The sequence below is a fragment of the Pelecanus crispus genome, chromosome 3, assembly GCF_030463565.1.
Source record: "Pelecanus crispus isolate bPelCri1 chromosome 3, bPelCri1.pri, whole genome shotgun sequence".
Taxonomy (NCBI): Eukaryota; Metazoa; Chordata; class Aves; order Pelecaniformes; family Pelecanidae; genus Pelecanus; species Pelecanus crispus.
The window spans coordinates 3,198,621-3,342,799 of record NC_134645.1 but is presented as its reverse complement, the minus strand read 5'-3'; the positions used below and the strand labels follow the sequence as shown (position 1 = coordinate 3,342,799).

General features: G+C 38.9%; 2 protein-coding genes across 4 annotated transcripts; one reads left to right on the top strand and one right to left on the bottom strand.

Annotated features, from left to right (window-relative positions):
* The first annotated feature begins 26,963 nt into the window (after nucleotides 1–26,963).
* FANCL (FA complementation group L) lies at nucleotides 26,964–57,705 on the top strand. Of its 3 annotated transcripts, XM_075706842.1 has the most exons (15): nucleotides 26,964–27,056; nucleotides 30,165–30,223; nucleotides 31,205–31,265; nucleotides 32,281–32,337; nucleotides 34,051–34,148; nucleotides 40,825–40,921; nucleotides 45,719–45,794; nucleotides 47,543–47,550; nucleotides 53,051–53,201; nucleotides 54,969–55,052; nucleotides 55,668–55,713; nucleotides 55,804–55,885; nucleotides 56,672–56,788; nucleotides 57,107–57,178; nucleotides 57,655–57,705. In XM_075706842.1, the coding sequence occupies exons 1-15, from the start codon at nucleotides 26,964–26,966 to the stop codon at nucleotides 57,688–57,690; spliced, it is 1,137 nt and encodes a 378-aa protein (XP_075562957.1). In that variant the 3' UTR covers nucleotides 57,691–57,705. The 3 variants fall into 3 exon arrangements, with proteins under 3 accessions (XP_075562957.1, XP_075562956.1, XP_075562958.1); XM_075706841.1 differs by lacking the exon at nucleotides 47,543–47,550 and having other exon boundaries at nucleotides 45,719–45,787; XM_075706843.1 differs by lacking the exons at nucleotides 30,165–30,223; nucleotides 31,205–31,265; nucleotides 32,281–32,337; ... (2 more) ...; nucleotides 45,719–45,794; nucleotides 47,543–47,550.
* VRK2 (VRK serine/threonine kinase 2) lies at nucleotides 57,706–102,472 on the bottom strand. The gene is made up of 13 exons (XM_075706839.1): nucleotides 102,337–102,472; nucleotides 91,504–91,559; nucleotides 90,910–90,979; nucleotides 89,987–90,074; nucleotides 89,740–89,848; nucleotides 88,205–88,297; nucleotides 80,566–80,698; nucleotides 70,167–70,287; nucleotides 67,525–67,583; nucleotides 65,535–65,716; nucleotides 61,312–61,485; nucleotides 60,796–60,972; nucleotides 57,706–57,995 (listed from the first exon to the last, which is right to left on the bottom strand). Exons 1-13 carry the CDS (start codon nucleotides 102,470–102,472, stop codon nucleotides 57,753–57,755), a joined length of 1,641 nt encoding a protein of 546 aa, XP_075562954.1. The 3' UTR covers nucleotides 57,706–57,752.
* Nucleotides 102,473–144,179: the final 41,707 nt, after the last annotated feature.

Genomic DNA, 144,179 nt, shown 5'->3' with positions numbered 1-144,179 from the left:
ACAATTCTTTTGTAAACTAAGCTACATTATCTTTAAGGGTATCACTGGAGTTATTCTGGATTTACAATAATGTAACTATGAGCAGAGTGTGGGCATGAATTTGTGTCTTATCCCATTTTTATATGCAGCTTTCACAATTTTGTTTTTACATAATTTGCCACACTGGGAGGGCCAATGGTATGAATGTGGCAGGCAACAGGGAAGTATTCATTCCTCCTGATATTTGACAGTAAACTGAGAACGCTGTCCTAGTGAGGAGGTTAGTTTCCACAAGCTTCCTGTATAACCCATGCAGAAAGAAAGGCTCCTCCAGAGAGTATCTGAGAGCACCTGAGTTAGGCTTCTGCTCTGAACTGCTCTGTGGAGGGTCCTTTCACTCTCTTCATATACAGGGAGATTGCCTCCCCCTCAATACACACTGGGTGCCTAAACTTACATGAAGGTGAAGAACCTCCCTGGAGGATCTGTTTTGTGCATGGATTTTTGTGCATAGACTACGTGACTAGTGGGAGAATGCTTTTTATTTTGGGGGGAAGGGTTAATTTGGATTGCTGTACAACAGTATTTAAATCTTTTTGCAAAGAACAACCTTTTGCCTGCTGTCCTAAAGAATTTTATTTGTTTTCATGAGTTTGTCTCAACCTTCAAGTTATTGTAACAGTTTTTGCATTTAATATACAGTGTGTGTTAATATCACAGACAGTTTTATAACAGCATTATAACATACACCATTCCCTCCAGCTTTTTATGGACATCTACGCTTCTGCATTAAACTACTGTAGCTTGTGGAATTTACAGTAGAAATCAAAAATGAAGCCTGATGAAAAGCCTTTTAAATTGTGTTGTATACATCCACTGCATCCATCTTGCAAAAGGACTAAAATGAAGAGAACTCTTATGTGATAATTTCTAGCATGGTATCTTAGCAAGAGTACAGGATTACCATTCTGCTAGACAAACCATAAAGGAAAAAAGATTGTCGTACAGTAGGAAGGCTAACTTCATCTTTTTATTTGGAGACAAGTTTAATTATTTATGTTTTCTGAGGAAAACAAAATGGTAACTATGCATTCTTAGTTTAATAGAGGTCTCATTTTAGATTCTGCAGCATTAAAATACAACTAATGTATCCTGTCTAGAGAATAAACGCAGAAGAGACCGGCGTGGGGGGGAGAGAGAGAGAGGAGAGAAACACAGGCAGGCAGACAGCTAGCTAGATACCTCTCTCCCTACCTCTGCAAAAAATGGAGCTAAATAATGAGGAATTTTGTAATTACAAAGCACTCTATTTATTTATTGTACTCTGAAGATACGTTAATTCTTAATTTGAGAATTCTATATAAATTTTAATGTAAACTTTATGCAAGTAACGGAAGTTCTTATTATATTACCAACAAAAAAGAAAAGACACAAAAAAGCTGGACTGTTCTTTTTACCTTAGAAATGCTCTGAATTTCTACGGAAAAATATAATAGATGACACAAGTTATACTTCACATTATCAGTAAATACTACCATAACCTCACCATGAGGCAACACAGGTTGTCATATCTAGTTACTATTTTCTTAGGAAATAAATGACTTCTGGTTATCATGGGCCGATGTGACATGACATTGTAAAATCATATTCCAGTCTGTGGTGAGCAAGATGATAACATATGTCACCACTCTACTAAACCTGTGAAAATCCCTTGGAATTTCTATTTATTAAACCTCATGTTCACTACACTGTACAGTATATGGCTTCTTCACCGGTTACAGTAAAACACTGCGTACTGTTAATTGCTTCTGTGGATTCAATTTCAATAGCAATCAACCTTAAACAAACTAGTGAAAACTCTCCTTAAAGAAATACTATGAGCATTTTTCAAAAGTGCTAGTATGCTACCAAATTAACTCAAGGACAGCTCTTTAGCAATCTGTGTTGCCTGTTTGCAGTCTACTAATTCAACTAATTTTAGCTCAGAACTAAAGCACAGCTGACCCATACTAAAAGTACATTACCTGCATTTAGGTTCTATTTACATAACAGTTCTTATCCTCTTTATCACTCTATCTCTCAATGTTTCTCTTGTTTATCTTACTACAGATGTTCTTAATGGGGAATTATCATCCTGAAGAAATACTTTGAGGAAAATTATGATTAAACGATCTACATATAATAGATAGAAGCAATTCCTGCAGAACTACCTTTGCAAAGGAAAGCAAAAAGGAAACTGAAAAATTTAACTCCAGAGTTTAAGACCTCTACATTCATATAAATGTGCAATCCTTTTTGACTTTTGCCAAACTAACATCCCGTAGCAACGAGCTCCACATTGTGTGAGAAGTACGTCTTCTGCTTTAAATTTCACTGGGTGTTCTTATCATACATGACAAGACCCCAACCATCCTTATCATGACATTATTTCATAGCTTTTTGTCATACCTATCATGTGGCCCTTCTGCGAAGCTGGTGATGCCAATTGTTTCAGTCTTTTCTCCTTATCCTCTGTCATTCTTGCCAGACAGAACTGAGCTGCTTCTAAGGTTGCAAAACTTCCGTTTGCAGTTGGTGGCCAGGATTGTACATGGTGTTTGAAGTGCAGAGGACAAGCGACTTAATGACATTGAAGAGTTTTTCATATTATTCTTCCTTCCTGTACCAAAACTTTCTACTATCGCTGCATGCCAAGTGGAGGACTTTATTGCACTCTTGACAATGCTGTCTAGGTCCTTTTCCTTTGATACAATTAATTTAGAACCCACTAAGGTGTAAAAATAGATTAAAAAAAAAATCCGTGTAATGTACATTAATTTGCATATATCAACACTGAATTTAATCTGCCATCAGGTTGATCATTCACCTAACTTGTTTATTTTCTTCTGAAGTTTCTTATTACCCTCTCTGGACTTGATTAACCTGAATAATTTTGTGTCACCTGCAAATTTTATCACCTCAATGCTCATCCCTTTTTCCAGTTCATTAAAAAATATATTAAACTATGCCACTCCTGCTGCAAAATAGCATGCACTTGGATGTCAAATTCTACTGTGGTGAAAACTGAGAATTAATTTCTTCCTCCTTTTTATATCTCCTAGTGGGACTGATCTGTGACAAAAACTAAGTGAAATCTTTTCTGACTGAAAGCTACAGGAACTTCATTGGGCATGGAATTTCTATTTTTGTCTCCAGCTTTGTGACTACTTAATTGCTTTAAATTTTGTGAGGGTTTGAAAAGCTAGACTTACACGATTAAGCAGTTTACTTTTATCCACATTTTCCTGTCATATTCAAGGAGTTCTAATAGATAAATTGGTATGTGAATGTCCTGTTGTATACAGAAAGTCAAAACCCCAACTTTTGTTTACCAGCTCAGGTTCATTTAAAAGTAGTATTTATATTATACTAATTCTAGGGTGTATTGTTCTGAGCACTTTGGACATTTCAACATGTGTCTTTATTGAGAATATTTGTCTGCAGGGGTTAACTGAATTCCTTCAGAATGTGTGGCTCCCCATATTCATCATTTCTGTTTGAGAGGACACTCGGCACACTTGGAGCCTCTTTTAGCCCTGCAAGGTTTCATTTTCAGAAGCAAACAAGCAACCTGTTTCCCCACCTGACACGTAATTGCTCCCTAGGATAGTCTGGCAAGCAAAATCATTACCAGTACTGAGAGGCTAAGTTTCTCATTCCTGCAAAGAAGGATTTGCAGTTGTTAGTTCAAACATAAAAATTCTCTGTATTTCTAACCAGCAGATTTCCTCAGTTCTCTGTCCCTTGAGAGCAAGTTATCAGTTCAATGAAGGCCAAAGAATGGGCCATACCACTACTCTGAAAGTAACCACGCTGTAGGCAGGTATGTCAGGGCTACCTGTCTTCTCCCTGAAAGATGAGACCCTGCTCTGCTGCTGTCCTCTGGCTGATGATGAAAGTGAAATTAATAGCAACATCGGAGCCTTCCACTGTCTGAAACAAGAGGACTTTTCTGAACCCCGATGATATTTTGGAAGGTGGAAAAGGGAATGAATAACAGAGGATAGAGGGAATTATTTAATCCACTTGCTGACCTCCCTGAGATATCTTGGGAAGGTTTATTGAGTTTGCTAAGGATTTAGTAGAGGGAGGTGATGGGAGGCTATGGAAGTTTCACTGCTGCTTCCCTAAAATTGGGAAGTAATCCCTTAAGTTATATTAATATTTAACTCCACATCTTGACGCTCTGTAATTCCTTTAAAAGGAATCTATATTATTATTTTCCCAGGGTTACAATATATCATACACAGGATTAACAAACCCATTGGTAATGATCTAATCTGCATGTAACCCATGTTACAGAATTTTTTTCCATGCCTTAGTGATTTTCAAAGCTTTTTGAACACCTGAGAGCTCAATATGCAGAACAGAAATATTTTTACATAAAGGAGTCCCTACCTCTTTGCTGGATTATCTGTTGTATGCAAGATCACTGTTAGAAAAATTCTAGTGAAAGGGTGGCACACATCAAATTTTTTAGTTCCAAACGCCTTGGAAATTTATATTGCATTGTGCAAACAGTTTCAAGGTATGTAAGCTGAATTTTTTGGTGATCCAATGACTTAAGATCATCTCTTCATATGAGGAGAGGCTGAGAGAACTGGGGCTGCAGCCTGGAGAATAGAAGGCTGGTAGGGGATCTTATCAACATGCATAAATACCTGATGGGAGGGAGTGAAGACTAAGGAGCCAGAATCTTCTTGGTAGTGCCCACTGACAGGACAAAAGACGACAGACGCTAATTAAAAAGTGTAAAACTCAGTCTGAACACAAGAAAACTTTTTTACTGTGAGGATGGTCAAACACTAGAACAGGCTGCCCAGAGAGGTTGTAGAGTCCATCGGTAGAGATACTCAAAACTTGACTGGACACAGTCCTGGGCAACCAGCTCTGGCTGACTCTGCTCAAGCCTGGGGGTGGGACTAGATAATCCAAGAGGTCCCTTCCAACCTCAACAGTTCTGTGTAAATGTATACAGAATATTTAATGAGTATTATATAAAATGATTTAATGTTAGCTGTAACTACTAATAGACAGTCTAAACACAGGAACTAGTTAACAAGTCAAACAGAATCCAAAACGAGTCAAACCAAACAACAGATGAGAGTAGTTCAGTCTTTGGTGAAGTTTGGAATTTCCAGACTGCTTAACTAACTCCTTTTGAAGTCAGTCCTTCAAAACTTCTGAGATGCTGCGATACATTTACAAAATTTATACCCAGTGCCTCTTCTTTGTGCATAAATGTAGTCCAATTATACAGGTCCAGTAAAGAATATAAACTGTCAGAATTTTAAAACATCATCAAATCTATGCACCTCTCTCCTGAAGAAGTGAGAGAAGTGAAAAATACACCATTTACTGATTCAGCCAGCAACAATTCAGTTCCTTGTCTCAGTGTAGTTAAATCCCCAAGATACGATTTTATGGGTGAGAATGTGAGAAACACTTTAATAAAAACTAATGCTTCATTATTTTTTCCCAGCAAATTCATAGAATAGAGTACCAATTAAATTATTAAACCCTTATGCTTTTTTTGTAAAGACTACCTTCTTTCATAACACAAATGATGAAAATGTTTCAACAATGGTACTTAAAATATTTTTGAAGGAATCTTTATCCCTTTATTGCACATTAGACATGTTTTATGATATATTGGTGTTTAGAGTATGAAGAAGAGACTTCTCATTTCTTCCAAAGCAACATACGAGACATCTTGAAAACAGAACACAACAGAGACAGGAAATGTTTATGAGTTAGAGGAGCGTGTGCTACCAGAGCCAACTTAAATAAGAGGTATTGGATGTTTCTGGTGATGAAAATCTTTGTGTAAGGTGAAATGGGCTACATTCCATTTCTTTTATTCCAAAGATGAGATGGATTTGAAAAACCTACCTGGCTCCTTGATGCAAGGACTCGCCACATGAGATAATCTCCAGCACATTACTATTGGCAAGCAGATCTTTCACCCTTTTTTCTCCATGCATTACAGAAAATATTAAATCAGTTTGGTGTCCATAAAAACTTTTGATCCTAGGAATAGCCTAGGGTACTATCATTATCTTCAGGAGAACCATTTGTAGATCTTCAGTAGGTAGCACTAATTTAATTTCTTTGCTAGAGAAAAAGTGGCTGATTTTCTAGATCAATATTTGATTGAATATGTTTGAAATGTCAGCAGATAAAGGCCCCTTTTTCTGGCCCAAAGAGTTTTTGAACCACAGAGGTATACTGTTCTAGCTCCCCTGGGATCTGACTGCAAGGAGGTCTCAAAGATCTGTTAGAAACCTTCCTGCTGTTCCTTGTGTTCTTCCAGCAAGACTTTCTAAAGGTTGAGATGAGAAGAAAGAAGATCAAGAACCAAAATGTCTTTATATCCATTTTTTAATCTTTCCTGGTGCTTCTCTTAACTAAAAATAATCGTTTATAACACCAGTTTACAAAAAAACTCCTGTAATATGATCATGTGAAAGGAAGAAAAAGAAATAGTGAGGGCCAGTCCTTCAGATTTGCTTTAAGAAGATGCTCCAACAACTTTTGCAAGCCATTGACATTTAAAGGGCTTTTCTCTTTCATGACACTAATTAAAGCAGAATATCAATGTATCATCTTCTTGAAAGTGATCTATTAAAGAGATATGCTCAAGGCTGAAAAACCAGGGCAATGGACATGTTTTAGAACTTCAGAAGAAAAGTTGCCCAGTTATGTTGGATAACTACAGAAAAGCATAAAAGTGAAAAGATATTCTTAAACAATGATAAGAGGTGCTGTTGAAAAAATGGCATGATGTGAGACCCTGCATCAATATATTCCATATAAATTCATGCCAAATACATGCACACACAGACATCCCCCTCCCTCAGCCCCATACGGAACAGTGCTCGTGTTCACGCTGTTCAAATGGAGAGGTTTCTTTAAATCTTCAGGACCTGGACGTACATTTCTCAGAATGAGACAATGAAGTATTGTGGATGGAAAATTCTCGTAAAATTGAGATAAGAAATGCATCTAAAGAGTAACCCATAGTGCCTATCTTGACTACAGGTATAGCTTGATATTACATGAATAACAGTATATATGCTTCTACGTAATAAGACCCATTTATCTTAACATTAAAAACTAACCTGAATAAGAGAAAATTGATGGTGATAATATTTTACTTCATAATATTTTACTTAGAGCTTTGATTTTATTTTTAAAAGTAAGTGTGTTTAACTTGCTAATAATGTATGTGCACACTTTTTCAATATAAAAATTAGAAAGAAAACTGTACCAAAGATAGTGAAAGCATGTGGTACCATATCAGTTCTGATGATAGCAGTTCTTACTCATCTACGGCAGTGTCTGATATCAGCTTTCTGCCATCTTTATAAATATTATATTATTTGCAGGGATCCAAAGTCCCCTGCTTTAAAAATGCCTTTTCAATTAGCCAGTATTTGAGCAACATAATATGCTACTTTAATTTATTTCATTGTGAAGTAAAATATGTAAGCCCAAAAATGTGTAAGATACACCAGTAGCTGTTCTGTATGTCATTTCAGTGACCCTGGGAAAGACTTCCAGTCTTTTCATTTCTTTTAGAAGCAGCAAAAATGCACGAACATTGCTGTTAATCTCTTGGGAAATACAGAAAAAAAATCACTACCACTCTTGTATCTATCATGTAACTGAGAAAGATGGTATAGTAACTCCAATGTCTTGTATGTAAATAGAATGTTGGTTGCTCAGTACTTCATTAAAAAAAAAAAAAATTAGCAGCTTTGCCACCCACTATTTCTGCATCATACCTAAATGACTAGATTATATCAAAAACACCTCATCCAGTTGCTGTACCAGGTTCTGCTAACCAAAACCATAAGCCTCCAGCAGCGAAGTCAGATACCCAATAGTCTCTGCATGGATCAAAGTAAGCCAAACAAAATCTATGTTTTGTACCTGCTTCCAATACGTTTGGGAAGCACTGTTAATGAAAAATGAGGTTGATGTACCTATTGCACACTTTTGGATTATTGTTCGCTACCATCAATCTGAAACCTAATGAAACAGAGACCACCTACAGTGGAGGGATATTGTGTCCATCTGACAAACTGCATCCAATTTACTAACTGATGGGATGGCATAAGCTGCCACTGGTCATATGATTTTCAGCTTCTGATTGGTCATACATTAAGCATTAGTAATGGGGCAATGCCATTTTCACTATCATTCTCTGGCAAGAGTAAAAGTATTACATAGTACACTATAATTCTGTGATAATGGTAGCATGCAATGTGCTGTTTTCTCCCCACTGCGGACACAAAAATTGTAGGAGACTTGGCTTCTCCAGACTGTCTTTATGGAATTAACAAAGAAATATGCTTGCCATGACATATATTGAACCTTTTCAGTGCATTTCTGGGTAACTTTATGGGCACATGTGTTATGTATGTCACAACCAAACTCTGCAGGAAGAGATAAAATAGTGCACACATCACACAATGGGTATAAACAATGGGCAACCTAGGCTCCAACCTGCACAGTACAAAGAGTTTTTTTCAGAGAAAAACGCTGACTCTCTAAATGGAAGATGCTTTTGTTTCTGCACCTGTTTTGCTCAGTATCTTGTTAGGCTGCTTCTACTTCTACTATATGTCATACTAATAGGGAGAAGCAAAACAGGGAGAAATTATGATGGATATTAGTTGATCCTCTTGTTATTGCTAGATGTGATTATTGCTTTTTCCTGCTTGGGCTCCCTCAGTGTACTCCTAACAGAGTGCAGCTCATTAAAAAGCTCTGCTGTTTAAGTTTTACTAGCATAATAACCAGTTCTCTCTTTATGGTTGTTCTGAAGTCGATTCACTGGCCACCTGTCAGTTTGTGAAATAAATGTTAGGTTTTCCTAATGACTATTAAGGTTTTTCATGGATTTTTCTCCCATCGTATCTCTCTGAACTTGTCCAGTGCTGTGTTCATGCTTGTGATTTATGCTTAGCAGGTGTTTGTTTGCTATGGGTTTCTAAATGTTGGCTTCCTACTGTAAGAAGGGAGTGGGAAGGTGGGAATGGGTTTATTGTATTCCGTATATTGTTCCACAACTATGAAATGGATTTCCAGCTGACACTCTATGTGCTGCTATGTATTAAGCCACAAAACCCTATCTATATCGGCAATATACCAACTAATGCAAGGGAATCCACAGTTAAGACTGAAGCTCCATTATTAACTCACTATGTTGTGCCTAGGTATTGCTGTACGTATTGTTTTGATATATTCCAAGAACGCTGCAATAGGTAAACAAAAGCAGGTGAGCTCACAATACAACTTCAGTCTTCACTATGAGATTCTGTGCCCTGGCTGTTTTAACCAGATCTTTTATATTCCCTGAATTTTACCTTTTGCTATTTCAGTTTTTCAACTTTCAAATGTTTGTCGAGCCTATGTGATCCAGTAAAAAATATCCTTAGAGATCTTTTGTGTAAATACATAAAATGTTTAGCTAACTTCTTTTAAAAGACATTATTCACATAATAGTTTGGATCTACAGTGCTAAAAAACACTGCAATTAGCTAGATTAGAGCAACCTAATTTTAAAATGCGTATTACTTAGTTGATAAACTGTAAAAGCTCTTGTCAGAGTCATTACAGTGTTTGTTATAAATACATTTTGCCCCTAATTCTCACAGACATTATTCACTTTAGAGAGGATAACTACTGCTGTGAAGCTGTGGATTGTTAAGCCTTACTAACAGCATTGAGATTGTTTTCAATGCTGTACCTATGCAAATGGTGGAATACTGTAGAAATCATACCTTTTCTTAGTCTGCAAAAGCTTCTGAGGCTGCTTCTGTCACCTGCGGGATCATTATCCAAAGCATCCCAAGTCCACGGAAAAAAAATTTGTTGCCTTCAGTGGGCTTTGGATTAGTCTACATTTTAATATACCTTTCAAAGATGGGGTTTATACATGCACGACTCCTCTTTTTCCCCAAAGATAGATCCTACTTAGCCCATGGGTCATAATTTACTTATGTCCTCAAGGGGCTCCATTGCATTTTGGTCACCTTTTTCCCCCAAGTTAGGTCTTCTTTTTCCCAGTGCTGCTGACTGAGCATGATTTGGGGCTTCTTGTCACTCATGTTACCCAAGCAGTCACTGGCATGATCTGTAGTTGACTCTTACACTTTTATAAAGTTTTGACTTTTTTCCTGATGACTTATAATGGCACTGGTATGCCATAAAGAGGAAAGAAGATAGAGCTCAGCTTTCTGGAAAAAATATGAACCAACCCAATACAAGATAGTGTAAAAACCTGCAACTGGTTATTGCTCTTAGTACTGTGGGCTGGCTTTGATTCACCTAAAAATCATGACTAAAGAGGTGTAAGTCAGCATTTCACTTGAAATTAGAGCCTACTATAAAGAATGAAATCTTAACAACAAACCCACTACGCTTCACGGTGTTTGTAGCACTCTACCCAAAACTTAACATGTAAACAAAAATAACCTTGTATCTATCCTTTGCAGCAGTTTAGGTACTGGGCTTTATTCTTCAGCCATTCAGTGCGTTTGGGAAGTTGCAATGCATACAATTTTATTTATCGTGTAACTTTCCTTCATATCATTGAGATATACACTAGAGCTAAGATTGGCTGTCATTTGCCAACAAAAGGTTGTTATTTTTGTTGTTAAGTGTCTGCATGCTGTTTTGACAGTAACTCTTCTGTTCCTTATCTCCTCTGCTTAAACTTCATAGCACATACTAGATAATTTAGAAGATCTTCTGAAGCCTGCTAGTTATCAATATCTGTTAGCTCCATTTTGCAACTCTCATTTGAGGAGAGTGTCATTTGATTTATTTCTTTATTTGGATTTTTACTACTCTATAGTAAGAATACCCAGTCAATGCTCTGGGCTCTACTGACATCCTTTTAAAAATATGCACATAAATAGAATTTCCAGTTGTCACAAGATCCATCAGAGAATCCAGCAACAAAATAGATATAACAAAAATAATTTGTCCCTACAAAGTGACTGATAGTTCCAATGACCTCACTGGAACAGAAGCTGTATATCATTACCATAGTTCCATAATGACATTCCCAATCCTTTCCACCTGTATTTTTATGGGATAGGGAGAAAGAATGGGCTGAAGATGAGAAATCATATGATTTTATAAACTGAGGGAAGGTACCTTGTAACAGATCTAAGAGGGATGCTTCTAATAGCTGCATGACAACTTAAGAGAAAGGAATTTGGATGTAAGAGATCCTGATTATATCACTTCAATCATTAGTCTTAATCTGGCCCATCAATTTCTGTGGATTTTTCCATACTTTTATTGGTTTTAAAAAAACACAGCCAAGCTTATAATAGGCCTAGTTAGCATTATAAGAAAACTAACACAAACCACCTGCCAAACCAAATCACATATACATGTATGTTTTTGTAAAATCTGAATTCCAGTATTGTACCACAGTGGAATCCTATTTTTCTCACAAAGCCTGCAACAATGCTGTATAGCTCTTGAGAGAAAAACTTTTATATATAGTGTTTGAATCACCTTCCTTTTAAAATGCTGCTAACTGTGAAATTAGTGTTGTCCCTCAAAGTGCATGAGAATAATTGTCAGTAATTGAACACAGTTTGGGGGCTAATTATATAAAAATTGGTATTAAAAGAATACTACAGGATTGATTGAGTTTTGCAGTTCATATTTAGTTTTCAAATTACTAGAGTTGAAAGGCTGTGGTAAGAAACAATAAAAATCCATTCAAAGCTGCTAAAGCAAATTAAGGTTTACTAGTCCTTTGAAAGACAAATGATCCAAGTGAGGTAATGTAGGGAGGACAGTAAAAATGTTCTTGACGCTTACCATACATTTAAAATATCAGGTGTTTTAGGATGCCATATGTTGAACACATTTAATTTTTCCACTGAATTTCTGTTTAAATGGTTGGGATTTCTGTTTTGGTTTGTCTTTAAAAAGCGGACAACTCATAATGTCGTGGAAGAAATGCCTTCCTTAGGTGTATCAACTCCAGAATTTTGTTGAGGATCCATTAGAGTCAATGCTCAGATGTGAGAGGAGCATAGCCTGTCACAACCTTGATCTATGCTTTTGAATGGGAGCAGGAAATTAGTTTTGGGGAGAATTTTTAACCACCACTTGTTCTAATTATATAGTGTCAGAAATAAATGGGATCTTGACAAAAGTAGAGCAAATGAACTTACCACTGTTCCTCATGCTGGAAGGAATTTTGCAACCCCAGAAGCAGTTGAAGCACTCCCAAATTTTCCTGGAAGAAGAACTGTAAAAGAATAAGACAGAAGGGAGAGAAATCATGTACACTGTTGCATGCCATAGACCCAGAGGGTTTCCAGACCTATTGTATCTTTCTTTGCAACCAGAAATAGCTGGAAATTGCTGAACAATTAAGAAAAAAAAAGTCAAATAAACAATGACCTACCCCCAAAAGTTATTGGTACGGAAACTTTTCCTTTTTAAACTAGTAGCATGAAGAGATCACCAAGTGATATTTTGAACATGCACATGACTGCAGAACGTTTTAGATGTGAAGAGCCTACTCATGGAACATTTGAAAGACTGGACCAAAACAATTTACCTCAGGGTTTTTTTTTTAATTGACGCTTACAAGTATTACGAGGAAGATGATACCCTTTTCAGATTTGTTTATTTTCCTATAAAAATGTCATTCTCTCTTTATGAAAAAATCTGGAGAAGGTTTGTAAGAATGATTGTTGATATTCTTCTCTTAATGAAAAATGGTAACTCTAGAAAAAAAAAGTATTACAATAACATTTCAAATAAATACAGGCTAGCTAAGTATAAAATAAATATTCTTGCAAAGCATTTAAAAATCTGATAAATTTCAGTTTCCTTGTAAGCGTTTTGAAGGTGAATATCTTGCTATCAACAGTTATCATTTTACAGGATTATTGTATCAAGTAATTTGGATGATACAAAAACCGTAAATATTTACATTGATAACAAAAATATTTCTAAATGAAAAAGCAAGTTTTGGAAAAATAACCAAAATGTATCTGAGTAAAAAAATCCATTTCTCTCAATAAAGACAAAGCTCAAGGCTAAACAATTTAAAAAAAAAAAAATCCCACAGAAAAGTAATCACACCAGGATGAAGACAGGAGGAAAGACTGCATAATACTTGAAACATCTAAATGACTGTAAATAAGGAGTCAGCCTCTGATGAATCATAAGATTATCATTAAAGTCATTGCTTTAAGGAAAAAAGTTTTTCTTCTATTTTACTGCTAGTATAGAGAACACAGAATTTGTGCTTCCAAGGCTCTGCTGACAGCCACAATGTCATCGACTTAAGCTGCTCTCAGCACCTAGGCCTTTTAAAAAAAAGTCATGGTATCGAGAGTCACATCTCTCAAATTCACAGCTTTAGCTGCATACCGTGAGAGCATCCATTCTGAAAAATTGGTTTATGTCCAGCAAAATCTTAATATTTGCAAAACCAAATTACATGCCTGGGCATACACTCAGGGAGCAAAGTTTAGATAGTCACAAAGAAACTGAGTTAATTATTCTGTTTCTATACAAACATTCACAACCAGACCCTCACAATAATAGCTTGTGACACTGGAAATAAAGGCAACATGCAGTAGTTTTGCAAGTTGTGTGAGATGTAACAGTGGTAAACATATGCAGAAAAAATAACAGCCACCCAATGCTCAAATACTAAAGTACTAAATATGATTCATTAGTGAGCAATTAAAATGTTCAGGAGATGAAGCCGAACTGTTCTTTCTACAGAGGAGACGCCACTGGCTAAAGTTTTAAGCAGTGGAAGGGGAAACATGCTTATATATAACAGCCAACTGCAAATGCATATGATCAAACCAATTTGTCTACTGCAATGGATGTACAAACTACAGTTAATGAATCTGATGCAGTTTTTAATGGATTGGGATGCATTAAATCTATAATATAGCACACTGCTATAGGTCCCAATGTATTTCCTGAAGTAGATGTGCCACATAAAACCCAATTAACTCTCAGAGACAGAATACAAAGTGAACTTCACCAGATGGCTCAATTATTTGGATTTAATTCAGACACTACTGACTGGGTTAATAGTATGGTCACGGTACTAAAACAAACAAACAAAAAGTTATGAGAACTTTAGAGATAAGACAGACATGAATAAAGCAATCAGGCTAAAGTAGTTCCCCAGAAGAGTAGGTGAAGAGGTCAGATCTAGACTTCAAAATGCAAGAGAGCTTTTAGTTTGGGATGTCAGCCAAGGAGCCTGGCAAGTCTAACTCTATAATTTGTTCCTTCAACTTTTTTCAGAAGAGGTTAGCAAGAATGAATATGTTTCACAATTCTATCAGCACCTGATTTTTAGGAGTATCTTGTCTCAGATTTTGAAGGATGTGGAAAACATGGAATCAAGTAATTGATTCAAGTAACATGGAATCAAGTACTGACCTGCTGGGAAGTGAAGAAGATCAGCTCCAAATCAGAATGTTTGATTTCTATAAAGGAGAAAGAATGTTAGACTGAACAGAAACACACTTCTTGTTCAGCCTGGAAGAATTTAGTTATGTAGAAGAAAATAGTGACAAAGAGCCAGACTTGACCCTGTAAAAATGGATTTAAGTGTATGAATGGAATATCCGAGCACAAGGGAGTCCAGCACACATTCATAGGCTCATTCCCATACTTGACCATATTCATCCATAACTTCTTATGGTTAAGTACTTCCTTCAAACAATACATAATGACAGTAGGTTGAATGGCAGAAGAAGAGCCTTTGGAATACAGAAGACATCATTCCACAAGTACTGGAATATTTTGAGATTAGGCAAGGTCCGCAATCTCTACTGTGTAATGGACTGTTTTAATATTTACTGACACGTACTTCTAACCCTATAAAACGTAACAGAATGCTCACACTTCTTTTAGCTCAGAAACAGTCTCTTGCCTGATGCCTCAGAAATCAGGATTATTTAAAAATAAAAAATTCCACATTCAAATGATTGTTTTCATATATCCTGCTGTCTTTGCTGAAGCCTTATTTTATACTAACACCTCTGTCTTGAAAGATAGGTGAATTATTTTACTTTTTCTATCTATCACTATCACTGCCATTTTAAAACATGCTTAGCTGAGGTTTGAGCGTTACGTAGCTGGCAGGAATCTTCACTGCTGTGAACGTTGCCTTCTCTTTAGCTGCCTTAGAAATACGAGTCCAAGGTCAATGTAAAAACACATTTTCCTTAAAAATGATCCTTCCTTACAAGCAGCTCATACATATTACTGAGTAATACAACATAACCATAACATTACTCAGTTTCACCACAAAAATCTTTCAAGCTTTCAATGACTTCAAGGCCATGTAGTTTGAAGAAGGAAACTTCAACAATCAGCCTCAAATCCTGGTCTTTCTATATGACTACACTCCTAGCAAAGCCCCTCCCTATTTTCTTTGTGATCTTTCATGATTTAATTAGAAACATCTTTAAAAGGCGCTTTTTTTTTTTTTACTATAGTAGTATAACATCTGCATTTTCAGCAGTATGCTATTTAATCACATTGGGTTATAAAGTGAAATTCTTAGTACTTAGTGTAATATCTTGTAGAACCCATGCATTTGGTCTTTTAGTGTCCCTGACTCATCATCTTATATTCTTTCATCAACATTTTAATAGCCACTCTTAAAAATGTAATTTGATGGATAATTCTCTAAACCTGTTTCAGTTTTGTTATTTCTTTAAAAAGTTGTGTCTCTGCACATGTTTTCTGTTTGTGATTACTGCACCTGAAACTGTTTCCAGCATTCAAACATACAGACTTAAACCAGGGGCCAGCATAAACTGAGAAATTGATAGAGCTCTGGTAGATTATGTTTTGCAAGACTCTGATTCCCAAGTAAGGGAAATTTCTCAGTGTCAAGACTTTCACTTTTAGCTTTAACTGAAACATGCTGATTTGTTACATATCTAATGTATGGTATGCAGTATGGTTTGAGTTTAGATACCTGAATTCTGTTTTAACCCTGTGTTCAGTCCCCATGTGCTTTATTGGATCTAGCACTCACTGCCTACAGTTAATCCTCTGTTCCAACGTAATTTAGTCAGTGGCTGAAAATCAACTATCTGCAGCTATTTTGCAGCAGAATAACTGGGTAGAGCATTTATTCACTTACTTAACTTCTTCCTTGTTAATTTGAGAGAAATAAAATTCCATACAGTAAAGTGGGATATCTATGAATTTCAGGGAGTTTTGGATCACAGCTTCTGTGAGGATAGCACCTACTTAAAACCATACCTGATCTGGCCAGCTCTGAAATAGTTGGTTTTGTTAAATGTTTACTTAAATATTTTTCTGAATGACTCTTCTTTCTTGAGTATGGGGGGTGAATAGTCATACTTATTTCAACTGGACTATTTAACGTAAGCAAGTTACCTCTAAGAGTATCTGTTCCTTTCTTCTCTAACAATTCACAAAGTTATCACAGAAACCAGGGGACTAGGCTGACTGTGAAAGCCCAAAAGAGAGTTCTACTGCCATATTTTTCCTTTGTCAGATTTCTGCTAGTCTTTAAAGTACTGGGAAACAGGGAAATTCAAACTACTCCCTGGACTCTCTGAAAAATGCCAATAAGGGGGCGGGGGAAGTCAAAATAGAACTGGCATTGAATTACTGGCAAGTTCCAACATAACTGAACTGAATAAAGTCGAAAAAAAAAAAAAAAAACACCACCAAAAAAACCCCCCCAACCAAACAAAAACCTTTAAGGTGGCTGCTGCTGTTAAGGAAATTCCAGAAAGATAAATAACTTGAAAAAACAGAGGAAAGAAGGTACAGATGCTAAATATCTGATGGAGAGTCTTCACCTAAAACTTGAAAACATACTTTAAGTTCTGGTTGGAAAAGTGACTATGCAGTACTGATGCTTGCTTATTCAATAGCTGTGTGCGCTATGGAAGTCGTAGGTGCCTACCTGGGTTTTTAAACCACATTGTGCAGAGTGCACAAAAATGAGACAACATTTTCTTCCTATGTGTTTTTAAAAAAACCCTGTATACAAATTTCTACTACATATTTAATGACACACCCAGAAAACTACCATGTTTCTACAGGAATAAGGGAATATACTGAGGAAAAAAGAAAAAAAAACCACTATATTTTGTCTACAGAGATTTGCCTTGCTAAACTGCATTAGTAGTTACAGATAGACAGGCTCCTCTGGGGAGTAATACAGAGCGAAAGCCTAATTTTCAGTGCTTTGAATTGTTTTTGGAAGGGTTGGGTTCTTCCTATATAGCTATTGCTCGACAGTGCTGAAGTCGGCATATGTGCACACCCCTTAAAGAATAGGATGGAAGCACTGAAGGTCTAGGCCAACATCTCTGTTCTCAGTCTGAATATTGAAAATAATCAGTAGAAACGTGGCCTTTGCAAATTCTGCACAGTGTACCTCCGCTTTGGAGAACTCCACCAAACCTTGTAAATGGAAACCCATAAAAATTCTTAATACTTCTACAGCATGCACACAGAAAGTAAGGTAACCTTGTCAGTTACTTTGGATAAACGAAATCTTTTTTTGTGTTTATGTATGAATACATTATACCAGGTGACCAGTCCTTATTTCCAGGCAGCGTTGCTAAGTCTTCATGTCTCAATATACCCACCTCTCACTTTCTTAAGCAAAATCTTTAAAGCACTTTGGTCCTTGAAGCACCACTGGACTGAATATATGCTTCTGACCCACAAGTGATAATTATGAAGCCTTTTTTCAAAGGTGGAAGGACTCTGTATTGCAACTTACATTACTAGCTAATTCTTAAAAAAGTAATAATCGGACCCATTGTCTGAACTCAATTTCATTACACATGAGCAAAGCTGGAATAAAGCTACTGCAGTCAGATTAAAGTCAATGAACTCTATCAGATTTATATTGGCTCAACTGAGATCATAAATTGGTCCTGTAATTGGACCTTTAGGTTTAAATATAACATTTGCAATTGGCTGTCCTGCCCACAGAACAGACAACTGTATCTTGACAGAGTTCTGAACCTATTAGAATTAGTTGGGAGAGGATGACTACATGATGAACATCTAACTCTAAAAAAAGAGAGATAAGTAAAACTAAAAACAGGGAGATGCTGAACTTGAGGTAGATTATGCTTAAACTTGCATCTGAGTTAGCAGTGTTTACAGACCAGGAGGAGCAAAATAGGAGGTGATGAGGGTGTGATGTCCATGTCACACTTTTTTTTTTTTTTTTAATTATAAAAAAAGCTGTAGTTGGGTTCAATTGTCTGAATGCCCATTTGCAGCTGGAGTGCATTAGATGCATTCCAGCATTTTCCACTTCAGTTTAACCAAAAAGGAATTCAGTTCATGTGCTTCAATACCACATCATGATGTGAATCAAAGCACAGAACATCAGGACCATCAGAGATTCACTTCAAACAATGCTGATCTGAACTAAAATGACACTAAAACCAGAAGAACTCCCAGGTACAGAACGGTATTTGTAGGCTTTGCTGAAGATTGTTTATACACTCAGTGGAAACTGTCTTACAAAAAGGCCCTGAGTGAATCCTTTCTGTGCTCTTTCCTGAAGTGGGAAGAGAGGGCAAGAAGGCCTGTGAATGAATTGCTTTTTAAACAATGAGAGAAAATGATCTTGTCAAGATCAAACTATGCTTGCTGCTTTTTAGTCAGCTAAAACTAATGTAATATAAGAATGGTATATAAGACATCTCTTAGGTATGTAAGACATCTCTTAGGACTGAATTGTTCCTAAAAGAAACTATTTGGAAAGGAACAGGGGTTTACTGAGATAACATGAACTCTTCTGCCGACCATCAGTTGCAGTGTAGGTAGTTTTAGCCCAAACCAGCTAACCTGGCTAGGTTAAGGGCTGAAATACTGGCTTGCTCCCTTTTCTATAACAACTTCCACTTCCAGCGCAGATGAAAGCCCTAATGTCTTGATAGTCCCTTTAAGCCCTTTCCACAGCTTGCCCTCGTGGGCCAACAAGGTGTCTTACAAGTCAACTTGCAGAAGAATCCCGTGTCACTTGACAACAGGTCATGTTCAGGGGAAGGCAGAAACTGTGAGGAATCCTTCAAACAGATAAGGCTTGATAGTGAGGATGCTCGCATGGTGACGAGACTGTCTTGCTTATGTACCTGCAGCAGCTATCTCAGCTCTGGATTTCTGCTTCCAGAGCTTTTTCTGGAAAAGGCAACATAATCTGCTTCAATCGCCTTCATCAAATATTGAAATCAACCTGGACGGCTTTGCTAGAAGCAGGAGGATCTACTGTGTTCCCTCACTCGGACAGATCAGCTGAAGAAGCACTTTTTGGCACGGAAGGGACAAGCAGGTCAACAGTGTCTTCAGCATCTTCAACTGGTACAGCTATTCATGAAAGGAGTATCTGTCCATGGCCTGACATTGGGGTACAAATCAGCAAGTTAACTGTATGCTGCAGACACAGCCTAAATGTAATTAGCTCTTTTGTTTAAGAATAAACTGACTCTAACCACTTCTCGAGCATGTGGTTCCTTCAAGACAAAAAGGCAAATAACTCAGTTACATTTAGAAAAATGGCTTTAATGAACAGGAAAATGGCATTTAATCTTTCGGTGCATCCTGCATTTTATGAGTAAATTCCATGGGAAACTGTGTAAATGGAACGTAATTATTTTTAAAATAGAATCCTTTGTTATTAGCTACATAACTGTCATGTGTACATAAAGCACCCTGCTGTACAGACAAAAGACTGGAAAAGTTTCCTGGAGAGTTTTTGCTATTGAAAGAATAAAAATTGAAGCAGCGGGGTGAACTTTTGGTTCGCAGACTCAAATACTGAATGTTAAACCTGGCTGAGAGAAAATCACTTTATTCTGATAACCGGATTACTTAGAACAAAAATAGAGAAAATTAAGAACTGAAGAGCAGAAAATTAAGGTGGAATGCAATTTAAAGAGTAAGTAGATGATGTAGGCTTTCATTTTCATCCCCCCCAGTGTCCAGCTAATTAAAATTACAATCAAAATGAAAGTCTAAACTTGTAAATATCTTTAGCTAATGATTTTGTCTTTTTAATCATCTTCACATTCAAAGACTTTATTTTATTCATTTAGAGCTTTACAATAAAATGAAATTGTTTTTCTCTAGTAAAATCCTTTTAATTTTCGTTATCTGTTTCTTTTTACATCATACATTATGTATTTTTCTTTTTTCTTCCTAATTTGTGCACAGTATTCTCTACTTTTATAGTCTGTGCTCCTCTTATGCGTTTACTTAAAACTATTATAAAGTTAAATGTAATGAAGTGCTATAATGTAAACTTTTTGCTTAGCATAAAATCACTAGAGTTGCATCTACTGGCTTGAAAACTAATCTAGACAAACACTAGCTTTTTTCATAAGATGCATATGCAGATACAATGAATTTTTAAGCCGCTGATCACGTACAACTTTAAATTTAGACAGAACAGTAAGTATTCATCTTTTTTTCTTTCTAAGACAAAGAATGGATTTGCCCCAATTTATAGACTGCTATCCATGAATAATGGCTGTTTTCCTGTGAGTTTTGAGGCAGCTCTTTTAAATGGTTCAAGAGCTAAAAGTAATGAAAGACATTAGGCAAGTAATGTAATGGGCAGCAATGACTCACCTTTCTGACCTTAACGTTCTAAAAATTAGTGTTTGCCGTCAGTATACTTTACACTTCCCGACAGTCTGGGAATACAGAGTAATTCTATCATTTAAAAATGCATAAAGACTTAGAGCCTTTGTTTTACATGTTCATGTTGTTGTGAAATTTATAAAAGAACGTTATTTAGTTTAGCTTCAAAATTTGGTTTTGTTGTATAAGTTTTCTAAGCTGAGGGTGAGGAAACCTTGAAAGTGTAGGGAAAATGATGCTCCGTGGTATGGCTCTGTCTTAATGACTTCCCTCATTTTGGATAATACAGGCATTTTATTTTATTTTGCTAGACAACACTGATTTACAATGGGCACTAAGGTTGGAACTTAGCCAGTCATAACAATATACTTCAACACCATACAAATAGGACATTTATTTAGTAACCTAGTTCATTTCAACCTTAGTGTTACTTGCATGATCCAGCTACACTCTGAAATCTGAGAATTCTGAACTGGATCTTGGGAGTCAGTCTGTGAATTCTGAGCTATGCTTGAGAGGTGGTTTTGTATTCCTACGGTATTTAGAAAATCCCACAAAAAGGCAGTGCCAGCACCCAAGTGAAATACCAGAGGTTCAAAATACTCAGACTCAGTGGCTGGCTGATGGACAAAAATTCAGTGTGAACACGTCTAAAGGTGCTAAGCCTTTAACTTTACAGAAAGACAATTCTCAAGTTTCACATCTGTAACAACTGTCATGGATGCTACAAGTCGTGTGCGCAGGAGATCCCATTCACGTGCAAACACAGACCATGGGTGCATTTGCAACTTTTAAGTTTTCAACCTACCTGGGAAGATTTACACTGTCAATCCTCACTCTGGTATCTGAATTATTTCCAGGGAAAACCTATAGCACCACAAAAGACCCTCAAACCTATCATGAAGTGTCTGACAAATATTTTGGGGGTTATAAAACTTCTAGCTGGAACAAGACACTATTTTCATTTGTTTGTTATCTTCACTTTGGTTTTTCTTAGGAATTAATAGGAAAAAGCATGTTCGCATTATACTCTATCTCGCAAGATAATGATCAGTTTTATATCGGTGTACGTACACACATCTCCACTGAAATACTCTCATTTTACACTGGTAAAAGCAAGGCCAGATTTTGGCCCAGCATCTTTTGGAATCTCTAATAATGTATATTCCCTGGTTTTGAAAGGCAACTTTCATCTGGCTGCTTGGAAGATCTCCAAGAGTTTGTGCTCTGCAGGGTTTGAAAGGGATTAACTGCATACTCTTGTGCCTTTAGAATCAATACAACATATGGATTGGCCTCGTCTTCTTGAGTTGCCACTGACTGCAAGGGGAGTATTTGTACAATTCAGGAAGATGTAATTGGGCTTAAAGCCTCTGTGGTTTTTTTATGTGCAGAAGTTAATTTATGTGAATACATTAATGCTCATACATCAGTCATTTCACTGGGTCATCTGCCAAAGAGAGTGCCAAGATTTTGCCTATATGTACAAAGATGAACGTGAGCTTTGAGAGCCCTCTAGACCTAAGACATATTTTAAAATATCTGATGCTTACTTAATCATTTTATACTGTTAATAGATCAATTGGTGTTCTTGGGTTTGGTACCAGCATATGTTCTCTAATATTAAGGTTCTTAAATAGAGAAGAACAGTTGCATTTCAAATCATCAGAACAGACACATTTGCTGCTTCAGACACTTTTGTTAACAGCTATGCTACTTTGTTCGGAGGTATTATAATAGAGATGTCCAGAGTCTCCATCTGAGTTTGTGAACTGTTAATAATGCAAAAATGGGTTTTAAATAGCCAGAAATAAAAGTACAGTGTAAGACAACTCTATGCAAATCACCAGAACTATTTTGTAGCAAAAATTTCCTGGGTAAAACAAAGGAAGGGGTATACATGAAAACTGTGCCAGTAACAGGTTGTGGATGGGGAGGATTGTGGTGGAAGGGGAAGCCTGGTGGTTCTCACCTGTGTGCTCCTCCAGCATCTGATCTAACGTCTCGCTGTTTCCAAAAAGGGCGGCTTGGCTTGTGGATGAGCCCTGCTGATGCTTTCTTCATGTCAGCTCTAGTGCTCGTGTCACAGCTTCAGCAAGCCAGGCCAGCCTAAAATGAATTCATCAAAAAAAGCAATTAGTTTTTGGTCAGTGAACAAACTGGCCCAGTGCACAAGGGGATCAATCAGGAACCAGAGTTGGTGTAAGTGAGAAGAAGGCGCTGCAGGGCCAGGAATGGGGTGAAGGGAAGAGCGTGACTGGCCTTCACACCAGCGAGCATTTCACTGGGAGCAGTAGTACGATAAAACATCTTTTGGATGACAAGCATGGCCTGCTGGTTTAGTCATAGAAAACTTCGTCTAGTCCCAATGGCTGTTAGTGTGTCTGAGCTGTGCTTTCAAACAGTGGAGAACTGAAGCTCAAGAGAGAGGAGACTCCTTAATTAGCTGAGGACAAGGTTTGAGCGTTATTTTTTGTCTAGGACCTCAGTTAAGTTTCACTGGTTTTCAGTGTGTGTACACTTTTGGTGTAGCTTTTAGGCATAAGCAAGCTAATTTACCTTCAGTAAAAAAAGGTACAACTGCACACTATTCAAACTATTGTTTTGCTATATTTAATTATGAGTCCTTTCATATGCTTTTACCTTTAAGAATTCATTAGGACTGGAATTCTTAAACTGTGGTCTGTGGTGCATTTTGTAGAGGCCTGTGAAGTTGTTCTGGGTTTAGATCTGCTTAAAATGCAGCTAAAATATACTAAGTATTTCTCTAGTGTGGCTTTTGCTTACAACCAACTACTGCTTTTAACACCAGATTTTGTGATCACTAGATAGATGAGGAATCACCTCAGAAGAGAGGTGTTCTCTGAAAGAGAGATGTTCTGTATTAAAAAATAATCTAAACTATGAAAGTTTAAAAACGCTTGATCGATGGCTTTGCACTCTTAGTAACATTGACCTTCAGTGGCTTGAAATGCTATTGTAATTTTTCAATTTGCTATTATGAAATCCAGATTTCATAAACATATTATTATCTTTCCATTATGATTACTTATTCCCTCTAAGGTCTACAATGCTTTTCTGTAACATCTAAATGGAAATGGGATTAGGATGAGATTCTGTCACCCAGGGGATTTGTGGAAAAAGGTGGGGATATGCACAGAAAAGGTCATTTCTTAGGGGCGAGATGAATAAAATGACACCGAGTTATGAAGAAGGACAGCAATAACAGTATTAGCAATTTTGCATGTTTTTAAATTGATTGCTTTATGTTGGAGATACTAACGTTGGAGAACAATGCACTGTTCTTTTCTTGCCTTTCATAATATCCTTAAATAAAAAAAATCAAGCTCCTAAGAAATCTACATTATTTCAATGTTTTTTTTTTCTTTTTTTAGGTTACTGAGCGGTTTCATGTGAATTCTGTCTTCTGTGAGTGTACTTGCTGTCTGACTGTTTGTGGGATAATTTTGCTAACAAAATCTAGCCTAGAAATTGTTGCTTTCAAGTGTTTGGTCTGCCTACTGTTCATTTTGTCACTCAGGTCATGATTTTTTTCTTGATTACTTAATGGGGAATGTGATATTTGAATGGACAAATAATTATTAACAAACTCCATTATGATTCTTCTGTCAAACAATGATTGTAATTAAATTAGTAAAGGTGGCCTGTGGCTGAAAGCTCAGATCAGGACTCCTTTGCCTTAAGAAGTATACCTGTCAAACCTCTTGCTTGCTTTTGCTTTGTTATTTCCCTGTTTCAAAAATGCTGAAGTCTGTGTGCCAGATCAAAGTAACATGATGTTTCAAGTAACTGCATTTTTATACGAAGCTTAGAAGTGTGCAGTATATACAGTGTAAGGTAATGATTAATGTTCTCTGGGTCCCAGTACTAAAATTTATGGTTCTGATATTACAGTATTTTTATTTAGATACGCTACTCCGTAACTGCCCTTGGCTGAAGTGACTTGACATTTCTTTTAATGTCAGAGACTAAGATAAACATGGCCAAAAGAAGAAAAAACAACTGTCTTCAGTTTTGCATTTGAAGCAATTAAGAAATAATCCTTGTACCTGGGAAAGTACAGAGATACTTCACAAATAAATAAGGTAATTTCTAGTGTAGTGTGTATTGAGAGAAAACAGCTCGAGAGAAATGTTTTGATCAAAATGAAAATTGATAGATAATATGAAGGATGCAATTTACTCTGAAGCATTGGATTAACTGCTCAAGGTGAGCCATGCTGGGTATTGAAAGGCACACAAACAGCTTTAGGGGAGCAAACTACGGGCATACAGGTTAAACATAGTGGTATTTAAAACCTATTTGTGCATATATTTAGAAAATGTTTCTTGAATTGGTAACTGAGTCTTGTATTCTCCAAAGTTCTCTGGAGCAAAAAAAGGTGACTAGAGCAACGTTCTTGCAAAGAACTGAACTGCTAGGACACGTCTTTCTTGGGTATGCTGATAATTTGCTGGAAGTCTGGAAATCATCAGTGACACTTGCAAGATGTAAAAAAACCCCATGTTAACCAGCACTAAGGACACATTTTTATTAGCATGTATTCCTGAAAATCTTACTATGATGAATTTAAATGGCAAATCTTGGGACTCTTTCACCTCTCTATTGATTCTTCTCAGTGCATTGTACACCTGATGCTTGGGCAAATCATTGGCAGAATTTGGATACAGGACAGAGGAACTTTGGCAGTGTACAAAAAGAACACAGAACACAAGAGACTTTAACACCTAGCTCAAATGAGTAAACAAGGCTTCACATTCATTCCCTCACGTAGTAGCTGTATTTCTAATAGCTACTACAACAACATAAAGCTGCAAAGGGTTGGACCCCTTTTGACTCCCCCGTGTCCACGCAATCCTCATGTACAGGTCTCCCAAGCTAAGGGGACAAGATCTAGCTGCAGGTATAAACATTTTTGTTTTCTTTGCTTCTCTTTCAATTCTCCTCTTGTCCCACAGGTACTGAGCTGCTGCCAGCAATCGGAGACAGTGTTTCTCTGACTGTCATAAAACCTTGCAGAAAACACTTGTAGCCACTTCCCAGTTCCCCGGCCTAGAACAGCCGAGCTCCTACTAAAACTGCCTTTTCTACATTTTGCTGAGCCGTCCGTACTCATTTCCACAGTGAGAAGCACTGGTTTATAGATATGAATGACTCAACGTATCTTGGGAGAAATAACCTCCTCTATTACAAGAGATGAACAACTGGAAAAGTTGACAAGATTCAGCCAGTTTAGTCATTCATTCCATATCCAATAGTGGAGGCCTTATCAGCTGGCCTATAAATATTTGACCTTCTACAAACTTCAGTAATGTATTGCATGCTAATCAGATTGCATTTGCATTTGTTCCCAAGGGAAGCAGCCTCGGGGATTCTCAAGATTCAGTTCCTAGTTCTGCAACACACTTCTTAGGTGACTTTGGTAAGTCACCTACCCCTCTGTAAAACTGTTTTTTTTTTTTCCCTCTTTCTCAAACGTTATTTAGGCAGAAACTGTCTCTTGCTGTGTTTTGCATAATGCTCAGCCTTAGTGATATGCAAAGTCTTAAGGTGTCCTGAAACATACACAATAAACCCCAAAGTTTTGTTTAAATCTCTTTCCTCAGGCTTTCCCAAACACAATGGCTGTCAGGTCCTAGTGGCAGCCCACCCAGAAAAGTGAGGAAGGGTTTCTTTTTTTTATGCCAACACCTGCATGAGAAGGCAGAAGAGCTTTTATCACTCTAAATGTGCTGCGGCAGGAGAGACCATATGCTACTTAGAAAAGCAACGCGTGAATCGAGGCAGAAGTAACCCCTTTTGCCTTGCCTTGGGTGGCACTCCAATCTGCCTGGCGCGGCCGGCTGCGTGTTAAGCGCCTTGCCCGGCGGTTCTCCTCACTGCCGGCCGCTTGTCCCCTCAGGACGGGCTAAAGCGTGAGGAAAGCCCGGGGCCGCTCCGCGGCTCGGCTCCCGGGAAGCCGCGCTCCTCGGAGTTCGGGAAGCCGCTTCCCCGCCAAGGGAATCTCCAGAGAGCTTCCCGCCTCAGGTAACGGTCGGCACGCGCCCGCCTCCGCCCCTCAGGTAACGGTCACCGGCTCGCGCCCGCCCTAACGGCCGCGCCGCGCGCCCTTCCCTTCCCCCTGAGGCGCGTGCGCCGGCGGGGGCGGAGCCTCGGCTGGCGGCGCGTGGGATTCGAACGGCCGGGGCCGGGCGAGCGGGGAGGGAGGGAGGCGAGAACGGCGAGAACGGCGCGCCATGGCGGGCTCGGGGGCCTTGCTGCGCCAGTGCCCGCTGCTGCTGCCTCAGAACCGGGAGGGGACGGCCTACGAGGGCTTCGTTACCGCGCAGGTACCGGGGCCTGCGCGCCGCTTGCTCCCGTCCCGGCCCCGTCCCCCCCCCCCCCCCCCCCCCCCGCCGCAGGCCTGCGCCCGCGGAGCGGCTGTGTGTGAGGCGGCAGCGCTTCCCGCCTCGCCGGGGCCGCCAGCTGCCCGGCCGAGCGCGGAGCCGCCGGCTTGGCCAAGTGGTTGATGGCGGGGCCCCTCAGCTGGCCGGGCCCCCCCGCGCCCGCTGCCCCGCCGTGTGCCGTCAGGGCGCTGTGGAGAGGCGCCCGCGGCGCGGCCCCGCGGCTGTGCGCTCGGAATTGCTCTTCCTTCGGCGGCGCCAGCTCGCTCATGGCTTGTGGGCTGCATTTGTTGTGCTGGCAAGTGTTCTGGGTTTGGTTTTGGGGTTTTTTTTTTTTTGTTTTTTTTTTTTTTTTTTGAGGGTTGCAGATTCAACGTGCTCGTGGCCTAGGGTAAAGGTTGAAGCAAACGACTAATCGTGGGTACTTTCCTTTCACTTGCTCTGCGTGCGAGGTTTCAGCTTAAGTAGCTGCACCATCTCGCTGAGGGCCTGGCAGCTTGCAGCGCAGGGAGAAGAACAGCACCTAAGGCAGGTTGGGAGTGGGTGCTCTTAAGCCAGCTTTGCCATTAGAGGCACGATGCAGTGACGCTACAGCCACCGCTCCTTAAAATATCACGCGTGCGCGTGCACACAGACCACAGAAACAGCCCTTAACGGGTGTATTTTCATTTAGAAATAGCGTGGGATTTTCTTCCTGTAAAAATAAGTAAAAGGCAAAAGACCTGGGCTGTGTTGCAGTTGCATTTTCAAAAATGCAGTTTTGCAGTCAGAATTCGGGAATGTTTTTGTGACTCTCGTATTCAACTTTCACAAGATGTTTGCAAACGTGTGTTTATATTTGCATTACTCTAACAGCTGCAACTTTTGAAATGCTCTGTGTGTTAGAATGCATCCTGGAGTTAATGGGAAGGTTAAGATGCGAGTGTGAGTGTCTGTTCTCAGATGTGATTTTTTGATTAGGGCTAAGGTCATAATGTAGCAAAGTCTGAGGTTATGCGTTTAATTTAAGTGTACAGTAAACATCAGCTTTGGAGGAGTTTGGAAGCAACTGATGTGCCAGTGGGCTGTGTTCAGCTCTGAAATGGGTATCTTGGTTTTGCTTGTGAGCATCATGGAAACACTGACGTTGAAAGGGACCCCTGGACATCCTCTAGCAGGGTCAGCTGGAGCAGTTGCTCAACACCATGTCCAGGCAGGTTTTTGAATATCTCCAAGCACGGAGACTGCACAACCTCTCAGGCAGCCTGTTCCAGTGTTCGACCACCCTCCCTGAGGTCTTTTTTTTCATTGCATTTAGGTGAAATTTCCTGTATTTCAACTTGTACACATTGCTTCTCATCCTGTCAGTGTGTGTGTGTGTGACTCAGAGTCTGGCTACACCTTCTTTAGTCCTCCTCCATCAGGTATTTGTACATGCTGGCAAGATGCCCCCTTGAGCTTTCTTTTCTCCAGGCTAACCAGGCCCAGCTCCCTCGGTCTCTCCTCGTATGAGAGATGCTTCAAGCTGTTAATCACCTTTGTAGCTTTTCACTGGACTAAATCCAGTGTGCCCATTCCTTTCTTGTACTGGGGACCCAGCACTCCAGGCGTGCCTCGCCAGTGCTGACCAGAGGGGAAGCATCACCCCCCTCGCCCTCTTAGTAACGCTCTGCCTAATGCAGCGCACGAGGCTGTTGGCCTTTGCTGCAAGGGTGCGTTGCTGGCTCAGGGTCAACTGTGCACCCATGAAGACGGCCAGGTCCTTTCATGCAGAGCTGCTCTCTAGCTGGTCAGCAACCAGCTTGTGCTGGTGCTTGGGGTGAATCCTCTCCCGGTGCAGGACTTTGCGCTTTCTTTCTTAAGTTCATGAGGTTCCTGTCAGCCCATTTCCTCAGCCTGTTGAGGTCCCTCTGAATGGTAGCACAATCTCACGGTCTATCAACCGCTCCTCCCCAGCGCTGTATCCTCTGCCAGCTTGCTGAGCGAGGGTGCATCCTGTCCCGTCACCCAGGTCCCTAATGAAGGTCGACCAGCGTTGGCCCCAGGACTGACCCTGTGTGCACCATTAGTCGGGGGCCTCCAGCGGGACTTCATCCAGCTCATCACAACCCTTGGAGCCCAGCAGCTCTGCAGGTTTTAAGTCCACGTTGCTGTCAGCTTATCTAGTTCATCCTTCTTCAGTTTGTCTGTGAGGATGTTATGGGAAACAGTATTAAAAGCCTTTCTGAAACTGAGAGAAAGCATCCACTCATTTAATCACAGGAGGAAGTCTGGTTTTGTTCTTAACTTCCTGCTGAAGAAATCTCAGAATTTGTGGGCATGATTCAAGGTATGTTGAGCTGAGGCAGAGTCTGGAATACAAGTTTGGAGATTATTTAACTGCCCTCTTCACCACAGGGAGGAGTTAAACCCACTCACAAACCTTCTTTATTTCCGTTTTATTTTGATCATCCCATAAGAAATTAGAGGGAAGATCACAAATCGGGACAATTACTGAAAATACAAGTAGGTGGCATTTAGGACCTGCCCCATATGGATTGCACTAACAGGAAAAAAATTACATTCATGTACTTGGGACTGGTTTTGTTTACAGCTTCTTAAACTTTGCTGAAATGTGTTGTGGATCAGTGCCCAAGTTCCTTTTTAGTGTAGTACTTTTATGATAAGAATCTGTTTTGACTCTTACTTGAGTTGAAAACAGACTTTCATGTACTTCAACATGACTTGGATTAAATTAGATTTCTTGGTTTTGTCCAGATTTGGTAATGTTTATTTTTCTTCTAAAAGGTGTTATTTTTGCTTTATGAAATGTGATGCACTGATGAGTTTTTACTGAATACTGCGAGTTAGAAGTCAACAGTATTTCAACTTCAGAATTAAAATCAACATTATTTCTACCTGTCACTCATACTGCTTTTTTTTTTCCTAAATAAAGAAATTCTGAAAAATATTCCTGGAAGTCAGATAAGACAGACTTTCTCTCTTAGTAGGTGATCTTACAGGGAACACTTCCCACAAGTGTCTAACTGTTTTTCTTCGCTGACCTTCCTATTAATGAAATGTTTCTTTTTCAAGGGTAGAGACTTCCATATCAGGATACTGTTACCAGTGGATTTTCAGTTGAAAAATGCAAGGTGAGGCAGTTTTATGAAAGCAATTGGTAAGTGTATGTAACAAAAGTTTATTTTGATAAAAGCAATGATGGATATGCATATGAGTTATTATTTTTTCCAATATCAGTGTTGGTAATTAATTCCTACTGGTTTCAGCTTAACCTTGCAACAAAATTGTACAGCATCAGTGTTAATAAATGCTGACAATAAACATTGCCTATATCAAAACATTTTGTTGTTAATTAACTTTGAAACCTTTTGTAATGCATTGATTGTATTTATATATAAATCAACATACTTGGGGAAAAAAATGTTCATTTAAATTGGATTATTTATATGTCACCATTTGGGAAACAGAAAATTCAGTGCAAAGTTGCAAATTTAAGCAATCATATACTTGAAGCAAAAAAAGCTACGCTGACCATCATTTTCTCTTTCCCATTAATACATATTAATTTGCGTTACCCAACTTTTCTTTTAAAGCTCTGTTTTTATGACTGCTTGTCACAGTCATATGTGGGGGGGGTGTTTGCGTGCATGCACACGCGCATGGATTAGTCTTTAACATTGTATTCCATACTTCTGCCTAGGCCAGCCTGCTCTCAACTGTGAACAGATGTACTCAATAGCTTTGTTATATTCTAGGTCGGATACACATAATAGGTCGGATACACATAATAGGTAACTTTGACATTTTCAGGACAACATTTTTAAATATTGGTACATTTTATGAAGTCATATTAGCTTGCAAGAATTATGTTGTTTTCGGCAAAGAACAGAGGCTTTTGTAGGTAAATGCTTAATTTTTAATGGGCTTTGGGATAGTGACATTTGAAAGCTTTAAATAACTAGAATATGAAAACTATAAGAAATTTTGAAGTATTGTTTACTTCCTTGGGGTTTTTTTGAAGAAAAACTTTTATGTTGTTGTGTAGCAGACTCTCTCTTCTAAAAATCATGTACTGTGAATTTAAAATTTATACAAAATACTGTTTTGTCTAGGATAGAGTGTAGCTGGCACCTAAAGACGATACTGCATGGATATCGGCATATTTTGAAGCAGGTATACAACTTCTAAAACCGCTTCTGTTAAATGTATGCTTATAATAATTCTGAAAAGCTTATACTTGTGCACCAATTCTAAAAGTGTTAAAGAACTCTCCTTTCACTGTATAGCCAAGATTTATTTTGAAATGCTTGAGGATTTGCAGGTCAATCTAAAGAGAGATAGATAGAATTTAGTAAATACTTGTTTTTATTCAAGCTTTATTTTTTTGAAGATTGAGATAGAATGATTTTTAATTAATGGCTGCTGACACTTCACTGGAATTTTTCTTTAATCTCTCATTTAGAAACAGATTTTGTTTTCCCTTTTTTATATATTTATTTTTTTATAAACCATAATGCAAAGAAGAGAATTCACATTAATTATTTATAGATCTAGCTCATTCTGTGTTGTGGACAGTCAAGGAATCTAAGTTAAACCCTCCTATCCAGAGGAAGCTTTGGAGTAAGGCTAAAACAGCCCTGCAGTCACGATGAATATTTTGTTTCTAAGAAGGCATCTTTGCCAGGTGTGCTAGTTGAGACACTCTGTCTCACGGACTGTGCACCCCTTTGTAGAACAAGGGTTGGGAGTAACCAAAGATACACAGAGCCGAGGAAGCTGAAGCATAAATACGTACTGCATCTCAAGGTAGACAGGGATCCTTAATCATGTACAGCATCTAAAAGCAGACAGTTCTGGAGAGTTCCTAAAGAAAAATGAACCAACTAAGAAACGTTTTTGAGTGATTCTAAAGCTTCTGTTCTCATTGGTGAAGAATAAAGTCTTCATAAACTATATAAATGTGTAATGTGACCTGATGTGACAAAGGTGATGGTTAATTTTCAGTAAAGTTTCCTATAGTCTGGGAGATCTGTTCTGTAATTGAAATATTTAAACATGTGGTGTACAGTTGGAGTTTTTTTATGTTAGTTGGTTTGACAATACTAGAAAAATAGATACTTAGACTGAAATTGTTTGCCACTAAAAGTTATGAGTTGAAGAAAACTAACTGATACTGTGTTCCCTCCAGAGGCTGCACAGCTGCCCAGATCTTGTCAGTTTTATGGTGGAGCTGAAAACTATTTTGGTAAGTGACAGAATATGTATGGGGGAGATGGGATGTTCTTATAGCTTTGGTTTTCACTTTCAGGTTTTTTACAGTACTGTTTGATAGATGGATTTATGTTTGGTTGTTTTTTTAAGCAGAGGTGATTTCATATGTATGCTGTTCATGTAATGTTTGTATAAATATGCTGTAGGATTTTAAGTGACTGTACTCTTTGGAAATTGGAGTGTTTCGGAAAAATTAAAATCCCAGCAAGGGATCTCAGTATAGTGCCACCCTCTTTACAATGATTTTCTTGGAATTCCTGGCATTGTCCAGATGGTAAAGAAGGCTTATAATCATACAAAGGATTAGTAGTCAGTGGATTGCTGAAGGTGCTTTCACCTCTGTGACAACTTGACCAATAAATGCAGAAAGCTTTTTTTATAGTTCAGAGACTGCTGTTTGTTCTTTTTTTTTTAAAAAGTTTTTCTAATCTAGGATTGAAGAGTAGCAAAGTCTTTAGTTAACAACATGAAACTGACAATTTCTTGTCTGTTAGTAAAACATCATTCAATGAGCATTCTTGGCAAAGAATACCTGTGTACAACCTACTTAACTTAGAAATAAACCACAGTAAGTATTCTTCAAAACAACAACAAAAATACCCTCCTGGTCTTACATCACTGCTCTATGCCGGGAATGCCTTTCCTCAGTATTGGTTCAATCCCTGCCAAACTGGATTACACTAAACCAGGCAAAGGTGCTTGGAATAGGACTGAATAAGAATGTATACATGTGGCCTTTTTGGAATATTTCACAGTACTTATTCCAATCTATTTGCCTGGCTACACAAGCCCTCAGAAAATGAGAATGCAATGAAAGTATAATTTATTCAAAATAGTAGAATAGCGATCCTCGGTGCAGATAGTAAATACAACAGAAGATATTGCTGGAGAACTGGGCAGAAATGATTGTTTTACTGATTTTATTACTAATTCTATTTATTACTTAAATTTCTTTTATTTTAAATTATTAATAATTTTATTATAAGTTTCATTTATATATTTGTCCTGTAAGCATAATTTTAACTTAAGTACACTTTTAAAGAACAAGTAACACAACGCGAATTTGGAACGTACAGTTTGGGTTTGGTTTTGTTTTTCTCTGTAATGTGGCATTACCTGTTCAATAAAAATTTCTTTTTGAGGCATTACGACATACTTGATGAGTGTCTGTACCAAAACTTACTCTCTGGGATCCTATGATGTTAAAACAGAAAAACTGACTTTTTGATTTTTTTTCTTTTGATTGCAATTTAAAGTTGTATATAGATACTTAAAAATAATATGGGGGATTTCATATGTGTGTCGTCTTTTGTGGCTGTGGAACCCAGGAGACAGCTGTGGGCTTAATAGAACCTTCTTTTGAAATGTTCTTTCAGTCAAGATGCTTGACTTCAAATTTATTAGCTGAAAAAGAGGCACAATTGATATTTGCATCTGAAGACTATGTTGTCAACATCTGTGGTTTTTTTTTTTAAATTGCAGATGTTTTCATTACCAGTATCTGAAGTAATTTAACAAACAGCTTCTTTGTCTGCTTTAGCTGGAGGCTATAACAAAACAAATGCAGTGTACAGTTAATTTTACATAGGCTTAGTATTTTTGAATGAATTGCAAAAATCACATGACTAAATAGATGCAAAAATATTGAAATCTCTCTTAATGATGTTTTTAATGTTCTTTTAAACAGGAAATTGCTTTAAAGAATACACAAGACCTGCATATACCACGGCCGCCAGAATACTACTCCTGTCTTGTCAGAGATCTAGAAATATTGGGTTGGAATAAGTATGCTTGTTTTATTTCTTAACAGCCATTATCTTTAGCATATCTGGTCTTCTTTTGTATTTGTGAGTTGAACGTATCAAATGTACTTGTTCTGTTAATTTATCCTGTTCAGAAACTGGTCTTGCTTTAAAAACTGCTGCTTTGTTTTTAATTTTAAAAAAACCAAAAAACCGCAAAACAAACCTGTATCAACTGAAGGTATATTTTCAGTCTCAAATAACTGAGCTGAAAGGTGAGATGCTACTACTAAGAAATCAATTCTTCTTTGACCTATAAACTATTGGCCTAGTAAACGTATTTAATACAACTTCTGTAGCTCTCCTTTTTCTTCCTTCTTTTCCCTACTTTGTACAGCTTTTTTTGACTATTCCCGTATCCAATGGCTGATCATCCTGCACCTTTGTGTTTCATAAAAACAGTTCATACATTTTTTTAGAACTAGGATAATTATTTTTAAAGAACAGCTCTATCTTGCTCTCCATAGCACAAGGATCTCCTTAGGCAACGGAACAACACAGTTAATCCACAAAAAGGTAAATTACAAAAACAAAACAAAAAAAACCTGAGTGGAGGGGAGAATTTGGAAGGCTGTAAATCCAGAACTTCAAAACAGCCAGCTCTTTGCAACACGCACTCTTTTTGCTACCCAGATGGGTTTAGAGATGAGGGCTATCAAAAAGCATTCCTTAGTCTCTAAAAACTGCAAGCAGACCATGTTTGGAGGAGCAGGGGGGCATTTCCAAGTGGGAAAAATGCTGGTTACTGCACAAGGAGAGTATAAACTGTGTCACCTGAGGATGGAGGCTCAGTGCACCCAAGAACACGGTTTCATGTATATGCTGTACTATAAATTGAGTATCTGTGGAACAAGAAGTGACAGTTCAGGTCATCTTCTAGAGGAAGGAGAACTAGAAGTGAATCTTTCACCCCAACTAAAATGCTTGGTTTAATACCATGGGAAAGAATGTCACTTTAGGAAAGGATATTTGACTTTGCTGACGAATGAAACATACACATAGCTGCCTCTGGGTGCCTTCTCATTAGGGTCTTGAATGAGTGCAAACAGATTATATTATTCACAGTCCCATATACTCTCAGATGAGCTCATAGAACAAATTTAATTTTATCCTCCTACAGAGGAAAACAAGGTTGTGCTCCTCATACCTCCTATAGAAACCTGAAGGAACATGCAGTTGTGATCAAGTACGCAAGTTCTATGTGGAAATTTTTCAGAAACCTGCAACGCTTCCTGTTTTGGAGACTTTTACTTGGAAGGCTTTAACTGCCATCACATGTGCCACCACTGGCAAGTTCTCTGATGCTGAGTCTTCTCCTTCCTCCAGCAGAGAGCCTGGGATGGACTGATTTCTCTCCTTTCCCCTAGAACCTTCAGGAGACCTCTGTAGGGTTGAAGGTGGTAGTTGTTTCTGTGTAGCGAGCCATTGAGGGAATATATTTGAAAGCTGTCTTTAATAATATGCAATTAATCTCACAATGCCTTCTTTCAAGGGGTTAAGATGAAAGATTTTGTAGGATGTTGAAGAGTTTTGAATGAGAAGCTACTTTTTAGTTTCAGTAAAATGAAAGTTAAAAGAAAAAGTCTACATTTGTGGTTTTCAACAAGACAAATCTACTTTTACAGTAGTCTTGGATGGTAAGTTAACTTTAACAAGTGTTTATTTTGCTAAATGAAATAAAGAAGCCTTGGGTTTAAGAATAGTTTTGAGTTTTCTCACCTGATTTGTATATAAATAAATGACATGTGATTAACATTAAGTAGGAATTTGCTTTGAAGGTGTGCTTTTATTTAAAGATTTAAAACATCCTTGTTAAATCAGCAGAAGTTTTTTCAGTAATTTCCATCATTAAGTATGTAGTTGTGCCAGCTGATGACATACTCTATTCAAATTTCTCAGACTTAGGTCTGAGAATATTAGTTAAAATTTCCTTGACACATGGGAAATAAATTTTGAATCATGCCTGCTTTCCCAAAATGAAGAAAAAAAAAAAAACCCAAACCAAACTCCTTCAAAAAGCCCATGCCAGCAAAACAGACAGACATGCAGTAAGTATACTTTAAAGATATAAATATCTAAAATGTACTGTATTTATAATTTGATATATGTAGTATATAGCTAAATAAAATAAAAATACACTTTGAAAATACAATTTAGTAACTTATCTGATATTTCAGATACTGATATGATAATGTCAGAAACTGATATTTCTTCTGACCTGCTGTACGTACAAAACATCCAGTGGTTTATTATTAAAAAGCACATCAGGGTTTTATCAGACAGCATGCTTCTAGGGCAGAATTTCACCTGGTTTCTAGGCGAAGGTGGTCTTCATGCAGATGCACAACTTATGCCGCGCTTCTGTCCAGTGTAGTCCTGTAACTCAGTAAACATACACCTCGATTGACTTATGTTACAGATAAGGTTTCTATTTGATTGGGGTTTTTTGGTTGGGGAAGTCAATCATTAATCAGAGGGCTAGGCTGTGCACAGGGGTTCATATCTGGTTTACTATGAGTTGGAAGGAGAATAATGTAGAGAGGTGATTTGAAGCCCATTAGTAAGTTACACCTCTAATTTTAGTGTGCTTTTAACAATATAATGAACTACTAAGAAGGCCTCTTAACCAAGACTGATTTTGAGTTGCAGGTGATACGTATTTGCATGTTAGTTAAAAACATCCTGGCATGGTTTTTCAGCACAAAACTAAGCCTGCATTTAGTACTGGCAGTAAGGATCAATCACTGCTCGCACCTTGAGAAGCCTCCAGCTTTATTTATGACAATTTTTCTTAGAAAAGACCTGGCTTGTTCTGGACCCTAGATTTACCTTTTCCTAGTGAGTTTTGGGTCATGCTGAAGGCTGCATCCAAATCCAACTGAAAAACTGAAGAATATTTTGTTTGAACGAGAATCAAAGCAATAGCCTATGGTTCCTTTACCTCTGAAGTGAGTTAAGAAGCTCTCAGGTATGGCATGAATTTACTGTCTTCTAATGGCTTTTAATCTAGGGAGTATGTGAAGTTTCTCAGAAACGAGTTGAAGACATTGTCACAATGATCTTACACCTCTTTCCTCCTAAACCGCTGAAAGTACAAACAGTTGTGAGGATTGCAAATGGACAGGCTGCTGTGATAAGATAATCACTTTGTGACACAGAAAACTTGATTCTTTGACCATCATGCTTTCATATTCAAATACTTGGACACAAAAGTCACAGTTCAACAGGTTATAAATTTGTACCAAATTTCCAACACTAAGTGCTGTCATAACAGCTGGGGAGTTCAAAGGAGGATACTTCCTTCATTTTAAGAACATGGAAAAATACCAGCACAAACCTAATCAGCTGAGCTGGGAGAGAGTACACATGTAGTAGCATTAAGCTATAGGAAAGGCTCTTCCAGTACTATCTCATAATCTTGCTAGTTGATTCAATGTCTTGGGAAGGTAAATTATCAACTATTAAACATTTGTAGGACTCTTATCACCCTCATGTGGATTCAGAAAGGTTGCTAGTGTCTCTTAAGTCCATGGTGCGAGTCATGATCTCTCGCATCTCAATGCATTTCTGCTTAATACTTGCCAAGTTTTTTCATAGAAAGTATCTTCTCCTCTTGCCTTCCCCATTTCCGAGGGAATCCTGCCTTGTCGTGCGCTCTCAATCATTTGTGTGTTATGCTGAATTACAGTACCTCAGAGATTTCACTGAGGCTTTCCATCTTTATGGTCATTTCATTTTTCTCTATGTGATAAAATGATGGAGCTTATAGAGGAATAAAGGTTTATATAACTGAAACATCACCTATGTAAACAATTCCTTATTTATTATACAATCCTATGAAGAAGTTCATACGACTTCTACAGCGTTGTCCAACTTTCTCTAGTCCTATGTAACTGACCCTTTCATCTCTTCTTACCCAAGGAATGGTGGAGTGATGTTACAGAACAGGTAGCCACAAAGCTACTAGTAGAGTTCCTTTTTTCTGTCCTAACCTAAATGGAAGATTAATTCCTCCTTTGTTCCCTGGAGGCAGTTTACTGTTTTTTACATTCTGTTGAGAAGGAGGAAGGCTAGCTATGAATCTTCATTCTGGGCATTCTCAATCCAGTATGCCCCTTGTCTGAGGAGCTTTTTATTTCTTGGTGTTCCTGTTTGTGAAAAAGTTTGAAAGGGAAGAAAACGTTTTACTAGAAAACCTCTAAGTACGTGGTTTGTAATGAATAATATTTAAAAGGGCTTGTGTTGCTTAGCATGAAGAGTTGTCTTCTACTAGCGGCAAGTTGTTGAAGTCAAAATTAAATAAACGTAAGAATTTCCGGATTGGTCTGGATTGTAGTGGTGCTTCATAGCGGTGATGATCTACGCTTTTTTACCGTTTTTTTCCATTATGTCCAAGTTCAGTGAAAATCACATTTTAAACTGGTTTTAAAAGATACTTTAAACATGGATTCTAAACCTAAAAATATGTTAAAAATTGAACAACAGACAGAACTTGAAAATAATTTTATGATGTATCCCTCTATACATAATTAAACAGGTAGCCATTATTGGTGCTCTTAGCACCTTTTCCCAATGCTTACATTATTTTTTTAAAGTTTGTCTAATTCACACTGTCAATAAAACCGAATGTGAAGGTTCTTTACAAATATGGTTGGACATAATCATAGTGTCACTATATTTTTAACATAATGGTGTGCATATGTTTATATTTTAAATATATAACTGGGTGCACACACATATATGTATATTTATTTTAGAGGCTGTCAGGTTGTTAAACTAATTGTAAAAGTACTGAACCCTTAAGGATTTCAGAAACAAATTTTAAGATATATTAGCCTGTTGCTATGTAAGAAATAAAAAGAATTTTTTAATCTTGTTCACTCCTACCCAATATAGAGTAAGGAACTGAAAAAATGTTTGATTTTAAAGTAAAATAATCCATACCTTTCTGGCACTTCAAGGGTGAAGTGGTCCAAACAAGATGACTGTCAGAACAGATACTTTTAAATCCTAAACACCTTGACAGCATCCTTTAATTTTTTCCATTCTCTCTTGCTGTCGAACCTCACAGTGCACTGATGCAGGCACCCATTGTGCTTTGTTTTGGCCACTGCTATACATTTTATTGCAGTAACCATTCTGTGGCTTAGCTGCTGGTTTAGGATTTCCCCACCCCAGGCAAGAGTAGATGGAGGGGTGGGATATAGGTAGTTTCTTATTGTTACAAAACTTTGTGATACAATTTTGAGATAAAGTTGGAACAAAGCGGGGATAATGATATTTTCCAATTAGAGGAAGAATGCTCTAATCCTTTCTAAATAAATTGAGTTTAATTGACTACAGTTGAATTACACTTTTATTAAGACTTGTGTTTCTTTCAACTGTTGTGGAGGAGTGTCAAAATACTCCCAGGAATCTGTAGGACTATTTAATATTGCATTAATCAGCATTAAACATGAAATAAGAGAGCTCTTTCCCTACTTACTACCACTACTGCTTTTTCTATCTGTATTTTTCAGTTCCCTCATGTTGATGCTATGTCATTTATATTGATTATTTTCTTTTCTCCTTTTCACTTCCTTCCCAGGAATGTGCACACCCTTTGGTGTATGTCTACTTTTTCTCGTACAGGCTTCTACAACTCCTTTGCCAGTTTCACTTGCAAGAGAACCATTTTTCCTGGCATGCGGGCTCAAGTGACTGGGCTAGTATGTAATGGTTTTAAAAAAAAAGAAATGTTACTTGGGCCAGGAAGCAGGAGCTTTCTTTGAACTCTGATAGGCCTTTCCATCAGTCTAGGTGATAAGTTGTGCAATAATCTTGGACTGCTTTTATCTTTACACAAGAATGCCGTAGTAAAAATGCAAAAAGATCCACATGCTCAGTTCACTGGTAAATATATGGAGAAGTCTGAACCTTTTTGGCAGTTGTTGAAGCTACTCAGCTGAACATATTTCTAGAGAACAATGTATTTTACAATTGTATTCATCTTCATTGCTGTGGGAGGCACAAATCAGTGACATCTTAAGCAACGAGTTAGTGATTATGTCAGAAGTTTTAGAACTTATTTACATTTAGTATGTACTTGCTACTTGCTTGGGTGCATGTATACTGTGTAAAACTGTCATGAAACGAAGGCAAATCATCATAAATAACACATTTTTTACCAGTTTGGGTACTATTTTCTGCAGCAAATCAATTTCAGAATATGAACCAATATCCACTGAATTTTCCACAATAATAGTATTGATAATAAAAGAGAACTTCATTGAAGAGAAAAGCAAATCAAGAGCATAAAAGTCTCATACAGTAAGAAACTGCAGAAATGGATCAAAGATTTGACAGGAAGTTTAATGTGTACATAAGTAGAGGCTGACAGGAACATGCTGTGTGTGTCAAAGGTTCCAGTGATGGAAAACTGAAACACAGTGCTCACTGACCACAGCATGAGCCTTGACACACATTGTAAATAACCCAAAGATATATGACTGCATTAAGCAGTAGACTGGTGTATTAACAGCAGTAAATCTAGAACAGCAGAAATGGTTGGCATATAGGACTTCCTCTGCTTAATATTTGTAACAGACTAATAAGAGTACTGCAGACGTTTCAAACTGTACTTCTTACAATGCTGTTAAGAGTTTTCTTTTCTCTTTCAGAGTCGTGTATGTGGATACTGGTCTTGCCACAATCAGGCTAAAAGCTGAAGACTCTTGTGGTCGACAGCATCTCATCACTCTGAAGTTAAATGCAAAGGTGAATTTATGTGGGAGACAGTATTTTAAGGCTTCCTTAAAATAAACAGATTTTCCTTAATTCATAAAGATTTTAGAGAGTTGGTTGGTTTGTTAGTGTATCTGTTCCGTAAGATAATGGTGGGGGATTTTTTGAGAAATTTTTTTATATAAAGTAGAGTTTTCAGACTTTAATTGTATTTAAAGTTAATATTGCATTATGGTTATCTGTAAGAACCTTTTCATATGAAACTGTGCATCACATGAAAAGCACTTTATGATACTGCAATTATTTTACTGGATTACAGACAAAGCCATCTAGGAGACTTTCATTCATTATCACTCCATCCAGGGACTATGCACATAACAAGAATTAGAGACGTTGGGTTGCTTCTTTAGCAAGTCTCACTGTTGAAGCTATAGATATAAAGATTCATGAAAAACTGACTACAGAAGTGAGTTCCTTATGTTAAAAAAGTTATTTCTTTTTAGTCTAAATAATTGGCTGATTTTGACAGTGTTTGCAAAGCAAATCCATGGCGTGTGTGGAAGGAGAAAAATTTTAATTCTTTCTGGTACTTAGAACTGAACTCAAATTGCAACATTTCTTCGTAGAATTTCTTATTTGAAGGCATGAATCTTTTATCAGAAATGATGAATATCCAGGCTGTGTGGTGACAATTGTATGGTAATAGCTGTTGTCTTCAGAAAATCAGTCTAGGGGAAAAAGTGGATCCAAAAGCATCTAAATGTCATTGTTTGGGACTATCCCTGGTCCATCGTCTGCAGTAATAATCTCGAAGGGATGAGGAGTGGACATGGTATTGTAAGATTAAATTTCACCTTCACAGACATCCTATATTCCTTTCAATATCAGGAGTTTTTTTAGTTTTACCAAAGGCAAGCTAATTTTACCTTAGAGGGGAAAAAGGAGCCTATGGAAAAAGTACTGTTTGGGAATTGAGGTTGCTAAAGTGGATTTTAAAAAAAAGAGTAAAGCTATCCTACATGCACGGAGTAATGAATGCATAATTAATTTGCTAGTCCATCCGTTATTAAATACATTGATGGAAAAAATATATCAGGAAGTACAATTACAGTCTATTTAATGTGCAAGGAGAGTAACCAGACTGTATTGTCATTGTTTATCAGGGGACGGCTATCCCATACTTGGTATGACACTACAAATTAAGTGCAGCCTGTTGCCCCTAAGTTTTTTCTTGATTTTATGGCAACTGAAGTATTTTAACTATTTGGAAGTAGAAAAGTGCAGAAAAAAACCTCCAGTACAATACCTATTTTTACCAAGCAGCTGCCGTGGTCAAACACTATTACACTTATGCATTGGCTGGTTCTGTTTAGCCTTAACTTATCACTGTACTGTAAGGGGAATCGAGATTACTGTTTTCTGTTCTTGTAAAAACTTGTGTATTTTCTTTATAGTAATAAAATATCTGAAGTTGAGACTCCTAGGAGCAGAAGAAAGCACCATCTAACAACTAAGGATATAGTGTAATAAAGACACTAGATTATCCAACTTGTCTGTTGTAACAAGTAATCATCAATCTTTTATTTCTTTTTCTTTTCAAGTGATTGTTATGATGAAGGATCAATTGATGTCCTTTTTAAACCATGTCTGGTATTTAAACTTGCCACAAGAGAAAATTTATACGTGAAACGTGGTTTGGTGACAAGGGGATTTGATTTTCCTTCATATACATATCTTATACATTTGAAAAGACTTGGCTGAAGTATTGTTTGAAGGGATTTCTTTTGATAACCTGTTTTAATAAAAGTATGCTTATTTTTGTTATGCTGTTTCTTTGATTAAGGTTAGTATGCGAGCTAAACCTCTCCTCCCCAGCATACATTGCTGGCTCTTGTCTGTATTCTGGCAGATGGGTTTGTTCAGCCTCATCCCCATGGATGCCATACAGTGAAATGAGTTTATAAGCCTGCTGACAATGTTTTCAGGAAGAAACTCTTCAATAAGTGATTTAGGAAATTCTTTTTCATAAGGTTATCATGTGTATTGAGATAATCCCCTAAATATTCCCTTGCTGTCATTCTTAAGAGTTTGGATGTGTTTTGAGCGCTTTTTCTTAACATGTTGTCAAATGTTTCCACCTGTTGTCCTTGTCTTAATGTGCTTTGTGTTAGGAACTGTCCTTTCAAAACACTTGCTCTCTATAAACTGCATTTGTAAAGTGTCTAGGAAACTTGGGGCGATCAACTTAAACCTGGAAGAACTGAGAATGGTCGTATGATAGTTAGGTATGCTAGCCAACTCATGTGCTACACAATTTTGACTTTTGTAAATGATTAGGCTTAAACCTCAGAAGAGGATATATTGTTTAATGCTCAGATTACATTTTGCGAAATACTTTTCCGATTTACTTGGTTGAAAATGCCTGGTCCAGAAATCTTTAGCCATTCGCAATTTAAATAAATTACTAGAGAGTTTTTCTGAAAGCAAAGCATGCATCTTTGCAAGTATAAAACCAAATACGTTGGCTTTTATTTATCAGATTTCATTTTGTATTCCATGAGAAGTGGGTTGGGTGCCTGCCATTTCAGATCCCAAGAATTCAAATAGGCCACTGCAAGGATTTGCATGCCATGTAGTAATGCAAGATGCTTTGGTAATTATCTGAAGGGTTTGGCAAGGGTTCTGAAAATACTTTTCCTAGATAAAGTTAGCTGCATGCTCAAAAATACAATCTAAATATTTTGGTTAATAATTGCTTAAATTGTTTGAAGGAATAATAGGATGATTTCTGACATATATATTTGAATGTAACTGTAATAACGTGTGATGTCATTGATATGCTCTGGTATAGTACTGTAAAATACTGTCTCCTGGCGAATCACTTGCCTTATTTTATATTGGATTTCACTCTGCAAGGTCTCAGAACATAATGTACATATGTACAGAATCATTGTTGCATAGTTCTTGGCAATTATCTGGTGCACAGTACAATATTGTGCTCTTAAAGAAATTTTGACTAAAAATGCAGGGAAAGAATGCTGTAGGTTTTTTGGTTTGGGGTTTTTTTAAGTAATATAAAGTTAGAATCTGGTTTGCAAGCGCTTGTTCAAAGGCACCCTACAAAAGACTGCATAAAATGAATTTACTTACCAAGAAAGTAAACACGTAATTGGCTAGTGTTTCTGGGATTTAAATGAGGTAGCCCTAAAACCAATCCTACGGAAAAATTGTTCTGCCTTAGTTTGTTCTAGGCATACTTTTATACATTGAAAACAAGTTTATTTCTATGCAAGCATTGAAATATTTCATGAAAAATAATACCTACAATACAAGAACAGTAACGCTACAATAAAAGAAACTGTAACAGCTTTTGTGGATATACATTTCTAAATTATAACTGCCTCCTGTCCAAATTAGTTGTTTCACTTCTCTTGCTCTGTCACTCTTATTTAACTTGTCTGCTGCCAATTTGATAAAATGGTAAAGCACAAGATATTCAAGTTGTAGGAGTTGTCTTCAGAAAGTGCATACCTAACAGAAACCACAAATGCAGGCAAATTAAAAAAGCAAGTTTAAGCAAATTTCTGTGATACCCATAAATCCACAATGATTATTAAAATCAAAGCAATGAAGAAAGGCTGCTCTAGGGAAGCTATGTCTCTTTTTTGCTCTCTGCCATAGAGAACAATTGGAAACCAATTACTGTAGAATTACATTTTACATAAATTAAAGACACATTTTTAAAATTCCGATAAATTGATTGCCCAATGTCTGATAAGTAAGGACGGTGTCTATGTCTGGAGGTTTACTTTGGATGGAGAATGGTTATGGGAAGCAGCATAGCTGAACTTTGCCTCTTTGTCTTAACTCTCTTTAATTCTGTGAGGAAGCTGGGACTTTTTTTTGCTATGTCTCCCCAGATAAGACTCTCTGTAGCATTTTCTTGTGTTGGCAGTTGATGCAATACTAACACAATTTCTAGAAAATTCTGCGTACATCATTGGTAGAATTTGAAAGGTTGCATAGGACTAAGGGAAGCAACTTCTGAGGTGAAGTTCTGGATAGGTGCTCTTGGAAAGGACACAGTTTATTTGTAATTAGATGTTTCTTTCCTTTGCTACTTTATTTGTCAGAGAATACCATTTTTTCCCCACAGATTTCATACTGGATACTGAACAGCAATAGATTTACTAGTGTAATGACTATTGAGTGGTTATTTTTGGAGTTATCAAGCCTTTTATAGCTTCAGTTTTCTTAATACAGCTATTTTTTCTTTTCCTCATTGATACCTTTTAATCTGGGGCAGGGGGTGGGGATTTGTTTTAATTTGGGGTGTATGTTCATTCATCTCTTTCTAACTAGCTATGTACTTACTCTGATTACTTTCAGTTTCAAAACAAAAAATGTTGCCAATCACAGCAAATATCTAGTTTAAATGAGAATTAGTTCTCAAGTCATGAAAGGGTTGTCTTTTTTTTTTTTTTTTTAACTTTCCTATGTGGTACAGGTAATTGAGGAGAAATTTTTTTTAATTATTTGGTGATTTTTGTCTCAAGTTCTTTTTTAATGTGTCTGTGAAAACTGTAATTCTTCTGCCTTTACTAAAAACTGATATATAAAAACTGTTTACATGTAGATTTCTTCTTTAAATGGTAATTAACATTCATAACTATTTCTGAAAATGCTTTACATACTGTTTCCTGTTAGAGCCAAGTTCTCAAGATGCTTGAAGTGCTCATATTTTGTTATCAAATTTGGCAGCTGAGTATCAGTCTGACTTTAAATCACTTAAAAAGAAAAGAAAAACTGTATTTTCTTTCCCTCCTTCAGTATCCAACAGAACCACCAGATTGCCTTGTGGATTTTCCTGTTCAGTTTGCTGTTTCTTGGATGCCACAGGTAAACTGCTGCGCTATGCATCTTTTTTAATAACTGAGACACATATACAATATGTAGGTGATAATGGGGGATTGGACTTTGTTTTGGTTAAGCTGGCTCAGAGGAGACAGCTTCCTTCCCTGTGTGCATTTTACTTTTATACGTGCTGATGTAAATGTAATAATGCTGAACTCCATATTCCTTATGATAGTGTTTTAAATATTTTCCTTGCTATATGGATATACCTTGCATGTGGTATGCTTTGCACTCACACTGGCTGTTTTTTTCTTAAGCTGTTCATACTGCTGAAATATCTTTAGAAACGATACTGTGAAAATATATTCATGAGAAACGTTTGTCTTATAGGAAAGAAGCACCCTCTAAAGTTGACAGACATTAAAAAAAAAGGCAGTGCCCCAGTTTGTTATCCTATATAGTTTACATAACATAATAAAACTTTTTCAGTTACAATCAAAAGAACAACAGGAAAGTACTTAATAGAATTCTGATTTCATAATTTAACTGATATTGTTAATATAAAGAACCAAGAGCCGTTGTCTCTTTTTAGTCTCTCTTGCATTATTTCATGTATCTTTTTTCCTTAATGGAGCATGTGTACTTGATTAAATGGATTTAAATGTGACCACTTAGATGTAAGTTAATTTAAATTATCTCCAGAAAATAGTTGATGTTTAATTTCATTGAATTCAGGAAAATAGATTTTACATAAATGGTTGCATTTCATAAATCTAACTCTCGTGAGGATTCTACCCATCAATAAAGCCTGTCTTTATGGTACTAAATTTACATAGAGAACATGGCTGAAAGGTTGCATCAGAGTGATTTTAAGATGGGCATATAATTTTGACTGCAAAGCTCAAGGTTCTATGTGTCACCTCAGATCCTCTCATATGAGAGCTTGAGGAAATGACTGCAAGAATGGGCCACTGCAAATGAAAAATATATTTAGTTTCACAGGTAGTTTTAGGTTTTGATTCTCTGGTATGGTGTGCAACAATTTAAACTGATACTGTTTTTCCCTTAAATTATACTGGATTCCATATACTACAGGCAGGATTTCAAGTACTGTTTCTCACCTCAAACTTTACACATACCTTTAACAGTATTTCATTAATTGTACAGCCTTGCAATTTATGTTGCCTCAAATTAACAACATTTCAAATATCCTTGACAGTCATTGCTTCTCTGTGTTTACAGTTAGAAATTTTAAAGCTACTAGCTGGACTTACATTTTAATAAAATGTTCTTGAAAAACATGATATGAAGCAGCCTTCTTTGACAAGTTAAAGATGGGAGCAAATATATTAATATTTGTATAAATAAAGTAAAAATCTAATGTTAAAAATGTGACATTCTAATGCTCAAGATCTTAAAATCTTTTAACAGTTAGAATTACCTAGGGACTCTTTGAAAACAATAGATGTCTGTATGTCACTGAAGACCCTGTTTTGAAATCATGAGATACAAATTCTAGCTGCAGATAGCCTGCTGTAACACTGAACCAAATACCAGCAACCTGTGCATTGTGCTGATAGAAATGCTTTAGGTGTGCAGTCTTTTTTGAAAATTGGCCTTGTCTGTGTGGGTGACATGAACCTAACACTTCTGGGGAAAAAAATATGTGTGGTAATTGTGTAAATTGTATTTATTTTCAAAATGCATGGAAGTCGTTGCAGTGAGCAGTCTTCACGCCATGGTAAATTAAGGGTTAAGCTTAGATAGTGCTGAAACACCACTGGTAGCAGATATTAGCAGGTCCTCAAGTCATTGAAAATTTTGGTTCCTAAGAGGGAAAAAGAACACGCTGTACCTATTTTGTAGTAAAATAACATGAATCTTTGATACTGAAAGGTCTCAAATTTTAATATATGTTGGTCATCTTTAATGTAAAAACTGACAAGGCTTAACTAAAATCATGCAATTGTACTATTAGAATATAAACTCCTATGAAAGAAAATACAGATTTCAGGTAATTGATTTTTGGTTTTTTCCACCCCCCCTGTGCTGTTGCCTATTTCGGGTTCTTTCCAGTGCTCATGGACTTTAAACTTGAGGGGTTGTTGGGTGGCTGGGTTTTTTCTTCCCTTTCCCCCCACCCCCCCCTCCGTATAATAATAGACATGGCTTTATGGCATCCATATTAAAAATGGGTAATTTTCCTTATGGTCCCTGTCTTCCTGCTGGGTTGATAATGTTTTGATGTATTTTTCTTTTGCTCTGATGAGAGGTCTGCTGCTGCTGCTCTGACATATTCATTTGGATGAATAATTATAACTTACACAATGTCAAGCTGAAGATGGTAGGGTTTTGTGCGTCATGACAAGCCTAGTAGCCAGTGCAGGTGTCTCACAGCATGATCAGCAACAGCCAGTGTATTCTGGCTCAGAGGAGACATTTTAGAGTAGTAAGAAATCAGCACCAAGGGCAATGCTGCTGCTGCTGCTACTGTTATAAGTGCCAAATAAATGCAGAGTGCTTCTCAATGACAAGTGCAAGAACATCTACTTATTTCAGTTATATTCTTTTTCTAAATAACCAGATAAATGTGCTGTCTCCACATTTTCGCATACGCTGTAAGCACTGTTCTGCAGTTTCGGTGCATCTATATTCTGCTGCCCTCACATCAGGGTATTGTTTCTATACTGACCACTGCCCACCTGGTTGGCTACATGAAGGTCATGAGAGTGGAAATTGATGACTAATGAGGTCATGCAGCCAGCCAACAATGAAACAGTAATACAAGATTCACAAGGTAGAGTGCTATGAATGAGATTATTCTTCGCTTGTTTTGATGAAAACACAGGGAAATGCATCATAATTGTGCTTTTTTCTTAGCAAAGGAGCTTCACAGACACCAGCTTTTTATGCATCTATAAATACAAAAAATGGAGATGGTTGACAAGGCACTTTGTAAAGATTTCAGAGCGTGGGGTCTCAGTTTGATTTGTGCTAAGGTGGAGGAAAATTGTTAAACTACTGTTTGTGAGAAAGAAAGAGTTTCCAAACAAATCTAAAGAATCATAAATTATTTAGGTGATACAGGTGATCCCTTCTCCATCCAACAACTGTTCGCTTTATTAAATTCTACTCGATCTATGAATTGTTGAAGGGCAAGCAGGTAACAGCACCTATAGTTCAGGCTACCTTTCCCATTAGGAGGCTGTGCCCTTGTTTTAAGCTTGGATAAGCAAATTTTGTGTTAGGAAGAATTTTAGCAAAAAAAAATCTCAGAATAAAGATCACATTTTAATCTGTTTTGAAAAATAAATTTGAATAACTTGTGCTGTATTTACCTTAATTTGAACATTCTTACTACCATCTGATTAATGTTTAGTTCATCCAGGCTTTGGAGCAGGTGTTTGAGATTTGGCAGACTAGCCATATAGGCGTCTGGCACTTCTTAAAAGTTACTGAAAGGCTTCATGGATTTTATGGCAGGTGCAGACTCAAGACGACTTCTTTATACTTCCCAGCCTCTATGGCTCTAGAAATAAGAGCAGAGTGACTTTTTTTTCCATTCCTTCTTATTCCTTTCATTGAAGGAAATGGTGTATGGGCAATGGGGGTACACTTGGGAAAGTGTTTGAATTGGAATACAGTAAAAAAAGAAGGAAAAAAATTAGCATGAGGAGCTACCAGTGGTGAGATGGAGATGAGAGTGCAGACGGTAGAAACGGAAACAAAAATGTTGCAAAACTACACAAGGCTCTTTCCTGGTAGAAGAGCAGGTATGTTCACTTGGAAACAGATAGGTCCAGAATATCCGATTTCCACTGACCAAAGTAAGTGCTTTGTCTCCTACCAGTTGTTGAAATGAATGGAGGATACCTATAGTCTGGTAGCACAAAGGTGACGTTTGGGTCAAAGTTTTCTAAAACTGCTGGGGAATCATCGAAGTTTTTATGTTTAAAGTGATGAGGTGTCCTGGGACTGTAAGGCTTCGGCAGGGCCTCGGGGCTGTAATGAGAGGGAGCCAGCTCCAGCTGCCGATTTGGTGTGAATTCACCAAATGTTGGTGGGTCCTTCAGCCAGCCCTAGCTCTGGGTGCCTTGCACAGCTACCGGAGTGTAGATAACGAGAGTTGTTAGTCGCATCTCCTCTCACGCTGCTTCACTAGTCTAAACCCGTAAAACTTTTTTGACCTTGTCTAATGGTGGATTCTCCGTTCCTCACCTTAGAAACTCCTTTGTCCCAGCTGCGGTGGGTTTACTTGAGAAGTGTGGGCAGAATCACGCGCTTGGACCATGCCCTCGCTAGTGCCTTCTGCACCCGCCTTCCTAGCGCCCGGCCAGCCTAGGGATCCGGGAGCACAGCTGCAGAGGGATCGCTTTCCAGCCAGCACAACAGAGGTCAGCGATCCCACAGGGGGCGAAAAAAAAGTATAGTAGTTACGTGATCAAGTTAGAAAAGACTGCGATAGCCGCTTGCGCAAAAAAATGCGTTTTGTGACTATTTCCTTACCTCTGCTACCTTGTCATTAGTACTTGTACAAGCAGCTGATGTCCGTACCCTCAGTAGTTAGAAATAAAATGCAAGGCTTACATTATACATGAAAAATACCTTCATTTTGTTTGAAGTTGTTGTGAAAGATTGCACTGCCATAATGGTCTTTATTTTTATAATGGCTGTTTTGCCTGCTGAGCGTGGAAACCTATCAGCTACAGGGGACGGAGGAACCAGTTTGGTTTTGCTGGTGGTTTTTAGAGGCCGGGCGACCAGTGATGATACCCTGAATTATGCATGTCTTGTTTTCCAAAGAATATTTGACATATTTCACACAAATTGTAATGCATTTGTACAAAGGTGGCCAAGAAACAAAGAGTTTGTGCTGTTTGATGACGACTACCTTGGTGTAGTGTAGACCAAAAAAAAAAGCATGAAAGCAGTCTTTTCTAAAAGTGTTGGGCAATGACCAAAAATTAGTCGGTTAATCAAATAAAAAGGAATCTCATAGTTTTCATGGTTTGCATGACAAGCATGTGATGTATTTAAATAGCTATAGATGCGTTTATGTATATAGCAGGAGACAGCTGGCAACATCAATGAAGCATGCAAATAAGATCAAATGAACACTGCATTAAAAAAAAAAAAGATTTAACTACCTTTTTAAGGAACATCATTGAAAAATTACAATTAGTATTAAAATTAATTGGATTTTAAAACTTATCTGTGGGTTATAATCCCTTGATGTTTCTTTTTTCTAGTGAAACCCTTTGAATTCCCGGAAGATAAAGATAAAAATGATTATTAGAGGATTTATCTGTATGTGATATAGAAAAATGTAAAAAATCAAAATGGAAAGCAACTGTTGCAAGTACCAGAAAATTATGCTATTAATTTAAGTGTCATCAGAGCACAAAAGATCACATTTCAGGACTGTGTGAAAATTATTAAAATACTGGAAATAATAGTACTTAAGATGAAGATATTATACTCTAAGATGTGGTTAAGTGACTGACACTGTTATATCACTTCAGGTATTATAAAAGTAACAAAATGCTTTTAAAGATAATAAGCGTTACATTTTGAGATTGGCAGTATTCACACTTTTCTGCTTAAGTGCTTTCCTACTTTAATATAATTTAATAACAGCGGGGAAAAAATGTAGCATTTTATTTCTAAGCTACACCGTTTCTAAAATATGTATGCATAAAATATAAAAACTTCTGACATATAAAAATCATATTTCTTCATCTGAGAATGTTCATATAATTTGCTTCTTTTTGTCCAGGTGTGAAAGGAAGAACATAATTACTAAAGATTAAAGGAAACCATTCCCTGTAGATTTTGTGTTATTTATAGAAAAATACCTCTTTAAGGACTGAACATTGAATTTGCTTTTTCTTTTTGACCCCAAGAACTTGTTCCCAGGCCAAAAGAGAGCGGAAATCTGGCCCTCATTACATGTTTTTTGTTTTTTCAAGACTTACTTTACCCTCTCTTTATCCAAATTGAAGAAGTCTTGTTAGTTCTCCCCTATCCTTCCTGCTTTTTACTCCTGCTTTTAATTGTGTCTGTTGTGTTCCGTGTAAATGATTTCAAGATACCCTGATACCCTTTGGCGCTCCCAAATGATTCCTCTCTTTCTACTCTTGAGTTTCCCGCTACTAAACAGTTAGAGAATATGAGTTATCTGGGAAGAGCCTATCTCCAAAATGCTTCCCCCACCCTTGATCTCCCTTTGCCACCGCCTTTGTCCAGTTTCTTGGCACCTTCGCTTTTTCCCTGTTGCGGCGTCACCTCTCCCCACGAAGCCGCCTTCGTGCTCCTGCATCCATCCGGGACGCTTCCCGGTTCCTCCACTGATTCCATCCGACATCAGGCTCAAAACTCATATGGGCTGTTACTCCAAACAACTCCTCTCCTCCCTCCTCCTGCGCTCTTCACCTCCCTAAGTTCCCCTTTTGTACCTCCTGGGCACCTGCATTTGGGAAGGCGTTGGCTTGGCTGCCCAGTGATTTCGCTACTTGAAGCAGCCTTTCCCTGGAGAAACAGTTACTTTTGTGCTCACCGATGATTTTCGAAAGACTTCTTTTGCATTGCTTTTCTGTGTATTGTCCCATATAACGAAAGGTTTTTCTGATTCCATCTAATCCACTCGCAAATACTGAAATCCCTTGAGTGTAATCCTCTGATTATTAGGCGGTTTCTCCTTCTCTTACTGTATTTACAGGGATTCAAATCTAATGTTAAGTACCTGGTTTTATACTGCTTAATTTCGAGATAATTATGACATTGCTAGGCTATTATTTCTTAGAGTCTTTAAAAAAATAAGCAAGCTACTGTAGTTACGTGGGTATTTCTGTGTATTTGTATTTGGTACCACTGCTGTGTTGCTCAGCTGAAGCAGAGACAAAATACCAAAGCATTAGAAGTTTACTAATAGATAATGATGATTTTTACTTTAATTTTACAGCTGTTTGTTACAAATTACAATGAAAATCAATAGTTGCTACCAGTTTTCAGAAAAGTTCTCTGAAAAGGAGTCTAACACACTATCAAATCTGGGTCTCATGTACGTATATCACAATGTCTGAGGACTACCAGGATTCGAGAACTTTTTTGTACGCAGGATACAGCCATTTACTTGTGTTGTTTCAACTAAAAAACCTGTGAGGGTCAACGTTTTATGCTACCGTGATACAATTGGCTACGTACTAGATTTTAACACTTCTTAAATTACCAACAGTTTGGTTTTTAAATATCCTATTTGACTGCAGGTGGAAAATATATAAATTTTGTTTAAATTTCTTCTTTTCTTAGAACTCCTTAATAGACATTTATAATCAGTTCCTGGCGGCATTAGAATCGCTGAAAGAATTCTGGGATGCCATGGATGAAATTGATGGGAAGACGTGGGTGCTCGAGCCAGAAAATCCCACACGGAGCGCTACGGCAAGAAGAATTGCAATAGGTATGAAAAGATTTGAAGGAATACGGTGGGTTTGAGAAGTAAAACTCGGGGTGCTGTTTTGCTTTGGTTATCTAATCAGACGGTGCTTGTTAGAGTTAGGAAAATGAAAGGTGGCACTTAAAACCAGCAAGACGCAACGCTCTTATTTTGTGTGTTAAAAAAAAAAAAACTTTCCCCAGAATAGCGAGCCTGTTTAGGAAATGAATTGCAACTTTATGGGGTTACATAAAATGAAAATTTCGGCAGGAAAATACTGTGTATTTGTAAATTATGAACATGTAACTGTCAAAAACTGAGGACTTGCATGATAACTCTAGAAAAATCAGTATTTGTAAAAAAATCAGCTTGGATGAAGCCCTTTTCTCCATCACAAATTCCCCATTTCTTTAACAGACTATTACTTTAGATTGATCCTGTCCTGGAAGAGTGAAAGGAATATTAGAGTGCAGTCAAAAGGCAGATGGAAAGGACAAAGAAGTAAGAGGGGAAAATAGAGGCTTACAGTGTTAACCATCTGAAAACGCACCTTAATTCATATGCTGATGTCTGGCATCTTAAGGTCTTAATATATATAGGGTAAGGAGTCTTGGAATTGCAAAGAGAAACTTGCCACTGTCAGGCGTTAGAAATACGGGGTGCAGGGGAATGTTATCTTTGAAAGAAGGGTTCTGATTTTTAGCTTAAATCCAAAATATCAATGGCAGATCGTAGAAATCTGAGAACGTACAGTGGAGCAGAGTAGACCTAAGTTGTCCCCAAAACCTGTGGAAAGACGGATTGCCTGCAGTGTGAGGAAGGAGGCAGTGGGGCGCTGAGGCTGCTCCTTCAGCGGGGGTGGAGGGAGGGACAGAAGAAGTTCAGCAACCGGGTAAAATGACGTGGGTCGGGCACCGCTTTTTTGTGCACACGGTCGGTCAGGGTGGCTTTATCTTGGTTCTGCTGTACTTTGACACCAAGGAAAAGGAAAGCAAAGCCTCAACAAGCGCCTCGCGTTAGATCAATGGAGGGCAGTACAAGGCTTTGGGCCCTTTGTCGTCGGTCACAGGCAGTCGTCAGTTGTGACTAAACTTTGATTTTATTCATCCTAGTTTCTTTAAGGAGGGTAAGCCTAACATACCTATTAATTACACAAAATGTTGGGTTTCACCTGTTTTTATTTAGAAGAGAGTTTTCTGTGAGGTTTTTAACCTGGATCCAGAATGTTTTTGAGCTGGTTACCCCTTACGAATAGCAGACCTTTTGAGGATGGCGGGGTATCTTGTGAAAGAAGGTTTGCTGTTCCAAAAATATGCCATTGGCTGCTCAGTCCAGGAGTATGCTGGGGAGGGGACTGACTTCTACTGCTTCGTATTGTCTTTACGCTCCTCTTTTTGACTGTAAGAGATGATGAGGAATTATTAACAATTACTCTACTACCTTTACAGTATTTTCACTAAGATTTCAAATGGATTATGTCATCTAGCTCGGGTTTGATCATTCAGAAAGAAGTTCAAGTGTTAAGGTTAAGACTAGTCTATAAGAAATGCAAGTTTTGTTTAATCAGTTGCTCTTTTTAAATTACAGTCCATTGAAATTTAAATATTTAATACAGACTGATATTTTGTCCGATTAATTTGGGTACCTACCAACTTTTTTATTATTTGTAGTAATGAAAACTAGCCTGAACCAATTTAAAACTGCTTTTGAAAAAAGGTGACCGTTTCCCTTGTCAAATAGTTGACTGCCAGAAGCAGCTCCCCCTGTGACTGACTTGCTTTCTCGCTGTAGGGAACAACGTCTCAGTGAACATAGAGGTGGATCCTCGGCATCCAAACATGCTTCCCGAGTGTTACTTTCTTGGGGCAGATCATGGTAAGGCAGCAGACCGACGCCGTTTGTTTCTCTTCTAGAATCTGATCTCTGGTGAGCAGACGCTAGTGTAAGCTAGGGCAGACTCCCAGGGTAAACTTTACTTAAGCAGAGTCAGGAATGAAGCTGAGTATGTGTTTGAGTAGGAGAGTTTTACACAGTAGATGCTGGGGGTTTTAACAGCCTAAATCCATAGCATGCTGCTTTGCTCTGTGAGTGACACTTTTTCCCAGTGCTTTCCTAGCACAGTTTAGAGGGAATCCTGCATCCTACAGATAATTACCCAATCATGTTTATATTTTAATATCATTTTCTTTTTAAAAAAAAAAATAAAAAATTTACTACACATCCTAATAGCATTTGGAAATATTTAAGGCTTTTATTCCATGTCCCACAGCTTTTCACCAACTTTTTAAGGTGCCTATGCTCATATCTTCAACAGTATGCTATTGGAAATATTGAAAGCTAAGAGCAGACATTGACTTACGTACCTTAAATAATTAAAAAAGCCCCAACCCCTGCCTTGCCCTTCGGTGCTGAAACACGAGAGGTCAAAGTGGGTCGGGGAGCAAAGGGGGTCCTAAAGATGATGTAATTGTTTATGTACATTGTTTGCAGCGGTTAACCCTTTGAGAATTAAGCTGAACAACAATATGCACTTATGGTAAGCGTCTTTAACACTATAGATTTGAAACTTGAAATGGTATTTGCCATTCCTAGTGTTGACTTTTTTCTCCCTCTCTCCCACCTGCAGGGATCCAGAAATCAGTTTATTACAAAACTTGAAAGACCTCTTAGAAATTGATTTTCCATCTCGTGCTGTGTTAGAAAAAAACGTAAGTTGCTTTTTGTTAATGATCAGTTGTTATTTCTCAATAAGTAAAATTTAAGTGGTCACTTTGTAACTGCCAGCAAAAATAAGAGACTTAGAAGAGAGGTAATTGGATTAATATATTGTCATAAGGACTTCTGAACTTCAAGCAACAATTGTCAGAGCTTGTTAACCTTTGATTAGAGGTGCACACTTTCCTGTGGCCTTCATAGCAGTAAGGCGATTAATAACAGGCTTCGCTATTAAAAGGGAAAGAGGAAGTTCCAGAGTAGCTAATGAGATGTGGAAAATCCAAACATTCTGTTATGGATGTTGATGACTTAAGTTCTAATTAGGTAGAGCTGCTTAGAGGGGACAAGAGGCCATCCAAATACTGGTGCATTTCAAACAAACTTGGAATTAATTTTTGACAATGCTGTAAGGCTGGATTACTCGCTTTGCTTTCACTTGTGAGATTTTTAAGTCAGTATCTGACTGTGAGGTCTTATGTCTAATGTCCAAATGTAATGACAAATCATTGTGTTTAATAAAAAAGAAACAGTGAGGCCCGAGAGTATGAAAATGCTTGTCAAACTAGATGTCATTCAGTGAGAGGATAACATATAACCTGGCAACCAGTCTCACTCTTTATACCGTAATGGTGTAAACATATTGAAGGCAAAAACATTTACTAATTTCATGTAACAGAAAATGCAAAAGCAAAGGCAAACGGATGAACAGGTTTTCTGTGTGACTGGCCCCATTTCTTCCTCGCGGTTGCACTGTAAGCTAAACCATGTTGTGTTCTAAGGATTTTGCTAAGGACTGTGGGATCTGCTACGCCTATCGACTCGATGGCACCACTCCCGATCAAGTGTGCGATGATCCCCGATGCGGACAACCTTTTCACCAGGCTTGCCTCTATGAGGTAAAGTAATTCATGGGACAAACTTGCTCGTTAACTCACAGATTCTAGAAAACAAGCATTGCCCGCTTCAATGTCAGCTGAAGCAAAGTCCTTTAAGGAGTGCTATGCCAGTCACTGTGCTTCCTCTTGTCGTCTAACCCACAGTTCATAAAGAAGCTCCCTGTGGAAGGGAACGTTGTGGTTATGTAGACTCTGTCTCAACACACGCCATGTCAGCTGTTGATCAAATGAACTGTTTGGAAAAAACCCTGCTAACAGATCGTTCTTAAATTTGATATGAGCCAAACGTGACTTTCAATCCACTTACTTGTCTTGCAGTGGCTACAAAGTCTTCCTTCTAGCAGACAGAGTTTTAACGTCATCTTTGGTGAATGTCCATATTGTAATAAGGTAAGGAAATCTAATGAAAGCGAGCGACTGAACAAAATAGTGTGCGGTGGCTTAGATAAAGGCAAAAACTGTAACAAAGTCAGTTGTAAAACAGCATTTGTGTTTACTATCTTCCCTTTATACATTGGAATAAAGAGAGGAAAACTTTAAATTCGCATGCATTGAATCCATCAGCATCTAACTAAAGGCTTTCTGAAACAGTATAAAGATGGCTGCACACCATTTATCAACATACTCATGTTAGAATAATTAAATACCATGCCATGTTGTATTTCATGATAATTTTTTATGTTGCCATAGCAAAGGTCCAGTTTCAAAAAAAACCCCAAAGAATCCCAATGTTTGTCATAGAAAGCAGCCTTGTACAAACAGTTTAGTGCATACGTAACTATCGAGTGCAGATTTGGAAAGTTTAAGTGAACTTGCCTTTAAAAGATACGTATTGAGAGTATGATTTTAAAAAAATCTTTTCCAAGCCACTGACACTGAAATCTTCAACGAAGAAACTGTGAGAAAAGAACTGCGTGATGAGACCACCACTGCACTTAACACTGAAGGCACTGAAACAGTGATGTCAAAGAAAATGCAAGGAAAGTAATATTAGTAGCAGAAGGACAAGTATAGCTATACTGTAGTGGTATGCGTCATCAGTAAACGCAAACCCAAGTATAATAGATAAAGAAGGACTAGTGATGGCAGAACCAATTTCTTGCAATGATCCTGGATGATCTGTAGTTAGGAGCTGATCGTGTTTCTTTTTGGATTCTGAGAATACTGCTTGGGGGTTGAATGGTGGAAATTCTCTTGCAGTGTCTTTCTGCAGGGCGGGGAAAAAAAAAAGTTATAATAAACAAGTGAGATGGGAATCAAAAAACCAGAGATGCCATCTAGGTATTTAAGTTATCCTAGAGAAAGCAATACAGTTCTTACAAAGTCTTAACTCTGCAATTTGCAGGTGTAAAAGTATATTGGATATTAAGTGTACAACTTTAGGTATGATTAAACACCTTCTAAAGAGACATATTCTATATTTATTACTGAAGTCAACTGGCTGAAACTCTTCTCTATCTTTCACTTGTTTCCAAAAAATGTTAATATATTAAGTCTTTACAGTGTTCCTGCTAATAAAGTTTTTGCCTGGAAACCCTGGCCATTACTCTGAAGTTTGATTTCCCGTTTTAATTTGTGTAAGTTTTTGCATTTCCTAGCGAAGCTAAAGTTCTCCTGATTTATCATAGATAGCATAAATACGCTAGTACTGTGGGTTTTGTTCGGGTTGGATACGGTGGTGAAAATTCATAACTGAAATTGTATTTGTCTAAGAGAAATTTCCTGTCTTCCTGGGTTTACTCCTCATTCGAATTAGTGACAGACATGTCTGTTTCTTTTCTTTTAATGAAATACAGGCCCCATCTAATAGAAAGATACCATCATGTCCAACATAAAGGCAGCTCATCTGTTTTTTCTTCTCTGCTTTTTGTTGTGTCCATATCCTTTTCTAGACGTTACTTCCTCCTTCTCTTTTCTCCATTTGTCAGCTGTCCCATAAGCACCCTCCCCTTCTTGTCCGACTCCTCTCACTCAGGTGTTCCCCTTTCAGCACAGAAATGTTTCTTGGTTTACTTTATACCCAAGCGGGAACTGCTTTCCAGCAGCATCTTACGAAGCAGACCCACTCGTTCTTCCACTGTCCCAGCTATGTGCTGGTTTTCTGGATGTACTTCCCCGAAAGGTAAAGCAGGGAGAAGGAGAACTTTCCCTCCAAGTTCTGTGTTCAGACCTTTCCCTGCATCGTCCGTTAATGGCAACAGGGTGGCCAGCCCATCTCGGCGTCCGAGTTAGAGCGAGGTGCCGGCAGTTACCTAACGGAAGCGGTTGGAATTGCTCTCCGGGGAATGCCTGACAGCCTCTCGCCACTCTCATTCCTGCAGGAACCATTGTTTCTTTTCCTCCTTTGTGCCTGAAGAATCCTCCTGAATTTTCATAACCTCAGTACTCTAAGAGTTCCTGTATAGCTTTCCTTTACCAATCTCCTAAATTATGTTTAAGGAATTAAGAGGAAGTCTGCAAAATGAAACTAATACAATCCTGCCTTTTTTTTCCTTCTCCTGTTTCTCATTTGAGTATCTTAAATGTTATCTGACATCCATTTTAACTCTCCCTTAGCATGCCTAATATTTGGTGGGTGCTGCAGAACTACTCTACATAGAGGCAGCATTATTAATTGTGTCGGAACAGCGGCCTTTCCTTTAGAAAGGCTACTCAAAACACAAATATAGCTAAATGCTAGACCAGCGATTAGTCCCATTTCTGTAAAAATGTCCTTCTCCTTCCTCCCACAAAAAGGAGGGAAGCACAAATCCCCCAGTTACTCTCCAGTGTCAAGATCTGCAATCCATACTGTGTGCTTGCTCTTCAAGTAAACGGGGGAAGTTACACCAGCTATTTTTTTTTTTTCCCTACGTCATGTTGGGAACCTAAATGTGGCTCTCCTTCCAGAGCTACTTCTTTCTTAGGACTACAGTAGCTTTCATACACAACATACAGAAGGGAAGAGATCTGGGGGAGAGATTTGCTACATTTTTGCTACTACTTTTTAAATTTTATATTTGAGAACTAAGAAGTAACACTGGAATATCTTCCTATTAGAAAATCGTATTTATTACTTTGAGTCACTGTTGCGTCAGGACTCCAGAGACTTTTTAGAATCCGTCTACCTTGCTCTCACAGCCAAAACACCTCCAAAAAGCGTGCTGCTCACCACTGTACTGCCTGGCGCTCTCAGGTACAGCTCTGCTTTTTCTGCTTCAATCTCCTAGCTTGTACCGGAGTCTCCAGGCAGTGATCAGCAGACTGCTTGAAGCAAAGAATTTTGGATTAATAACAAAGCTATCTTTAAAGGTGTATTTTTGTGCTTAGTAGAAATTGGCCTCATTTAACAAGTTATTTTTCTGTGTGAAAGAAACAAACAGGGCAGAATCTCTTTGTTAAACTCCATAGAAAAGGAGCACAGTATGAATACAAAGACGTACTTTATTCTGCATTATTTTTACTAAAACCTTGATGATTTTTTGTCATCAATTTTTTCATGTACAGTTGAAGATTAAGACTGAATACATTCATTCAACCCTTTTATGCAGCAATTACCGATAATATTTGAGGCGAGTTAGTCAACTAGTAAAATCCTCTGATTAAAGAGTCAGAATTTGAGAACTTAAATAAGAGTGCTATGAGGGTTTTCCGCTACGTAGAAAAGGAAACTACTGAAGTAAGTTTCTACCAGGAAAACAACAGGGGTCACAAAGGGAGACTGTCATTTCCCAACACTATATGCACACCGCTGCAGTACTCAGTGCACTGCTTTACTACCAAACCACAGAAAAAACTGGAGTGGCAGTTTGCTAATTGTATGACCGGGCAACTACGCACAAACTTTCAGTGTTTGTGGCAAACATCTAGTTTGCATACATTTAGTTTAGGCTTACTTTGTGGTGGTGTGGGGTTTGGTTTTGGGTTTGTGGTTTTTTTTTTTTTTTTTTAAACTCTTGTTTTTAGAAAAGCTGATCTTTCTTTCACAGTGTGCTGTGACTGTTCTAAGGTAACACCAAAAACCTCACCTTTTGGGGGCGGTCAGGCTCCGGAGTCATAGTGTAAAATTCATTTGGCTTTTCTTCGGCCTGGAATTGCCAGCGTGTTACCCGAGCATGGGCCCTGCTTAGGCAGTTACGTTCTTCCTCTTTCACCTTGTTTTGCTTCTGTTGCACTGGTTTTGGTGAAGACTTCGGTAAGTGAACCTGTTGATGTACATACAGTCATTCGGTATGCTGAAAAGAATTCAGTAACATTCAAAATTATCACGGGTACCGTTCCAATACTTGGACCTGTCAGGTTTGGGACAGGTAAGGGGAGTGCCCTGTTTGCACCAATTCCCTGGGCTTACAAGAAACTTTGAGTTTTACGTTTGGAATGATACAAGCCAGCAAGCATATGCCAACTTCTGGAGTTTGTGACGTAGCTCCTGCCTTTTTTAAGCACTTTTCTCCCTTGCCCATCCCAAAAGGCGGACACTGAGCTAACGGAGCAGACGCGCTCCCAGGAGATACTGTGCGTTACTGTAGTGCCCAAATCCTCACCTGCTGAGGCTCTGTTTGGTGAAGCATCCTGTTTAATTTACTTGGCTTTTCTTCCTCCTGGAGTTGTTTGCCTGTTACCCCAGTACAGGCTTTGTTTTGACAGATGTATTCTTCACCTTCCATCTTTTTTTGCTTCTGCTGAACTGGTTTTGGCACAGGCTTCGGTAAGCAAACCTGTTGATGCAGAGTGAACAATTTTGTACAGTAAAAAAGAGTCAGTATTTCAAAGAGAAAAATGTTCTATCTTCAGTACCAAGAACACAGAACGAGCGTGAGCTTTCATCTTTCTCAAAAGAATTGTTTTCAGCATTTTTAATTATCAATAGATGTCTTCTTCAAACAGCCTAAAGTTAGAGCTATGCTGTATTTGGGAAGTATGCTATAAAAGAAGCTTGAGGTGTACATCTCAAAACATTCACTAATAACCCTGATTGGGAATGGTGCCAGTAAGTCACCGCTCGCTCCATTAAAAAGTAGAGCCGAATGCATTTTGTATCGCTGGATCGAGTCAAATGCAAAACTCTCTAAAATAAGAGAATCACTAAGTCTTCTGACTCGGGTAATCTAATTTAAGAGTCAAGTCTTACGTTCTTTTACAGTCTTCTAAAATGGAAATGGGGAACACGCAGTGAATAGTTGCAGGAGTTAATGCAAGTTTTTTCCGGTGCTGCTCTAAGCACTAAGTATCAAATGATGTCTGGTTTTGGCTTTTGTAACTGGGAAGACAAATGTAGCCAAAACACAGGCTGTATGCCACATGCCTTTGGTACTTCTGGCACGCTAATAACTCTGTGACTGTAATGTTTGCATATGGTCCTCTATGCAGCAGCTGTATCTGAATATAGCGGCTGAGAAAGAAATAACGGGCTGCTTTTCTATACTGCAAATTAAATACATAGAGGAGATAGGAATTGCACAGCATAAATACCGTTGGAAGGACCAGTAGGCACTTTGTATATTGTTTAATCCAAAACACCTTTTAAGAATATAATCCATAGTTCTGCTCTGAGAAAATTATTAACGTTTAGAAATATAAAGGTGTATCTGTTCTGAATAACACCTGGAGCTAGTTTCAAACAGTCTACCCCAGGACAAAGCACTGTAGCTATGCCTGAGAAGCGGAGTTACACAGGTGGGGCTCCGTGCCACGCTGACAGTTACCTGGATGCAGGGGCCCAAGCTGATTTCCCTGCATCACGGCACCACGCCGCGTCACGCAGGAGCCGCTGACCTTGCTGCCAGCTACCTCCGGTACCTTCACCACGAGTACATACCTTAAATGACTACAGCACTTGTGAAAATATTTATTTTATGCCCCCAAATTATCATATTCTGCACTAATAAAAATTACAGGTTGGTATTGAAGTAACTATTTTTTTAATATGAAATCTACAAAATCTAGCAAGTAGTCAGCTGGCCTTACCAGACTTCATTCGGCCCTAATGCTAGCCCTATCACCACAGGTGAAAAAGCTGGAAATACCTATCCAGTGCCAAAAACTGCAGTAAACAAATTTGAGAATTAACACAATTAATATTTTATCACCTATGTTTGGTGTGGAATTGAAACAAAGAACCAGGATGTAGCCACTGTTACACTTTTTATGTCAGCTCAAGATGAGATTCATGTACTACAGAGGGAGCTGCATCTTAAAATTCATGTTCTGTAGCAATTCCTCTTCACATCATCTTCAAGGAGCTAGTGTACGGGATGCCCATACTGGTACTTACAGGTGTTTACTGGTGTTCAGAAGGGAATTAGCCCAAGATCACCTCTTTCCTGTGTACCAAACGGGTACAGGTGGAATCAGACAGGTCATCGGGAGTCAGATTCTGCTCATAAGCAAGAAGTGAGGAGACAGTGGATTGTTTGTAGTGGCTCCCACTGTTCTTAGGTTGCCTCTTTAATGGGAGAAGTGTTTGGTGAATAAAAGGAGAGGTGGAAAGGGAATGCAGAGGGCCGAGATGAAAAGAGTCAGACCTAGGATAACTACAGACAGTGCGTGAAGAGATGCAGTGGGAAGTGCCTGCCTGTCATCGAGCACTTTGTCAGGACTGTAGCACCAAGTGCACCAGGCCTTAAATATCCTCCACAGCCAATAACCACAGGCTGAAAAATCCGATTGGCTGAAAACAGCAACAGACTTGGAGAAAGTTCAGTTATCTGCTCTCTCTACTTGTATTTAAGTGCTCCTCAAGTCCTTTTAATAACCCTAGAAATGTCCTTTCTGCAGCTGTTTTGCAGTGAACGTTACAGGCAACTTGCGCAGGTAAGCGGCAGAACTGGCTGAAGAAACAGACTTAAGTAAAAAACAGGTGATCACTGGAGCAGTGCTAGCGTTCTTACTGTGCCAAGAAGCAAGGCACTCGACATGAAAAATTCCTCTGAAAAAGTGATGATAGGTGCCAAGATGTAGTAATATGCAGACACGCTCTCTCTCCGATCTTGTTTGTGGCCATCAAAACCAATTCTGCTTAGTCCTACGGCACGCGAGTGCTGATAACTGACGCTCCTCTTTCATGGATTTTTCATTGGGCTTGTGAACTTGCAAATAGCAAGTGCTACGGCAGCTTTTACAGCCTGGAAGTTCAGGATCATCTTTTATGCCAGTATACTGTCAAGTCTTAGGCCAGGCAATAAGAAGAAAATAGATTTACTATTCAATATCTGACTCAAGAAATCAAAGACTTCTGAACCAGAGATCCAACCGGATCAGCTGGAGATCAGTTAACAGCCTCCTGATATTTCAACGAAGTTCACAAAATGGGACAAACTTAAAAAAAAAAAAAAAAAAGGTCTCAAATTAGTGAGGACGAAGTGGTCACCACCACAGCAAGAGAAGTACTGTCACTGAAATAGCTTTTGGTTTTGTTAAAAGAAAAAAGGGATAAAAGCAGAAAAGTCAATAAAATTGCTAAAATAAGTAACTGTAATTACCGAGATCAAAACCCAGTGCCTTTTTATTAAACCTGAACTTTTGTTCTGCCTTCCATAGTACGTAAATAGTGCTGACAATTGGTTTGTGAGGCACTTGCTACAATAAAATGTAATTGTATCATGAGAGAAAGGTGACAATCAGGAGATCATGAAAAAATTACATATTCTCACTGGTGGTTAATTAGCCATGCAAAACCCCCTCAAACAGATATTCTCTTCTATTAGGAATGATTACTATGCAGGCCTACAGATGTCAATACCACAGTCATTCAAATACTTCTTTCCCTACTAATTGAAGGTTGTAAAGCTCTGGTGCCAAGGTTTTGCTTCCAAAGAGCTAATTTATGACTAGAAGGATATTTTATGTCTTCAGTTGCAGCAGCTACAAAACTCAGCAAATCAGAACCATCTGTGCACTGATACTTGAATCACCATTCATCTAGCAGCCTATCAGTCACATTAGTTTGCATCCTGCATTCTTGGCTCACGTACACTTGTGATGGTCCAAAGTTCACCAGAAATATTAAAAATGAATGCTACCCTGACCCTGCCTTATTGCACGCGCATCAGAGACAGAAACGGGGCTTTTGCATACGGGGAGTTTCGAGGCAGAGGTATGACGGGACTGACATTTCACAGCAAGTCCAGCAAGACTGCTAATTACCTCAATCTCCACTTATTAAAACGTGGTTTTATTAACCGTATCGTTTCAGACTTAAAAGTACAAAAGGAAAATATAACACGATAGCCGTCAGTTTTAAAATTCCCTGTTAGTGCATCACATAGCACTGCATACCAACAACACGGTTAAATCCCAGAAAAATACCTCCTCCACATTAGTGGCAGCAGGAGTATAAAGGCAAATGACAAAGAACAGTTTGAAAGCGAGAAAATGAATTAAATGCTTTCACTAATAAAGGTAACTTTGCTTTTAATCTGGAACGAAGGAAAAACCTGGCATTCAGGCTCATCTTCAAGATGTTAGTGAACAAAGTCCTTGACTTCCCCATTATCCTGAAAGTAAATCATTCTCCACAGACCTACCGCTTTGAAGTGAGAGGCTGTAGGTCAAAAGGACTCATGACAGCTCTTCCTCCTTCAGGGTTGACATCCCACTTTTTAGCAAAGCCAGGGGAAACAGGAATTAACAAACATGGTATATTTAAGGCAAAAGAACTGCTGCGTCAGTCTCATTTTGAGATCCTAAACTATTTCCTCTTCTACAAAAGAAAAGGCAACAATCAAGCAGGAGATGTCAGAAACAATCCCAGAACCGTCTGTCTTACTTGTGACACTTTAGCAGCACGGTGATTTTGCGTGCACGCTGCAGCGGAAAATTCCAGAGGGCCGTCGTAGTGAGTTCCACTTGACTCTAGTCCGTCCAGCAGGATTTTCTTGAGCACTTGATACTTTGGCTTCTCATCATAAGCTAAGCCATAAACACATGCCAAAAACTTGGCTATTTCACCTGTGGAGCATATTTTAATGTAAATTTCACTTGATGTAGACCTAGAACTTCAGAAAGAATTGAATTCTAAAACGGATGCCAATCCTACATTGCCAGACAAGATGACACAATTTCAGCTGAAGACACGCTCAAAACACAGAGCTGACAATATCTTGTCTTTTTGAGATGAGAAAAGGACAAGATAGGCTCGGATAAACGAGCTAGCCCTGAAGTGCCACGTCTTGGTATGCACGTGCACTAATTTGTACAGTACCGAAAGCTACCTAAGTATAAAAATTAATCAAAATACTTTATCGACAAGTATTGATAGTTCTGTTTAAAATAGAAGTATTTTGTATTTGATAGATCATAACACCCCTTTAGATATTTAACTACTCTCAACAACACTATTTTAATCTGCATAGATATTATACTTGGAATGCTTTGGAAAAAAAGCAACTTTTTTTTTTTTTTTTTTTTTTTTTTACTTCTAATACTTGGATAAATATTGGTTTTGAGATTACATCCTAAAACAGTCTAACAGCAGCATTAATTTGCTGTCATTATCGAGTGGTACTAGAAACAGGGAAACCCCTGAATGGGCAGAAATAACACTATTAGGAAAAACATATGGGGGGGATCAAACTTTTCTCTCAGTTAAAGACCCAAGTGTATCCTAAAACCGGAGTACTACACCAGATATTAGCATCTGGTAAAATCCCAGAAGTAAAGATTTACTAAATAGGTACACACATCAAGAATATATTTTGTAATATACGATTCATTCCAACAATTCAAATACAGAAGTGTTATGAAAAGAAGCGAATAAATCAAAAATAGATGCTGACCTTTGAAGCAAGTTTGGTGTTTTCCCTGGGTTATTTGTATTTCAGTGAAAGAAGAAACATAACGACCAGACAAACCGTCCATTCATTTGCTTTTTCAAACGCTGAATACTAAGCCATAAACCTTTTGTAGACACTTGCTTACTATTTCCATACTAACAACTACTTCTGTTTTTAAGACAGTCACTGCTTCCTAACACCTTGGGTTACACATGGCTAAGATCCCTTATGTCGCTCTGTGGCATACATCGCAGACGAGACTGATCAAGATTTTTGTACTACCACACACCGGGGTTGAAAATTTAGCCCTCAATGTCTATATCATCTACTTAGTACTTGTTTATGGGATAATGCAGGAAAGCAGCAGAAGAAAAAGAGTTCCTGCAATAAAAGCATTAAGTATCCTGCGTCAGTAAGCATCAAGAATCATTTATGGCAAGTGACCAGCATTCGACAGCATCCAAAAATTTACCTTCTCTCTTTGTGGTAAACAAGCCTTTGAGCTAAAAATGCTGAAAATATAATAAACTTGTACATGAAGGGCCTGATCCAGTTCCACTGAAGTCAGAAATATTAGTTCAATTAAACTGCACCCTGAATTAATGAGTGTGACATACAATCTAACAACGAGCATGACATAACTGCTATGTTGTCAGCTAAACACAGATCCTGCAGGCTGAATTCTGTCAGGCAGGTAGCCTAAGAGTGGTTCATGCAGGCTGGATTTCAAGGAGTCGATTCAAGGATGACTTCCGCTTGCACGCTACAGTTTGCCCTAAGACTGGTGATACTGCCTGGACTCAGGCCTGGCAAAGGCATCTACCTTAAGGCGCAAAACTTAGCGATTACATTTAAGATTTTAAATCGAAGGCTTTGTTAAATTTGTGTTACTTTTACGCTGCTTCCCCCAAATAGACCAAGACATTTCAGGATTTTTTGTAACAGACTACAGAGCTACAGGGTACATACTGCAAGCACACTTACTGCAGCTGCTTCCAGAAGAATCCCATTCCATCACTGAATCTGGGAGCTCATCCATAAGTCTGAAACAACATGAGAGTGCAACAATTTAATGTGGTTTTGGAGCAGGTGATTCTTCATTTGGGATTTAGGAAGACAGCAAGTCTCAATTCCAAAGGGAGCGGACCTCCGGGATAGCTAATGATTCACAGTACTGCTTTTAAAACAAAATCTCCTCTTAGCAGCTATATTTTTAACTCTTTGGAGACTGCTGATTTCAGCAAGACCAGGCTTACAGCTAAGACTGCACTTTAAGTTTTTCTTTGCAGATGTTTTAAGCTTTCTAGAAAGAAAAAGAAAAATCTTTTGAGCTGAAATGGCTTGTTCTGATTTCAGCTTAATGATTAATACTTGTGTTTCGGAATTTGAGAAGCAGTTCTGGTCTGCCTACTAGTCATTTAGCATCAGGTTCTTTCTGCCACGTAGCTCACGGGCAGCTGGGTGACGGCTGTCAAAATTACAAGCAGGCACGGCAGGGACAAAAGGGGAGAGGGAGGTTAAATGACCTGAAGTCCCAGGCACTTCATAAACGGAAGGGCAGGGCCACAGATGTACTTTCTATCCATCTAGAAACAGAAATAGCAAAGGACACTGGAGCTCCGAATCAATCATACCCTAAAAACGAATGAAGGAACACCAGCTCTCATCTTCGTGCAGGCATGAACCGGGGCGATCTCCCAGCACCTGTAGGAACTTGCAGCTGCACAAGCCCCCTTGCCCTCAGTAAGGGAAATCTGTTAGTTCAGCCTAGCTGTCAATACTATTAAGGGAGCCCTTTTTTTTGTTCGTTTGTTTAAAGGAGCCAGAAAGGTCCACCGATCAGTAACGGGACGTGTTCTCAAAGGCATAAAGTTGGGGTACACAGGCTAATGACCTTCAATTCAGTAATCTGTTGTTTAGCATCAGAAATAGTTTTCAATTTGGGGGAAACGAAACATTTAAACACAAATATTTGCCTGTAATCTAGCTTAAATTCTAATTCAAATGGAGTCTCTCCTCCAATTATGGCATGGCATGAACATTTCTAAATTCAAATACACCCGCAGTCCTAAATATCCCCTTAGCAATGCCCAAAGCTTTGGCACCGTTGCCTCATCGCCCCAGCATGCCTGGGAGGAAAGACGAAGAACTTGTAGCGAAGGGATGAGAGGATGAGACAAGGGGCGAACAACAGAGTTTGGGGCCCTGCTCCATCTCCTGCCTTTCAATGGCTCCCCACCTTCCAGGCCCAGCCCTTCTTCCTCCCCATCCCGCGGACTCGGCAGCAAAGGACTGCCAGGCTCAGAAGTGATTCACCTGCGCTGCTTAGCGTACTTATTAACTTAGAAGCAACTGGATACACGTATATATCCGGATGTCTATTGCTGGCCTTCGAAAATAGGCACTGAAAATTAAGACAAATAAAAGGGGATGACCCGGGCTAGTTACCTAATCCCAAGAAAGGAATTCATTAGACAAACAGGTTATTTCTGATACATGGAATCTGTACCACTTTCCATGTGTTTCCTCTAAGCATCCGTTTGCTTGGCATCCTGAAAACGCTAGCGATCTAAGGGTTAACCGCAAGGGAAGAATTAGCGAAGCAGCTTGATTGATTAAATTGATTTAACATTGAATTGTATAAGTGTTACCTTGCAGGGGGTTGCGTAATGATCAGAACTTCTAAAGGAGAAATATTAAACATAACATACGATGTCAACATTTACAGATGCAATCTGTATTATCCGCAGTCTGCAGGCTAACCTTTTTCTCTGCTGAGAGCAGATGCCACACTGAATTTGCAGATTGATTTCTGTGGATCAGCTATCCCTATTGTGTACCTCTGTTGTGACTTGCCCTACTTAAAAGTTTGCTGCCTTCTCCAATTGTGATGTTACATTTATGGGTAACTGCTCTTCTGTATAGCCTTCTACAGGCTACACTGTACCACATGCAATTAACTCTCTCAAGTCCCAACTGTGAAAGCAGAGAAAGAAAACACTAATACACTCTGTTGCTCTACTAAGCTCTAAATGAGTCATGCTGGGAAAAAGGAAAGATTTTAATCAAGTTCTTTAGCATTTTGGTATTTAATTGTTTGTAACCGCAGTAGGCTTATATAACATTAAAAACCTACATAAAAACATCTGAAAAATAGGATCATATACAAAGTAACATAAATTAAATGCACATGTGGAAAAACTTCCAAGAGATGTTTGTACCATAGTGTCTACAAAGCACCCAAGAAGTTTAATGGATACACACAACAACCTTTTGTATGCACAAAAAGGCCTGCACTAATTCACAAATGTTTTCTTTAAGAAAGAGTACTACAAAAATGCACAGCAGACAAAAATGACTGTGTACTGTGCATTTGAATTTATCCTATCTCTACAGCAGCACATACATAAACATGCAGACGGGGGTATACATGCACACAGAGTACACGTTTTTAACTGCTTCTAACATCTCTCAATTAAGGAAAATTGGTTTAGGTTTTTCGTAAGGTGCTATTCTACAGGATGGAAAGCTGTCTTTTCCAGACCTGTTTTGTTAAGTGATGAGTACGTTGCAGGGTTCTAGGGTGGTGTGCACATGTGTACGTGTGTATGTCGTTTTATTTTTACTTTGTTTTTGCAGTCTGGACAGCTACAGGGTTCTTCAGGTTCTGTTCCCAGGGTAGCTTCCCACATAACCATTGCAGCATGCAGTATCCAAGGATTTCAAGGTCACCTCGTCTGGATGGGGCTAAAATGAGGGGAGAAGAGGGGGAAGGGGGGGGGGGGGAAAAAAAGGGGGGGGGGAGGGAGGGAGAAGAGGAAAAAAAAAAAAAAGATGAAGAATAAGAACCTCTTCTTAGGAAATAGAAAAGACTTTGATTGAACTAGTGTTGATGAAATATGAAAAAGCCAAATGGGCAAAGTGTTTTGTTTATTCAGCTGTATCAGACCTAAAACACCCCGGCATTTGGCCCCAGTCCACAGACAGGCAGTGACTTGTTACTGTTGAAGTAAGGGTCAGTTTCCTCACCTCCTCCAACTTCATCCTTCCTCAGTCTGGCCTGTCACATGGACTTGATCCCCATGGCCTCTGACATGATCCAGACAGCCCATAACTGAGTACCAACACTTTCTCAAAGAGCCAAGCAGTAAAACAAAGAAATAAATGTCTGCTGCTAAATTGCTAACACATGTTCCAGGAAGTCCATGGGGTCCACATTGGTCATGCAGGGACCCTGTGAGTGCAGACTAAACACTGATGGCCTTTCCTGTTCTCCTACAGAGCTATTTGAACTTGGAAGATATGACAAAACTGCCATCTAGTGTACATTTCCACACCAAAGTTGTCTGCTTACAAGTACCGTGAACCGATTGTTTGGAGAGTCGGAGCACACGCTAAAATACACTTGCTGTTTAGCAAGTCCTGTGTAAACTTACCGCTACTGCTTCCAAAACCAAAGTTATTTCAGGAACAACTTCCTCTCACCCTGCACACCCCGAACAGATACATGAACTACAGAGTACAAATACAGTAGATATAGTTCAATCAAAAATTAACCCCATCCCCAAACATCATCTATGCAGAAAACCAGGTAACTGAAGTCAATCTATAGATTGACTTTTCCAAGAGAAGGGGGGGGGGGGGGGGGAAGAGTGCAATACTAATAGAATTGCTATTGCTTGGTGCTATTCAGAGGAAATAATCAAACTTGAAAAAACTGAACAAGCAGGACTGCTGCAATATTTCTTTGTACACATTTGACTTGCAGCCTACAGTTTGCAAGTCAAGACCACATGGAATCTGCAAAAACAGAAAATTAATTGTGATTAAAGACAGATGTAAAGTTAAATTTATGCTTTTCCAAAATCAATTTGAACTTTCCAGGAATGAAAGACTTCGGATTTGTTCAGTACTTTTTGTCTAGCGTAAAGACTAGTAGTTGAGCATAGTGCTGTTAATCCAGCTGTAAACAGATATCGTATTTTATGGGCCTTCATTAAATAAATTCCAGAAAGTCACTCAGCAAACATCTTTTAATTTAAAAAGTCATCTGCTAAAAGCTACGGTGCCAACACATCATAACTGTTTCTTGTTACCGTACACACATTATTGTAAAAGCAGAAGATTAGTTCTTATACATTCTCTATCTTAACTGCTATTAGACTATGGGATTATTAAAGGCCCTTCAATCTAACAGAATGCTACGCTATCCCTTGGGTGTCGTTTATTTTCTGCACTGGATTCAGCAACGTCCTAATGCAAGACTTGGCTCTCATATTAAAACAAAAACACAATCTCTACCACTTGCTGTTCTGTAGTGATTTCTTCAGCCATAAATCTCCTGTTAACTGTGGAACAATTCCATTCATACGCATGTGTTCACAACTCCTTTTTCCATTATGGCAATTCCAGATTATAACCATATAAGCCAGCATTTTTGATTACAGATTCTCTAATTTTCACACAATGCTTTTCTGGCACCTGTTTGTATAAGATGGGCTACCAAAAGTGGCCTTTTATGAAAAATTGTCAAAATTACAATGGACCACTTTTTTCCACCGAGGGGACTAATTGATAGGAATCTGTAAATAATGCTGAGTCAATTAGATTTCAGAGGCTAACCTGAGATAACTCGTTTTCTGACAAAACAGGCCCCAGAGAATAAAGTTTACTTCACAGTTAAGAGTTTGGCCATGACTAATTACCTTCTCACTCACGTGTAGATCTTGGAAGATCTGCCATTTCCTGACTAACACTAGGGCAAAGCCATCACAAACAGGGAGATGTGTGCAAGTAAGACTTTGCTAATACCTTCCTAAAGCCACAGTAGTCAGCTAGTGTGGGGGAAAAAAAAAGGACATGTAACTAAGCCACACATCACTAAAAAATAAAAAGGGAAATGTTTTACAGAGAGATGGTAAACTCATGTATCGCCTTATCTCCCAGGTCACTGCAAGTGTCACTACATGAAGAGGTTTACATGTGTTTTTCATAGAACCACATGAAAATGTCAACGTTTGATTATTTGACTGTACTAGCTTATTCTTTTTCTCTGCTCCTTTGTCAGCTCGGTATCAGAGATGCTAACTTCCTCAACTTTTTAAATCATCTAGAACCTTATAAAAGAAGTATTCAGCTATCTAATCTTTAATGAACTAATATTACCTATGAACAATGGAAGAATTAGATTTGCACCCCAAATAAAGCACTAATACATACATTTCAACTATAAGTTTACTTGAAAAAAATAAATCTGCTAATATAATTGGGGATTAAAAGAATCTCGATAAACATCAACTGAGAGAAGTCAATCTGGCTTCATTTTAAATGCAATAGCCATGCAAAAATAAAACGATTCTGCTTGATAACTTGTCACTGTTACAAGAGTATCTATTCAAAATAGTACTTATTTAAATCAAATTCTCTTACTTCTCTGTAGACTAAAACCTTTTTGGGTCATTTTCCCCCCCTTCTTTTTTAATACATATTTGATTTCTGCTTTTCTATCGAGGAGGAATTTTTTTATTATTATTTTAGTCTCATATGAAATACTATTTAATGGGAACATGTTGGCGATATTTTATTTCACAATATTTTTATAGTTTAATTTCTGTAATTTGAAGATTTAAGGCCCAATTCTGTCCTCACTCCTGCCAAGATAAATCAGGAACAACTCCACTGAAGTTAATGAATTAACAAGCATGTCACTGAAATCAGAGTCAGGCCAAAAGAAGTTTTATATACACCACAAACATACACTCCACATGCAGGCACAGGGTTCAAATGATAACTCAGAATAACATAACTGAAGCAATTAATCCTGAGAAGAAAATATACTGTGTATCTCTGTATACTGGATTTGGCAGCTACCTGAGCCCTGATTTATATTCAGATTACTATTTCAAAATAGATCATAAATGATATCACACCAGCCACAATATGCTCTCAAAACTACACCGCTCCCAAGAACTCATCTGAAACCCATGTAAAAATGGGATTTTTCCTCTATAGCCCTTAGTAAGCTAACTTTCTCAAGCCTTTTGTAAAGAACTGGGAGGCTAACGAGTGACAGATGAAATGTTCTTCTATTACTTTTAATTAGCACTGTTACATTATAATTTCACCATTAGTGTTTCTTTAGATTGGAAGCTTTTCATAAAAAGGATCATTCTAGTTGCTCACATTGCAGCTACATGCAGTGGAACCTCCAATTCTCACTGGCATTACAGCATACAAATTCACGTTAATTCACAAACAAACGTAACTCGGACCATAGCCATTAATCCAAAAGCCCATGAAGGAAAGGAGCGTTAACATGACCATGGAGAAATATAATTACATTAAAAATGTATCATCACAATGTTTTAATAAATGAACTCAAAGTGATGTAACTTTTTAACTCAAGGTTGAGATGATTAAAAAAAAAAAAAAAAACAACCCAGACAAATACAAGACTTGTCAAAAACCAGTGCCTATATTAGGAGCAGGAGAAAGGAAAACACCCAAAAAAGCTTATAATGAAGTATTGCTTCCCCAAGGTACTGGTCAGTCTGAGGAGTTCACTGCAGCAGCGCAGTGACTAACAGAGTAGAGTGGGTGGCTACAGGGAAAAGGTTGGATAAATATAGTTAAAATCTTAAAAGTTCAATAAATTTTAATGCTTGGAGCCCATTCTGTACAGAGTTATCCAGTCTCAAGCAGGGCAACTGCCAGCAGGGGCTGGGAACAATCTCTCCTCCCCTCATGTACAGTTCTGCACCGTTAGCTTGGCACGCTGCCGAAGTACTCGCTGACAATAACCACCAGCACGGAATGCTGGAAAGAAAAATAAACCCAGCGCAAACATGGTGTCACCACAACGGGACTACAACTCTTCCAGAGAACTCAGTCTGGGACATGGCAATGAGCGACTTTTCCCATGCCAGCTATGGTCTCTCTGTCCCGCTTTTGGCTGGGATAGAGTTAATTTGCTTCCTCGCAGCTGGCTTTAGATATTGCTGAATGAGAAAAGTAGCCAGTACTTTATCTGGCTTAGGATCTCTCCTAAACTCGGGGTCCTATGGCTATACGCTCAGCTGGTCACACGAAACCTACCGCAGAGCGGGCAGGAGTTCCCGCAGTTGTTCACAGGGGGGATACAACCGTGACTCCCCAGCGCTGACCTCGCCTGGGGCGGTCACAGAGGTGCCTGCTGACAGTATCAGCCTCACAGTCCGGAGGGCTCACGTCCTCTCAAAAGCAGCAAAGCTAGTGACCAGCCCATACATCAGCCCTGTCCTGCGAGTCATGGGCTGCAGTCCCAGCACAGTAGTCAGATATCTCGCTTCAAGACCCACAAAAGCAGCCACACTACTGCTGCTGTCCTGCCGTGGCCAAGCTCATGAGCACACCATGAGTCACGAGGTCTTGCAGGCCAGAAGTTCCCAAACTGTGATCCTCAAATCTCTCCAAAATAGCAGAGCTGTCCTAGATGATCTCAACAGCCTAATGTGCAGACATGAGCACAGCAACCCCCGAACAAGCACGTGTCCACTGACCAGCAAGACCTAACTACAGAGCCTCCTTCTTTTCGCACTTGCTCTGCTGCATTTGTACTAGAAGAGTGCAGCCAGCAGCAGGATGCTCCTCTAAACGTGGACAGAGAGTGAATAATGATCAGGACTGGCGGGATGTGCTAAAAGGAAGAGGGCTGGGGTCCTGATTTGGTGGGGAGAAGCTTATGTAGTGGGAAGGCTGGAAGATGCAAGGGAACTTCACCACAAGATCTGAGTGGGAGATGAAATGGTGGTGGCAAGAGGTGCAGGTACCCGGTTGGAAGTAAAAAGTTCCAAGCTTGCAGTAAAGGAGAACATGTGGCAGGAGAGTGGGGACAGGAAGAAGTTTTACTCTTCTTTCACATCTGTGTGGCAGGGAAAAAAAAAAAAAAAAAAAAAAAATCACAAAAGTAAGGGGCTGACAAGCAGCTGTCAGATTCACCAACTTTTTGAATTCCTGGTGTAGAGAATGAGAGCCAAAATTAAACAGCCAATTCACAGCCACACTCATCAGTTGTGCTAGAAAGTTGTGATGCTCATCATCTTATTTTTGCTGCTTCTGGACATCCTTGGCAGGACAGATTAAGCTTACAGAGGTGGTTATAGGAACCTATTCAATCTCCTTGCTAAAGCCTGACTCTTCTTTTGCTTACAATGACCTCCTGCTCCCTCTTCTGCTGGGCACACATTTCTAATCCAACACTCAGAAATGAAAACATGCTTTTATTTATTTCACACTGCAAAGTTCCACCCATTTTTCACCAGACTGGTTATATTTTCCTTTTATTTTTAGGATTTACAGTTTGCCCTGCACACAGTCTTTGGGAAACTCATACCAAACAGCAGCAAATCAATAATTCATTTGACCGACAAAAAAAAATCCAGCAGGCTCCCTGTGACTCCTAACTATACATGGACAGACGCCAAATAAACCTCTTGATCCAGAGCCATTTAGAGCTCTGTTCTCTGGAAGCCATGCAGGCTCAGAAAGAACGTATTTCCAGGCATAGGTGTTTATATTCTTGCACATCCTTCCTCACAAAATGAACCCTGCATATATTCCAGTCAAGCCCTGCGCGTAAAAGAAAAGGAAAAATGGACAAGCATCGAACTATGTTTTTAATATCAAACAGCAACAGTTCTGTCAGACCAGTGAGGAAAATAAGAACAAGAACTGCAGAGCTTTCCCTACAATCAGCCCGATGCCTGCATTGCCCTGCACAAATACAGTGTACAAGCATTCGGACGGACCTCAAGGAGCACATGTTGCAATAACCCAACGTGAGGGGCACAAAGAGCTGGCTGAAATATGGCATCAGACAGAGCTGCAGCTGCCTTCCCCAACACAGCAGGTGAAAATAAACAAACACACTTTTGCTCGATGAATCTAGCTCAGACAAAACTTATTCACCAGCTACAAAAAAGTGACAGTGGGCCTAATTGAGGCAAATGTCATCAGACATTCTACTTATCCTTAAGCTTGTCAAAAGTCACCACTACTGTCTTAAGCTGCTTTTACTATTCCAGACGTAGACATAAGTTCCGCAAGGATTTCGGTAGGCCCTCTACCCAACGTGAGAGATGGCAAAACTGCTAATAGCTACTGTGAAATGTTGTTAAAAGGAAGAGGAGAGTTATCTTGAAAGCTATGGCAAACACAAATATATGCTGGAGGGAATTCAACACAGACAGTTCATACTCTTATGTTCATCAATGATAGCAAATTAAAACTGGTCTTACGCACTCAATGCACAGGACTGGAGTATTTAAAAAAAACTCGATATGTTAAGCGCAGTATATCTCCAGAGAAATTAGGTATTGACTGCATGCCTCAGTGAGTAGAAAATCTACAAAAATCCATAGGAGGCATTGATCCAAATATTACTTTTTAACACTAACTATGTAACAATTTTTTAAATGTACACTGCGTGCAGATATAATTCTCTTTAATTATCAATCAACGAACGAAAAGGTAATACTGTTTATACAGTATGGTATTTAAAAATGAATACAATGAATACACTGAAATACTACGCTAAAACTAAGAATACAGTTGTGCCATACAAAATTTGCATCAGATTAGAAAGGTTTTAAATTTAAAAGCCCCACGTGCTGGTTGCAATGACATCTAGCCACCAAATACAGGACTGCTGATGGTGTGGGTCAGATCCTGTGGCAAAGCCCAACTCGGACCCTGACTTGGTTCAAAGTGAACTCTAGACAGAGGTAGGGGACGTACCTGAGGTTGCGGGGAACACCTGCAAACACCCGACAAGTCTGGAAGCCCCCAGGCAGCACCAAGCACAGGAGAGCCAGCCTGTGGGGCCCACACGCACCCTGGGCGGAGCACAGGTGAGCCGTGCAAAACCGAAGACAAAACCAGCATGAAGAGCCGAGACACGAGGCAGGGCAGCTGCTCCCAGCCTTTTCCAGCTCAGGGGGAAGTCCTCTTCAGTTCCAGCATAAAGTCAAAGCCACCAGCACCATCGGTGTACGCCTGCACACGCTAAAGTAACTTGTTTGAAGGCAGTGATTTGCCATCAGCTGCCACAAGAGCGGCACGTCCAACTCAGCCCTTACCAAAGGCTGTCAGAAGAATACGGACTAATTCTACCACCCAAAAGTGCTACCATGCAGTGGCTGCTGGTAGGAAACTTTCTGGATCTCGGTGGACTGCATAACCTCCACACCTGATGAACTCCACGGAGAGCTTGGGGAATAAATAGGCATGCAGCTGGGTTAATCTCTCAATTCAACTAGGGAAACATCAGTGTTGATTTGAATTAGTGGGAAATTGTTGCATTTGATTGGCTTTATGCAAAGAGGTTATCAACTTTAAGCGTTGCCAAAAGGCACTTTTGAAAGCAACAAATTCATTATTTTCTTTTAAGTTTCGGCATGTACCTCAAATTGCTGTGTATCTTCAGGTAGGTACTTTGTGAATAAAAGCAGAGCAAGTCAAAATGTTCTCATTTGTCTAGCTCAATACGGCAATGGGTACTATTCAGGGGTTTTGAGGTTTCAGATATATTTATGTTGCTACGTACACTGAGGAAACGCCCTTGGAAAGGATCTCATTTATATAAAATAACATTTAAAAATTGAAACTATCTTCCAAAAGCATTGAAATAAATATTCCACCCTGAAAAACTGGGTAACACCAGAAAGAAGGCTGTCTATGCAGTTTTAATTTGCCACCAGTGAAACAGTCTTTAAACACTTTTCAGAAGAGCACCGCACCTCACTGGGTACATGAGGCTGCACTGAGACTCAATGGCAAGTCGGGAGCACAGGACATTGTTGAGCAAAGAAGCCCTCTGCCCCAACTGTTGGAAGTCTTTTAGTATCCCGAAACATCTCTGCAAGTCTAAACCTCACAACAAGAGATGAGGGAAACCCGTCGCTGTGTTCTGCCATCCGGACCTGTGCAATCTCTGACAAAAGTCACTGCAGATGCGTATTTTCCCTGGGATATTGAGAGACCTGCTGCAAATGGGAAACTCTGGTAATTTGACCTTAAAGGATTCAGACTGTTACAAGGTCAGAGCTGAGGCATTCAATGTGAATAGTTTGGATTCTCTGCAACATACCAGATATCACATCACACTCTGCAGGCTTTTCTGGCAGGAGCATCAGAAAAATCTGCACATTTTCTGTTTGTAGCTATTAACAAGCAAAAAAATTTCAAGTGTAAGATGGGGGTAAGCTCCCTCAAGCTATCTTTCTGAATATTTTGTTTTCTGGAGTCCTCTGCTTTTCACCAATTCCGACTGGCTTTAGCTACTTGAGGGGGTAATCTAAGCCACAGATTGCAAAAGACAACTTAGCTCACACTTGCATGTGCACACCCTTTGCCATCCAAGTCTGTAAAACTTCCCTACTCTTTCAAATAAAAGGAATTATCTGTCCTGTAATCCCATACGCATCAACAGACACCCGTCCACCAGACAAACTAGCTGCTGTAACTATCTAACTGCCAAATCCCAAATACTCCAGCTACCACCTATTCTTCAAACAGCATCCACATCAAATACTAGTACACAGCCACATCACTTGCATGACCAGGAAAAACAGCCGGAGTCAGATTTCCAGAAAATGCACTGTATGCTTGGGAGGGCTAGAAGAGTCTGAAACAGATGCCCTCTTCACCGCAAAATATTTTTAGCAGGTGAAATTGTGCAATTGTCTTAGCAGCAAATACTTGACAGTCTTATTTCATTTTTTCTAATGACCAGAGTTAAACGACTGCAGGTTTTAACAGTGCCGGCAAATTATCAAGACCCTCTACATTACATGGTCAATGGTCCTTTTAATAGAAAAAGCAATAATATACAGTTGTTTGTGCCAACTAAAACTCGTTAGAAAGTATTAGTTTAAGGTAACAGTTCAGCAGCTATTAACAAGCACAGATTTCTACAGTTATCGCTTGTGACACTATGATCCTAGCAAAGCTGGCAGCAGAAAACCATTCCTTTTGTTTTAGAAGATCTTGGGGGTGAGGAGGGAGGGAATAGGGGAAAGAAAAGTTAACAAAAACACTGTTTCGTAGCAAGAGTCAAAGTTTTTCAATAATCACCATTTTTTTCACTAGCATAACATTAGAATTGACTTTTTGTCTTGCTGACATAGCAACTAAGAAAGTTGCGTTGCATTGACCATATTGATTGTGAACAATGCAGCCATCAGTGGGACTTTGCACCATATATTTTCGATATTGACCTCCCATTCCCTTTTCCATGGCTCTATGGGTCTGCTATTGGATTTGGACTGCAGTGTAATAAACAGCTAAGGTTTAATTAATGGTAAATGAATACAAGACATAGGTTATGACTTTAACTAATTAGGGAATTGTTGAATTAAGTCTGCCTTGGAATGCAAGGCAGTACAATCAATATCCAATAAAAGGACTATGTATGTAATTTACCTGCAAATGTGTTTCCAATACCATCAAAGTGAGTTTAAATAAGTAAGATATATGAAAGGCTACTGGAAAAAGATTTCAAAAAGTTAACACTTTATGGCTTCAAAACAGGTTTTTCTCCTTGCAGAAGGAATGTCATCTTGAAATATCTTCTCATAACACAGATGGTGACACTCAGACACAGCTCTCCCTAAAGGACAGTGCAGACTGGAAACATTTTTCCTTGACAATGCAACATTAGCAAATACTGCCTCTGCCTCTACAGAGCATAGCAAACACAAACCAGTACTCCCAACATGAACCAATTAAGTTTAATGGCAAGCTCTTCGCAGGGCGTCTCGGTCCGCCTTCCAGCGCCATATGTGCAGCAGCTTTTCGGTTTTAATCGTGCTGCCCCCTTCCCCCGCCAGCCCTGGAGAAGCGTTCCCAGGTACAAGAAGAGGTCACCACACGAGGGTCTGATCAACCCTGAGCAATCCCCAAGACTACTTCTATTGTATACATCAGCTCACACAGCCTGATTATTCATTCTGTAATCACTCTTCTGAAATAAAAAAAAAAGAAACCTACCTACTCCCTTGTGGGCATCTATGCTGGTAAACTCTATTGTCCCATTATGGCCCTTCCTAGGATTTTCCTGATACTGTTTGTGGTTCCCATTGGGACAATATCTGTAGGAAAGTCCATAATCTGCAAGATAAACCTGGAAGACATGAACAGACAAATGAATAATGCTTTTGTCCTTTGAAAGTATAACCTTTATAATTAAGTCTTAAGAAACTGATAGGTTAAGGACAGCCTTAGATCTAAATTTTATTAAACCAAATGGTGCCTCAGGATAAAATATGTACAACTGGGGGCTATAACAGCTGCCCTCCCCATTTAAATCCTTCCACTACTTACTCTTATCTTATTTCAGAGTCGAGCAGAATTCCTGTCTTTTTATTTTGTTCCTAAGCTCTCTCCTCTCCAGGTGGGCATCTAGACATCATAAACTGCAATATGCCCTTTACATATCCTCACGTTGCTTATGGGACCCCTTCCTCTCTTTACTTAAACAAGCACATACACACCCCTGTTCAAATTTTCCAACAGCTGAGACTGTACAATTTCATAACAGCACTGCAACTCAAAAGCCAGAGGAAGCGAGATGCAGCAGCTTCCCCCAGTTGGACTGGATACAGGGGTGCAGCACTAACAGGGACCCTGACCACAGGGCTGCTGGGCATTGGCCTAACTGTAGTCTCATCTTTATCAATGTCACTGTCAGTAACTTCATACTGGCAACAACTATTTAAGCATAAAGTGTAAGATAAAACAAAGCAAAACAAACTGCCCACCACCACCACCCCAGAAAGCACTCTTAGTAAATCACTCCTGAATTTAAAAGAAATGTTAAAAAGGCACAGAGCCAGACTCCACTCTAAGTTACTCTGAAGCAAGTCCATGAAGCTAAATCGGTGTAAGAGAAAAAAACTTAGGCCCTACTGTGTATACTGCAGCAAGCTCGTGCCTTCTGCCACATTTACCATTCCATCCTGGCACAGGTGATTTTTCTTTTTTTCCCCAAGATGCTTCACTACAGCTACCTAAACAACCAGAGGGAGGAAGCCCCACAGTTCTGAACGACATATCTGGGAGATGCACTTGCATATTCTTGGGACTTAACCGTGAAAGTATTAACGGACTTTAAACTTAGTCTTGCTCACTTTTGTGGTATTTGAAGCTGAAAACAGAACAGCTCAGGAGAGCTGAATTTTACTTTCTGTTGTTCTGCTGCCTGTCAAGACAAACTCAAACACGCCATCTGGTTCCTACGTCTCTATTTCTCTACAGGCACAGTGCACGCAGTACTGCATCCATGTCACTTCTGCCACTCACATAATTCAGATTAAAGGGCCCAAGTCCACTCTATGAAGTTCAGATTAACATGTGCTACCCTCCAACAGGGGTGGACTTAATACATGCACATGGTCAATTACTGCAGTGCAGCTGACAAGCAGTAACTTGTTGAAAGCAAGAATTTAATCACAATCCATCCACCCCACAATACCCCATAGGTTATTTGCTCACACTGCCTTTTTCACACTCCCACCTGGCCTTTGCCCCTTACATTGACCAGTTCTCACATTAGGTAATTGCTTTTTTTATAAATATCCAAGTATAGTACTTTCACTTAAAAAAACCAAAACCGCTACAGACTGCTCTTCTATTGCCAATGGAACTGATCTCTGGGGCAAAAGCTAAACCATCTGAAGGCATATAGAGATCATTTCTACTAAATCATATTATATTATAAAGAAAAACTTTTTCTTATTTGAACTTTAGGTTTGCTTCCTCTTCAGCTAAAAAATAGTTTATACCTTCGAAGTCTAAAATAAACTCTTCCGGCACTCACTTTTAATTTAATTATGTCACTCCTGGTGGAGGAAAAACAAACAAACAAAAAACCCTCAAGAAAACGTAACGCACTATTTTGTAGCGCATTCTGTTGAACTACTGATTCCTGTTTGTGCTCCAGGCACCTTCAAATCCTGGGATGGCTCGTCTCTTGGTTTTACTGTTTCTGCTGCAGGATCTGTGCTTATTTGGAGCGTGTAAGCTGGGATGCAGCACTCATTTCCTGCAGGGTGATGGCTTTTAAGATTACCGATGATGCTTTTCACCTGACAGACTATACAAACTGCGATACAAGATTAAAGACTGTAGGCACATTTAGAAAATCTGGGACAAGGCATAAACTTTGTTGGGTTGACCGATTTGATTTTCTCCTGCATCCATTCTCCAGCGTATTCTTGATGCTCTGGTACCTGTCCTAATTGAGCCCACAGTCAGTGTGAGAGAACCAATTTAAACTACCCTAATATCAAGTTTTGCGAGTCTTCCGCATCCTTTGTGGGCTGGGAAGGAGAGAGCAGGCTAGAAGGTGTATTCTTCCCAGGCTAAGTGGTACATTTTGGATTTTGCTTGACTACAGATTTTTGACATGTACATTTGACCAGATACAGCAAGATGAAACACAGAGCGGATTTCAACCTTTAAAAATTTAGGCTATGCCTTATATTAAAATGAGATTTTAACTGTTAGAAAAAACAATACAAGAAAAGCATCTCTGCCAGCTCTCTGGTTCTGTCTGGGCTGGGAACGCTAGCGTATGTGATAGACACTCCCATACGGCAGCCCAGCCTTGGTGATCTTTCAAACTACCTTAACAACAGGGCATCTAGAAAGTAGCCACAAATAGTTGCTAGTCAAACTTGAACTACGCAAAGAAGTTACCAGGTATCCTACAGATAAATCACAGGAACTATGTGCTTAATCTTAATCCATTTTTAAGCAACAGATTTGCTTAAAATGCCTTCAGTAGTAGTATCAGCAGAGCAGTTTTAAATTTATACTGAAAAACCCCTCTAGAAGTGAGAAGTAGCTTTAGATTATCCTGCCTTGACTGATAGTGGCAAGACTTAGAAACCAGGAAGCAACCACTTCTTAAAGCCACTCGCATGCAATTTCAACAACATCTATGACTGCACCACAGTTTGCTCCAAGAGTTGGTCATGAGTGTCATTGTTCAGTTTACTTTTAGCTGAGCCATTTAGCACTTCCGCAACTTTCACACCAGATTGTTTCCACAAACGTGCAACTGATGGTAGCCTCTCAAGGTAATGCCTCTTGGCCACCAACAAAAATCAATCCCCTTCAGCTTGTACAAAACCAGCAATGCACAGTTACAACCTTGCCACAACCATTATCAGAATGACTACATTATTTTAAATTACCATTAATTTCATTTCATCAATTCTCATTATAACCCTTTCATCATTAAAAAGATATATAGTTCTTTATAGCTAGTTGTCACTTTTTGATAATGTAACACAGCGTGCCCTTCCAAATTTGCTCAGAACATGGTGGGTAGGGGTAGTTAACAAATTTGTAGGTTGTTGAGGTTTTTTTAAGGGTATAGGGAAGGGGAAAAGATGACGACTATTAAAGAATACTGAGAAAAATTAAGTCAGTGTTAGTATGTGTTTCAATACCATAAATATTTTTCATCTGCATGCTTTTTTTAGGAACAACAAAACAAATAAGCACAAAAAGAGAACAAAACATATGCAGAGCAAGATAAACAAGACACTTGAAACAAGAAATAGTAACATGGATGATGAAGGTGTAACAGTGACATACGCCTAGAACAGCTGGGTTTAACTGTGTTACATTGTACGCTCCTTCCCCCACACTTACTTATTTTAACTCTTTTGTTCAAGTTCTTTTTCACACACCCCAGTCTGCACTAGACTCAGCAGTGCCTAGCACAGTCTGTTATTAATAGATTTTGTTATAGATTAGCAGCCAGATTTCTGAAGACTTCACACTTAATTTCATGCAAACATGAATGCGCCCATCTTAGTGAAGCAAACAGCCACACAGGCACAAATAATTATTTATGTGCACAAGCAACCAGCCGTAGATTTGGCAGTCGTCTTGTCCTTTTTGTGCATGACTCCCTCACAGTGTTTTATATCTGAAGTGCTAAATATCTGCTAAACATATAAAATTCTTACAACTTGTATACATTATGATATATAACTGCACTGATCTGGGAAGTCATAAACCTGGCACTTCGGATTCTCATGGTATTCTCTTTATCTTGAAGTACACATAGCAGGAGATTTATTATTAAAAGGACAACAATACAGTGATTTTCTTTGTACATTTTATTTCCAATGGTTCCATTACTAGGCTTATATAATGCGCTGTAAATAATTAAATAGATACCTACTAATAAGAGGCAGATTGATTGCTAATGGCCATAGAGCTGTCAACTTCATTGGACATTACACTAGAAAAAGCCTAAAGATGGAATGAAGTCCATCTTGGGACAGGACGTCTGAAGTATAGTGTTTGGGACAGAAACGGCATCTTCCACAAAACAGAAGCCAAGGAAGGAGGAAAGCAGGTTAAACAAAGGAGAGAGGGGGAAGAATTTTTTGTGACTTGTCAGTGGCAAGTCCCGATGCTGGAATCAATTGAACTCCAAGGTATTTGAGCCATAACTACAAAAAGAAATTAAACCAGCGTAAGCAGTTCTCTTCAAATGTAGCAGCAGGACTAATGAAAGAAAATTAAGGCCATCTGACTGTGAAGCAACATCTCAGATCAGGGGCACAGCCAGCATCCATGAGTTAAAATTCAACTGTTTCTGTATGGTAACCCTGCATACTGCATCCTTCCTAAAAACACGTGAAGGAGAAGAGAAAAGATTTTCATTTTTCTCAATTCATCTGCTCTTTAGCAAATCTGTCATACCGGACTAAAGAGCAGGAATCACAATGATTCATCTCATAATGAAAAGTGTCTTAAAGTTGGACTTGTTTTCAAGCATGTTCTTCCCATAGGATCAATGCGTGAGCTCTGTATCTTCTATGCTGGTCCACTGAAAGCTGGTCATAAAAGTTAACATTTTGAAACATTTTTGTATTCTTCTTTTTTCCTTTTCGGTTAGGGCTATCTATGATAATCAAGTCTGAGAGTTTTATTCTGTAACTATCTTGTCTAAGAAACACTTAAAATCAAAATCAGAACTGAGGTGCAGATGCACTTAAAATTTACAGCTTAGAAATCCAAACAGGCAAGTTCCGGTGCAGACCTGAGTCTGCAACACTGCAGCAGGTCTGCCCATATATTCCAGAGGGGAAAAAAAAGAAAATAGTACAAGGTAACTGTTCTGAAGAGGCATTCTTCCAAACCTTATTTCATTTATTAAAAACTCTGATTTTAAGCTCTTGTCTGGTGACCGCTTGTCCCTTTTAATAGTATCACAATTTAAATGAGTTTAATGCATTTGAATTTCTCTTTTAGAGTCTGTACCAATAATGCTTATTCTGCTTTATCACACAAACAGTTACTACTACGCTCCAGATTATCTTTAACTCGCCGCAATACTGAGACAGTGCTTCACTTGTTCTGTAATTTATAGGTCTGATCACTTCAAGTTTTCTTTCAGGCCTCTCCGAGATTCATGGGCTGCGTACTTCCCTCAGTACATCACTCCTATTCTGTCAGTCATTGTGCTGGGTCCATGTTCAGAAACATATTGACTAGAGAATTGATCTTTTGACCTGTAACTCACTGAATGGCCTCGCTCCCTTCTACTGAATAGATCTGCAGCAAGCTGCTCTTTGAGGTCAGTTGATTCTGATCTTCTAACCATTTCTAAACATCATTTGGAGGTTGCAGAGTGACAGGACCTTTACTTTATTTGTTTCTTTGCCTTGCCACAGAAGGTAGGGGATAGCAGTATGGATTTCACACATTCTTTCAAAAAGGGGACTATGCTATTTATTGGCTGTGGTGTAAATTTACCAGGTTAATTTACAGAAGAGACAGAATAGCGGCAGAAAGTCTAACATAGAAAAATGATCTTTTTTGGAACTGCAGGAAGTCAGTGACAAATTCGCACATAAGAGTACACATGAACAGCCACTAAATGACAAAAAGATGCAAAGTTGAGTATAAAGGTACACATGCTTTTTTGAACAGAGATTTATGTCTCCTCACCAAAACAGAATACGGACATATGTTTTGAAAATATATATATATATTTTATTTTTAAGAGATTAGTTATGGCTTTCTTTCAAAAATAAATTTCTGGAATTAAAGAACACTTCCAATTTATTTTCCCTTAAAATCCTAGACCCTAAAGAGCAAGAGCCCACTAGCATAAAATTCTTAACAAAAACTCACCACAGAAATTGTTAGGTCAGACAGTTTTATTATGCCCACTCACACTGGAGCTACAGGTGTCTCAGCTTGTATTCCTGAGTTGGAGCTTGCCACTGGCTAGATGCTCTCACTCCCTATTTATGAGATTAGGTTGATCACTTTGCCTTCCTGTTCCATTAAAACAAAACAAAAAACCCCACAAACAAAAAACAAGACCAAGGCAGTACCTTATTTTTAATCTGTCAATGAATTTACTACTCATGAAAACAAAATACTAATATAGGACGATCTTCATGCAGACAACATGAGAAACAAATCAGAAAATCACCCCACAATCTGGCTAATTCAAAAGCAACTGATCAAAGTCAGCTACATGTCTTAAAATTTTATGATTACAGTAAATGGACACTTCCAAAATTATTTCAATGTGAAAAACAGCAGCATATCTTAGTGTCATAAAAATACACAATAGCCAAGACAAAAGAAGTCATTTGAATTATGTTAATGGGTTTGGGTAGCAGATCGTTTTGCCTCTAAATAGCCTCCTTCTTTGGATTCAGCAGGCTGGTAAACACCATAAACTGAGATTATGTACTGGCTGCTACCACTGCCTAAAACCACAGTTGTTTTAAACAGCCATGATAGTTTTCAAACTATCTGTTCTAGAAAGCTAAAAAGTTAAATTTGACTCAACCATTTAACTTGAAACTTGTAAAAAAGCAGATATAGTTCAATGGTTCAACCTCCACTGGCAGTGAGCTGTTTTGCAAGACCTGTTTGTTCATCACTGTAGCAGAAAAACAAAAATTGAAAGAAAAGGAGAAGTATTGCTTCCAGATAATTATATTTAAGTGAAGTTAGAGACATCCTTTTTTCCTAAATGATTTTTTTTTCCAAGAATAAAGCATACTTAGATTTTATTAACTGAAGGAAAAAAGACATTGTAAGAGCATGTGGAGTATGACAGGATCAAAAGATTTGTTTCAAAACATTTCACCAAAACACTTCAATTTCAAGGCTTGCTTTCGAGTGTTAGAGAGCAACAACCTTAATCCTACTCACCTGTATCCACTACAACGAGCAGGACATACAAGTTATAGGCATGGAAACACAATTCATGACAATATTAGAAAGCTAGAACTTCCCAAGAATTAAAATACAATGGGCCACATCCTTAAACTCTACTAATAAACTGGCATAACCTGGAACAGTGTTTAGGTCCTCTAACTTAACCTCTTGATTAGTTTACCCATCCATACCAGTACCCCAGTCAGCAGAGCACAAAGGGAACAAAGCAGAGTTTTGTCCTGCTTCCTTCTCAGACCTTAAGCTCCACAGAGCCACTCTCAGATTTGCCGTGAGAGGATGTGAATGTTCACGTAGAAACGCCTTTTAATACGTGAATTGCTAATGCAGAATATACATAAAACTATTGAAAAGTTATAAGCACGTTAGAGTAACAGTGTAAATAAGTAAACATGCTTACCTCGTGTGGATTGGTGTAGCCCAAAAGTAGATTTGCTGCTTTAATGTCACCGTGAACATATTCATTTTCATGTATATATTCCAAAGTATCCAACTAGGAAAGGATTTAGAAGAGAAAACATCATTACCACTCTGCCTCTAACTCTACCACCAAATATTTCTCACTTACACATCAAATCGAGGGCTACGCAGACTAAGCTGACAAATTTGTTTTGAGTTAGAGCACAAGGACTGCTCACTCTGTCCACAGGGTCTGTTCCCACCAGGCACACAGCTGATGGCAAATCATAGACAAGCCGTACTTTGCCATCAGGTATCCCTGTGTAACTACCTACGAGTACCAGCTTCTAAGGTCACAAAGCAAGAATGAAACTAGTACTTTATAAACACTGGAGGAAATGTTGAGAACACCAAGCTCTTAAAAAGAATGTATTGAATCAGCCCTGAAGGTTTATAATATATTTGATCCTGCCAGTTATTACATGACCTTATTTCATGTCACCATCCCCCTGCATCATCATCCTTCTTCAGCAACTTAGTGAGATACGGTATCTCTAACTGTTATTAAAAAACACATTTGCACTTGGCAACTCATACAAAGGACATCTAATCCTGGCTTTCAGAGAGTACAAAGAGTGTAACAAGTTTGTCAATTCTGTGACTACAAAAGACCTTCACTTTTTTTTTTTTTTTTTTTTAATTATTATTACTATTATTATTTAGGTTAAAAGGAAACTCTGGAGGTGTCCAGTCTAAACCCCCGGTTTCAAACAGGACTAGTGTAAGTTAGATCAGGTTGTACAAGAGATTGAATAGTCAAGTTTTAAAAGTCCCCAAGGATGGATGTTTCACAGCTTCTGGGAAGCATGTTCCAGGACTAAGACACTCCTGCAAAAACTTTTCCTTTGTACTCAGTTCCTCTTCCTGCAACTTATGACCACTGCCTCTACTCCATTTGCTGTGCACCTCTGTTCAGTAATAGCAGTCGTTCACAACACAAATGATATTACAAAGGAGCACATATACAATCTTCCGTTAGTACGTGCCAGTCTACACACATTTGAAAACAACACTGATATTTGCAGACTAGCCTAATCCTGGCCTGTACAATCAGTGTGTTCAGCAAACACACTGAAAATTTTGCTTTCAGGAGTGCAATTGTGAACTATGACAAATATGTCTAATACAATACCCTTCAGACACTGGGGGCGGGAATCAATACATGTTAAATCATATGAGAATAGGCTGACACACCTCAGTCTAGACACACATTTTTAAGTGTATGGTCTATGTTTTAACCTATTAGAAAAAAATTTTGGTTTGAGCCCACCAACTTCCAGTCTGGAGGGGTCTTGATTTTCTACTTAATACTCATTTTCTTTAAAAAAAAAAAAAAAGATGAAAAATAATAAAATACATAGCATTTACACGTTTCATTCTAAACTCAAGAGCTACCTAAAGGAACTCTATCAGGTAATTTTCTAGTTGAACTCAGCAAGTTCGAGACATAGCAATTTCCTCTCTCTCCGTACATACCATTCGTGCCCCAAGTTGCAGAACAGTGTCCTTCTTAAATCTGCTTCCACACTCTTCAAAGATTCTTTGAAGATCTTCTCCAAGTCTCTCCATGACCATGAATCTATAGCTACCAGGATATATATAATATGGAGGAATTCTTTAAGACAAGACTGCAAGCTTGTGTCAGGTTGAAAGGACTTATCTCCATTTTGTTGAAAATGGATCTTCAGTCAGTTTGAGGCTTAGTTACAATTCATCTTATTACCTTTTTCCCTTGTACTCGGCCAAGCCTGATCCCCAAAACACTGGAATTCCTAAACATCTTATTTTTTTGAGATTCATCCATTTTCTTACTGTAATAATAATAAAAAGATAACATTGGGTTAAAGGTAGCCAGAGAATTTCAGGTTTGGTGTGGGGTTTTTTTGTTGTTTTTGTTTTAGCTATCAAGCAAAGACTTTGAATGAAACAATGAAACAAATAGGACTTATTTGGCAAGTTTGTGTAGCAAACAATTCAGACCATAACTTTACTGTGAAGTTCTCTACATTCTCCAAAACAAGAAGCAGTTTTCTGTTCTAGCAATGTGGTACTCTGTTCCCTTAGAAGGCAGATAAGCAATTATCAATAGCTGGAGAAATAATTCCTTTAGAAGCTCTACTTTATTCAATACAGAATGCTTCAAGCTATTAAAAGTGCTTATGTCTACCAGCAATCTAAGTCATATAAAGTCTTTAGGACAGTTCCCATGAATAAATCACACCCATGCTTAAGTGTTTGCAGAACCAAGTGCCTTGATTACTACGAAATCCTGTGATGATTACACACACGCTTAGCTCCGTACATGAAAATAGATACTAGCAGAAATAGGGTCACCAATTACTCCACGTAGTACCTCTGCTCTAAGGCTGGCCTCTCTCCGGAGTCCATTCATTGTTGTACACTCTGAAGTGTGCACATAATAAATTTGGCATGCTTCTGTTCTCCCTTCTGATCAGAAAGGACGAGGATGACTTCCAACTAAAGAAACCTATAGCAATCTAAAATTATTATAGCACCAACTAGGATTAGTTCAGCATATATGAAATGAGTTGGCTATCAAGCTCTAAAGCAACAGCTCATATCAGAATTAGATAAACTCAAACTTGTCCTTAAATCTACCCAAATCAGAGCTGATCTATTACTCACTATGCTCTTGTTTCGCAGCCCTCTGGTAAAATTTCAGTTCAGAAAATAAGGGGCCATTTTCAAGATATTCCTATTGAGAAATAAACAAACTTAGTATCATAAAATGCATTAGAAAGACAACAGTTTCTAGACAAAAGTGTATGAGAAACTCAAAGAGGGTAAAACATACTTTTTTCCCCACCTCCCATATACCATGCCATCTGAAATGTAGCTCAAAAGTAAAGTTGTTTGGCAACACATTTCATAAACCACACAGGTTCTTCCAGGAATTATTTAAGATACTATTTTCAGAAATATTGTAGATTAGGTGTGTTTAACTTCATAGTCTGATTTTCCTTACTAAACTTTTGAGGGCAGTAATAAAGGAAAGGAAAGAATCAAGTCAATGAAAGAATCAAGTCAAGGAAATACTGTGTGTCATGGAAATGCCAAATATATCCCCAAGCAGGGAAAGTATATCAAGATATAAAAAACAGGGAGAAAAACAAAAGCCACAAGCATGCAATACAGACCCAATGCTGAAAATAAGGATAGATAATTAAGAGAAAGAACGGCATACAAGTTAACAATTTAGAAATGAGATCTACACATTACCACTTTAATTACATGCACTGCATCATCTTCTACAGGAACATGAGTTTGAGGGGAAGCTGCAAAATAAAAAAGAGATGGCGATCAAGCTGTATGCAACGAAATACAATTGCAAACAAAGACAAAGTTAACATTGCATAAGGTGACCAAAAAAATACACCACAAAGCCAACATTTTGTGTGAATTCCTGCTTTTGAAGGTCAGAGTTTTGCCAAGTTCAACAAAAAACAAAACAAAACCAACATGCATATGGAAGTTTTAATCAACAAGCACAGAAGCAATTTTAACCCACATTTTCAGAACTCTCCCTCGATGCTAATTAAGGAGTAAGCAGGATGTCCCTACCGCACATTTGCACCACAATGAGGTATTCCATTGTAACCGACTATGTTTAAGTCATTCCAGTCAATTGGATAACCTCTGTATTTGGTTGCTGTCAATCCACTGTCGTGATAAAGACACCACTTAAAAGTTATGACCTACATTATGCCTCTAGACAGGACTGTCTGCTTTCCCATGTTACAAATTAATTTGGCCCTAGAACCTTGATTTCTATTCTGACATTATTTAGACACTGGCCTAAGTTAGGGATAGCACAGCCACCACCTGTCTAAAGGGGAGATGAGGAATTGTGCCTCTTAGTGCAAGTAGAGATTTCAAAACAATAATTGACCACATGTGCCAATTACAGCCCAGGAGACAGAACCTCTCTGCACAGACAATGCAATCCTATTTTCTTCTGACCCTGAGAGAACTATCAGTTCTCTCTGATACTACTGAAGCTACATGGAGCTACACTGGGATTAAATTTTAATGAGACTAAATCATCTTTTAGAATCATCACTGAAAAAAACTAAAAAGAATGCAGTTCCTAGGAAATAAGTGTCCCTTTCAAACTTCTTACAATGATCAAATACCAACAACAGTCCAGGTGTGAAACACTTCAACCATCAGCACACACAAAAATAGACTACTTTTATCCGCATAATAAAAATCAAGTAAACTTGGATCTAATCAAACCATCCAAGCTTACATTTTTTGACGGTCAGGGAATAAAAATATTTTTACAATGAACAGACTCCTTCAGCTGCTATTTTCCTTCAATTCTATTCAGCATCTGGGTTGAATCTGGCAGCATACACACCCCAAACACCCACAGGGTCCCCACTGCCTTCTGCTTGACACTTCCCCATGTGAATGCTTCTGTGCTAATAACACGTTAAGATAAAATGAACATGTCCTAAAACAGTAGCTCTGGAAGGTGTGATCTATCTATAGACTTAGATGAGCAGTGGTGACATTCAGAATACAATTTAAAACTATCATACAAGCAGGAAAGAAATTTTGGCAAACTTTGCTCTTACCATATTCTTGTACTGAACTGGGAATTAAGGCACAGGTGCTTAAGTCTTTATCTTTCTCTGCCACATGTAGACTATGTGTTAACAGCTGAAGACATTAGTTTAAAAGAACACATCCCATGTGTTTTCACTGTATTCAACATCCCATTACCCAATCAAAACTAGATGTGCTCCCTTACTGACACAGATCAGAAAAGAACCTGTGTATAAGAAAAGGTATTTTAATACCAAGTTACTTAAGACAGGTTTGATAGGTATAGAGAAGTATCAAATTTAAATGTATTTGAAAGAGTCTGATCTAACTTCCCTGTAGACATCTTGACACTTTATAAAGAGAGGCCTCATTCATGGTAATCTGGAACAGAGAGTAACAGCTGTCAGGGTAATGAAGAGCAGCAATTAACGGGACGTAGCCCAGCAAAAGGGCCTAACCCCCACAGTTCTTATGCTATGCCAGTGCGGATGCTTTTTGGAGTCACACTGAAAGAACATCCTGAAGAAAAATAAAATGAAAACTAACTGGCTATCGTTACAATGTGAAAAGGGAGAAAAGTCAGACAAAGCTCAACAAGATACAGGAACAGATGCTCCACAAAATGAGTAACATGACACTCAAATCTACAAAAGGAAAAATGGTATTATTGTTTTTACTGCACATATATGAAACGAGGCGTAACATTCACAATGAATAACATGCTAAACTTCTTACACAGATAATGCTTAGACAACAATCACATACATACAGAGAAGCTGAAGTTGCATAAGTACCTTTTGTTACATCTTTTTAATTAACCACTCACGTATCAGGCAGCAATATTTTAACTGCAGCTTAGAAATAAGACAGACTATTTTTTGTCCACAAATATACATAAATGGTTTTTAAAAAATTGTCTCATTACTATGTATAGTTACTTAACAGACTGGAAAGGCTCCCAAGGTTTAACAAACAGTCTGATTACATACCTCATAGACCACCACCACATACTCTCCTGCGAGTTTAGCTCATAGTTAATTACTGTATACTCGTAATTAGCCATGTGCTAGCCTCGTTCTGTGTGGTAGCACATGGCTATTTATAATATTACAATCAGTTAAATGCTAGACTGCAGGACAGTAAGCAGAGACCCTGCAGGAGAGCAATGCTGATAGGCAGGAGGTCTCTGATGGCACATAAGTACACACATAGAGTACCAGGAGCACTATATGGCGAGATTATGTTTGCAAAGGATATCTTAAAATAGCATAACAAGTGTGAGAGTTCCCAGTTTACAGTTTATGTTGCTTTTATCAACTAGAGACGCACAATCTCCTTACATTTGGGAGGAGGGGTGTTGATGTATGCACACAATCAAAACCATTGTCTGCATAATTGTTAACTGGGAACACTGGCACAAGATGAAGCTGTGTAGGGGGCTGTGGCTGTTTCCATCTCATGCCAAGACGAGTCTCGCAAAACATTTGCTGAGGGCAAAGGGCACAGCTCTATTTTCCCCTCCTCCCTTTCATGCCACAATCGCAGCTACCATGCCAGTGAAAAGCATACGAATTTAAAATACACTCTGAAATAGAGCAGCGTAGTGAGGTTCACATTCTTTGCCACAATTTCCAACTGCTGTGCCTACACAACACACCAAATAACTTACCTCAAATTAACCCATGTCCAGAATTCCCTAGTTTCACCCAGGCACAGCAGTTACGGTCTTATCATCCACTTTAATCGTGAATTTCATCCGTTTTGTTGCCGTGTGCCACAACCTTAATTAATGTAGCTTTCTAAATGTTAATATGACGCGGTAACAAAAGAGTGTTTCTGGATGAACTGCGATTTCCTACAACCACACAGCACAATTGCATGCAGTCTGACAAAGAATCGTGCCAATTCTATTTGCCAGTTCAAACGTGCTTGTTGTAGTTTTAGCAGTTAATTTGTGGCAGTCACATTTGGAATATGGTGAAATATTTTCAATGGCTCTCACAGAACCAGTTTTGATGACAAAGTTTACACAGTGGAAAAGAAAACAGCATCAATTTGGCAGTTTGAAAAAACATCCCTGCTCCTGTCCACAGCTGGTGTCTTTGCCACTGCTGGATACTTTGAGAATATATTTGTTTGGGAAACATGAACAAAATTATTTTCAGAAGTTCTTGGGTTACTAGTATTTTATTTTTGCTTTGTTTCATTGGTTAACTAATCCTGAAGAGTGATATTGTCAGCTTAGTTTTTGGCAGAAATAAAAACTAACCTCAAAATACCACACTTCGAAGTTACAGGCTACCTATAAAAAAAGCTGCAAAAATTCTGACCCCATTTAAGTCAAGCCAAGAGCTGTTAAATTCAATGGCTAACAAACTGGGGCGAGTGTTGCTCACAGCGTCTAACAATAAAAAATGATCCAAGTTGCAGGAATATAGTTACTAAAACCAAAATGTACACAAATACATAAAAAGTAGCATCTGCTATTTAACACTTGAAGTATTTCCTACATATGGAGGGTACGAAGGCAAATATTTAAAGGCGAACAAAGCACATTGCTTTCCCCCACACACCTTCACAGTATCCAATATTTCCCAAGAACTGAAACATTCTTGTGCTTGAAGGGTGTTTACAGTCCATTTTTAACACAGCCTAAGGAAGATCTGCCTCTCTGCTCATATTATTGCTTTAAAGATGCATCATCATTTCCTGGACAGACTCTTCTCTCAGCAGTGTCTATGAAGTTTTTTTTCTACATTCTTCTTCTAGGTAGCTTTATGAATGCAGAGTTTTACATATACATAGCGCTCTGTACTGTGCTTGTGAAACCATCTTCCACAAGACCTAACTAAACTGTTTTCAGTAGAAAATGGCGCTCAACTGCTAAACTGTTTTGCACATAACTGCAAATGCCTCCAAGTTAAGAGCATTCAGTTCTGGTACGAAATTTCACTACATTTCTTACTCATCTTTCTATGAAACTTTAATCTTGATTCACTAGAGCCAAAAGTTTTGTATTCCACAGCAACGGAAGCCACTGTTTGACTTTCAAAGTTAATTACTCTAAGCTGGAATAGGTATGACACATCCTTTAACCCCAGGCAGAAAAAACTATGCGTGGTCTGCTCTTACAGCACTCTCAGATGGGAGTCCAGGCCTCTAATATTTAAAACTTGATGCACAGACTGTTTTCTGGCAAGGTTCTGCTCCAGCCCATCTGCTAGTCTGACATGGCGCCCACTCAGAAGATACTATGCCAGTTTCAGTGGGGTACAGGTGCCAGACGGCTGAAGGGAATGCCCTCCGTAAGGCAACAGGTGCCCTATCTTTCATCCAAAGCTCTTCCTGTTACCATATAGCACTGCTCAGAAATACATCCCCACTGGAAAAAAAAAGAAAAGAGAAAAAAAAAAAAATCAAACTTGCTTTCTTGACTTCCTAGTTTTACTTGGCATGCCAAGGCCTTGATCCCTGACCAGAAGTCTTGCAAGGTGGACTAATGAAGAGCAAGACAACAGCTCACAAATCATGGGTCCATATATATGGAAAAAACCAACACATTATGTAGCAGAATGCTAAAGTGTAATAGTAATAATCCCTGCAGACTTTGTAACAGGCTTTAGACTACTGTGTAAAAATGAGTTATCTTCTCAAAGTTCAGACTTCTAGCCTACAGAGGACCAAAAAAGAAGAGGGAAGATTCAAGAGGGAGCAGTCACCAGCAAGAAGTCATTGAGGCAGGGAGTATTTCCTCCTTAACAGATGGAGCAGGCTGATCCTGTACCATGTGGTCAGCCCTATGTAACCACCGAGTAGCAAAATCAGGCTAAACTTATGACTTAGTTTCCCCATAAACAGAGTAGAAATTAGGTAATCTACTTGCTATATCTCTATTTTTACAGTTTAATACTAGTGACTAGATAAAAAGACTCTTTCCTGAAGTGGCATTTGTCTGCCAATGAATTTATTTTCACACTAATGTTCACACCTACAGGTACAATGAGACCTTTGCTGAGGTCTGATGCTGAAATGCATTTTAACATCTGAAGGTTAACAAAAATCCATCCCTACCCAGACAGTTACTTGCTAGTGCTATTAGTTACAGGATTTTGCTATTAATACTCTTCTTTCCATTGAGTTTATAAAAATCATGCTAAACGTGTATCTTTCAGTACCATTTTTACTGCATTTTTAATTTGTTTGCTGCACTATAGTAAATATATGTGCTTCCATCAACGCTTCTCTTCCCTGACACATGTATACCCCTGCTCACAGCTATACGAATTATCCATGGAAATTACTCTTTCCAAAATAGAAACAAACTTTCTTTCACATCTCAGCCTGATTCCCAAAACACCAAGCCTCAGAATATCAACGGCAGGGTGTACCATGGTGCAAGCTTAAAAGCAGAAAAGCCCATAACCACACCTCTTCCCTACCTCCACCAGCAGCAGAGCTCCCTGTGCTGCTGGTATTAAAACACAATATTCACCTATTTAATCGCTGTTGACTGCTCAAGCAGATATTCTTTGCCTCTTCTTGGAAGATGGGGGGAAAAAAAGAAAAAAAGAAAAGGATAATGGTGCTGGCTATACTGGTGACAGATCTCCAAGCAGGGCAGAATTATCAGCAATTATAGCTTTATCAATATGTACTTTCCTGAGTCTTCCCATATTGTAACAACACACACACAAAAATAGCAGTCAAACAGCAACACATAAACACCAGCTGCAAAGCCAGCTACAAAAAATGGTTTCAAAACTCTTATGTTTTCACCTATCACTTACAAAGTACCATTACAATTTACAGGTATAATACAATTAAAACACATCTGCAATGTAATAAGTTCTATTGTAAAAGACATCATCTAACAAACGTGTGTATATGAATATATATATTTTAAAAAAATATTTTGCAGAACCATCAGTTTTCATGAGAAAGAAGCCTGCAAGTAGACAGTGCTGTGTACAGCAGATTTCACGGTGACAGTAGGATCGTAACAAAACATTGTGTGACCTTTCTGCATTTAAATTTTCAGTCCAAATTGTGCATTAATAGAGTGCTTGCAGCAGGACTAGAGAATGATTTATATAAAGACTGGTGTTAATTACTGACTGTGATCAGGAAGATAAATGGGAGAATGTAAGGCTCTCAGTAGCACCCTCCTCAACTCTTGCTTAATCTTCCAATGTACTGCCACTGCTCTCCACAAGGCTGCAAGCTAGCCGTGAGACCACCGATATGTCACGTTCCTCCCTGGTTGCTCTCCATTCTGCTTCCCCCTATCAAAGGGACAACAGTTCTGTCTGAGGTTCCTGACACCAAATCAGCATCAGTAACAAAAATAAAATAAAATAAAAAACTTCTAACATACAACAGCATAGTTAATTCCAGCTTACGATCCATATTGCTCTTGCTACAACAAAAGCAATGCTTGAGAGAACATCTCTAGATGGCTTCTATTGCTTCTGGCAGCAGAGGAAGCTCTCCTTTTCAGAAGCATTGGGAGGAATCGGTATTTTTAAGCCACTTCTGCAGCTGGATTTGCTCTGGTTGAGATAAAAATGCCAAGGGAATCCAAGGGAAGGAACCAGTCAACAAAGAAACAGACAACATGGCACAGACAGGAAGGAGAAAATAATTAGAAAACCAAGAAAAACGTTTGTGGGGCAGGACAGAACTTGTAGATAGCAATAACTTTCAGGTACGTAATTGGAAGTTTAGAAGCCCTGCACCTGAAAAGACTATTTGCGTCCTAGGGTTCAGGGTCAGTAAATGGCTTTCAGCAGCTTTGATTTAGCGAGCAGAACCTTCCACAGAATGCACCCCTTGTAAATATATTTTGCAGAGATACCGTAAAATTTCTCAAGAACATTGTTATAGATTAATGGAGTATGGAGTACTCTTAATGGGAAATTAAGCTATAACAACGCACATCAAAATCTTTACACCGCTACTGTAAAAATACGTATTAAAAGATATAGCCGGCAAAGTTAACCTTTACTTTTATAAAAAAGGGCTGTGCTGTTCATATCTGGCAGGCAGTCGAATCTGTCTCTGCTCTCCTGTCTTACCCACCTCTCTACAGCTCTTTCTGGGTTAGCTTCTCACTGAAAGTTTAGTGGTCCTGTCACATCTTGCTGTATATGCACCAAAAACTAGTCTGAACAGCACAGAGAAAAGAAGGTGCCTCTCAGCACCAAGCATCTGTATCTTACTCTCAAATGTTCATCACCTACTTCACTCCCCTTGACTCTCAAAGACAGCTGAACTCCTTTGTAGGATCGAGCCCCAAAAAATGATACTGAATGGTTATTTTACGTAATATAAACACATATCTGAGATAAAGAGGTGGACTAAACAAGAAAGCTTCAGTCAGTGTCAATACTTGGGGATAAATCTCGCCCATTTCCTCTCTTAACTGCAGGTTGAGCTGTAAGGGGAACTAAGCCTTCCGTTCAGTGCTACACATAACAGTCACTACCCCTTCTGAAAGAAGAGATTAAACAAACACACAAAAACCATTATAAAAGTGGCGGTTGTATTTCTTCAGCTATGCTGTCACTTATGAAAAAACACAGAAGAGTAATACTAAGGGTCCCAGATCGTATTCTCATTCTCAGCTAATCCACTGACTGCTTTCCACCTCGGTTCAGTTGGAGCCAAACTGCATCAAACACCAGAATATATGAAACCACTTCGGTGGTCTGCGTGATCAGGCAGAAAACGAATCAAATCTGCATGAAACGGACCGAATCCCACATGCTATACCACCCACAAGGTCCAGTGTGATCCGACCGCAACAGAAAATGACAAACCTATATTCCGAGTGATTCAGGAACACGTTTTTTGTCTTATAGAGAACTGCACCCACTACAACCTTGCTTTCTGCACTGCATCCCCAGATCCCTCAGTCCCTCCACTCCGTGAGAGCCCTCTGCAAGTTTCTGTCTTTCCTTTATCCTTGAATGGCAATATCCAGAGACACCTTAACTTCACTTCTTAGCTCATGCTAAGGTCTGCTTTTCTTACAGTAACATCTCATGTACGCGTTGTGCACAGCATCTCTCAAACGTAACCAACTGATGTTTCAAAGGTCATAAAAAAAGCTATCAGATATAACAAAAGGAAAAAGAATGTAAATATTCTAAGTGCGATAGCCTTTGACTCCTCTGTAACTGCATTTAGTTGAAACCCCTATCATCCCCACTGGTTCAGTCTGCAGAGCAGTTAGGTACGTATGAACTATATAAATTCCAGAGGAAATCAAACCAGAAACTCAACTACAGGAACCTATCAGGTGCATTCCAACTACGAAGAGCAACATAAGGATTCAAAACAGCCTCAAACCATGCACTTGGTGAGGAAATTCAGTGCAGCAGACCACACCAAATCTAGGCCAAAGTAAAACAAACTCTCAGCTTAAATATAGGGTAGCTGTAGGGCCATAGCCACCAACTGTTGCCATTTACTCATTTACTTCTGTTATCCCAAACCACTTGCAAACATATACAGAGCCTTAGTTTTCTCCGGGTTTTCAGTGACTGTTTACTTTGCAGAAAAGCAGAAGCACTGGCATTTAGGTTGTTACTGAAATCTTTTTGCTTCATTTACACAGGCATTCAGTGGAACAAAGTGCACTTTCCTCTTCTTTCTGAAAGCCAGTTTATGCCTTTTTACCCCAAGAAAGTTTCTCCACTGAAACCTGAAGTCTAGATGCAACTTACGTCCAGATGCACAAGCAAAATTGTCCACCTGCCTGTGGTTTGCAGCCACATATTAACAGCTGAAAGAACAGTACGACTGGGCAACCACTTTAGAGAAACAACATCTGACCACATATGGGACTATCACACCATGAAGTAAAATATGAGTCTTCAGTTGCCACTCAGTTCTTTGTGATTAACCACAATGGACATGAGGAGGGGAAAAAGAGGGAGAGGAAGAACACTTCAGTGCAATACAAAATGTTCCTGAGCAGCTGAAAGCAGAGAAGCACTATGAGATAGCCAGACAGACGTAACAAAGATCACAGTAAATCTGTCACCAAGAGACCAGTGGCACACAAGTGCTGCATTTATGTCTGCAAATACAAAAAGAGCAAACATGCTAACCCTTCTATAGAAAACGCATGCTTTTTCTCCCTACAGTAGGTGCCTGATACTACAATTTGACACTGATGCACAACTCCTTCACCTCCACAAAACCACACTGAAGCTAGCACAGCTCGGCAGATTTGAAAGGAGTTACTAAAGATAAAAGAACTGAGGAGGCGCACGACATGATGCCTGTTCTAATGAAAACTTGTCTCATTATAAAAATCTGGAAATCACACTAAGTGGAAAGCTCATGCTGCATAACAGTGTATTAACAGATTATTTTCTGACAAATCACTCAATATGAAAGAAACACCATTAAGAGATCAACTGAAAAAATCCAAGAGTGGGAAACAACCAAAACTGTATTTTCCATGGCAGAAACACACAAAAAGGAAAAGCTTAAAAAAAGAAGGTATAGCTGATTTATACATAAAAGGAAGTCAATTTATATACAGGAACGATGTGCTTATAAAGTTTTAAACATTAATACTCCAAATAGAGAGTTAACATACCTCTAACTTAAAAAGATCATGTTTGGCTCCAGGGACAATGTACTACACTGCTTCTAGGTAAGTCTTTACTGCTGTCTTAATACAAGCTCAATTTAGTTCCTAACAGTCACTGTGGACTAGTTTGCCTGTATATATTTGCCGTGCCAAAAAAAAAGAAAAAAACCCAAACTCATAACACTGCCTTGAAAACAGGATTTGCTCTTTCATAAAGACCAGCAATAGTAACATACATTATATCCTCTCCATTGACCCAGAATGCTTTACAAACTGCCTTTCAGAACCATTCATTCCTTATAAAACACAGACTGAGTGAAATGCAGCAGCTTCTTCTGAAGAAAATAAAGAACAGCATTTCCACCGCTGGTGAAAGACTTTAACTCAGAGGCAACACCCCGCTAACTACTGTTATTGTTATGTTTCTCGGATGAAAACTGATTTACTCGTGGCCAGAAGACAACATTTCCAGTAAGCGGAGACCCAGAGCGCTCCAGAGCACAAGGCTGGCGTAAGTCCAAAGCGGCAGCTCACGAAAGCATCGCCATTACTTTGAAGAGCATCTCCTGCCAGTGCTCTTCAGCACTCTGACAGCAGCAGCACCTTGCCTACTCCACGCAAGCTCCATAGAAAACTGCACTAGAAGCCAGCAAACTGGGCTGGACAGCCCACGGAGAACACGCTGCACCATCAGCAATGCTTTGAATGACAAGGATGCCCAACAGGGTGCTATGTCAGAAAACCACACTCTAACACAGATTAAATACTCTAACACAGATGAAACACCCTAACCCACGTAAACAACATTAACTTTTTAAACCCATCCTGTCTTATTCACGTCAGAATGTTACAAAGAAATCTGCAAGTCACCCTTCTAATCCCCACCAGTATTTTACCTAAATAGATCAAGCCAAATCCTCCCTGGCCGATCTGACTGCCCAGCCTCCAGCTTTTTCCTTCGGTGTCTTTCAGGATCATGTTTCTTGGGAGAGGAACTGGCAGCTTGCCTCTGCCGCGATCCTTAGGCGGCATCGCACCTTGGGGGGGGGGGGGGGGGGGGGGGGGGGGGGCGAAAAAACGAAAGAAAAAGTTGACTTTTGTCAGAAGAAACGATATCCCTCGATGCCCTTCGCCCAACAGGCACCGAGCGGGGGGCCAGCTCTCCGCGGCCCCCCCGGGGATGCCCCTCAGGCCGGCGGCCGGGCGCCTCCCCCCCGCCTCAGGGCCGTACAGTGAGCGGCAGGGCCGGAGCGGCCTGCCCTCCAACGGCCGACGGGACGGGGGCAACAAGCGGGCCGCACCCGGCCCCGCCGCCCGCTCCCCCCGACACCCACCTCGGCAGGGCCCCCGCGGCCTCCTCCTCCTCCTCCTCCCCCCGGCGCCGGCCGCAAACTTCCTTGCCGAGAACTTCGCGCAGGCCGGGCCCAGGCGGCGAGCGCCCGCCCACGACAAGAGGAGAAGGCGGGCTGCCGTCTTCCCGCGGGAAAGCTCAGGGCGGGGAATGGGGAAGAAGGGCCGGGCCGGGCCGGGCGCTGCGCCCGCCCTGCCCCGCCGCCGGCGGGCGGGACTCCGCGGGCCGCCCCGCTGCCCTCAGGCGGGCGGCGCCCGGCGGGAAGGCGGCGCGCGCCCTTTCCCGCCTGCCCTCAGCCCGCCGCCCGCTCGCGCTGCGCCTCAGGGGGAAAGGGAGCCGTTAGACCGGAGCCCGCCTCAGCCCCGCTCGCTTCGGCTCTCCCTCTTTCCCAGCGCCGCTTCACAAGTGAGGAATTTTTTTTTTTTTTTTTTTTTTTTTCCCCTTTTAAAGTGCTTTGGGGCGCTTAGAGGCAGCCGATCAGAGGTAAAAAAAGGGGGCTTCCCGTGCGCAGCGAGGACTTCGGGAGCTGTAGCGAAGTCACAGAGCTGTCAGGGTGCCACCCCTCAGCCAAGCCGCTCCATTTTCACCTCAGGATCCTCCCATCATCGCTCCACCACTGCCTCCCTGTCATATTCCAGGATCGTTTCTGCACAGAAAAACATAGATGCTTGCCCAAACCCAACATGCAACGCCTTCCCGTGTTCGCGTCGGTTGAGATAAGAGAGACTTGCACCGCTTGGAGCGCGGGGAGCCATCAGCAGCCCCACAGCGCAGAGGGAAGAGGCAATGGCCCCCTCACAGGCCAGGCAGCCATTGCTCCAGGCAGGTACAGAGGACAGATGCAGCAGACCCGTGGGTGGATCAGCCTCATCACCACCACCAGCCTGTGAGTTGGTAATAAAGGACACAATGAGGTGGTTTTTTGGTTTGTGGGTTGTTTTTTTTTTTTTTTTTTACTCCCCAAGCTCACAGGACATACCTCTGACAACACACCACCATCTTGTGCAAGCTTTGCTTTATTAATTGGGTCCACCCACCCAGCCAGCACACTACACCTAGTTCGAGCTCACTAGGGACCACCACATCTTCCAAGCAATGACTACATGTCCTTTCACCAAAAAAAGGTTCAAGAATAATCAAAATCCAGAACATTCTTCAGCAACCACATAGTTTGCAAGTGAACTTAATAACACAGATTATGACTGCAAAGTACGTATTGCCATCAGTAGAGTAGGCATTAACATAACAATGCTTTCTGCTTCATCAGTCTTGCAGGCTTTGTGGGTTTACCATTACTGAAAGGACCAGGTAAAGAATTGCCAGTAAAAAGCTCAGCCATAAAGCAAAACAACTCAAGATTGCCATAAAAAATTTCATAGGGTTTCTCCCTTTTGCAACAGCTGTCAAAACAGGCTGTAGGAGGGTGGTGTTGGGGTTGGTTGGTTTGTTTTTAAAAAAACCCAACCAAACCAACCAACCAAAACCACAGATGCCCAGTGCTGCATCAAAGAAACCATTACCACTCACTGGGGAGAGCTAACATCTTCATTCACTGAGACCATTAGGCCAACGCTCTCAGGATATCTGTCACTAGGGATGAGAGTCACCATTCTGCCATGGGTGAAGGATATTTTTGGAAGAAAATTGTCTTCAAGTAGTTGCCTGGGAATCAGAGAACCAGCTTCTGTTTAAGGAGAAAGCTTTTTTTGCACAACTTCTGCAAAAATTTATTCACATGATTAAATTGAAATGAAAGTATGTATTAGAGGGCTTGCTGCTTTGGAGTTATCTTTTTCAGCCCACAAAAGTAAAACTTCTGAATAAGGAAGTGAAACAAATCAGATGAGGTTTGCCTCTGTCTTCTAGACATTTAGCAGATACCAGTGATAGCATTAGCTTGCTGGCAGACACCTACATCTTTATTCAGTTTAAGGCTTTTTTTTTTTTTTTTTTTTTTTGGTAGAAACAGAGAAAACCCTGTAAAAAATTAAAACACTCAAAATTTATAGAAATTATGTGGAGAAAAAACAAATTAATTATGAATGAATAGAAAGATTACATGATCCTAACAAAACCAAACCGATGAGATATTCCCTTTTTTATTTTATTTTTAAGTAGAGAAGAACTGGAGTTGATTTTCCTTTTGTTCCCATGAGACCATTGAGAATACTCTAACATCAGGAAGTTAGTGGAATACATTGATTTAATGAAAGGTTGGGGTTTGATGCAGAACTTTACAGTTCAGAAACGTAAGTTGTTTTGAGCTTATTTAGTACCTTTGATTCATGAGCAAGGGTAAGATCACAAAAGGAAAACCAGTTCATCAAGTTCTGAGGAATAACAAAGTAATCAGAAGAGGCTATTATAAACAGAATCATTATAAGCTAATAGTAAAACTAGAAGTAGAAATAGATACACAAGCATCTATTTCATTGTTAATGAATACAGTAGCATATGCAATCTGTTACTGTTTTTGAAAACTGAAGTCAGGCTACATAATATCCCTTTGACTCATACAACACAGATACCTACATAGGCAGCTGAGAATTAAGGTCTTCAGTTTTTAAATGAAAGCTTCCTTGTACTACTAAAAGAAAAGAAATTGCAAGTGTACAGTTTTAACTCCACCCAAATGCAAGAGTATTTGAAGACTTAGGCATCTTTAACATCATGCAGCTCCTCCATAACTCATGCAATTTAACACTATCACATTGCATAAAAAGTTATAAGATATACACCCTACAAGTCACAGAAAAGAGTTGTGGGTTTGGGTTATTTGGGGGGTTTGTTTGTTTGTTTGTTATTTAAGAGAGAATAGACATAAGGTTAAAGATTTTGAAGCTTTTATCATTTGTTACAAGAGTTAGAAAAACCCCTCAAAGACAACAGGAACATAATAGAGACTAGTAACATCACTCAGACAAAGAAAAAAAAAATATTTACTAAAAGAAAAGTTTCCTGAACATACAAGACTACTCCTAAAGAATGGATTTGTTTGTCACTTAAATCAAGATGTTTATTAAAAAACAACAATAACTAGTAGACCCACAAAAAAAGTATGCAAATAGCAGTAACAAGTTTTTCATACAATTCTGTTCTGCACAAAGCAAAACAAAGAATTAACACATATATCCTTTTAAAAACCAACAAAAATCAAAGACTTTACCTGAGAAAAGCTCTAATCAGATTAGAACTTGATAGCAAGGCCTTTTGCCCTATACATAGCACATCCCTGTGTTTTGTGGGCAGGACCAAAAAAAAAAACACTTTTCCTGTTAGGCTGAACTGTAGACAAGGCTTTTTTTTTTTAATCATCATCATCAGCCAATTAGCAACCCTCCCAAGAAACATGAGCTTCATTTAGTCAGGTGAAAGCTTTCATTGCCTTTTCACAGTTGCTTCAAATTAGCAGTTTGGGATGTGATGTAAGGTGGATGAATGGCCAAAATAATTATAGATACGAGGGTGGCGGTTTTTTGTTTGTTGTTTGGTTTTGGTTTTGGTTTTTTTTCAGGAAAGCCTAATTATGATGGAAGCAATTTCCCTTCAAGATGATATAGCCAGCATTACTGCCAAATTCAAGAATCCTTACAGGAGAAAGGTGTGTATGCTAATAAGAGTAAAAATATACAAATCCCGCCAGCATACAACTGCAAATGCTACCAAATTACTGTTATTTTACTTCCTAATGGCACATTGCTGCAAACAGCTGAGGGCCACAGGCCCTGCTCATGTAGAATCTATCCCTCATGCAGCTCAGGTGGGCATTTTCTCATTACTCAGAATTATATATTAGAAGTGGTGGAAAAGAGTCTGTTTGGATGTTTGTTTCAGTGTTCTTGGTATCTTTAGAGTTTTATTCATCTGTTTTGCTTGGTACACAGTTACTGATGCATAATATGTGATGTAATCTGAGCTCCTCTGCAGAGCTGGTACAGGTATGGTCACTGTTATCTTACTGAAAAAGAAAATGGTGGTGCTATACTCTCTTTGGTTATTTTGTCATCATTGTTAACACCCTGGGTTGGTTCTTCTGTAAGGTAAATAGTTTTGGGGTGAAGGTATAAGCGTAGATCATTTGACATAATGGGCCTAACTTTTGAAGGTATGGTTCTGCTCTCTAGCTATGTCTTCAGGTGTCTGGTGCTATTTAATATCTGAGCTTTTGGATTTGTAGGTGCCCAAGAGGCACTTTGAAAGTTGGAAGCAAGCCTGTAAGGTACAAACTTTGGAAGTTTTGTCCTGATCCGTGGTTCAAAAGCAGCACCCTACTCCTAATATTCTTTCCAGAATAGCTTCTAGAGGGTGACAAAAAGCTGTATTGAGTTATGATGGGTTGTATTTTAAAAGTCTGGTGAGGTTCTCAGTGAGTGAGTGCTTTCTTTAAGTATTTAATAATACAGCAAACTACTTTTATCTCTGTCCTGAGGCCATATTTGTTTCTGTCTTTGTTTTAAAGCATGTACATTAAACATTTGGTCCATTTTCCATTTAATTCAATCCTTTTTTTTCTTCTCCTTGCTCAAACCTAAGCTTGAGTATAAAAGATTTCAGTCAATTATATGAAATCTTGCAGTATCACATACACAAAGCCCCTTAAATTTGCTGCAGTAGGTGAGCAAGTTGTAGCTTCTCTCACTGTTGCATTGTGATGCTTTTGTGGTATTTAATGCTGACATTTTAGCACTTCCACATTTAATTCCCCCTCTCTACTGCAGATCTCCTTGTTGCTTAAAATACCATGGCTAAATTTACACTAGAGATGTAACATCTCTGTATTAAGACCATTGACAACAAGGCATCAAGTTTCAGGCTGCTTCCCAGTTTCTGCTGAGAAATCTATTCATGTTCATGCATCTGTGCAGGGTCCCATGCGCTTGCTGTGCTTATTCAGTTGTCACTGTGCTCGCTGCCAGTTTCTTGGAACTTTTCAAGTAATTACTTTTTGCAGTATCAAGGGATCTCCAACATCCAGGGGGCATGTTGCTCAACTCAGTCATTGTCTAGGTGCATTGACACCCATTTTAAAGACTCTTGACTCTATTTTGTGTGACTGGCCCCATGATTGAGATCACATAATTACAATAATTAGGAAGCTCACCTCAGGATATTATCAGAGCAACCCACCCAAACCTAAGTCCATATGGTTTGAAATAGCTAATGAGTCAGTTAATGTGCTATGTCCAGGAGTAATGGACACTCAATATGGATGGCATGAAGACATAATTTACCAACTTCCTGACTGATTAAGGTTTTCCACGTAGACAGTTCTTGTATTTTGCATCTCACAATAGGTTCAAAGTATTAAAGGCTTTTACGTGTTAAACAGAGCAGAAGAAACCAGCTGAGACTTTGAAAAGGCAGGCAAGAAATTAGTCCTCTCTCTAAAGAAAATACAAAAAAATTGGAGATCTTAGAAGTTTCATCTTAAATACAGTGCTGCAAACAAATTATTTGAAAAGCCCTATTAAAGTACAGGAGATGACAATGGCAATAGGTGATGTTTGCTTTTATGCCGTGTAGCCTGAATGAATGAATGACTCCCACACTGTCCTTTTACCAGAAAATAAATTCCTTTTACAGGGGCTGCTTTAGCCTCTGTAACTTGCCTACCTGGTCACCCTTTAACACTTTCCTTGCTACCCATACAAGAGAAATGTGCAATCAATTCTACATCCTGAACTAACCAGGATAGGGAATTAATACAATGAGGTCAAACCTTCTGGTAACAAAAGCACTAAAAGCCCTGAAACAGGTAAGAAGTGATGTCTGGTTTTTGAATGAGCTACAGAATCTGTCTGTCTGGTCAGGGTCAGGATTCCTCTCCCTAAGTCTGTTCCTGCTCTTGCATCATTTTCATGGCTGTTGGGATGAGATGTTACTCCCAGTTCCTATCACTATAACTGCAAAGACAGTCAGACCCTGGGTGTGTTCCTTAACTCTTCTTGTATGTCAGAGGTTTTACTGCTCATACCTTTAGAAAGCAATTATTTGTGAACATTGAAGAAAAAGTGTTTTCTTAGCCATGTTTATTTACTTTCAGAAATGTGCAAAGAGATAATATAAGTTTATTGTTGTGGGAATGGATTGTTTGCAGGGAGAGCGGACTGTCTAGTGGTTAGAGCAGAGAAGGGGATCAGGAATGATTTTCCTTGTGGGAGTAATTCCAGGAATCCTAATCCTGGCTCTACTACTGACTGACCTTATGAAATTATTCGTATATCTGTTTCATTTTATCCATCTGAAGCAGTCTGGGTGGCTTGTTTTAAGGCACCGAGATTTTCAGGTGAGAGTTACTGTGTATGTATTATTGCCATGGCCATTATTTGGTGGGGAACATTAGCCCTACCTTATCATGGGACATGTGACGCATTAGAAATGGTTTCCCATATAAGCAGCTTGAATGTATGTTCTTTCTGTCATTGTTTCAAGCTTTTTTTTTTATTTGAGCTTCTCCCCTCCAAAACCAAACATATATGGAACACATAAAATTTGCATGAAGTTAAAGTTGTCACAGCTTTGCAAAGAAAATAAGTACATTTGCCTCTGCTGGTACTCTTGTGCATTTTATTCTAGGCGTAAAAGTAAAGATGTGCTGGTCCAAAAAGCAGGAGGAAGACTGCTAAGCTTCCGTAGTGGTTATTACTTAGACTCTAGGCCTTTTCAAGGATATCTAGGAATGCAAATGAAGGAATTACAGGAATATGAGCAGTAGCACACCAGTGTTCTTGGTCTACAGGAAGCAATGACCTCTTTTTTTTTTTTTTTTTTTTTTAAATACAGCAGTGTATGTGAAATGGTTTAGAGAAACAAAGAGGAATTTGGCAAAGCACTTTGGGAGAAGGTGCATATACTCATTTAAATCTTTCCACTTCTGAGATTATTCACGTAAAGTTGTTTGAGAAGGGAAACTCATCTGTCATAGCATTCATTATTCACATATCAATGCTACTTTTTATATATAAACTTAATTATGATGATGGGATATATTAAATATGACTCATTTTACTGCAAAATTGATTTTTTTTTCTGACCTCAGAATAAATATTGATCTTCATGATCTTTAAATGCAGTGCAAAGTTCGTTATATTAATGGCATATTAATAGAAAGTAGCCCTGACCATGCAATATTAATATATTTGCATTGTTATTTCTCAGATCCCATCCAGAAGGAAAGAGGCAGGGTGCCGATGCCTCCTTTCCCAGGAGAAATCAGGAAGCTGTTGATTTTAGTGACTGTTCAGACTGCTTTCAATTTGTTGTTGTGCTTTGGTTGTTTTTTTTAATTAAAAACAGTGGCGAAGAGGCAAATAGATTGTATAATACATCTATTAAGATAGCAATGTGTCGCTTTTCCAGCATGCCCAGGAAAGGAAGGCACTGTCCTTATCTGGCAGTGCTCCACTACCCATTGCCGTGCAGTCAATTCCATGAGCAGAACCATAGTTGTGAAAGGAGACTGGTGGGATAATTTGGGTTTGGATTCAGCATCTGGTTGTCTGATTTCTCCAATCATCATGCTAGTAATTTCCTTAACAGGTGATTTTTTTGGTAAGTAATTATCTTGTTCAAGTGAGGCTTTGCCCTGCTTGTGTGACTTTTTTCTTCCCCCCTTCTTTTTGCATTTATAGTGAAATCTTGAAAATCCAGGCTTAGAACTGCTGATCTAATGGTTGGCTGAACCGAGGCAGATCTGTTGTTTTTAAATACTCCTCGTAGAGTAATTGTATATGACTTCTCTATAAAGTCTACACTATAAAGAGCAGGGATACATAGAAATAATCTTTAAATAATACTGTATAGTTTCTAGAGGTCCTGAGAAAACAGTGCCCACTTAGAGGAATACTTATATGTCTTTTATAAATGCCGGTTTGTGAGAGGTCTGTCTGTTTAATACATGTTTTGAGTGTTTTGTGTCAGGTGATGTAAGTTGAAAGGGAAGATGATGACTTCCATTCCATAGTTGACAGGCAGCAAGAGAAAGAAATGTGTCTAATATGACATATTACCATGCAGAAAACACAATTAAGAAAGTGATTTGAGCAACTAAGAAACTGGTAGCCTGACTTCAACAGTTTGCAGCTTTAGAACTAATTTTGAAAGAAAGAATAATAACAGTGCATGATGATAAATGGAAAATGGAATAAAATGCAGTATTGCTTTGCATCGTGCCAAACTAACTTGGTATCTATCTTTGCTAAGATAACTGATTTGCTAGATGAGAGAAGTGTGATAGAACCAATTCACTTGGACTTCAGCAAGGCATTTAATACAGAAACACATGGGAAATTATTAATTAAACTGGAGAATGTGTGAATAAATGCAAAAAGTGTAAAACAGTGGAGAAATGGGCAAGGAGTAATAAACTGAAAGGGAAAATTGTGAATGACAAAGAGGTTACTAGTTTCCTAAGGATCTACCTCAGGACCTGTCCAATTCAGTATTACTAATTTCATGAGCAGCAGCAACATAATAGAAATGTCCTTATACAATTTGCTGATGAATATAAAGTTGTGAGGCACTGGAGTACTTGCAGAGGAGAAACAGAACATAATTTCATAATACAATATTTGGGGCTATGCTTTTTGAGACTGGTGGTTTGGAGGAAAAAGAGGAGAATCACAGAATGGCCATGGGCTGGTAAAGTGGCTTAAGAAGTCTGAAGAAAAGTCAGACCTGATTCTAGGTTGTATCAGATCAAGAAGTTTTATCATGAAATTCAGAATACATATTTGGTAGTCTTTCATTGAGAATTCATCTTTACTGTTCTGTATATTCCTTAAGTGTTAAATCATGAATGTTATCTCTAAAATGATGAGTCAGAGGGCAATGATCATATTCAGTTCTGCTGTGGAAAGCAGAGCTAGATCATGACTGTAACTTGAGTTGGACCTCTTCTGCTGGAAACTGGTTCTTGTAAGAAATAGATTTGAAAAGAAGTTGCGAAGAAATTTCTTTCCAGAGGTAGGGTAAGCAAAATCATATAGTTTTTCATGTTAGGTGTGTCGAGGGGAAGGAAGACTTAGAAACTCTTTTGCATAAACAGTAAGTGGTAGGGAGTTAATTAACTTTATAGATGAATTAGGAGCTGGGCAGAGGACAGAAAGGGGATATTTGTTTTGTACCTTGAGAAATAACATCAGAAATACCATGAAAGGTAATAGTGAGGTCAAGGGTAATATAATGTGAATTATTTTGGGATATGCAGAGCTAGCTTTTGGAATCAACCTATCCTTCTATTTCTCTGCTTTTTCATGATGTGAAGACATATTACTTGCATATACTTTCATTCCTTGCACAGGAAAAAAGGCAAGAACCACTGAGTTTTGAGATAATTTTGTTTTTCCCCCATGGGATTTTCTAGAAAAAGGAGAGATTTCAGCCCATTTAAGCACCATTATTAGTTTGGCACTTCCAAAGTACAGCGGTACAATAATGGTTATGCGCTATTGAGTAAATTAAGACAATGGCATTTAAGTAGTATTTCAGTAACATCCTGGGCTCAGTTTGTCCCAGAAGTTTTCAAGGGAAAAATCGGACCTGTTTAATCAAAATATTAAGTCAATGAGTAAAATGTAACTTTTTGCATTTTTTGGTGATTTTAAAAATTAGTAACTACATTTCTGTACTATGGATATCAACAGAAACAGTTCGTGTATATTACTGTGTACATAATATACTGCATATGGTACTGATAATTTGCTTGTTTGTGTGTCTACTCCTTGCATATCTGCTTCTGTGTGTGATATTTTATTGGAGCACATATGATTTGAAGCAGCTGATTGCCTGCTGTGGTATTTATCCTATATAAATTCTACATTAAATGACAAATTTTAGGCCCATCAGAGACAGAAGACTAAGTCCATCCATTGAATTCCTATTTGTATTATTACTTTCTAATGAATTCTGTACTACAGCAGGTGTCAAATCATATCTGTTGTTTTGCAATCGAGTATGAATAGAAGATGTATTGCTATTGCAAATGAATCTAATATGAATCTAATGAGCAGTAATGAGCAACTGTTTTGTCATTATTGAGGCAACCACTGTGATGCTAATAAACTCTCATTTCTGCTCTTTAGAAAAAAGCACTGACCAGGATTTATAACATGGCCTTAATGTCCCAAAAGCCTGAGGCAAAAGAGAAAAGTGGAACCCCTAAACTGAGCATAATTTAGTCATTTTCTGCGTGGCAGTCCTCTTATTTTGTCTTATTAAACTAAACCTGGTTTAAGTCTTTCAAGCTTTCCTACATTTGAAAGGAAAGAGATGAAGAATGAGTGTCTATTAAGGGAACATAAAGTTAAGATGATGGGCCTTCTGCCTTAATTTTCGTTAATGTAAGTACACTAATTCCATACTTCTACACTTTTCAGTGCTTTTGTATAATAAAGGCAACTATGTGCAACTGTTTTAAAAGCAGTCACTTTAAAAGTAACAGGCCATTAAATCAATATAGAACTATAATATATTTTGGGGAAATATCATAACTGTCTCTTAATTGAAATTTCAGTCTTTATGTTTTTAATTTATTTTCGTTGTCTGTGGATCATAAGACTGCTGAATAAACAAAAATACTTTTGACACAGTAGCATCAATAGCTTCCTACATAACTGATATGTAAACGAGTTCTGACTCCTGTGTTGCTCTGCCTTTTCCAAGTATAAATAATACATAAAATGATACATAAAGCTGTGTAAAAGGGACAGCTGGGTACATGGTACTTACAAGTGGAGCACAGGAAAACCAGTCAGCACTGCTTTTCTAAAAGCTAAGTACTATACTTCCATCAAAAAATAATGCTTCTGTGTATATAGTCTTCATGGACTCATCTCTCTGTGCAATAAAGCTAGATGCACTGTAGAGATTCATTTCAGTATTTCATTTGGAGGTTTGAACTATTCTGTGTAGGGTACAGCTGTTTGTTTTACTACAGTACACTCCATACTTGCTTTAACTGCTGAATAGAGACTATATTGCCAATATTTAAGGTATTATATAGACACATCAGTGAAACTGAATTTGTGAGCAAGCCAGGGGATGGGCATTAGGACAAATTACAGCAATCGTCGCTCAAAGTTGCAAATAGGGCATCAAAGGTTGTATGAAAGCCGTAAACTGTTCCTTCCACGCTAGGGCATTAAAAGGACTTTTGGCCCGCTGAGCAGTAGCTTGCAATAGTTCTCATTTACTGACATTTCAATTCCATCTCGACACAGAAGGGAGGGGAGCAGAAAGTCAGGATGCTGCCGGCTTTCTATCAGTTGCTCTGCCAATGCTGTGTTGTTAGCTGGGTAGGCCATTACGTTCAGCTTCTCTCCCCATCACCAGCAATATATGGATCATATTTACTTACCCTTTAGGTATATCACAGGGTTAGTTTTTAGTAACACTTGATGTGCAGAGTTGAAAAAGGAAACTCAGCTTAACAACATGAGTATCGTAGAACTCACCAGGAAAAACCTTTCTAGATATATTCTCATTCACATAGCTTCATTCCCTCCAAAAAGAGTCAGCTCTCATACTCCACAACTGTTCTGTAACACAACCCAAGGCATGACAAGGGGAGATAATCAGGAGCTTTGCTTCAAAAGTATGACCCTTATCTGGACTAAAACACTGGTGGAGGTGGATCTGGAGTTTAGAAGAGAAGGTGAAGCAAGAACAGGTCCAGGTCATAAGCCTTGCTGTTAAACCACTATCTTTAGACAAGAGAATCTGCAAGTCGCTCGTGATGATAAAAGGATTTTGGTTATAGAAAGCTTTTGTATGAAGTATCTGATTTCTCTTCGTACATTATGGTGTAATGCACTGTATTAATTTCTTTATTGGGGATTTGATTCCTTAGATGAAACATAAGTTCCTGTGATGCATCACATCTAATGAAGGCTTTTATGTTGCTCATGGAATTAATTGTGCCATACATACAAGTTACAGTTAGAAGGTGTAAAGTAATATTGCATAAAAGTTCCAGAATGTTTATATTTTACTTTGGTAACTATAATTTCACAAAAGCATAGAATTTAGGCCATAAAGGGCCTCTTGAGGTCATCTGGTCCAATGCCAGTACACAAAGCAGGACCAATTCTGAAGTTATCTCAATCTTTGAAGTTAAATCAAATTACTCGGGGCCAGAGCCTCCCTGTCATTTGAAAGCTGTAATAGTTTGTTATTGAATGTCTGGCAGTTTTATTACAATTTACATTTTTTCTGATTGCTTTTATCTGCAGTAATAACAGATGTATGTTATAGTGGCATCCACAGGCCTTTGTTAGGACAGGATCTCTGCCATAGCCAATATGGTAGAAATAGGTAAAGTGTCTAATATCTGAAACATAGCTTATGATCACAAGGTAAAAACGTTTTGTGGTGGTAGAAGCCATCTTTCTCTTGCTTTGTTTGTACAGCACCTTGCAGACAGTGTCTGGATTCATGTCTTGGGCTCATCTGTGTGCTATGTGAACAAGTAAGAACACATGGGGTAAATTTTCCTGTTCCCAAATGAATCTATCACAGCAGAACACACTGAGCATTTCATTTGACCAAAACCACCAGGCTTTTACTGGCTACCTTTAAGACAAATATGTGCAAGTACTCATTCAAGTCTATACATGGTAACCTAGCAGTGAATGTATTATTATACATCTTGTATACATCAGTTTGAAGTTTCTTATGATTAAATTAATGTGAATATAATTTACATTTTGGTAGTGGTCTATAGCTCTTTATATTGAGATACCTATAGCCTCTAAAAATACTGTTTAACCTACTTCTATAATGTCTGTGTTTCAGCACCATTGGGGAAGATGGGTTCAGATATTAAGTTATAAATTTGTTGGAGAAACAATGACCTGGAGGTAGCTAAGGAATGTATTACAGAATTTTATGCCAGAGGCAGCAAGTGTGAGGGTCTCTTCATCTGACAGGGTTTTTTTTTTTTTTCACTTATAAATTTTGCTCACATAGAAAGGCAAAGTAATTATTAACTCTGAAACCACCTTGTCATGGAATTGCCGAGTAGTAGAAAGCTGAGCTGAATGTTTCCTTAGACATTGTCACATGGTTGCAGGGTCAGTTTCATTTTGCAGTAAGGAGTCATGCAGTGGCCATTTGCCTGTTCTCTGGCCCCAATTCTGGAAGCTCTGGACAGCTCTCTGAGGTCTCCCAGACCTTCTGCAGTGCTGAAACAGAGCAGAGTTGTTGCATGCGTGAGGCTACAGAGGTCCAAGGGGACTTGAGCAATTGAGTACTCAGAGAGGATTCTGCTGAGTTAGAGTCCAAGTGGCAGAAGCATTCCCGAAGATTAGATGACAATGGATAAAAAGTTGGCAGAAAGGGAGCAAAGGAGACCTCATGGCAGTTTTTACAGCATTATGCATAAATCACAAGAGATTTGCATGTCATCATCCCTAATACATAGATCACAAGAATCTCCCTTTGGTGGGGGCATGAGATAGCAGATGTTCAAGGCTTTGTGTTGTCCACCTTGCAGCCAATGTTCTGGAGTGGCTCAGGTAGGCACAAGATTGCTACTGAAATTTGGGGCAGAGAGGTTTGGGAAGCAGTTGTTGTTTAGACCATCTTTGAATTCTTTAGTTACGCAGGGAACTTTCCAGCAGCATTAACAACGGTGCTCAGACTTTGTCATGCTGAGTGTACCGTTTGCAAACTGTCAAGCCCCACTTGGAAAAATCATACCAAGAGGATAAAAGCAACTCCAAAATAAAGCATTATAACTGAAATAACTAGAAATTCAGCTGAGATGACTACAATTTTTCTGCTTGTATAAGATAAAACTGCCTTACTGCCTTGTATAAGTGTCTGTCACTGACATTGTCATTATATCACTACAGTGACCTACCGTAGTTGAGTGGTTCATCACATCGAGGCTTTATGGAAAGTAGATTGTCACGGGAAGGCATGTGATGAAATTTCTTAAGGATATAAATATCACTTGCAGGAATCCAGAGGCATGTCTTTAGGAAAAGAAAAAAGATGTCCTTCCAAGAATCCTAGCCTTCATATGCTACTACTTTTTACATAAATAATGAAACAGCTGTTTAGCATAACCACTGAAGGTATGTACTGTGTTTACATACACACCAAACCCTAGACAGTCTCCAGAGACATCCTTCCCTTGGCTTATGGCTCTCTTCTCTGTTCTGCTGCCTCCTCTGACTAAATGTCAACAACAAATTAATCCAAGGGGTCATTAAGCTCTAATAATCTATCCCAGTCCATCCCCTTGTTCACATAGAATAGGATCGTTTAGGTTGGAAAAGACCCTTAAGATCATTGAGTCCAACCGTAAACCTAACGCTGCCAAGTCCACCACTAAACCATGACCCGAAGTGCTGCTTCTACATGTGGCAGGGGATGGGACTCAACCACTTTCCCAGGCAGCCTGTTCCGGTGCTTGACAACCCTTTCAGTGAAGAAATTTTTCCTAATATCCAGTCCAAACCTCCCCTGGCACAACTTGAGGCAGTTTACTCTTGTCCTATCACTTTTTACCTGGGAAAAGAAACCCACATACACATGGTGCTCTTCCTGGCTCTGTGGGGCTGGAGCAGGGAAAAAAACCCACACCTTCCTTTCTCCCCTATTACACCATTGCCTGTGTGTACACACAGTAAGTTGGTAAATCTTCTCTGTTGTAACCTTTCTGTCAATGTGGCTCAGTTCAGCACCTGATGGAGTTAATGCTTGGGGAAAGGGTGCTAGAAACTAGCTGACATCCTAGGAGTTTTGGTGAGAGGTTCTGGTAGGCATGTGGCTAAATTTTCGGAAGAGGTGGGCATGAAATATTTTAAGGAGAAAGTAGTGTGGCTTTAGCTGTACAACAATTGTAGGCACCATAGCTTTATAAAGTTATATTGAATTGTATTTGCATTCTTATGAAACAATTATAAACACTGCAAGAGCCATGTGTAAACCAGCAGCAGTATCACCATATAGAGAGTGTCCCATTCAGATTGAGAAATACAATCTTGCACTTTTTCTCTGTTAAAGAGCTGACCCTACTCTTAAGGAGCAAAGGGCACCTGAATCCAAATGAGACAATATGCATAAAGAAAATGGAGTTACATTCCCTATTCTAATAGGTGGCAGAAAATCTATAAAGCAGTTCTTTGTAAATTTGTTCACAAGGCATGTGAAAAAAAAGCAATAATGCAGCCAAAGTAAATGTTACCCATACAGAAGATGCGCCTACCTTCTACTAACATGATAGAAGGGCTTTATGTACTGCACAGTCCAGTAAGAACGTGTGGATAAGGAGCACCACAACCAAAAGTTGACGGCCTCCAGGGAATCCTTGCTATTGGCTTTAATCCAACCAGCCCAGGCCTCAAAACCTCTGCAGTGCTGCTAAGCCTCCTTCACAAACTCTGGAACCACAGATTTTAAAGCATGCTGTGTGGGAAGTGGCTTCCCATTGCATCAACCATATAATGCATACCTGGCCACAGGCTCTCCTTCCTCTTCCAGGAGGGAAAGATGGCCAGTCACCAACTATAGATGTTCTCAGATGCATGGCTACACACGATGCATATTGATGAATAGATTATTTTTCTCTGTGGAAAATAGCCAGATTATTTTAAAGAGGCTTGATGACACAAAGCCAAAAGCTCCCAGCCAACAGTTATGAGATGAAGTTAATGGTCAAGTCACAGGATTGGGAGAGAGGAAGCTAATCCATACCTCAGCTTTCCAAAACTGGGGTTACTTTAAATTGCCTAGAAGCCATTTTGGTTTGCCTTGAGTACTGACTCTGTGAAATATGAAGTATGGAAGAGAGGAAAGATTTGCAGGTGTCTTGAGATGAATTTCTTGCCTACAGGCTATAAAAGTAATCTTTCTTTCAGAGTAAATCTCTATCAGCTCTTCCATCCTACCACGTTATGACAGGCCACAGATTTGGCCCGATTAACTAGGCTGGGTGTGGAAATTACAGGGTGAAGTGTTATAGCTTGTGATTATTTGAACAGATGATCACAGTGGCTGTCACAGCCTTTGCATCTTCGAAATCCCTAGACCTTTCAACTGGATGCACTATCAGGCAAAGGTGTACCCACTGGGTATTTGTAACCCTGGTTGCCTCTCCTGTTTCATTAAAAGGAAGCTCTGGTCCCCACCTCTGCATAGTTGCTCCTAACTTGAAAATAGATGCCATCATCCAGTGAGCTGAACATTTTAGCCATAGCATATTGTTAATCAGATATATGCGTTGTTTCTGGTTTCATAGCAATTGTGCTCAGTAGTTTAACACAGTTTTGTAATCCAAACAGAAATCGGTTCAGTCTGTTTTACTGCCCTGCAGAAGGTACTTGTTCCCTACAATTAGATGAAGTGGAATTGCTTAATTTTCACAATACTTTCTTTCTGTATCTAAGTTCTCAAAGTTTCCCTCAAGCTATCGGTGATCTTGTCATTCTCTAGCTCTCATGTGCTTTGTTCCTTGACTATATAGTGGAGTTTCACTGTGACTTTTAAATCTCTCTTTTAAGAGCTAAATGCACGAGGGAGGAAGGTTCATTTTTAGTTCTTGGGAGATATTTCTTGTCCCCAGTTCTTCTGTACTACAGGCTTATTTTTTGGCAAAAGGAAGGGTAAGATTATTCCAAACGCACTCTCTGGGCACTATATATTTCTTGGCTCCTCAATACTGCAATGCTTTTGTATTTGTCTAATGCAAAGCTTTAATTTCTTCAGTGTTCTTATGCAGGCTTTCCGATTAAATAAGAGTGTACGCTTGGTAACTGCCCAGATCACCTTTGATCTGTTCTGAGAACGGCCTCTCTAGAGGGTCTTAGTAACACTGAGCAAAAACTTGGTGTCAGTCCATGGCAGAAAAGTTACCTTGCCCTGTGGAAACCCTCCTGCTCCCTTGTTTTCGCTCGTCTCCTTTAGTGAGCAGTTGCTGTCATGAGCAACCTGCTGCTTAGTGCAGAGAGCCTTAATGCAGCTGTGCTTGTGATTCCTGATGAGCTTCATGAGGGACTGCACTGCAGCCCTCAGAGGAATTCGCTTCTTCAGTTGAGCTCTATCCTTCTCAGAGCCACGCTGCCCTAGATGACACTGTGTTGCTGTAATGCAACCGTGTGAGGCAGGCTGATGAAAAAGTCATTATAATGTTCAGTTAGAAAAGGCACAACTTAAGCAAGTGTCTAAGTGTTAAAAGATTTATGTTCTTTTCATCAGCTAGTCTGAGATGTTTTGTACAAGGCCATTTGGTAAAGTTCAAGGGTAACTTGATTTTGAAATTTTTGTTATTAGAGCAAGGAGAGCTTTTTTTTTCCTGATGGAAAAAGAAAAAATGCTGGCATAATATAGCTTTTTTAAAAAATATTTAGGGGAAGAAGGAGGTTTGTGGATTAGACAAAGAGGTCATTTCTAAACAGAGAAAGCATAAAACCCATCTTTCTATTGAACTCTATAGCTGGGGACGAAACAGTTTTCTGAGACTATTGCAAACAACAATCACTCTGATAGACACAGGCTCAGCCTCTGCACAATTGTTCTAGGGATAGTCATTCAGCTTCTGATTCGTGCACTGAAATCCAGAGAACAGAAGGCAAAGACGTCCAAGTGTAATAAGTAGAAAAAGGGTAATAGATACTTTGCATTCCAGGTTTAAAGAGATTGTAAAAAGAGAAGTAAAAGAGAATAAGGAAAGAACCTAGCTTTTTGTCTGTTGGGCAAGAATATTGGAGACTTCTGTAACTTCAAGGAACTTTGTTTTCAACGTCTGGAATGATTTTTCATTGATTTTCCTGAGGGCTCCCCAAGATTTATTTTTAAGGTGCAGTGGATAAAAAAAATATTATTTGCAGCTTCTCATTCCAGCTTTACAGTGAAAAAGTTGTAATAAATGCAGTATGCGTGCACAACATCTGTCAGAACCTGACATTATTTCCTCTTTATAGCTCAGAGTGGTTTTTCATTAATTGGTTGTAAAACGAAAATATCAAAAAGCTTGTTCAAAATGCACAGTAAAACCCATAAATGCTTAGAGGGCTGTGTTTATAAGTGTGATTTTCATGATGACATTTGAATGAGTCATGAAACACAAGCAGATGAAACAGAAATGTAGACCAAGTGTTGAAAAGTCCAAGAGTTCAGTCTATTATTCTTCTGGTTTACTAGTTACTGTTAAGGCATGCAACATGCTTTCAAGTTTTTTTCGGGGAAAAAAAACCCTCTCATCTTGTAATGTGCTATGAGCTAGTATGTGATAGACTGTCCCAGGTGACGTATGATGCTCACATATGAGGTCATTTGAGGATTTTGCAGTTTTGCAAAGAAAGGAAAACCTTTGTAGTTTATGCACGAAACTACTAACTTTCAAGTGCAAGTCTTTTGGCTGCACCAAGCTTGAGACTATGGACTATCATAAAAGGGGGGGAGGCAAAAACCTGTTACAGAACTTCCACTGCTTTGAAAAGGGAAGCAGTTGAAAGTAGAGTACAAGCACATGCTTTTCCTGGTGTGATCGCAGCATTGAAGTTGCTCCTAGGGTTTAAATAGAATCCAAACACATCTCAGGCCTTGGCTTCACTGAGATGCAACAGCCTATTAGTCTGATGACATAATTAATGTATATTTGGCAGAAGTGTGAGGTACCAAAGGGAACCAAACTCGCCTTTATCAGTATTTAGATTTCCATGAAACTTTTGCAAGTGTGCTGATGCCTGTCCCAGGTGTATAACAAGCATTCATAAGAATCTGGATTTTTTTCACAAAACATCTGTATCTGTGTGGGGGTTTTTTCTTTCGTTTCTTGTGGTTGGTTGTTTTGGTTTTGGGTTTGTTTTTTTTTTTTTTTTTTTAAATTAAACCATTGACTTCCAAGGAAAGCAGCAAACTAGCAAGCCTGCATCAGAGTGCATTTGCTTAGTGTTTTTGAAGTAGATTACAGTGCTGTCAGTAGCCCAGGAAGGTAGTGGCATACCAGATGATTTCCAGATTACGAAGAATGTGTTTTAAACATATTTGTATATTGTATTTTTATATTTTAATTCATAAAGGTGTATCTTGTGTGGCAGATATGTAATATTCCAACCCACTACAAAAATAGCTTTTCACAGCTAGATACAGTTTAATTTGAATGATTTTTTTTTAATCAAGTGAAAATTCTTTCAAGTATTTTGCTTTCTTCTCTGTTTTTTACACCTTGTTAAAATTGTCATTTAAGGAATGTTATTAATGATTTGTCATTTTTCTATAATTCTGAACAAATCCACTGAGTAAATTGTAACATATAGAACAGAATATCTAGAATAATTTGAATTTAGTCAAGGTTTGAATGACATCAAAAAGTCCTGTTTGGTGTAGTGTTATGAAAACTTAGTTTATTAAATAAAAGGAAGGTAACTGTCTTCTGCACAACTTCTACTTGCAGAAGGTTTTCAAAGATCTTAAAAGTCTCATAATTATATCTACTAGATAAATTGCTTACCATAGTTCCTTTTAATCTTTTTACATTGTGTAACCACAAGTTATATTACAAGCCTAAGTACTCTTCTATTTTGTTTTCCTTTTACTTCTTCCCACTTACTTGAAGTAAAGTCCAAGCTGAATGAAGTCAATGGAAAACTCCACACTGTGTTCTGTGGAAACAAGGCTTAGAACAAAATACTTGGTTCTTCCTTCTTTCACTTCCACTTTCTCACTTTTTTCTTGTTTATCATGTGATTCTCTTGTTAAAATGGAAATCAGATTCAAAGACTATATTTTTAAATAGGTCAGCTGGACTTCAATGTAGTATTGTTTGGAGGTCAGCACAGGAAGAAAAGATTAAATTAGTTATGTGGTGACTCATCAATAGAGTGAATAGGATACCTTTCCCAAAAATACCATTTCTATCATGCTGATATTTGGACCAAAATCTTTGCAAACCTATTTGAGTCAGGGTGGTAAGAAGCTGGGCAGTGTTTTGTATATTTTTTTTTCCTGCAAATGTTTAGATTCTTCAGATATAAAGGTGAATGTTTGAAAAGTTTTTGTAAGCTTTTATAGAAAACACATAATAAATAGAACTTCAGAAGTCTTCTTGGAAGCCATGTTGCTTACAGTATATTTGGCAATCTTTAGCATTATAGCACATTATGGGGAACATTTGCTCCTTATGCTCTGGCATGTTTTCCTAATAGATTGCTTTGCCAGACGCAGAGGACTGCTTTGTGCTTACCAGTCTCTGCTCTATTCTCCAGTCATCTCCTATAAATATGCCCCCCCCAAATTACTTTTTGCTGATTTGACATTTATCCCAGTCTTTCAGGAGATTCTTCCAAGCAATTCTGTCAACAAGACCTTTGTCATTACACATAAACATCACAAAATATGAGTCTTGGACACAATTTTTCAGTGGATTATCTTCACTGGGATAAGTATATTTTCAGTCTGATTCAGTTTTTCTTTAAGGCTCTGCAAGATTGCAGAATTTTCATTCTTGGAAACTGCTTTGGTGATGGTAGATCTATTGTGTCTAAAAGCAGCTAGAGTGCATCCAAATTTCTGTATTTTTTAGGAGGTGATTGCAGGCCAGTTTTCTGCTCTCCATCCCTACATAGTGTTGTGAACCCTAGACCTGCAGAGTCATGCATCTGCAGTGTAGTCCATTGATTTGACTGATTTCACTGAAAGTGCTTGGCAGAATCTTTCACTTAGTGATATGAGCCCTTTTTTAACCATTTAACTTTTTGACCTGAAAAGTTAACAAGATATTTGTGATCTAATAAAAATGTAAATGCCTTCCTATTCAGAAAGCTACAGAATTTCCAAATTCCTGCAAGTACTTAGAGTATCCTTTACTTTTATTTTAAAGATTACATTTGGGGGGATTTTTGTCTGAGTTTTGGTAGTGTTGGTTTGGGGTGGGTTTTTTTTTTTTTTTTGCTTTAAAGAAAAGTTAGATTTCTGAAAGTAATTTAGCTGTTAGTACTCTTTCAATATTTCACATGATAGGCAGTCACCCACAACTGCAGGTTTGAAAATTAGAATTTTCAGATTCTAATCCTAATACTGACAGAAGCATAGGCTTGAAGGTATCTACAGCTTCTTGCTATATTCAAGTATCTTATTATATTTTCTAGTCTAAAGAAAATCTTCTATAAGGACCATGTCATAAGACTTATTACCTATATTACGGACTTATGGTAAAGTGGTGACATTTCCATTTCAACTAGGTAGAGTTAAAAATTATTCACGCTTTCTGACAGTCATGGACACAGCTCCTACATACAGCTGGGAAGTAGCTGTAAGTGTCTCATCTGTCATGTAAATGCTATGTAACTTGGAAATTCAGTTTTTATATCTGCAGAATTGTCAGTCTCAAGCATTCAAAAATTGTATATCCACCTCTGCAAAGGTTTGGCATTGACTTGAAGTGGTTAAGTAAATGTTTGTCAGGTTTTTTATCTCCTGGGTTTCTATGGTTTCATGTTTTCCAACTTTTCTTTTTAACAGTGGAGTTTCCAATCTTTTGGAATAAGAGATGAAATTTTTATTGACTCTCAAAACCCTAAAAGTTAGGCCTTTATGCAATACTTCAAGTATCAGAGGACAACAGTGAGAATAAAAAAGATCCTCAATGCAATAAAAAAATAAGAATCAGATACTACTTTCATGTTACATAATTTGCTCTTTTTTGAGAGGCTATTACTGTGAACAAACAGCTACACGTGGTGAGTCTAGGAATTGTCCTACCATCTAGGCTTCAGAAGGGGCAAAAACTTTTTCGGTTTTGATCCAAATCTGGCACACCATATCTCAGTCTGTCAAAAGTAACCAGAAGTGAGGACAAATAGCACTAAGATTTATTTCCAGGGACTGATACATCTACCACATTAACCAGTGGAATTAACTGAATGTGTGCATCTGCATTTCTGAGTATAGGAGAGAAGAAAAACAAGGCCAAGTGTTTGGGTTGCAGAAAAGTCCTGGGGAGGAGGACTACAGGCTTAGGCACTGACTGGGAAGGGATCTTGGAATTTGAGGAAAAAAAAAAGGTGCTTCTTGTTGAGTCCTGTCTTCAGGGAGATGGAACTTCGTATGCTCTTTACAGATGAACAGAATTGCTTGGAGGGGATACACAGCTCCATTGCCAGTTCTGCCTTCGAACTAGAATAAACTCTTAAGACACTTCAGTTTTTGGCTAACTGCTCAGAGAAGAAAAGATAGGATTTTGTGTTTTTTCTTTTCCTCAGCCTGGCTTGCCACAATAAACTATTTAAGCTTTTGCATTGATTACTTTCACTACCCACTTTTAACACAAAAGCATTAGTAGTTGTTCTGGTGTGGATATAGCCTATATAAGCAGCAGTATTTTCTTCCAAGTGGCTGAAACTGCTGCCACTTGTGGGATGGAAGTGTCTGTATCTTCACTTTACATATGTACATGAAAGTCATGCTTCTTCTAATGCCCCACAGGAAATCAGTATCCAAGACCAAAACAGATGAGAATGTATGTACATAAACGTATAGCTGTGAGACCTTTCCTTCCTTGTCTGTCTTTCTGCTAGCATTTTCACCCTGTTCTTCCCTATTGATCCCTTTGCTTTTTCTCTTGCTTTTCCCTTCCCATTGCACTCCGCTATTCTTGGAAAAGCCCCATCTTACCCCTCAGTTCTTCCTTTCTAGATCACTCCACACTCCTTTCTCTTTCACATTTTCAGAGAAAAACTTTTTTGGATCCTTCTCAGGCTGAGCATTAATTCTTCTGTACAGTTGTAATGCTGCTTTATTGTGATGTGAGATCGAACTGGGGTGAGAAGGATAAGGGACAGTTATGCTGCTTTTCCTCTGCTCAGGAGGAGTGTAGCCTCCTGTTGCTGGAGTAGAGCTGCAGGGGAAACAGGGCTCAGTGCACACAGCTCACACTTAGGAGCCTCGCATCAGCAGCAGAAACGGAGTGACAGCAGTGGCAAGCATCAGCTCTCGCCAGGTATGGCACTGGCACTGCAGCATGAAGGTTTTCAATGTTGTAAAGACAGCAATGAGTATGCCTAAGTTTGGGGCTCCTCTGAAATTAAAAAGCAAAACACAAATAAAAACTCAGCTGAACAAAAGCTGAGCGTATGAGAGAAGTTTGTTAGTTCCAGGTTCTGTAAAAAGAAGCTGCTTTGGAATAAATCTGACCTGACAGTGACCTTCAGAATAGGCTCATCTTCCCAAAGGAGCTTCCTAATTTGTACCTATAATGAACACATCATCTATATAACCGATTCCTGCATTTGCACTATGCCATGTTTGTTCCATTATATGATGAAATACAGATGTATTTCCAGACACACCAGGAAGCTATTTCTAAATCATCTTTTGCTCCACTGCTGACTAAATAAAGTGGTTCCAGGCTTTCAGCATTTAAAACAGGTTCCTATCTAAAAGTTGTTGGGGGTTGCTTCATAGTCCCTGTAACCGCAGAGAGAGTCCGCTATTTCACAGGATACTTGCCCAGCACATGTAGAAAATGACAGAGTTGATAGCTTACACTAACAATTTTCTCCCACAGTTTTCAGAAGCTTTATTCTGTATTGTAGTGCGCACAGTCCTCATGCTGACAAAGAAACTGAAGCCTGTCCCTTTCTAACCATATGGTCCTTAAGTTCTTTCTAGCAAGGCAAAAATATGCTTGTTTCCCAGGATTGCTTTCAGAGGGGTGGCCCTTAAAAATCTCAGAGAATGGAGCCACAACACTTCTAAAGAGAAAACTGGAACTAACTTCACCTTTAGGTAGTTACCTAGAGCAACAGATTTCTACAGTTAGCAAAGACTTCTTTGTGAGCTGTTGTGTCTATACAGTAAAATATGTCAGTATTGGTGATTTCTCTCGCCATTGTGTTAGGGGTTCACCATTGATCACCCCAATATCATTATTCTTCCTTCCTTTGCCCTTCTGACAGATTGCCCTGAGCCACACAGTTGCACTGAAGTGGTGCCTGATGAGAACTTAAGTTAAAATAAAAGATACAATAGTCTCCGGTATTTTCAATATTTAAGTAATATTTATGTATCACATCAGCACTGATAGAAATGCATGGAGTATCACCTGTGTGGCTATACAGTAGCATGCCTCTTCTGCATTCTTGCAGTTTAGATCTTGCTTTTATGAGCAATGTTGCTAGGATAAATGGAAAGATCTTCTGTTTCACCGTACTGACCCTGTGCATTTAAATGGTGTGAATTTTTAAGTCCCTGCATCCATCCATCTGTCTTCTATTACATTATTCCTTATGGGAAAATCTCTTTACTATCTGTAAAATCACTAACCGTTACACTTCTCAGGAATGTGGCTGGACATTGGTGTATCTTGGCTGGATTTGAAAAGCAAATTAGTTCTCCTGGAGTGTTTAAGCCAGGTGTCTTAAACTGCTGCAGAAGGCTGTTGTTCCTTTCAAAACTAGCAAGATTCTCTTCTCTAGCTTTCTGGCAGCAGTAGGATGATTTTCCTGACCTGATTCTGTCCTAATTCTGTACCAGTCCTCTATGTCTTCCCATTCCAGGGTAGAGCAGTGGCTGTCAGTTTTCATGGCTCTGGTGATCTGTTCTGATGACACCTAATGTTCCTGTTTTTCCCCAGTTGTTGGGCCATCTTCCTCAAGCGAATTCTATCATGATCTGTTTGGGCTTGGAGAAAATATTGCTTCATATAGTAAATTCAACTCTGTGTTAATTGTGTATAATTCTGAGAAGCTAAGACTTCACGATGGGCAGCGTGCTGCTCACCCGGAGTGTCAGGTATACTTCTGTCTGTCACTTGGGTTGGTATTGACTGTCTTTATGCCACTCGTTTCCCCTTCTCACTGCTCTTGCACCAACCTGGAGCAGCAGTTCTGACCTCCAGCATGCTCTTGGCCATATGCTCCGGACATCTGCAGTTTCAGCTGTCTGCTGTTAGAGGGGCATGATTTGTGCTTATGTTTGCAAGACAGGCTTCTGCAGTGCTCTTTCCCTGGCTTCCATAAGCATTCTTCTTGTGTATAATGACTTGTATATACCTGCAGACTCAAATGCCTGAATGCTGTAGCAGGCATATGCATGTCAAACTACAGTAATGACTCTTTAAAAAACATAGCAACCGACTTCCTTGTAATGTGATCAGAAGGGGAAAATACATGTTTCAGAGTACACTGGGCACATTCTGAAGGGAGGCAATAGCTTGAGGGTTTTTTAGCTGACTTTGATATGCTATAATTGCATTTCCTCTTTTACTTCTCAAGGGTTAGATCTTGGCTGAAAAGGTCCCATGTCCTGGCTGGGCATCCCCAGGAAACCCTAATCCAGCACCTTTGTGAATCTGACACTGTTAGATATGGTGCTAGGAGGTGTATGTGTTTCAGCAACAGATGGGCAAGCAGCTCTGCTGTGGCATTCTTACAGGAGATTTAACAAAAAGTTTCTTGTATTGCAGCCTTACAAGAGGTTCTTCCTACCTCTTGTTGATGCAGTTTTATCCTTCCTTCATGGAGCAGTTTTTATAAGATTTACCTGATGCCTTTTGGCTTTCTGAAATCATTTGGCCTTATGTGGATGATAGTGATGAAAGGTTAGAAGATTTAAGTCACTCAACTTAAAAATTTAAGACAAAACTTAAAAGGAATGAATTTATGGCTCGATAAGCTTGTATTTTACATGATTTTTATGTGATACATCAGGGGAAATACATGCATGGAATATTAAAAATCTAATTAGATCAAATCTAAAAGGTTATATACTGGTTTTCAAAATCTGTTCTCTAAAACAATGACAGAAAAAGTCATACTTACAATCAGTGATACCATTGTGAAGAGTTTCTTAGGCTAAATTTTGTACATGCACAACCTCAAATGAACCATTTCTAGTGCTAGCCAAATTTCCTCTTGGAAATTTTCTGTTGGGGTTTTTTCTCTTCAAGTACTTCCTCACCTGGAACTTATAAGTTAATTCAGCCTGACAACAATAACAGTTTGGAGATGTTTTAAACCACATTTATTATTGAGAGAATTACTATTCAGAACATTTTACCGATTAATATACGGCTAGCACATATATAGATGTGCCATTCCACATATCTACATCATATAAATTCTGCATTTGTGGTTTTTTTGTGGTAGCATTACCCCCCAAAAAATTTATAAGCATGTTAAAGTGGAAAAGGAGGGGCCAGTGGTACTGGACTGTATATGACTCTTTCAAACTGTCAGTATCAAAGCTCTCAGTAAAAACAAACAGATCAGATTGCATGGAGTACGAATGAAGCATGCATCTTTACAGCCATAGGGACATGTATGAGTTTAAGACTCTTTGAGCTTAAACAGCATTAAAGCTCAACTTTACTTTTCCCTCATAAGACTGACACCACATGCCCTGAGCTGAGACAGCCCTCTCAAATTATTGCAGGGAAATAACTAAGCGTATGGTCATCAACTCATGCCATATTTTCCTCACAACACCATCAGCAAGCAGATGCTTTATGTAATCAGAAATTCCTGCTTACTAACAGAGAAATCACAAATATAACACATTGCCCAACTTTTGGGCTTTTTTTTTTTTATTACGGGATGGCTACAGGAATTTTAAATATGTAGTGTAAAACTAGTGACTCTGTCCATCTTACCTAATTTTCCTAAAAACATAAAGCCTCCCTAGTCACCATTTCCAGTCCCTTCCTCTTGGCTCATTAAGCCAATACCTCCTTAGAAATAAGGTTGCAAGATTCCTTTTTTTTGTGTTCTGATGACATCTTATTAGCTCACCTCTGTGGCTGTGTTCCCTTTATCTTTGTCCAAGTCATCTGTGAGGGCTGGCCTATTCCATCATCCCACCCCTACAGAGAGGAGGCAGGTATCTTATTTTGAATGTCCTGGTTTTCACAGATTTAAAATTTTATTCCTTGCATGTGGACAGAACACACTTTTGGACACCCATCCTTTCTTCCCAGAGGAGCAGGGTTTCCCCAGGACCTGGTGCAAATGTGGAGGAACCTCTGAAACTCCTGAAACACACATAAGAGAGGAGAAAAAGAGCATGAGAGTTGCTCACCCCCTTCCTCCTTAGTCTCCTCAAGTTCTTTGCAGAGTCTTGTGACCTTCCTATCTGGCTCCCTGCTGCCCTTAAAATGTTCTTCCTTCCTTGGTCTCCTCCCTGTTTGTTAGTACCCTTGTCCTCCAAAGCAAGAATTCATATGTGTAACTTGCTTTCTTTTAAAAAAGTATTTTAACTGTATTTACCTCAAATAATAAAATACGTCTTTGTCAAAGGTTTTTGCATTACTGATAGTATCTTCTCAGTTGGTTTTCAGAATTCCTTCTGAGGATCAAACGCAAACTGCCACTAGGTATCGAGTAAGTTAATATCATACATTCTCTTGTACCACCCAGCTCATTTAAAAGTTGGTCAGTAAAGTGGAAGCCATTCTTGACTTCAGAATCCTAATATGTTCTATAGTCTCTTAGGATCAGGAATTTAGACACCTATTCAGGGTGCCAAACGTTGAATGTTAAGAACGTTTGGAGCATTGTGGAAAGCTGTGGTTTAATCCACTAAGGATATGCAAGAAAAGAAAAAAACAATTTACCAGAATTTTATCACTTAGGAAAAGCTGTTTTTTTTCAGGCCATATCTTGAAAAGCACAGGCAAACCTGACCCTAAGCTTAGAATTCTAACCTTACCTTGGATCCCCATGAGGCACACCAAATTTCCAGCCAATTTGAGCAAGTATGTGGATTTTAGAGCACTTAGTGTCGACCTTTAAACAGAAATAGGTACTCAGCCTTGGAGAGACTGTACTCCCTAATAATTAACAGGAGGATTTAGTTTTTAAACTGTATTGAGGGAATGTAAAAGCTCTTTGTTGATATTAAAATGGAATTTTTGAGCTACGACAGAGTTAGATTTTGCTCTTACAGATTCTAATGAATAACACTGCTTAGAATACATCAGAGCAGAGCTCTCCTTAAGGATCTTTACCTGCTATATTCTGGAACTGTCATAAAATGCTAAAATGCACTTCATTGTCTGCCCTCAGAAACCATTTGTATTTCCTGAAGAAAATGCTTGCAACACGTGTTTGGGGGTTTTGGGGTGGGTTTTTTTTTGTGGTGTGTGGTGGTTGAGGTTTTTTTTTTGTTTGGGTTTTGGGGTTTTTTTTGTTTTGTTTCCCCTAAAGTCAATTGCAAGCAGTAGCAGATGAAAGCACACAGTCTAGCCAGCCTGGAAGCTAGCATGCTTCTGAACAGCTCTGGAACATGACATGTTGCAATACTTAATTTATTAAGCACAAGAGCATATTGTGGCATTAACTACAAATTTTGTGATTGTTCTCACGCATGCACCAGCTGGTCAGAGGTTGCTGTGTGTTATGGTAGCACCAAGCAGTTCCAGTAGTGGTCAGGTCTTTACAGTGGTAAATATTGGAAGAAAAACAAACAAACAAACAACAAAAACCAGCAACAACAAAACCCAAACAAACACCAAAACAATAAAAACAAAGCTAAAGGTGCAGATAAAGATAAAACAATATAGTGACAGGAAAAACGAACAGCAAGGGGATCAGTGGCAGAGGTAGAAAGAGAATTCAGCTTTTTTTCATACCTATGTACCTCATAGTTTTTCTGTGGACATGCATGTGTACTCTGGAGTCAAAAATGTTCACTTGTTTAATTGATATTCTAGAAATAATCATAAATCTTTCCCTTGGTACCATCTAATATCTTGCGCATTCTTCAGTCCAGCTTCAAGCTTTCCTAAGAACTGGAACAACATGTTTAGCAATGCTTCTTTTATCCATCTTGATCTCACAACTCTTGAGACAACCAGTTGGATTCTGTGGTCTTTTCAAGCATGTTCTGGTTGTAGTCCAAACTGTAAGTAAAGACTTTAAAACAGTAGGATGCTTTCTGAAATTCTGGAGACAGACTTAGAGTTGGTGTAAGTGGCCATAAAACTTCTTTTCTGTTGCCTAGCTAAGTCTTTTTTTTGTTGTTGCCAAGTCATCTGCAAAACCCTCTTCTCATGAAGAGTGCAGTGTACTTGTATTTAGATGGTTTTGTTCATGTGAAAGTAGCCCTTACATGAGTAAGTCCAAGTTCTTCATCCATAATGTATCTTGTGTATTTGCACACCTATGTTGGGCAATGTCTGGCCCTTTCTCACTTCTGCATTTGTCACTCAAGCACTGTTTTATTTTTTTCTTGCCTGTCATTAATACATGTCAAACAAGCATGGGCCTGCCTCAGAATGTTCTGGCTCCCCAGCAGGTAGCAATATAGCAGGTTGAAATGTGTCAAGTATCTAGCATTACCCTTTGCTTGCAGACCTTCAAGCAGCATCTTCTGCTACCTCTGGCAGACTGTCTCCTACAACTATCCTGAAAGATTAATATCTAGTTGCTTGGATAGGGGGACTGTGACATAAATGTATTAAATAATTCTATTAAGCGTTTTTTTTGTGCTGTTTTTGTGAGTGTGTTAAAACAAGAATCACTGATATAGTCTGGCCTGCTTTTGCTTTTTTTAGCTTCCTGGTTGCTTATTGTTCAGCACTTTTGTATTTCATCATAAATTCCTATGCCTTTAATCATTATTGAAGATGAAAATGTGGATTCCAAGATGCATAGTTAATGTCACAAGTCTTCACGTGTATGTGTGAGTGTATATGATGATATGTGTGCACACGTACCTAAAAAATCTCTTTCTAATTTGATTTTATCTCCTTCATCCTACTCATTCACGAGGTCTTTTACCATCAGAAACAGTATCAAACCAGTGGAAAGAAAGTGGTATCTACCTTGCTTACTCCAGTGAGATGTCACTGTTCTGGAACAAAAGCATTTTCTAAAGAAAGTAAATATAAACTGAACAAGACACATCTATGTGATTTAATTGAAATTATACAAATTAAAAGCATAACTACTGGAAGTGTAAGTAGTTAATATTTTAAATAATTTAACTGAATTCACAGGCAGACTTATATGTTGAAATTGCTAAGCCTCAGTGACTTGGATAGTTTTTTTCTTTCTTAGTTGCTTTATGTATGTCTTTTTAGAAGATTTCCTTGGCTTGAAAAGAGCTGTGGAAGGAAAAACCCTTCGGCCTGTTGGCCTGACATTGGAGACACAAATTTGAATATCACATCAGACAAGCTAACTTCTTACTGGTCTGTCACCCCTGGCAAGTTCTTTGTCTTCTAAAATGTAGGTGTTTTGGGATGTGGAAAATTACCTTGTCTGTACTTTTCATGGCCATGTGGTATTAAAAGACAGTAAAAATAGACAACTAACAAGGGAACATCTTTACAAGAGGGCAAAGAAGCATTTAGACCTGTGGGAGATGACTCTTTCCCCCTTTCTCTTTTTCTCTCTCACGCACACACATGCACACACTCAGTTGCACACACACATACAACCCCAGATGTGAGTGATCAATGCACCTGCTGGGCCAGGCTCCTGCTGAAATCACAAGTGAGTTCTAACAAAACAGCTGCTTCTTGGTCTCCTGTAGCATGCTCTTCAGGACAAGGCAAATATATCCACCTAAAATCATGTTTTGTTTGCATCCCAACTGAAGCAGCATTAAAGGGGGAAATGGGAATTCAGAGCTGCCAGCTACAGTATCTCTGCTATCAGTTCACCAATAAGGCCTAGTACAGACCCGCAGAGCCTCTGGATAAATTGTATTTTCCAAGGGTTAATTAAGCTGTCTTGAGCTTCTGCATGAAGGGGAACAAACTGGCACTTGCAGCATTTTCTGAAACCTGCTGTCGACATTACAGTCCCTGCTGCTTTTAGCTGTATCGATCTGATGCCTGACCTGTGAAATCCTTGATGGCTGCTAACACTGGAAGCTTACTGGAGCTTTCCAAGGGAGCTTCAGGACAGCTTGTGTAGTCAAGTACAATTACCTGTCCCTCCAGGAGAGCCAATTAGTTCACAAAGAGCTGGAGCAGAACAAATGTTTTGTGTGTGATTTAGAATCTTTAAAAAAAAAGCTTTGTTCTGTCTGATTCTTTTGTTTCTAATTTTATGATTATTGCTCGGTTCACGACAATCCCCACTGCATTTCCTTATGTGTCTCATAAAGGACTACTTGGGCATGAGAAAACAGATTTACAGTTGTTATTTTTTTTAATGGAAAAGTCTCGTGTGCGATGCAAAACCCAGTCCTAGTGATTTTAAATATCATGGACCTGTAAGTAGGATGCTCACATATTGAATATTTTCAGAGCCTTAGATTAATTTGTTTAAAACTGACAGCATATATAGACATTTCTGCTGTAATTTTTATAGCATATATATACATATATGTATATATATACAAATCTCACTTTAAATTCTGGGTCTTGATTTTCTGAAAGTGAAAAGACAGCAACTGTTGTACAAAAAAACAACCCATAAAAAGAGTGGAAATTAAAGAGAACACCATGTATATTATAACCCACTTAGTGCAGTATTTATAACTTTTAGAAGTAGAAATAAAAGACAGTGAACCAAAATTTAATCTCCGTTATTCCAAACAATCTTACTACTTGGCTCAAGTTGTACAGGGGTAACAGAGCAGCATTGGCTCAGTAACAAAACTCTTCAATTAATTTGAACTAATAATTCAAATAAATAAGGACCCAATAATTTAAGTGGTCAGTTACAGTGGACTGAGTCCAAAATATGCAATGTTCTGCGTATAAATCAGACTATAGCAAAGGTGATTGCAATAGGAAAATTTTGGATGGCTATCAGCTGGTGGCGAGAGATGTGCTGGGGTCAGTGGTTATGGGTTTTGGAGGTATTGCACAGCTCGTAGCCTGTTGCTGAAAATGGAATCCTTGGGTTTTTTGATTTTTAGGGGGGTGGGGTACAGTGGGGTGTGTTTGGGTTTTTTAATCTTTGCTTAGAAGAGTGATAGAGAATAGATCTCATCGGCTTCCAGTTTAGGGCTCAGGGTTCAATGACATATCCATTACATTTGGATTCCTTCCAATCCTAAGAACTCTTGGCATTGCCATTCTGCTTGAGAAATGGAAGGGAAGGGAGTGGGATGCAGACCTTTTCATTTCAAGGTCACTGGTTTGATGAGGTCTGGGTTAGCAGTGACCAAAAGTTATTACTGCATGATGACTGTTTTGGTTTCCAGTGTGAAATGAGATGATGGTCTTTTAGTCCAATTCCCAGTTGAAGAATGTTCGTAGTACAGAAACCACCATTACAACTGACACTAATTGGCACTCTGCTTAGCAGTGATAGCAGATAGACCAAGGATGGAATGGGCATTAGAAAGGATTTATATTCTAATTCTTTGTGGTTGTCCTTCCAAAGGAGGCTTGAAACACTGCGTTACAGCAGTGGGGAGACACAACTTGCTGTTTCATTTACTATACAGGTGTGTCTTGTAGGGGATGCCGACTTCCATGCTATGAAGTTGGCAATTCTTACATGTAGGAGAAACAAAAAAGCAAAAGCTGATCCACTGGGCAGATTAACTGTAACTTTTTTTTACCAGAGTAAATGGTAAAAAATTCTTACCATTTTTTAACCAGAGTAAATTACCATGTAATTTATGTGAGAAAATTGGAGCACTTACATTCACAGCTGAAAAAAATCCTGAGTTGGTCTGTATGCATAAGAAAAAAGGCTTTCATGCTGATGTACTGGTGAGGACTTCGTGAATGTTGCAGTTTCCAAGCCTCTCCCTAAAGTATGAGCATATGGAGGAAATAGCTTTTGTTTACTCACTTCCAGAGTTTGCTTTTATTGTTACTCTATTAGTCACTAAATCACAGGCATCAATTTAGGAGAAAATGTAAGTTTGGCTTAAGTGCTTTTGTCAGCTCCTTTTCATCAGCTTTGGGAACTTGTCTTACCCCTTGGACTGGATGTGTTATGATACAATAGGACATTAAAGAGATGTTAGGAGACAAATCCACCACAGGAGCTGCTACAGTAAAATTTGCTGTTTTCAGGGCAGACAGCTATTTCAGTGATGATGCTTGTAGTCTCTGAAGCTCTCTCCAGCATGTGCAGGTCAGCATGTGCTCATTCTTTTTCATTGCATCTGGGTGCATGCATCCATACCTCACGTAAGGAGAAATGTTGGTGTGTTTGACAGCCATCTTCCTGGCTAAGATGAAACATCTTGAAAAAGAGATCCAGGAGTGTCTCATGCTGAGGAACATTATTCTTACGTTAAACTTAATCAGCCTAAGGCTGTGTTGGGCATATTCATGGCAGCAGAGCCATTCATAGCGGGAAGGATTATTGCCATGTCTCCTCTAGTTGTGCTTCTGCCAGGTTCTCTGACTCCTAGAAGCCTTAGTGAAGACGAAAAGCACAGTCTGTGCTGGAAACTTGTGGGTTGGATTGGCCAAGTGACATTGCATAGAATCTGCAGGACTAAGATTTATAAAAGTGCCCAATTAACCTTCAGGATGGGGAGACAAGGTGCTTATCATTTGAAGGAACACTCACTGACTTTCAGAGTTTTCCAAGAAATCTACTGGCAATGATAGAGCAAGATGATCCTGCGAAGGGTGAGGCGGTATGCTCTATAGGTGGGTTTTGTTTGAATTAGCAGTTCCCACAACTACATTCAGCCTATGGTCTTATCAAATGGTGGATGAAGGAAGGAAACACATGAACAAGTTTTGTCTGGCTTCCACTGAGTTACCTGTGGACTGCGCTAAGTATCAACAAATGCCTGATGCTTTGTGCATTACATGCTCTCGTAGTAACTGTGCTGAGCTATAAAATGATCAATTATTTATATGGGAAGCATAGTAAATCTGAGTGGCATTTCTGTAACCTGGAGCTTCCCAATTAATAAATAAAACCATTTCTTCTGCTGTCAGTGGCCTGTATCCTTGCTTGCTGAGCTGCATGATGGGCAGCCAGAACAGGAATTTAAGGGGCACATTGCCATACACTTGCTTTGCTGGTGTAATTACTTGGCAACATTGTCAATATTATCTACCTTGCTTAGAAGAAAAAGGATATTACTGTGAAAATCTCTACAATAATATTAAATGAAGCCTTACTTAGTAATTTGCTAAGGAAGCATCATAAATTATATTGCAGCAAGCCTTCAGAATGATTCCTTTATTTGGATTTCTCCTTTTCTTCCCTGCTACTTCATTCTGAGTCTAGAAAAAATCTATGATATGATGGGCAGAAAACACAAGGTTAACACTTATTCCTCACTGCTAACCACCCAAATGCTGCAGCGTAGTGATTTTTGTCCTTTAGGTCAGGGTTAAGCACAGTACAGCAGCACTTTCAAACTAGCGTATGAGTATGAGAAGCTGCAAAGGAGGTCATCTTGTGAAGGGTCAGCAAAAGCAAAATGACAAGGTATATCTGTGTGGGAAAGAAATGTTTGATGTGTTGGTGGTCCTTTTAAGAGACCAAGTGAAATCTTCTTAGGAGTTACATTTAGCATCCAATTCTGGAATTTCATTTGTGCCTCTTCAGGTTTCTGATTCAGGCCTCTCTTAGAGGAGGGCAACTTACTAATGAAAAATGAGAAGCAATCCATGCTGCCAAAATTTTGCAAATTTTCACTTATTAGGTTTTGTCCCCTGATGCCTTTCCACAGAGCAGTCTCAGGTGTCTGGTTCACAAAAACTTAACCATTCTTACAAGGCCTAGCTCTATGCAGGGAGGAAGAAGAGTGGCAGTGTGCCAAGAGAAGTATCAAAAGCATGTGCAGAAATGCTTTCTGTGGCTTCTGGGTGCAAAAGGCTACCTGTCCCCCGTTGTGCTCTGGTACAGTGAGTAAAGCGGACAGTTTTTATTCAGGCACACAGACTGCTGAGGCCGAGTCCTTTTCTCAAGCAGATCTTGCATTCCTATGAAATTGAATATTTACTTGGGCTACAGCATGGAATTGAATGATTCTGGTACTGAGAGGTGCAAAAAGTCAAATTTTGGTTGGTTGACTGATCCAGGCCTTTTGGTATGTGCTTCTTCTTGCGCCAAGGCATTGGAAATCAGCATGCAGTCTAGCCTGAAGGCTTAGCACTTCATCTTTTGGGCTTTTTTTTTTTCCAGACTGGGTTTCTACCTGCAGGTCATACTTTCTAACGTTTAAGCAATTCAGTCATCTTTTTATTCTTTTACTACAAGAAAGACAACACACACCCCCAACCCAAACTTCTGTTTTTCTATAATTACAGCAGCAACTTTCTTATTGACTATTTCAACAGAGTGCCTGGCTGAGGAAATGTAACAGGGTGCTGAATAGCTCTCATGGAAGAAAAGTACCTGTACTCCACACTTCCACTGAGCCGCTGGAAGTGGTACTTGGGGCATGTACTGTCTGCTGGGTACAGGCTCACATTTGTAAAGCATGCAACTAGAAGTCCATGTGCTAAGCACGTGTGGTGAGCTAAGTTAGTTGTGGAAGAAAAAGTCATTTTAGGGTTTAAGTGGTAATATAAGCCAAGATGCTTATTAATGAATTAAATGCTTTTGCTCATCCCTCAGCATTAAAACAGTTTGAGTTTTTCAAGTGCAGCGAAGATTTCACTCCACTTATCCACAATAATCATGTGCTCTGTGGCCAGACAGGTGCTCACATTAAAAAAAAAAAAAAAAAAAAAATCCCATTGCATAACCTACAGTGTCCCTACCCACTGTTGCAGCTCTCCAGTGGTCTTCATAAACAATGGATTTGGGCAGATTATAACCATTCTTCAAACATCTGTGAAATATCACTATCCACAAAACACTTGGGCTTTAATTGTTTGAAATGCCTGTCTTAAAATGGTCCTTCTAAAGATGAGTTTGATTTTTTCTTTTCAATGTAAGCAACATTTTTATGTTCTTAAAAAAAAAAAAAATCCTACAGCATTGTCAGAAGTGCTGTGTTCCACTTTATGAACCCTGAAGTAATGGTTCTGCAGAAGTATATGCAGAAGTCTGTTATTGACTGTGAAGACATTCGGTACCGATTGACTGTGAACTAAAGCATCATTTTCACTCTTATACCAGCATCAAGATAATATTCCATTTGAACCTCTGATTTGATTGATACATCTTAGCAGCAGGACACTTAGACTTTTATGTCATAAAATGAAAATGAAATATTTTATGTCACTGAACATAACAGCCTGGCATGCAGTAGTTAAAATTCAATGAAGTTCCAATCAATCCTGTAGTTACTAAAATACCTAGAATCTTGCATTTTTGTTCTGAGAGGGCTTCCATGAAAATGTCGTAAAGCTAAAATGGTGACTAGTCAGTATTTGTACTTGCAAAGCTCTAAGATTTTCCAGCTTGCAAAGGCTGCTAAACTTTAGAGAACCTATGTAAGCATAGACAGCAGCTTGGAATACAGGATATCCAACTTGCCCATTTTGCAGACTGAAAACTCTGTTTTACGCATGTATTTGCCTACTAGTATTCAGGCAGATGCATTTTGCACTTTGCTCAGCTTGGGGATCTAGTTTTGAAAAGTCTTTCCTAAAAATTCTTTTAATAACATACTTCTAGTAAAATGCAGGTGACGTTGGAATTCTTCAGGCTTTGTAAGGCAAATATCTGTCCATTAATCTAGAAAATATTTAACTTGAATATATCCTCTCAGCATTAGGGTAATCCATTGCTTGTATGTTTTTAAAGAAAACAAAATATGTAAAGGTTGCTTCAACTTTTTATATCAACTGCCCATCTTGACAAGTTCTTAACTTCAGTATATTGTGCCTCATTAGTACTTTAAAACCTGCTGAAGCTAAACTGCATCTTACTTGCCTATTAGTTCAACCTTAGGCCCATCAGTAGAGCATTACCCAATGTCTTGGGAACAATTAAGGCATGCCTTCCCTACCAAACAGTTTCTAAGTGGACAAAACATATTTAACAGTAGAGTTTGTGGTGCACAGAATGGAAATGCGATGAAAACTACTGGGAATATGCATTAATCCTAATGCTGAACAAGTTCCTAATAACTCACTTGAAACTCCTGGGGATATAGTATCAAGTATGTGCTCTCTAAATGCTACTAATGAAACATTTACAGTCTACAGTGATAAAAGGAAAATAGAAGAGTCTGTGGCCAGTTAAAGGGTTTCTTGAACAACACCCAGAATGCAAACTGAAGATGTACGTGATTATTGATCTTTTCAGCAAAAAGGCTTTATGAATAATATTCATACCATACCATTAGAAGCTAAAGTAGCCTGGGAATTAAGCATCAGCAGGAGAGCAATTGATGGATTTAGACAGGTCAGACTATGTCATTCTAAAAGCAGCTAATCAATATGGACAAATGTGTCAGAAAGGTGATTTGAAAAATGACTTTATGATAAGGGAGGGGAAAAAAGCCAGGTTCCTTAGGTCCCCAATTTTTCCTCCCTCAGAATTATATATTATTGAAAAAAGGTTGTTAAGGGTTTCACGCTTCCACAAGCAGCAAAAAGAAATTAAACTAAAAAACAGAAAGGCAAAGCTACAGTTTCCCCCCACTGAAGATGAGTAAATAGGCTGACACCAGGGGAATTTTGCCCAGTGTAGCTACTGTGGTCTCCCTGCTGTCCAATTTTACAGCTGGGCCATGCGTTATCCCACCTCATTTTGAATCCTCTTTGAAGTTGCAAACTTAGCACCAGAATCTGTGTAGCATTTTGTTGAAAAGGGTTGCTCCAGCACTTCTGAGGAGGCAAAACCTTTCTGAGCTGGATTCTTTTTGCAACAAAAGAGCTGTGATGGCTTTAACTTGCTGGCTTAGGTAGCTTTCCAGCTGCTTTGTTCTCATTCAAGTGGTCAGAGAGATGCCACTTGATTTCCAGTTGGACTTCTTCAGGAGTCGACTGCCAGCCATTGGATATTGTTAAACTTTTGTCTGTCAGATTAAAAAGTGCGCTACATTAAAGTGTGATGTTATTTGCTCTTGCGGTTCACCGTAACCTACCAGCTGCCTGAACAGCACGCGCTTATCAGAGCTTGTTTAATTCTGGACTCACTCAGCCAAATTTCTCACTGGCATCTATTCTCCCCAAACCACAAAGAAAATCTATTGACTAATGCTTAGGGCTCCAGGTTAATGTTAAGTAACTGTTTCTACTTCTGACAAAAACTTCCTATGTGACCTATTGGACATGTAACCAAACCTGTCCTTTGCTGCAAATTCTCCATCAGCAAAATAAGTAGAATAGTACTTCACCGCTTGAGAAGTTCATACTTACGAACTCCCCTGAGATATTCCAATGGAAGGAATAAAAGAAAAGGTTTATAAGTACTAGAAGATTGTTGTTATTTCTGCTTTTGTCAAAGATACAGCTACCTTCAATTTATTTGAATCTCAAAAAGTAGGAAAAATAGATCATTGAAAAGCAATGGGTGTGGAAGTTCAGAACAAATTTCTTGTTCCTTTTAGTCTCTGCTGTCTCAGAAAACAGCTATTTTGCATTAGTCCCTCTGAAATCCTTCTCTATCATCTTTCCCTGTGTGACTCCCCTCTCTTTGATCCAGTACTTACATGTGTCAGCTGAGAGATGATGTTTTCTTCCCCAAAATGGCCTTTCTTTGTGAGGCCTGTGGGTAATGTCACCTGAGCAGGAATCTCAATTTTAATATCCTGTGAGTGTTGTACCGTGTCTGAGATGATTCTCACCATGTCCCTGGAAGAAGAAATACTAACTTGGGTATCATCAGTAACTTCTTGACAGAGGGGTTTTTTATTACCCTTTGCAAACATTCTCATGTCATGACTGGGTGAACGTGGTCAGGATGAACACGGTCCCTTCTATGCCTGCAGAAAGGAGGGCTCTTGGGGAAGGTTGTCCATTGCCACCCTCTGGGCCTTCTAGGGAGGAATGAATAGAGTCTTTGTAATGCGGTACCATCTGGAAGCAATTGGAGGCAGGGTAAATAATGAGGAACAATGCAGTCAGATTCAATAGGCTTTGGCTTGTGTAGGTACTAGGTCAATAGATGGCAAATACATTTCAATGTAAAAAATAACAGAGGGCCAAGAAGTACAGTTGGGGATTATTGACTAACCAGGACATTTATATAGCACACTGATGAGGGAAAGGATTTTGTGGGTTGCAGTGGGACAGTAAATAAAACTCAGCCAAGACCTAATGTATGTGAATGCTGATGCCATTGTACTTACAGGAATGGAGATTTGTTCAAAGCTATCATCCTTTTGCTGCTAGTTACATGTTTATTAGATGTATAAGTGTTTACTCAATTCTGAGTCTTGTTTTAAGGACTGAAAAAGACTTACCTGTGGTGAGGTGAAGCTTATACATAGCCTTGATTTCACCTCAGAGAACGGGCCTTTCAGCTCTGGATCTGAGCTGGAGCTAAACCTTAGGGACAGTCACAGAGTTCATAACCGAAACATGATCCCTTCCCCTCCTCTTCTTCTCTCCTTCCCCCTGATGACATAGTTCAAGAGGTTTGGCTTCAAGGTTCCTATTTCTCCTGTTGCTGTTGGGAATTATTTAAATTACACGAAATCCCCAGAATGTGCAGTATATACCTTATTTATTACAAGATCATCAGTTGTTGGTTGCATTAGTTCTGTGATCGAGTTCAGAGGAAAAGCCTTTAAGAATACCAGTTTTTTCTTTCCTCCATAGTCCTGCCTCTTTGGCATGGGTGCTCACAGCAATTCCCACTAGTAGCAATAGGTATTGAATAGGTTTTTTTCTCCCCTTAATGCTACTTCAGTAGCACAAGGTCAATGCTTCTCTCCCTCTGGTTTTCCCACCTCAAGAGAGTAACATTTTTGAACAGCAATCCCTAGTGTTTAGAGCTACCATGTCCCCCAATCCTGAAGCTCATCTTTGCTACTAAGAACAAAACCGTGTTCTCCATAGTACAACGTGCCCATGATATTAACCCCGTAACCCGCTGAGCTCCCTGTCGCCATCTGCAAAAATAGATCTGGAGTCTGTTTACAAATCGCAGTGATATTCCCAGGAACACTGTGTTGTAAAACAACAGTTTGTCTTGAATGTATTTTGATTTTTCAAAACAGTTTTATCTTGAAAGCAATCCTGTAAGCCTTATCAAGCAAAGCCCTAGTTCCAATGTATCGTTTGCTGAATTAAACAGCGCTAAACATTTAACATTCTAAATGAATTAGGCTGGGAGATGTGAAGAAAGCTGAGCTTTAAGATGAAATGTAGGACAAACTCAAAAGGATGTTTTGCCTGTTTCATTCAGCATTAGTATCTTGCCTATAGGCCTCCCTTTGAAATAATCTGTGAACACGGTTACCATATAATTAGCTGAGCAGTAAGTTAGGTGTTTAAAAATATTTTTTCAGGTGCTTTTTTGTATTCATGATAGCTTCTCAACACCAAAAATCAATCTCAATCAAAGCTGCTACTGAGTTTATCATAAATTATCATGAAAAGGTTTTCTACTGAGTAGATGGTTAATTACTATCTAATTTGAATAATTTTGCATATTAATGAGAAATGAATGAAAATCATTTTTAGATTTTTAACTTCAGCTGAGAAACCCATGGAGATAATGGCCCCCTTTTAAGATGCATGTGATCCTGTTACTAAAGGAGACTGAGAATTTTTTTCATTTACCAACTTGTTTTAAATTGATTAATGGATTTGCGTTTTTGTCATTAATAAACTATATCCAAATGAAAGACAAGTTCATTATTTGTCTGTGCGGCCTTATATCTGCTGCCAGAAAAAAAGTAACTGACTGAAAACAGATTAAGGCTTTGCTTAGGGAGGACGTAGCCTTGCACAATCCTTTGTAAATGCCAGAAAGCCAGAAAACTGCAGTTATGCAGAGCTGGCTTGAGGTAGGTAGCAATGCATGTGTTTTGCTGTATGAAACATGAAAAGGTTATCACAAACACAACCTCCTTTCTTCTCCTCAGCACCCACACCTAATTGTGAGGGGGCGAGAGCCCTGCCTGTGGAAAATGGGGGATGCAGCCCTCCACACTGCAAAAGGCAGTAGAGTCATTTTGCCATGGCAATTTCAGCCTGGCGCATGGAGCAGCCTTTGTGTTTCAGCCGGCTCCTGCGAAAGGGGGAAGCACCAAAGGAGCCTCATCGGTAGCTCATCCTGCATTGCTCTGCCTTCAGGCTTCCTTGTGCACCAGTTTACAGGGAAATCACCTGAATTACCACTGCCCTGTTGCCTCACTGGATCAAGCCAGTTCTGCATCTGCAGTGGGACATGTGAGGCTCAAAATATAAATTCACGCAGCAATGGGAGTGTAAGGCCATTGGAAGTTGGGAACTATAAATGACAGTAGACCTGGGCGCTCTGCAAACCTTCTGTATTTTATGTTGTCCTTTACTATATGTAAGGCCTTTAGGGAGGTGACAGTCTCTTTGCAGAGTACCTAGAATAACGCAGCCCTGATTGACAATAGCACGGTTCTCTGCATGCTGCAGCCGTACAAACAGTAAATAAGGATAAAGTACACACACCG

What these genes read in the sequence shown, in the direction of transcription:
- FANCL (XM_075706842.1), top strand. Translation starts at nt 26,964, where the DNA reads ATGGCGGGCTCGGGGGCCTTGCTGCGCCAGTGCCCGCTGCTGCTGCCT. An exon ending in TGGAGCTGAAAACTATTTTG is followed by an intron (nt 32,338 to 34,050) that starts GTAAGTGACAGA and finishes TCTTTTAAACAG; the next exon opens with GAAATTGCTTTAAAGAATAC. An exon ending in CTTTCTTGGGGCAGATCATG is followed by an intron (nt 55,053 to 55,667) that starts GTAAGGCAGCAG and finishes CATTGTTTGCAG; the next exon opens with CGGTTAACCCTTTGAGAATT.
- VRK2 (XM_075706839.1), bottom strand. Translation starts at nt 102,472, where the DNA reads ATGCCGCCTAAGGATCGCGGCAGAGGCAAGCTGCCAGTTCCTCTCCCA. An exon ending in GTCCAGACTGCAAAAACAAA is followed by an intron (nt 67,584 to 70,166) that starts GTAAAAATAAAA and finishes ATGTTGTTTCAG; the next exon opens with ACTTATGGATGAGCTCCCAG. An exon ending in ACCAAACAGAGCCTCAGCAG is followed by an intron (nt 60,973 to 61,311) that starts GTGAGGATTTGG and finishes GTACATCAACAG; the next exon opens with GTTCACTTACCGAAGTCTTC.